Source organism: Rhinoderma darwinii, chromosome 10, assembly GCF_050947455.1.
Source record: "Rhinoderma darwinii isolate aRhiDar2 chromosome 10, aRhiDar2.hap1, whole genome shotgun sequence".
NCBI lineage: Eukaryota > Metazoa > Chordata > Amphibia > Anura > Rhinodermatidae > Rhinoderma > Rhinoderma darwinii.
Window position 1 is genome coordinate 100,441,516 of NC_134696.1, and position 144,179 is coordinate 100,585,694.

A 144,179-nucleotide genomic window follows, 5' to 3' on the forward strand; every position below is an offset into this window, starting at 1 on the left:
CGACGACGCGTAAAATGACTGCCTCGTCAAAGTAGTGCACTTCTTTGGACGCTTTTGGAGCCGTTTTCTCATAGACTCCAATGAAAACAGCTCCAAAAACGGACGTAAAAAACGCCACGAAAAACGCGAGTTGTTCAAAAAACGTCTGAAAATCAGGGGCTGTTTTCCCTTGAAAACAGCTCCGTATTTTCAGACGTTTTGGTCACTACATGTGCACATACCGTAAAAGTGAAAACAGCGAAGAATATCGCAAAATAAAACAATGTGAATGAGTTCACAAAAAAAAATAAAAAGGTACAAAAAAGTCATTAAAGTTATATTCTGAGGGTTACAATAATATATAGCTATAAAAAGCGCTAGTAATAGCAATAATGAATTATATAACAAACGTCATCATTTAGTGTCGAGCTGATAATATATACTAAATATACCACGTGACAATGTATATGAATACAATATTAAATTTACATATAATATATGTGTGCCACATATAAGATGAAATAAAGTGATGGTAAGTACATATGTGCATAAGACGCACACAATAAGGGTGCGTATCATGCCGCCAACGTCGCGGAGTCTGATGTCATCGCTGACTTCCTGGATCTCTGTGCTGTGATTTGTATGGACGCATGATGCGATACACTTCAGCTGCTATTACTGTAGGTTAGTGCTGCTATATTCTACTGGTTCACTGGCCCATAAATATCTCCTTGTGACTTTCTGGCACCACCCCCAGAGGAAGGCTTTCAGCCGAAACGCGTGTCGGGGTGTGTAACGCCAGACAGCCAGTTATCACCTTATGGGTAAGCTGCTATTATGTATATATGACCTATACATTTTTCTGTTTTGGCTAGGCAGACATTGTGCATAGATGACCAGCACATTTACTGTCTGGCCTCCATCTATCGCATTGTGGCAATCATCTATGATTTTAATATGTATTATATGTTGTTGTAACTAATAAAATGTATATGTTCTATAGTATTTGTGTGGTATTGACTCTATTTGTAGGTCATTATATACTAAGAAGGTAGAATTCATATAGATGCAGTGGTGTCATGTTGACTTGTTTTACTACCTTCAACAAATAAAAGTTCACTTTGCTGCCAGATGGTTCTTCATTCTTCATGTCAACCTGTCAAGACTCCAACAGCAATAAAATCTGGACCGAATAAAAGAGGTTCAAGACAAATTTCAATGCATGTGAAGGGTCATCATTTTCTTGGTGACAATCCAAACAGGATAAACTTGTAATTTAAAATTCTCACCACACACTGATATATATGAAAGACAGAGCGTACCAAGGAAAAATCTAAAACTTAGGCAAAAGATTATTCTTTATCAATGTCTTTACCAATACTTGGACTTTAGAAGAACGCAAACACTTCTATGTTAAAATCTTTCCATTCAATTAATCAGAAGCAGTTGCAAGTACCACAGCTAACAGAAAATAATAAAAACAAGACTGAACTTAAAAAATATGTACAATGAAACTGCTATAATATTGTCTCTATGTAAAAGACTATAACTACTATAATACTGCCCCCTATATTCAAGAATATAACTACAATACTGCCCCTATATACAAGAATATAACTACTATAATACTGCTCCTATATACAAGAATATAACTACTATAATACTGCCCCTATATACAAGAATATAACTACTATAATACTGCCTCCTATATACAAGAATATAACTACTATAATACTGCTCCTATATACAAGAATATAACTACTATAATACTGCTCCTATATACAAGAATATAACTACTATAATACTGCCCCTATATACAAGAATATAACTACTATAATACTGCCTCCTATATACAAGAATATAACTACTATAATACTGCCCCTATATACAAGAATATAACTACTATAATACTGCCTCCTATATACAAGAATATAACTACTATAATACTGCCTCCTATATACAAGAATATAACTACTATAATACTGCTCCTATATACAAGAATATAACTACTATAATACTGCTCCTATATACAAGAATATAACTACTATAATACTGCCCCTATATACAAGAATATAACTACTATAATACTGCCTCCTATATACAAGAATATAACTACTATAATACTGCCCCTATATACAAGAATATAACTACTATAATACTGCTCCTATATACAAGAATATAACTACTATAATACTGCCCGCTATATACAAGAATATAACTACTATAACACTGCCCCTATATACAAGAATATAACTACTATAATACTGCCCCCTATATACAAGAATATAACTACTATAATACTGCCCCTATATACAAGAATATAACTACTATAATACTGCCCCCTATATACAAGAATATAACTACTATAATACTGCCCCTATATACAAGAATATAACTACTATAATACTGCCTCTATATACAAGAATATAACTACTATAATACTGCCCCCTATATACAAGAATATAACTACTATAATACTACCCCCTATATACAAGAATATAACGACTATAATACTGCTCCTATATACAAGAATATAACTACTATAATACTGCCTCTATATACAAGAATATAACTACTATAATACTGCCCCTATATACAAGAGTATAACTACTATAATACTGCTCCTATATACAAGAATATAACTACTATAAGACTGCTCCTATATACAAGAATATAACTACTATAATACTGTCCCTATATACAAGAATATAACTACTATAATACTGCCCCTATATACAAGAATATAACTACTATAATACTGCTCCCTATATACAAGAATATAACTACTATAATACTGCCCCTATATACAAGAATATAACTACTATAATACTGCCCCTATATACAAGAATATAACTACTATAATACTGCCCCTATATACAAGAATATAACTACTATAATACTGCCTCTATATACAAGAATATAACTACTATAATACTACCCCCTATATACAAGAATATAACGACTATAATACTGCCCCTATATACAAGAATATAACTACTATAATACTGCCTCTATATACAAGAATATAACTACTATAATACTGCCTCTATATACAAGAATATAACTACTATAATACTGCCCCTATATACAAGAATATAACTACTATAATACTGCCTCTATATACAAGAATATAACTACTATAATACTACCCCCTATATACAAGAATATAACGACTATAATACTGCCCCTATATACAAGAATATAACTACTATAATACTGCCTCTATATACAAGAATATAACTACTATAATACTGCTCCCTATATACAAGAATATAACTACTATAATACTGCTCCTATATACAAGAATATAACTACTATAATACTGCCCCCGATACACAAGAATATAACTACTATAATACTGCTCCTATATAGAAGAATATAACTACTATAATACTGCTCCCTATATACAAGAATATAACTACTATAATACTGCTCCTATATACAAGAATATAACTACTATAATACTGCCCCCGATACACAAGAATATAACTACTATAATACTGCTCCTATATACAAGACTATAACTACTATAATACTGCCCCTATATACAAGAATATAACTACTATAATACTGTCCCCTATAAACAAGAATATAACTACTATAATACTGTCCCTATATACAAGAATATAACTACTATAATACTGCCCCTATATACAAGAATATAACTACTATCTGCCCCCTATATACAAGAATATAACTACTATAATACTGCTCCTATATACAAGAATATAACTACTATAATACTGCTCCCTATATACAAGAATATAACTACTATAATACTGCCCCTATATACAAGAATATAACTACTATAATACTGCCCCTATATACAAGAATATAACTACTATAAGGCTGGGTTCACACGTGGCGGAATTTCACTAAAATTCCGCTGCGGACACTCCGCAGCGTTAATCCGCAGCGGTGCCGTTTGTCCATTGACTTACACTTTAATTTAGCAGTGTTCGTTTAGACGAGGCGTAAAATTCCGCTGCGGAGCATAGGCTGCGGAGCGGAATTTGGTGTCCGCAGCATGCTCTGTCTGTTGCGGAGCAGTGGCGGACTCATGGCGGAATTTCTCCATTGACTTCAATGGAGAGTCAAAATTCTGCAATGAAGTCCGCAGATCTTATGTGTGCTGCGGAGCGTATTGGTTTTACTACCATGACATTTCTTCATTCTGGCTGGACCTATGTATTTCTAGGTCTACAGCCAGACTGAAGAAGTCAATGGGGCTCCCGTAATGACGGGAGCGTTGCTAGGAGACGTCTGTAAATAGTCACTGTCCAGGGTGCTGAAAGAGTTAAGCGATCGGCAGTAACTGTTTCTGCACCCGGGACAGTGACTACCGATCTCAATATACATGTATCTGTAAAAAAACATATAAGTTCATACTTACCGAGAACTCCCTGCGTCTGTCTCCAGTCCGGCCTCCCAGGATGACGTTTCAGTCTAAGTGACGGCTGCAGCCAATCACAGGCCAAGCACAGGCTGCAGCGGTCACATGGACTGGCGCGTCATCCAGGGAGGTCGGGCTGGATGCCGAAAGAGGGACGCGTCACCAAGACAACGGCCGGTAAGTATGAAAATCGTTTACTTTCACTAGGGAAAGTGCTGTCCCTTCTCTCTATCCTGCACTGATAGGGAGAAGGGAAGCACTTTTCCCGCAGTCCGCAGCAGCTAGTCCGCATCAATGTACTGCACATTTTGTGCAGATCCGCAGCAGAATCTGCAACGCAGATTCTGTGCGGCATTGATGCGGACAGTTGCGGAGGAAATCCGCCACGTGTGGTCATGCCCTAATACTGCTCCCTATATACAAGAATATAACTACTATAATACTGCTCCTATATACAAGAATATAACTACTATAATACTACCTCTTATATACAAGAATATAACTACTATAATACTGCCCCCTTTATACAAGAATATAACTACTATAATACTGCCCCCTATATACAAGAATATAACTACTATAATACTACCCCCTATATACAAGAATATAACTACTATAATACTGCCCCTATATACAAGAATATAACTACTATAATACTGCCTCTATATACAAGAATATAACTACTATAATACTGCTCCCTATATACAAGAATATAACTACTATAATACTGCTCCTATATACAAGAATATAACTACTATAATACTGCCCCCGATACACAAGAATATAACTACTATAATACTGCTCCTATATACAAGACTATAAGGGTATGTTCACACGGCGGGGGTCCGTAACGGCTGAAATTACGGGGATGTTTCAGCCTGAAAACATCCCCGTAATTTCAGCCGTACCGGCATGTGCAGGCGCTTGAACGCCGCGTCAATTACGGCCGTAATTAGCGCTGCTATTCATTGGAGTCAATGAATAGCGGCTCCAATTACGGCCAAAGAAGTGACAGGTCACTTCTTTGACGCGGGCGTCTATTTGCGCGCCGTCATTTGACAGCGGCGCGTAAATTTACGCCTCGTGTGAACAGACAAACGTCTGCCCATTGCTTTCAATGGGCAGATGTTTGTCAGCGCTATTGAGGCGCTATTTTCGGGCGTAATTCGGGGCAAAAACGCCCGATTTACGTCCGTAAATAGGCCGTGTGAACATACCCTAACTACTATAATACTGTCCCCTATAAACAAGAATATAACTACTATATCTCTGCTCCTATATAGAAGAATATAACTACTATAATACTGCTCCCTATATACAAGAATATAACTACTATAATACTGCTCCTATATACAAGAATATAACTACTATAATACTGCCCCCGATACACAAGAATATAACTACTATAACACTGCTCCTATATACAAGACTATAACTACTATAATACTGTCCCCTATAAACAAGAATATAACTACTATAATACTGTCCCTATATACAAGAATATAACTACTATAATACTGCCCCTATATACAAGAATATAACTATTATCTGCCCCTATATACAAGAATATAACTACTATAATACTGCTCCCTATATACAAGAATATAACTACTATAATACTGCCCCTATATACAAGAATATAACTACTATAATACTGCCCCTATATACAAGAATATAACTACTATAATACTGATCCCTATATACAAGAATATAACTACTATAATACTGCTCCTATATACAAGAATATAACTACTATAATACTGCTCCCTATATACAAGAATATAACTACTATAATACTGCTCCTATATACAAGAATATAACTACTATAATACTGCTCCCTATATACAAGAATATAACTACTATAATACTGCTCCTATATACAGGAATATAACTACTAGAATACTGCTCCTATATACAAGATTATAACTACTGAAATACTGCCCCCTATATACAAGAATATAACTACTATAATAATGCTCCTATATACAAGAATATAACTACTATAATACTGCCCGTGTATACAAGAATATAACTACTATAATACTGCTCCTATATACAAGAATATAACTGCTATAATACTACTCCTATATACAAGAATATAACTACTATAATACCGTCCTATATACAAGAATATAACTACTATAATACTGCCTCCTATATATAATAATATAACTACTATAATACTGCCCCTATATACAAGAATATAACTACTATAATACTGCCCCCTATATACAAGAATATTACTACTATAATACTGCCCCTATATACAAGAATATAACTACTATAATACTGCCCCTATATACAAGAGTATAACTACTATAATACTGCCCCTATATACAAGAATATAACTACTATAATACTGCCCCTATATACAAGAATATACTTACTATAATACTGCTCCCTATATACAAGAATGCAACTACTATAATATTGCTCCTATATACAAGAATATAACTACTATAATACTGATCCTATATACAAGAATATAACTACTATAATACTGCCCCTATATACAAGAATATACTTACTATAATACTGCTCCCTATATACAAGAATATAACTACTATAATACTGCCCCTATATACAAGAGTATAACTACTATAATACTGCCTCCTATATACAAGAATATAACTACTATAATACTGCTCCCTATATACAAGAATATAACTACTATAATACTGCTCCTATATACAAGAATATAACCACTATAACACTGCCCCTATATACAGGAATATTACTACTATAATACTGCCCCCTATATACAAGAATATAACTACTATAATACTACCTCCTATATACAAGAATATAACTACTATAATACTGCCCCTATATACAAGAATATAACTATTATAATACTGCTCCTATATACAAGAATATAACTACTATAATACTGCCTCCTATATACAAGAATATAACTACTATAATACTGCCCCCTATATACAAGAATATAACTACTATAATACTACCTCCTATATACAAGAATATAACTACTATAATACTGCCCCTATATACAAGAATATAACTACTATAATACTGCCCCTATATACAAGAGTATAACTACTATAATACTGCCCCTATATACAAGAATATAACTACTATAATACTGCCCCTATATACAAGAATATACTTACTATAATACTGCTCCCTATATACAAGAATACAACTACTATAATATTGCTCCTATATACAAGAATATAACTACTATTTGGGCATGACCACACGTGGCGGATTTCCTCCGCAACTGTCCGCATCAATGCCGCACAGAATCTGCGTTGCAGATTCTGCTGCGGATCTGCACAAAATGTGCAGTAAATTGATGCGGACTAGCTGCTGCGGACTGCGGTAAAAGTACTTCCCTTCTCCCTATCAGTGCAGGATAGAGAGAAGGGACAGCACTTTCCCTTGTGAAAGTCAAAGAAATTCATACTTACCGCCCGTTGTCTTGGTGACGCGTCCCTCCTTCGGCATCCAGCCCGACCTCCCTGGATGACGCGGCAGTCCATGTGACCGCTGCAGCCTGTTATTAGCCTGTGATTGGCTGCAGCCGTCACTTAGACTGAAACGTCATCCTGGGAGGCCGGACTGGAGACAGAAGCAGGGAGTTCTCGGTAAGTATGAACTTCTATTTTTTCACAGGTTGCTGTATATTGGGATCGGTAGTCACTGTCCCGGGTGCAGAAACAGTTACTGCCGATCGCTTAACTCTTTCAGCACCCTGGACAGTGACTATTTACAGACGTCTCCTAGCAACGCTCCCGTCATTACGGGAGCCCCATTGACTTCCTCAGTCTGGCTGTAGACCTAGAAATACATAGGTCCAGCCAGAATGAAGAAATGTCAAGTTAAAAAAGCAAGACGGATCCGCAGCACACATAACATGTGCATGACAGCTGCGGACTTCATTGCGGAACTTAGAATCTCCATTGAAGTCAATAGAGAAATTCCGCCATGAGTCCGCCACTGCTCCGCAACAGACAGAGCATGCTGCGGACACCAAATTCCGCTCCGCAGCCTATGCTCCGCAGCGGAATTTTACGCCTCGTCTAAACGAACACTGCTAAATTAAAGTGTAAGTCAATGGACAAACGGCTCCGCTGCGGATTAACGCTGCGGAGTGTCCGCAGCGGAATTTAAGTGAAATTCCGCCACGTGTGAACCCAGCCTAATACTGATCCTATATACAAGAATATAACTACTATAATACTGCCCCTATATACAAGAATATACTTACTATAATACTGCTCCCTATATACAAGAATATAACTACTATAATACTGCCCCTATATACAAGAGTATAACTACTATAATACTGCCTCCTATATACAAGAATATAACTACTATAATACTGCTCCCTATATACAAGAATATAACTACTATAATACTGCTCCTATATACAAGAATATAACCACTATAACACTGCCCCTATATACAGGAATATTACTACTATAATACTGCCCCCTATATACAAGAATATAACTACTAAAATACTACCTCCTATATACAAGAATATAACTACTATAATACTGCCCCTATATACAAGAATATAACTACTATAATACTGCTCCTATATACAAGAATATAACTACTATAATACTGCCTCCTATATACAAGAATATAACTACTATAATACTGCCCCCTATATACAAGAATATAACTACTATAATACTGCTCCTATATACAAGAATATAACTACTATAATACTGCCTCCTATATACAAGAATATAACTACTATAATACTGCCCTATATACAAGAATATAACTACTATAATACTGCTCCTATATACAAGACTATAACTACTATAATACTGTCCCCTATAAACAAGAATATAACTACTATATCTCTGCTCCTATATAGAAGAATATAACTACTATAATACTGCTCCTATATACAAGAATATAACTACTATAATACTGCTCCTATATACAAGAATATAACTACTATAATACTGCCTCCTTTATACAAGAATATAACTACTATAATACTGCCACTATATACAAGAATATAACTACTATAATACTGTCCCCTATATACAAGAATATGACTACTATAATACTGCCCCCTATATACAAGAATATAACTACTATAATACTGCCCCTATATACAAGAATGGGCATTTCTATGAATGAAATGAGCATCACAAAAACACCAGTTTCTATAACTTTATTTGTATGCACCAGGGTCACCAACATGAACAATTGCTTTTATATTATATACATTTTTATTATTCTGTATGAACATTTGACATCTCTATATCAATAATAACCAAGTTATGTCGTTTACAGGAATATGCATCAAGCAGTAGGTTACAGACTTTGTAGGGTGGGAAAATTGCAAGTTACGGACTGAAACTGATTACTGTGCACAGACACAAGTCATATACTTTTCAAAGGAGGTCACTCTTGTATTGCGTCTGATCTGTGATCCTTCTATGTTCGTTCAATGGCGGCACACACGAGATAGATTTTTTTTCACTTGTAACTGCAATATAAGACAAATGCATTGGGTGGAATTTATTAAAGGCTCTACGCCACTTTTATGGCATAGAAAAGTCGCCATATTTGCACTATAATTTTCACATCTCTTGCCACTTGTCAAAGTGGCATGAAAAGTGGGCGGGATTTAACAGGAGGGGCGAGGCCTTCTGCAGAAAGACAGATTTAACCTCACTTAGTTATGTAAATTATGACTCGTAGCTACGTCTGCTATGATCACACATTGTCTCCGTGCGGAAAAAACCCCTAGCGATCATCTGTAATCTTTGAGGAAACCAAGTTGTAAGTGTTTGACTTCCCTGCAGCGCCACCACAGGGGAAATTAAATATTACACAGTGCCATTAATAAAGTGGTCAGATGAAGACGTCTACATTATAAATTAGCAGAACTAAACCTGAGAGGGGGAGGTTTATTATTGGCATTGCACCTCAGGTCTGGCCTTTTGTGCGCCTATTTTTTGGCGCATATATTGTTGGCCAAATTTATTAATGCGTGCGCCAGAAAGAACCTGGATTTGGGACATGTTCTTCATGTCCGGTCCGATACTTAGAATATGGCGGTGGATTTGACAAGGAAATGCACCAGATTTAACACTTGTATGCGCCAGTTTTATGGTGCAGAATACTGGTCTAATGTATAGCACCCAATAGGTGGTGTAAAGAAGGGAAAGGGGTCTAACATCTGCCAAGATGCGCCAAGTCTATCAAAGAGCGTGCACGTCATCCAATCATCAATGTGAGAAATAATAATATAGTCTATGGACAGCGGAACCTCAAAGTGAATGACCCCCCTTTAACACCATTTTGTTTTATTTTTTTAGGTCCAATTTTTTTAATAGGTCCAAAATTCTGTGCTGATTAATTTCTTCATAGTGTTTGGAGCTCGATTTTTCTGATAAAGAGCTCCAAATCCCCTGTATTGTTCTAAATTTACACAATTAAGCCACCACTACGGGGAGCTTGGGAGCTTCTACATTGTTTTATTATGGAATTCAATATAAAAGTTGTATGCAATAAGCTCCTCAGCTCCCTCTAGTGGTGACTGCAGGCTGCTATAATTTTATCATGTAACTCTATGACTATGCAGTGGAGAAAAATGGAGTTTCAGCCGCTATAATGATATATTCAGAACCTATTCTGTACAGAATGTTGCACTTAAAAATAACAAGTGAAGATTCTCTGTACCTCCTGTTACAGATAACATTAACCAGAAGGCAAATGTTCCCTTCTGGGGAATAGTAACTTTAACTTTCTGTGCACTGTTATTTAGATAAAGCTGACAGATCCTCCTGCTCTCCCTGCTGCCGTCTGTGTACATCTTCATAGAGCGTCCTCTCTATTTCTTAGGGTTCCCTACACCCTGGGAGCTCTCCTTGATATACAGCACCTCTGGACTCTTAATAGGTTGTACATAGTAGAGCTTACAGTGAAAATGGAAAGCAAAGTGGTAGAGAGGATGCTCTGTGAAGATTGATACAGACTGCTGCAGGGAGAGCAGGAGGATCTGCCAGCTTCACCTTAATGAGAGGGCACAGAAAGTTAAAGGGAATGTCTTCTCGCTACAACAACTGTCTATATGTTCTTTTTAAGGTATTTGGATTTATTGGGAGGGGGCTCTGTTTAGGACCCCTTTATTAGAATGGAGAGCCACTGCAAAGAGTGGCTTTCTCTCTCATCAGCTCTGTAGTTGGTTACATGAAATGTCATAGATTGCTTCACAGCAGATGAGGTTAGGAATGCCATCTTCTCCTTGCCAATCTCCCATATCTGGGTAATGTATGTCTAGCAGAGGGTCCAAGTGGGTGGGGCATGACACAGGGATTGGTATTTTATAAATCTGTCATGCTCCGCCCCTTAGGTACTACACTAGGCATAACACAATGCATCAGTTTTGCTTGTAATGTTTAGAAAGTATAGACGATTAAGTTCTGCTTATAAACTTCTGTTAGTAAGAAATAAATATCCCATAAAGGTGAGATATAGCTGAGGTGTCTGTAACATGTATATCTCCCTGTAATAACATAATATTAATTGTGTAAGTACAGCACCAGCGTACACAGAAAAGTGGTATTGTGGTATTGTGTCAGGGTGTAAATCATTGCCGAACAATGCCTGGTAGAACATTGTATCATCTGGCATTTAAAGGAGTGTTGGCTTCTAAGTTGTACAAATAAGTATTCTGTGAAGATCTCATTGCTGATTAAGATATGGGTCCTGACAATTTTGTGGGAAGATGCAGTTCAGAGTTACGATATCTCTAAGATCAATATTTTGCATTTATAAGAAAACATAGCTGAGTGGCACTGTACCATTGATTTCTATGGAAAACTGTTGTCTCTGGCATAGTGGTAGAAAAGGGTAGTGCACGTTCAAAAAAAAGTATTGTGAATTACAAAAAGATTTTTGTCATGACAAAACTCAAAATTGTATCTGCAAGAGGAGCCCTAAAACTTATCACATAGTAAAAGTTATAAAACAGGACACTTTCATTGAAGATTTACGGGACCCTGTGTTATATATAGAAATAATTTTATAGAAGTGATGCTTTCAAGGTTGAATGGATGGGGTAATAAAGATCATTTTGACAAATTCCTGTTACTGTATAAGTTTTTAGAAGTAACTCAACCACTTAAAGCACAGAAATGATTAGAGTTTTATTAGATGGATCGATTACAAAAAAAAGTTTTTCATTAAGATTATGCAACTTTGCGCAGGGAACGGCCATTTACAGCATTTTACTATTAATTCGGAGATCCGGGAGCGTCCATCTCTTGATAAATTAGAGAGTAAAGCTTAAAATAAATAGACTAGGCAAGAGAACAGCGCCCCCTATATGGTTAAACTGAATAGTAGGGAAATATGGGTGGAAATTAGGGGAATTTTTGCTGCTCAGGTTATAGAATTTGACTCGAAAACCTCTGGCATAGATTGCACGTTAAACACATAGCGAGTCCGCCTAGGTACTCCGGCTTCTGAGAAGATGTTTGATGGAATGGAGCCATAAATAATAATTCACAAAGTTTTGGACTCAGTATCGTCAGGTTTATCTGATCCAGCAACGTAAATGCGACGTAGACACAAAGGAACTTGTCAGCTTTTGCTTCCATGACTAACAGCACAAAGGATTGTGGGTAAGGAGATGAAACCATAAAACCATAAGATAGCTTGATGCTCACCCACTCCCTCTGACACAACTGGCACCATTGCCTGAAGCCATTCCATCCGAGAGTCTATCCAGCCAAACTATCAACAAATATGGGGGGGGGGGGGTGATATTTTCAGGCTTATTGCTACAGTACAGAGTCGCCATCTTTAATCCAGCCCTTTTAAAGTCACATAAGTTGTATTTGGTGTAACACTCGTATATTAGGAATTCTAACTTGTCCAATTGTTAAATCCAAATATTTAGAAATTATTTTAAAGGGACACTAAAATAATAGGAAATGCTCCCCCCTCCAGCGTTACTGCGTTTGAAGCGGAGGTGAAAAGAGATGGGACTATGGTTTCTCCCCTATTCTATCCGCAATGATCCCCCTCCCTAACTCCACCCTCCAGCACTAATACATGTGGAACAGGAGGTTTTGGAAAAGAAGATCAGACAAGCCCATCCCTTTTGGATAAGCTCCACCCCCAACTGAAGCTGATGAGTGTATTTGATCGATGTAAATGCACATTTTTCTCTCTCCATGCTTCCTGAGTGGGCGGGCTCTTCCTGGTGTGATGTCAGAGCTGTGTTGTGTGCTCTGAGCCAATCCGATTTCTCTCCCTGCTGGCCCTTCCCTTATCTCTTCATGCTGCTTCACTGAAACACTGAGTAAGAAGCAGCAGCTGCATCCCCCTCCTCCCCTGTCAAATATTTACAGTTTTACACTAGATGGATTTTTTTCGGTGACTGAGGAGGTTGTGAAAATTTACACAGAATCAGCAGGCATGGAGAGAGGAATTACAGGCTACTGGGAGGTAAGTTGTCACTTTCCCCTATATAAGATATATAACAAAGTTTCATATGATCACATGTTCTAATTTATGCAATAATTTTATAAGGACGGATATGCTTTAAATAATATGTATCTAGAGAACTGCTATGAATATGCCTTGAATTTTGCCCCAGGGGAAATATATGTAAATATTTTTTTCCTTTTTTTTGAATGATGGTGGCCAGACATTGGGTCAGTTGTGTTTGCGCTGTTAGATAAGTGGGCGTCATTTCACCCGGATTTCTGCGTATTCAGTAAGCTCCTCAGGGGAGGTATAGATATCCGTTACACTCTTCTTTGTAAAGTCAATATTTGCATATTCAGAGTCCACAATTGGTGTTTTCTGCCTCTTATTCAATAGGAGTCTTTCCGAAATACTGAGAAATTGGCTCTAGGAGCAAAATAAAAAGATATTATTGTAAATTAGGCATTGGAAGTAATGTAATGTGTGGTTAAAATGCTATAGGAAAACAAGGCTATCCTTTCAGCACTATGCCACTAGATCATCAGGGACTGTCCCAAAGATGATATGCCACCGGGTTACAGTAAAGGGGAGGCAAATTCTGTTGATGGTCCAGGATTGGACTCTACTTAATTTTTGATCTTTCCATGCCCGTAGACTTAAAGGGACCCGCATCTATAAAGCATTTATGGCATATCCTGAAGATGGGAATAACTTTTTAACACACACATATAAATTACACATAACTTATCGAACATATTTTGACTGATTCAATTTAGCAAAAACACAATTATAAACTATTATAAAATATTATAAATACAGTGGATATAAAAAGTCTACACACCCCTGTTAAAATGACAGGTTTTCGTCATGCTACAAGATCAATACAAGATGAATAATTTCAGAACTTTTTCCACCTTTAATGTCACCCATAATCTGTACAATTCCATTGAAAAACAAACTGAAATCATTTTAGAGGGGAAAAATAAAAATAACAAAACTACAATAATGCGGTTGCATAAGTGTGAACACCCTCTTATAATTGGGGATGTGGTTGTGTTCCGAATTAGCCAATCACACTTAAACTCATGTTAAATAGTAGTCAGTACACATCTGCCCTTATTTATAGTGATTTTGAATAACCCCATATAAAGTTCAGCTGTTCTATTAGGATTTTACTGACATTTTCTTTGCGGCATGTGACAGCAAAAGCCATGGTCCGTAAAGAGTTTACAACACATCAAAGGGATCTGATTGTTGAAAGGCATCAGTCAGGAGAAGGGTATCAAAGAATTTCCAAGGCATTAGATATACCATGGAACAAAGTGAAGACGGTCATCAAGAAGTAGATTACATTTGGCACAATAGGGACATTACCAAGAACTGGACGTCCCTCAAAACTTGATGACAAGACAAAAATTGGTCCGGGAGGCTACCAAGAGGCCTACAGCAACATTAAAGGAGCTGCAGGGCTTTCTGGCAGGTACTAGTTGTGTAGTGCATGTGACAACAATCTCCCATATTCTTCATATGTCTGGGCTGTAGGATAAGATGGCAAGACGGAAGCCTTTTCTAAAAAGAAAAACATCCAAGCCCGACTATGTTTTGCAAAGACCTACATCAAGTCCAAGGTTGAACTTTTTGGCCATAATTCCAAAAGGTATGTCTGGCGCAAAGCCAACACTGCACATCACCAAAAGAACCCCATACCCACAGTGAAGCATGGTGGAGGCAGCAATATGTAGCATGGACGAGGCAGTATTATGGAGCATGGTGGAGGCAGCATTATGGAGCATGGTGGAGGCAGCATTATGGAACATGGTGGAGGCAGCATTATGGAGCATGGCGGAGGCAGCATTATGGAGCATGGCGGAGGCAGCATTATGGAGCATGGTGGAGGCAGCATTATGGAGCACGGTGGAGGCAGCATTATGGTGCATGGTGGAGGCAGCATTATGGAGCATGGCGGAGGCAGCATTATGGAGCATGGCGGAGGCAGCATTATGGAGCATGGCGGAGGCAGCATTATGGAGCATGGTGGAGGCAGCATTATGCTTTGGGGCTGTTTTTCTGCAGCTGGAACTGGGGCTTTAGTCAAGGTGAAGGGAATTATGACGAGTTCCAAATATCAGGCAATTTTGGCACAAAACCCTCAGGCCTCTGCTAAAAAGCGGAAGCTGAAGATGAATTTCACCTTTCAGCACAACGACCCAAAGCAACAAAAGAGGCTTCACCAGAAGAAGATCAAAGTTTTGGAATGGCCCAGCCAGAGCCCAGACCTGAATCCCATTGAGAATCTGTGGGGTGACCTGATGAGGGCTGTACACAGGAGATGCCCCCGCAATCTGACAGATTTGGAGCTTTTGCAAGGAAGAGTGGCCAACATTTGCCAAGTTCTGATGTGCCACGCTGATAGACTTCTACCCAAAAAGACTGAATGCTTCATAAAGTCAAAGGGTAATTCAACAAAGTATTAGTTTAAGGGTGTGCAGATTTATGCAACCACATTATTTTTGTTCTTTATTTTTATTTTTCCACCCTAAAAGATTTCAGTTTGTTTTTCAATACAATTGTACAGATTATGGGTGAGATTAAGGGTATGCCCAGATGTGGCATATTTCTTCCGCCACTGTCCGCATCAATGCCGCACCGAAGAATCTGTGTTGCAGATTTTGTTGCGGCTTTGCCTAAAATGGGCATTAAATTGATGCGGACTTGCCGTTGCGTATTGAGGTGAAAGTACTTCCCTTCTCTCTATCAGTGCAGGATAGAGAGAAGGGACAGCACTTTCCCTAGTGAAAGTAAAAGAATTTCATACTTACCGGCCGTTGTCTTGGTGACGCGTCCCTCTTTCAGCATCCAGCCCGACCTCCCTGGATGACGTGGCAGTCCATGTGAGAGCTGCAGCCTGTGATTGGCTGCAGCCTGTGATTGGCTGCAGCCTGTGATTGGCCTGTGATTGGCTGCAGCCTGTGATTGGCCTGTGATTGGCTGCAGCCTGTGATTGGCCTGTGATTGGCTGCAGCCTGTGATTGGCCTGTGATTGGCTGCAGCCTGTGATTGGCCTGTGATTGGCTGCAGCCTGTGATTGGCCTGTGATTGGCTGCAGCCGTCACTTGGACTGAAACGTCATCCTGGGAAGCCGGACTGGAGGAAGAAGCAGGGAGTTCTGGGTAAGTAGGAACTTCTATTTTTTTTACAGGTTGATGGACGTGATCGGAAGTCACTGTCCAGGGTGCTGAAACAGTTACTGCCGATCTCTTAACTCTTTCAGCACCTTGTACAGTGACTATTTACTGACGTCGCCTAGCAACACTCCCGTAATTACGGGAGCCCCATTGACTTCCTCAGTCTGGCTGTAGACCTAGAAATACATAGGTCCAGACAGAATGAAGAAATGTCATGTTAGTAAAACCAATACGCTCCGCAGCACACATAACATGTGCATGACAGCTGCGGACTTCATTGCGGAATTTTGACTCTCTATTGAAGTCAATGGAGAAATTGCGCAATGAGTCCGCAACCAGTCCGCGACACGTCCGCAACAACCATTGTATGCTGCGGACACCAAATTCCGCACCGCAGCCTATGCTCCGCAGCGGAATTGTCTGCAACGTGTAAACGAACCTAACGAAAAAGCTGTGGAAAGCAAAGGAGAAACGTGTATGCTGCGGATTTCCGCTGCGGACTGTCCAGAGCAATTCCACCACGTCTGGTCATGCCCTAAAGGTGGAAAAAGTTCTGAAATGATTCATCTTGGACTGATTTTGTAACATGATAAAAACCTGGCATAGTAACAGGGGTGTGTAGACTTTTTATATCCACAGTATATTAGAAAACAAAATTATTAAAATACATAAAAGAGACAACAACAAACTATTTACACATAAATTCAATACAAGATTAAAAAATTTTAGAACCCAAAACACACTGGACAATTTTATTTCAGTTGAACAAACTGATGTCAAATATTGATAAGTAGAGAAGCAATCAGAAGCGGAACTTTATTTTTTTTTTAAATATTTTAAATTTTTATTTTTTTTGTCTATAATTCTTACTAAGACCCCATGCACACGAGCGTAGTTTTCATCCGTAATTACGGAATTCGGAAATTCGTAATTACGGATGAAATTGCGGACCCATTAATTTCTCTTGGACACGGACACCTTTGCGTATACTTACGTACGTGTGTCTGGGTCTTATCAATTATTTGCAAAATATAGAACATGTCCTATCCTTGTCCGCAGAAGTCTATGGGCGCTTCTGCAATTGCGGACGACTAGGGATGTACATCCGTATTTGCGGACAGTAAAAACCATTACAGTCGTGGACATGAGGTCTAATCTCTTATTGAGCAAATATAGCTGGGAAAGTGAAGCCACTGAGAGGACCAGGAAAAATAATATATATTTTTTTTAGAATCTGACTATTTAATGGTCTCAAGAATTCCAGAATATCAGAATTTTACTTTAAGGGTTAATTTAGTATCTATTTTATCTAATTGTTTTTTTATTAGTCCCCAAAAAATATGCACTACTGGCAAGTATGGTTTATAAAGGCTTTATGGGATATTATGTAAGGGCATACATACCATAGAGCCCGTCCATGTGCCTCCAATGGGGCCAATAAAGAGGGGTAGCCCATCAGGTTGGCCCCATCTCTCCCCTACAAGGGCAGTGGGAACCTGAGTAGGGCTTCCTATACATGCACCACAACTTTAGGAAACAAAAGGGTCAGAGACTCTCATCTCTTCTACAAGTCACAGCTAGATGAGGGCCAACAAGTCTTGGCCCTCCTGGACAGATGGAGTGGTGACTTCATCAGGGGGTAGGCCACATCTTCCCTATGTAAAACCTTGATATTAAATTGTATGGTCTATTTCCATTTCTGATTATTGCTTCCCTAGCTCATCGATAACACACAAAAATGTATACAACAAAGTACGTACCTTTTGGATCATTTTATCTCCACCGAACAGATCTCTCCTGACTGTTGGAGAAGGTATATTAGTGAATGTTACATGGCGGTTCATGATATTAGTTAATTATACATGGTGGATCAGCATATTAGTCAATGGTATATGATTTTTTTTTTCAGAACTACAAAAGAACATGACCGATCCTGTTTCAAAAAGTTGCGACCACAAACATTTTGAAACTATTCTAGGGTCACCGGCACTGCTACATTAGTCGTTCCATTTGCGTCACACATTATATTAGATTTCAATCAGACACGCCATTGGTGAGGTTTTAGGATGTGTAATCCTAACTAATGCCCTGAATGAAGATACTGTACCCAGTCAGCTCTGTTACGCACATCCCTTGCATATTAGGCTGGATTCACACGAGCACATTACGTCCGTAATGGACGGATGTATTTCGGCCGCAAGTCCCGGACCGAACACAGTGCAGGGAGCCGGGTTCCTAGCAATCATAGTTATGTACGACGCTAGGAGTCCCTGCCTCGCTGCAGGACAACTGTCCCGTAATGTAATCATGTTTTCAGTACGGGACAGTAGTTCCACGGAGAGGCAGGGACTCCTAGCATCGTACATAACTATGATGCTAGGAACCCGGCTCCCTGCACGGTGTTCGGTCTGGGACTTGCGGCCGAAATACGTCCGTCCATTACGGACGTAATGTGCTCGTGTGAATCCAGCCTTACTATTAGATTTTGCTGCATCTAAACAAAATAGGGGGCAAATTAGAGCCTAAATGGGTCCCGCCTTGAAAACAGAGCCCAGACCATTATATCCAGGACATCAGTGAGGGTCCAAAACTTTTGCACATGTGAGAAGATACAGCGTTAAAAAGTGTAGCTAAACGTTCGACAAACTTCTGACATGTCATAGTGACATGTCAGAAGCTTGGATTGGTGGGGGTCCGAGCACTGAGACCAATCGCTAGAACAAAGCGGCTGAAGTTCTCGTGTGAGAGCTCAGCCGCTTCGTGTCTGTTCGGCTTTTCCGGAAATAAATGTATCGGAGTACGGACTCAATACAAAGTCTATGAGCCTGTACTCCGATACATCGGCTTTCCGGAAAAAGCCGAACAGAAACTAAGTGGCTGAGTGCTCACACGAGACCTTCAGCTGCTTCGTTCTAGCGATTGGTGGGGGTCTCAGTGCTCGGACCCCCACCAATCCAAGCTTCTGACATGTCACTATGACATGTCAGAAGTTTGTCGAACGTTTAATACACTTTACCTGTTCTGTAAGAGCTGGGCCGTACCCCTTCACCTCTAATCGGTCCAGCATTTAGGGGTTCCCAGTTCATGGCATTGGTGAAGGTCCCAGCTTTTGGAATTTGTTGACAAGAGTTATGGGTATCACTGCACCCACAATGGTGTACAAAAGGTTAATTATCAAAAATCTGTTTTATTTAATTAAAAAAACAAAAATACTATAGAATTTATAGAATCTTGTCTTACTTCTATCTTTCCTAAATTTTTCTTCGAGGCATCTCCACTGTATGACGGCGAGGTCTCTGTCTGGATGAAGCTGGAACTTTCTGTTACATTCTTCCTGGGACACAAAGTTAAATATGAAAAATGAATCAGAACCCCACCAATAAAAAAAATATCTGTCTGTATTAAAAAAATGATGTCAAAATGAAAAAAAAAAAACTTTCTTCTGGTAGTTCCCTTTTTAAGGGCCTGTTCACACAGGTATATAACAGCGCCATATCAATTTCCTATAGATCCCGTTCAATATTCGTACATTGCAGTGTGGATTGATGTAAGTAACAAAGACCGCTCCCCCAGTTGCAGACATGTACACGCTCCCAGTTTTGCCCAATTTTTAGCTTCCCTCAACGGGTCGCCCTGTGATATATCGTTTTTACCTGGTGGCAGCATCCAAAAAATGTGTAAAATCGCCCATTATCTGTTGGATTAATCCAATGGATAGCGGCCTGTATACTTACTCTCCTTGTTTCCAGCTCTGGGCGCCGCTCAACGTAAGGACCTGACGCCGCCCAGCGTAAGGGCGCAGTGTGCGGCGGTGGGTAACAATGTCCTGATGGTAGATGGCGTCATAACGCAGTGCAACGGTGCCCGGAGCTGAACAAGAGCCAGGAGCGAAGAGGGTAAGTATAAAGTCTGGTCTGGGGTTTGAATATATAAAACATATGGAGTCTGAAATTAATATAGGGGTCTGATCCGGGGTCTAATATTAATTTAGGGGGTCTGAATATACTTAGCCCTTTTATATAAGACACGATCCCTAAAAAAGACCACTCTAATTTTTGCAACGACCCGCTACTCAAGATTGGGCCCCATGGGTACTTGTTACACTTTATTATCATGTTTTTGGGTTTAATGTAGAAAGCAAAATTTATCCAACGGGCTCTGAGCGACTTATATTAATAATATTTGGCTCAGAGACGCAAAATGTTCCTTACTTTTCTCTGGTTTTAATCATGTAGCCACCGAACGCAACAATGATGACGAAAGCCACCACAGCTCCAACGGGTCCGATCTTGGCCCAAATTAAATTGTCTGTGAAGAAAAATGAGAAAGATAGATATTAAATTATTGTGAAAAACTAAAAAAATAATATGGCTGCTCCGCTCAATCCTACGCATGTTATCCGATTGGGAAAAGGGTCACCTGTCCTGAATAGACGTAAAGATTTCCCCCCTTAAAATTTAGGAATCCCTGTTAAATATAGGATCTTGTTCTGTCCATTTCTGGAAAAGCTGGGAAATCAATAATGTGGTTGTTATCACCTAGCCAGATTATTGAATGGCTAATGTTCCTAGCTATTCAGTAATGAAAGAGCAGGTTTATCATTCTGGACTCTGAGAAAGCTGGGTGAGAGTGACAAGGTTTTAAAGAGGTGGTAAGAGATAAGAAAAACATGGATGCTTTCTTTCATAAACAGCGCCACCCTTGTCCATAGGCTGTGTGTGGTATTGCAGGTCAGCAAGAGTGACACAGTTTTTGGAAGAAAACATCCATGTTGTTTTTTTTTTATCTCTTATCATCCCTTCAAAAGTGGCCATAATTATGCTGATTCCATTGGTTGCTGCAATAACTGCTTCTATATTCTATATTTTTGCTGTTTCTATAAAGCTGTTTGTTTTTAAATGATATTGTTATTTTTTCAATAAAGTTAGCTTAAAAAAAAATGACAAGCTGAGAAGATGCAGAGTAGTTGTTCATAGCAACCAATCAAATTCCACCCCTCATTTTATCAAAGGCCCCTTGGAAAATGAAAGCAGCAACCTGATTGGTTGCCATGGGCAACTACTCCACTTTTCCTTTGCAGCAGTTTTTCTATATTTGCCCCTTAGTCTCCTCTGTTATTGTTGTTGATTTTTAACACAAGCTTTATTGATAACCTAACAATGTCACTCAGGAACATGCAGACTCCAAGAGACCTGTGGAGAAAGTCTAAGGCCCTGTTCACACTGAGTTTTTTTGCAGGCAGATTTTGATCTGCCTGCACGCCGTTTGCCGCGTTTTCGCTGCGTTTTTTGCCCACGGCCATTGAGCGCCGTGGGCAAAAACGCAGCAAAAAAACGCTTTCTCTGCCTCCCATTGATGTCATTGGGAGGTCAGAGACGTAAACGCCCGAAGATAGGGCATGTGGCTTCTTTTTCCCACGAGATGGTTTTTCCGCTCGCGGGAAAAAAACGCCTCCGCCTCCCAGTGAAATCAATGGGAGGCATTTTTGTCCGTTTTTTGCGGCGTTTTCAAAAAACATGTAAAAAAAAAAAACAGTGTGAACAGGGCCTAATAGGAACATTTCTTGTCGTGAAATATCCACAGGATATGCCAAAAATGTCTAAAAGACCTGCACCTATCTCCTGAAAAGGGTTCCCCCGTCCCTATTCCGCCTAGTAAGATGGCCGCTGGCCTCCGCATCCACACAGAGAATTAGTTCCGAGGTGGCAAGGATTTCCGGAAACAGCCGAGCTCGCTGTGTTGTGCTGTTTACGTAACTCCCATAGAAGTGACTTGGCGTTAAGAAAACATCCGAGTTCTGCAAGCTACATTTTTTTCCGTAACTACAATTCACTTGTATGGGAGTTATGGAAACAGTGGAGCAAAGTGAACTCAGCTGTTTACGGAACTCTACACTGATTCACCAACTGGAAACGGCGGCGGAGGGCGACCCAATCCGACAGTCGAGGGGACTCCCATTTGGGAGATATATATTGATTCCAGAGGTGGGACATGCAGACATTTATTGCATATCCACCGGATATGAGAATAACCCTTCAAACTGAAGTACATGGGAGTGAAATGCGCCAAATTTATTGAGAGGCTCATCTCAGATAGCCCTTCGCTGCATTGAGCTACAATTGACGCCATTTTCTGTCTTTAAAAATCATTACTCTGTCGCAAAATTTCCGACTGGCCCCCTGGCAGTTACCCCCACCCATATTTTACACATTTCAAAGTAGCAAGTGGAGAGAAAATTCTAATATTTTAACACAAATATGGCGTGCGTCAAAATAAAATAAATGAATCCTCCCCAAAGAGCTTAAAACACTGCCCCCTATAGCCAGAGGAGGGTAACACCTGAGGTAACATTCACTTCTCAGTTCATAGACGGTGCACCTCCTGCACCTGGCACAGTGAAGTGGATTAGTCTGAAAAGCTTCATTGGTCAACCATCTTAGTGATGGAAGCTATCATGGAGAAGAAGGTAGTTAGCACCACCAACAGCTTCATGTTGCGGTCCACTACCGGGTCCCATCCTCTGTGTGGGGCAAAAGTAGGGCACAGCTTCAGGTTGGACGACCCATGACACAGCTGCTCAGTCCACCACTGGTCACGTTGAACGTACAAGTCCATAGGAGAACATGACTTACTGGTGTCCTGGAAGAGAAGCTCATGAACCTTCTTGCCATACAAGTTGCTTGCGGAGCACAGTACCACCTCGGGAAGCTTGGTCTCTTTCTGTAGGGTCAGGATGCTGCTCACCATGTAGCCATTCCTCTGAGAATGAACATACTCCGCGTTAAGCTCACTGACCGTGAAGTTCTTCTCTGGAATCTCAAACATGATGTACGGGTCTGGGTTGGACTTCACCGTGCACATACACTGGACGTTGTCCTTGGTCACCGTGCACTTGGATTCCGGCAAAACTAATGGTGAAACTGGAAAGACGAAAAAATTATGGAAAAGCGTGAGAGGACATAAGCAAGTCTATAAATGCCGTTGGCCTTACCAAAACAAAAAGAGCATTGAATAGTCCTCCAGGGACTGGACCACAGTGACGTCAGACTTATTTATATAAATTGACACCTAAAATTAAAACGTCTGGAACAACGAATGGACAAATTGACATTGAGCAAATTAAATAGAATAATACGCAAATCAGCCGACCCATTGTACCCTATGGACTGGTGGACAGGGCAGCAAATCGGGCCGATTGATACACTAAGTTCTACTCATCACCTGATGGTCCAGTCCCTGGTTTGGACTTGTAGACCACATTCAGGTTCATGCCAGATTATTGGGTGTGTGACTTTTTGCACCACGTCAAGGGTCATGCTAGACTGTTGGGATTTGCAGGAATTTTTCCAATTTTTTACACTGCCGACATGTTTTTCCAACCATTTTATATGGGTTTTGTGGGACTCCAACCGTCTTCTTAAATATCCTACATGTGCCTCTAAAAAAAGGTTTCCATTAAGTGGAACAAAAGCTCCACATATAGGAGTTTTCCCACCACTAACATTTATGGCCTACCGATAGCTTATAAGATGTGGCGGGCTTGTGCTTATGCACAGCAGTCAATCGGAATAAGCAAAGCTGCAGTGTAAAGCATGAGAGGGCTGAGCCTCTGATGAGACAAGAGGTGGATTTCAGACTACCTTAGGCTTCGATAGACAAGGTAGCAAAGCTGGAGTCACCGATTATAGGTGTGTCCTCATGGAACAGAGTAAAAAGGAGAATACAGGAGAAAAGAGAAAGCTTTGATCCAGCGCTGGTCGTTCATAAAAGGAATCGAAGTTCCAATTTTATTGGTATACAACTTTAAAATTATCAAAGTGCAAAAAGAAGGTGGTGAATCGCATTGATTGTTCGCTTACGCGTTTCAGACACCTCCTGTGTCCTTAATCATGGCATGAGTAAAAAGGAGAATAACTAGCCGGTAAGGATCGCCCTTAGATAAACATGTTCCAAAAATACCCATTTCTTTGATTTTTAACTATTCGTCTTGATATCGAAAGTGATACTTACATACAACAGTGAGGTTGAAGGAGCTATTGCTGTGTCCATACTGGTTTTCCGCCAGGCACCAGTACTCCCCATCATGTTCATGAGTCACCGATGGAATTTCCAGCACCAGTTCATTCTGGAAGATGACCGAGTTAAGAACCTGTTTGTCTTTGACGATGGTGATGATGGGATCCGGGTTTCCCTGGGTGTTACACAAAATAGTGACCATCTCTCCTTCTATCGCCACCAGGGATGAATTCACGGTGGGTTTCCATGGAGGATCTGGAAGATATGGCAAATGTCTTGTTATTTTCACTTTCACGTTAGTGAATATTTAGCTGGAAGACTCAGCGGCAAATTCTGCAAACTTTTCGACCCTGCCACAAATCGATCCTATCAAAATGAATAGCGTCATTTCATTTCACTCTCTAGATATAGTTCAGGCAATTTTTGCAGTGCAGCTTCACTTCGAACATCACTTTTTACATATAGCGCTGAATTCTCTAGTCACATCCAGAGCTGTATTCAGAATTTGGTTAATTTCTTCTAGTTCTCAGACAGCAGGACCCTACATCTCCTGCCATGGAAATCAGCTCTACATGCACTGACATTTTGGTGATCTTCTAGAGGGAAGTTCTGAAAGAGCAGTGTTTCAGTGTAAAGCATGGAGAAGGGACAGAGCAGAATCCTGAGAAAAGAAGGGTATTTCAAGCTCCCTCTAACTCTAATATACAATGCAGCAAAGCTGGAGTCACTGATAATAGCCATGCCCTGTGCAGATGTGAATAAAAAAAAATTGTGTAATTTTAAGCACCCGGTAAGGTGAACGTCGGAAATAAAAACAAACAAAAAACAATGGCGGAAGCGATTTTCTTCCATTGCTCTCCAAAAAAGTAATAATTAATGTTAATCAATAAGTCCCATGTAGCCCAAAAAAAGCACCAATAAAAACTATGTCTCGTCCCGCAAAAAACAAGCCCTCACATCACTGCATTGATGGAAAAAGAAAAAAGTTACAGCTCTTGGAAAGCGACGATGCAAAAACAAATCATTTTAGTTTAAAATAATATTTATTGTAGTAAAAGTCGTAAAACATAAAGAACCGCTACATATGTGGTATCGCCGTAATCGTACCGACCCATAGAATAAAGATAACGTGTTATTTACACTGCACGGTGAACGGCGTGAATTTAAAACGCATAGAACAATGGCAGAATTGCTGTTTTTTTCCTTCTATTCCCCCATCATAAAAGGTTAATAAACGTTAATCAAAAAAATATGTACCCCAAAATGGTGCCATTAAAAAATACAACTAATCCCGCAAAAAAACTATGGCCATCATCCCAGAAAACCCCTTTAAGGCTTTTAACAGATCAATAGTAGTGTAAAAGGTCACCACAGACGTCAGGCTTGAGATCACCATGAATCTTATTATTATTGTATATCAGATTTATTTAGACACTGTATATGCTCTTTTTAGATGACTGTATGTACGGAGCTGTTGTTTGGTGACTGTATGGCGGTCTTATTTAAGCACTGTATGGTAGTAATCACTTTGTGCCACTAGTACTTGGCCACTGTACAGTATATTACTTTGCAGTGTATGGTGGTGGTGGCACGGTATAGCATTGTTATATAGGCAACTGTATTTGGCCAACATATGGCACTGTACTGTGTGATAATGAGGCACTGTATGGCACTGATAATGAGGCACTGTATGGCACTGATAATGAGGAACTGTATGGCACTGATAATGAGGCACTGTATGGCACTGATAATGAGGAACTGTATGGCACTGATAATGAGGCACTGTATGGCACTGATAATGAGGCACTGTATGGCACTGATAATGAGGCACTGTATGGCACTGATAATGAGGCACTGTATGGCACTGATAATGAGGAACTGTATGGCACTGATAATGAGGCACTGTATGGCACTGATAATGAGGCACTGTATGGCACTGATAATGAGGCACTGTATGGCACTGATAATGAGGCACTGTAGGCACTGATAATGAGGAACTGTATGGCACTCATAATGAGGCACTGTATGGCACTGATAATGAGGCACTGTATGGCACTGATAATGAGGCACTGTATGGCACTGATAATGAGACACTGTATGGCACTGATAATGATGCACTGTATGGCACTGATAATGAGGCACTGTAGGCACTGATAATGAGGAACTGCATGGCACTGATAATGAGGCACTGTATGGCACTGATAATGAGGCACTGTATGGCACTGATAATGAGGCACTGTATGGCACTGATAATGAGGCACTGTAGGCACTGATAATGAGGAACTGTATGGCACTGATAATGAGGCACTGTATGGCACTGATAATGAGGCACTGTATGGCACTGATAATGAGGCACTGTATGGCACTGATAATGAGACACTCATGGCACTGATAATGAGGCACTGTATGGCACTGATAATGAGGCACTGTATGGCCCTGATAATGAGGCACTGTAGGCACTGATAATGAGGAACTGCATGGCACTGATAATGAGGCACTGTATGGCACTGATAATGAGGCACTGTATGGCACTGATAATGAGGCACTGTAGGCACTGATAATGAGGAACTGTATGGCACTCATAATGAGGCACTGTATGGCACTGATAATGAGGCACTGTATGGCACTGATAATGAGGCACTGTATGGCACTGATAATGAGACACTGTATGGCACTGATAATGATGCACTGTATGGCACTGATAATGAGGCACTGTAGGCACTGATAATGAGGAACTGCATGGCACTGATAATGAGGCACTGTATGGCACTGATAATGAGGCACTGTATGGCACTGATAATGAGGCACTGTATGGCACTGATAATGAGGCACTGTAGGCACTGATAATGAGGAACTGTATGGCACTGATAATGAGGCACTGTATGGCACTGATAATGAGGCACTGTATGGCACTGATAATGAGGCACTGTATGGCACTGATAATGAGGCACTGTATGGCACTGATAATGAGGCACTGTATGGCACTGATAATGAGGCACTGTAGGCACTGATAATGAGGAACTGTATGGCACTGATAATGAGGCACTGTATGGCACTGATAATGAGGCACTGTATGGCACTGATAATGAGGCACTGTATGGCACTGATAATGAGACACTGTATGGCACTGATAATGAGGCACTGTATGGCACTGATAATGAGGCACTGTATGGCACTGATAATGAGGCACTGTATGACACTCATAATGAGGCACTGTATGGCGTGATTATTTGTACTCCATATGGTGGAGTGCCAACAGAAGATACCGCAAAGGGCATTAATGATGTAAAGTCTCCGGCCCTGGTCTTGTGCTATTCGAGGTTAATGTTTCTGGCTTTCTGGGAGAAGAACTTCACTGCCTGTGTCCCCATGACAACACTTTCTGTCTCTGACATATCAATGTGCCTGTGTCCCCATGGCAACACTTTCTGTCTCCGGCATATCAATGTGATTATTGGCACACGGCTAATACATGGATTTTTTTTACAATAAGAAATATGTTTTCATTCTTAATAATTAATTGAAAGGAATACTTACACATGACGGCCAGTCCTATAGATTTATTGATGTGGCCGTACTCATTCTCCGCTGCACACACATATATGCCATTATGGTTGTAGGTGACATACTCAAATTCCAGCGTAAGGTTCCCAGTGTAATCTTCTTTTAAAAGCAAGTCATCCTTGTACCACATGACACGGGACAGGGGATTACTATCAATCACACACAAAAACACCACCTGGGTGCCCTCCGTGGTCTCCGTGGAGGAGTTAATATCTACAATGCGAGGGGCATCTGGAATAGACAAAAATAGTCAGACATCAGATATGTATTAGATATTTGTCTAGGAAACTCATGTAATACATCACATCATAATTAAAACGGTAAAAAATAAATAGTACACCGTCTGAAACATACATTGCTTCTCGCCAACTTCCTAGGTAAAAAAGTTGGGGAGGTAAAAGGTGGCAACAACTCAAAATGCCCAGTTATGGGGAAAGGAGGGCGCATGTAATATTATCAGACTAGTTGTCTCCCCCATTCCTCTTGATCTCTCAGACAAGTTGCATTACTCAGCAGGGGGGCAATTACTTCCAGTGTTAAAAATAAAAGTTGTCAAAAATTTGCTGTATCCTAAGGGCATGATAGGAGAGACATTAAGTATGGAGAAAATCGTTTTGCTAATTTTTTAAATGTCTACACAATTTTAAATTTTTACTGCCTCAAAAATATGTATTTATGAAAAATGCCTGGAATTGCTCTTTAACCCCTTCACGACTGCTATACGGACATATACGTTCCAACTGCCGATGCCCCGTGCAGTTGTCACGTACAGTACAGCACATACAGTCAGCCTGGAACGGGGTCTAATGAGTGTAAGCAGCGCTGCACTCTCATGTCTGCCGGGGCTTTGAGAGCCTTGGAATATACACCCCTGTAGATAGCGCCACCTAAGCTCCCTCTAGGAACGGAATCCCCGATCAGATCGCTATGGCCGGGGATTCCCCTCCTAGAGGGTGCCCCTGACGTCTCTCCATCCCTCATGTATATAGTGCCGCCCCCCTGCAGATAGCTCCTGTAGATGGCAACCTCCCACAGTAGATAGCATCGCACCCAGCTCCCACCCCGAGGAGCGGAAACCCTGATCAGATCAGATCGCCGGGCTTCCTCTCCTAAAGAGAGCTCCTGACGTCACTGTCCAAATGAACATATATCTTATGTTACATATAATATAGATAAATATATATTAAAAAAATTACAAAAAAGTGTTTTTTTCACATTTTTAGTGATTGGTCTGTTCATAATAAAAATTACAAACCTGGAATTAATTAAACTAATCTAGAAAATGAAAGCCTCATAAGCCTTGTAAAAAAAAAAAAAAAAAGTACAAATTGTTCTTATATTCAAAGCAGTTGCAAAGATATTATCATTTAAGGATGTGCATATCAGAAATGGAAAATTTGACCTGGACTCGGGGGCATCAATGACCCTTAGTCATGAAAGGGTTAATGACTGTTCATGGGGAAACTTACATCTTACATCCATTGTGGCAAAACCTTTATACTCCAGTTCCGTGGCTGGAAATGTGACTTTACAACCCAATCGTTGGCCATTGTTTTTGTAAGAAGGAAGGAACCTCAGGGTAGATATCTGCTTCCAGGCACCATTGTTCTCCTCCAGCCGGGCATACACGTTATGATGTTCAAGTCCTTCAATGTCCATCCAGGCCACAGTAGGCTTCAAGTCGGGACAATTATCGTCTACTAAACACGTGATCTCGGCTTCGTTGCCTGATACAATTTCTTGTGGCTGGACTACGAAGGGTTCGTCTATGAACAAAACAGCACCGAAACATGTCATCCATCTAATGTATATTTTAACAATTTTCCCCAAAGGCATCGACACACAAAATAGTTAAAAAAGTTTGATGTTAAAAACGGAATAAGTTGGAACAACAAGAAGAAATAGTATGTCCCACCGAAACATATTTCGCTAGTCTAAGTTCCACCACTGGTCCCATTTGGAAGTTCTCCACAGAATCTTAAGTTGGCTAAAAGATAGGCCAAATTGTCTCCTCATAGAAGATCCCTTCCCACCCCGAAACCAAAAAAATGTACCTAATATATAAAGGTTGGCATGTTCTGAGTAGGTATATTGATTGTAGCCTCCCAGATCGACCCGGAAGTAGTATTTTCCCTGAAGTTCATTGGTGACTTTGTCGATCTGTATTGAACAGTTTGACCTTTGTAGGTCTCCAATCATCTTCGTACGACCCATGTAGATTTCATGTGCTGAGTTGGTTTTTGAATTCAGAACCACGGGAGGAAAGTTCCTAGGATACGGGCTGTTGAAGTACCAGATACCATTTACTGGTGATGGTCGAATGTCTTCAGGATAGTCATAGTTGCATGGGATGGCCACACAAGTCTCCTTAAATGCTGAGATGGACGGGGGCATCCAAGCTGACCAGTGTCTACTCAACACACCTTGAATGGAGTCAATCATAGAGAGGAAAATTAAGTAAAATCATCTAAATATATTTGTCTTTGTGATTTTTTCTTTGGGCACCTAAAATGAAATACCCCAAAACCCCACTGGTGTTCTTTACATTTTGTAGGCCATGATTACCAAATAGATGGGTCTGGATCGCATAGTGGCAGATTTTTTCTTTGTAAAGGCCATACGTACAACTTAGGCCTCATGCACACGACCGTAGCCATGTGCACAGCCGCGAGCCGCCCGCAAATCGCGGGCCATGAACATTGCCACGGCCCCTTAATTTCAGTGAGCCCGACCCGCAGAACACGGCCGTAATAAGACATGTCCGTTCTACGGTCGTGTGCATGGCCCCATAGAAATGAACGGGGCCGCAATTCTCCCGTGGATTTTTGGGGGAATTGCGGCCGCAAAAGCACGTTTGTGTGCATGGGGCCTTATTCTTTGGAGTTGTTTTGTTATATTTATGTAACAATTTAGAAAAAAATTAATTTGGACCCATCTTTAACCGTGCCTGCCAAAATAATAGAATCCAGCCAATTTGAACCACCGCCATTGTTCTTGTTATTCATCTAGACAGATTCTTCTTGTATGTGTGGGCACATTAGCATCTCCATCTACAGTGGGTGTCATATCAATAATTAACTTCTAAGAAAGTGGAGCGGAAAAAGAAAACAACGGAAAAGAAGGCATCGGAACAAAAATGGATGGAGGTACATAGACAACTCCTCTCAAAAAAAAAAAGTTTTTTTAACCAAAAATATTAACATGTATTTGGAGAATTTTTGAGGTTAGAAACATTTTAACACAAAAAAAAAACAAAAACATAATTACAACACAGTGTATAAGATCAAACGAAGGAGCTCTTATCTTTTTCAAAAAGTTTCTGGGATGTTTTTAAATCAATCTCCAAAACTTTTTTTGATATTTTTAATCACCAATTTCTTATGGGTTTGCTGTGTGTAATATATGTTGTCATGAATTTTTTTTAGACTGTCCTTTATATTTGTCTATTATATTGTAATTATTTTTGATTTAGGGTCAAGTCACTCTTTCTTTTTCTTTTTTTTCTTCTTCACATTCCAAGAGCCATATCTATATTAGGGCTTGTGTTTTGCAGGATAAGTAGAATTTTTCAATGGAACCATTTTGGGGTACATATCATTTATTGATTAGCCTGCTCGGCATACACCAATGGCCGGTCTTGGGGCCTTTGTAAGCTCCCTCCCTCTGTCAAACCACTTAAATACAGTTGTCGCTATTGACTGTGGCATTTAAGGTTTAACCCCTTCCCGTCGTAACAACTTTCAGATTTTATTTTTCGTTTTTTCCTCCCCACCTTCCAAAAGCCATAGCTTCTTTTTTTTCCATCGATATAGTACTATGAGGGCTTGATTTTTGCGGGACGAGTTGTAGTTTTCGTAGCACCATTTATTTAGCCATATAATGTACTAGGAAACAGGAAAAAAATTATTTGTGGGGTAAATGAAAAAAAAACAGCGATTCCGACATTGTATTTTGCGCTTTGTTTTTATGGAATTCACTGCGCAATTAAAACAACATGTTAACTTTATTCTGCGGGTCAATACGATTACGGCGATGCCAAATATATATCGTTTTTTCTATATTTTACTACTTTTACAAGTAAAAACCTAAGTGTAAAAAAGAAAATCTATTTTGTGTCGCCAAATTCCGACTTTTAATTTAAAAAAAATTTTGTTACACAAAACAAACTTTATTTTACAAATTTTTACTTTTTTTATTAGTCCTCCTCGGGGACTTCAACCAGCGATCTTTGGATCGCTTGCACGATATACTGCAATACTAATGTATTGCAGTATATCGTCTTTCTGACAAACTTCCAGAGGCAGGGCTTAGTAGGAGCACAAAGATGGCGGACCAGGGGGCCTTCATTAGGCCCCCAGGCAGCCATAGCAACCATCGCCACCCCGCGATTGCATTGCGGGGGGCGCGATGAGCTGCTAGAGGGGGTCGTCCCCTCTTTCTAACGATTTAAATGCCGCGGTCGCTATTGACCGCTGCATTTAACGAGTTAAACGAGTTGGATCGTGCTCGAGCGCGATCCCGCTCGTTACTGTGAAATGTCGGCTGTAACATACAGCCGACACCCGCATCGTATGGAGCGGATTCACTCCGTGAGCCCGTTTCATACTTCCCGTACCCGGCTATGACGTAGCCATACATCGAATGTCGGGAAGGGGTTAAACAGCCTAAATCTGAATTTTCTCTGATCCTGTCCGTTGCATCGGCAGCCCAGCTGTCAGCTCCTGTGCCCACGCGTTCAGAATGACACACATGTACATCATTCTGCTTCAACTAGCCCCCGCAGATGACATACATGTAAGTCATTCTGTGTTAAGGGATTAAAGGGGTTGTGTGCTTTTGGACAATCCCTACTTGTTAGAAGGGTCCCTTGACAATAAGCAGATCACAAAGTGTTTCCCTGCTGGGCCCTCCAGCGATCAGCCGTGATCTGTGGAGGAACCTGGCAGTAAGTGTTCAGTTTCCCAGCAGCGCCACCACTGGGCAAATGAAGCATTACACAGTGATTATTCAAATCAATGTGTTGTCTGTGTAATACAGGACAGGACAGGTCCTCCAAAGTGAGAGACGCTCTATGTAACCGCTCTCCACTCTGGTCAAGAGATGAGGATCCTGAACCGAGGACCCCCCCCCCCCCTCTATCAACTCAGAATTCCCTAATAGGTTGTATGGAAATGTGTTTTCTAAACTGGAAGACATAAGAGCCATAATGTAAACAAGTAAAAATGAAGCAAAATGAGGAAAAGAGCCCAAAAAAATATTATTTATTTACTTGTTTCAATGAGTTGGAGAATCTCTATAAACCTTTTTGAACTTATAAGGTTGTTCAACATTCTTACCTTCCAAAATAAATAACATTAAAGAAAGAGATTTCCACCGCCATTCCATCTTCCTCTAAACCAGTAGGTATATTTTCTGTAAGAAAACAGATTTAATAACACAAGGAATGAGCTGCCCAATGATACATATTCCTCAAGAGATAGTTGGGTACCAAACACTCACAACTTCAGCAGGTCAGTGGTGGGATCAGGTGTAGTTTCCATCATGGCCCATTAGCTTCTAACTACACATTTACCCGCCTCAGACAAGGATGATTAGGTTGGTGAGAAACCCCAGAGGGTGAATACTGTTGACTTTATTGATCTGTGGTTGAATTTATCTACAAAACTCCCAAAAATGTGTTGACTGGAATCTAGAGTTATTTGGCCAACCTTGTCCATGGAGGACCATGCGTATGTATAATAAAACTGAGCAGTCGTGCCAGGGGGCAGTAAACAAAGACCTGGTGGTTGAGGGAGGCCTGAAGGTCATTGTTCTGCTGTAGTTAGACAATGTGACTCAATGTTGAACACATCAGAGTGAATCACATTCTGCTCCACTAAAAGATTGGCTGGTCGCCAGGCTGAGTACTTGACATTAGGTGCCACCACTTGGGCAATGACGTCACTTGACCCAGCACAGGGTCTCTGGAGAATCTCATTCCACTCTTGGAAGCTGGACATTTTTTTTTTAAAAATTGTGGATCTAGGAGGACTCTCTGAATTCATAGTAAGGCAAAGAGTTTCGGAAGGTAGTAAAATAGTCACCAACAATATCCTTAAAATAGCAATTTGTAGTCATTCGAGATTACTCATGTGTGATGACATTTCGGTGCTCTATGATGCGCGTAGGAGTAAAATGAAATCTATTAAATATGAATTAAAATACATAAGCATTCCAATTGTAGTAGATGTCAAGATATTTTTATGAGTAGGAAGACTACAGAGGCATCGCTCACACATAGGACTTGATTTAGGTGACGGCTTTCTGGAATGTACACAGATGATATATTACAAATCTCTATAAACAGATTCAATGAAGGCAAAAGAGGCAAAAAAAAAAAAATGATGTATTTTCACCAGGTAGTAGTTGCTCCCCCTCAAAAAAAAACTGAAATTTACCCCCAGCCGTGCTCCAACTAAGTTCCATGGGGAAGAATAAAAAGCACAAGTTTGGAAATGATGCCTCATTCGTAAAACTAAAAACAAACTAAAAACAAACGAAATGGCAAAGGAGAAAGAAACATTAGCCCCAGTGCTTAGTCTTGAGCTTGAACCTGGGCACATGCCAGGGCTCACTGGGCTTGGAGGACTCATGGCAATCTGGGTAGGCATGCTCCACACTTGTCAAGCAATGGTGGGGCTAACTGGGTCCTCTGTGCCTCTGTTACCCAACCCAAAGGTCTACATACATCTGGATTCAGCCCTATCTACGCCATTCCTAGACCCAACCCAACGACTAATTCTGTCCATCATTGTCATGTTGTACCGGAACTATATACATTATACAATTATTTATTTACATTTTGATCTCCCTTGATCCATGATTGTATCAGTGGGCAATTACATGAGGCCACTGCTGACTTATGTGTCAGAGAGCCAAGCAGGTCCTCCCAACCATATTGGCCCTATTGGCCCAATTGTGACTTCTGTAACCCCCATTGGTCTTCATCTCATTCCAGGCCATTTTTGATGCTGTGTTATACAGAAAGAGTAAAGTAGGGTAGATACACTTTTTAGCCATTAAGTCCCTCCTTCTTTTGCAAAGGTTTATTTGCATATTTAAAGAGATATCTGCCCACTTGTCCTGTCTACCATCATACAGTTTTGCATTGAGATTGTCCATCCTGAACAAGGTTTGAGACACAAGACACTTCTCCCTGTACATTGTACCACCCTAAGCTGGGAACGCAGAAAGGACAAAAGGGGTTTGTCCCGGCCTTCCACCTCCTGGACACCGGCCAGGCTCATCGGCACACAATGATTTCTGTTGTATTGTGGGACCACAAGAAGCCATTGAATTCTCAGTGATGGTACAAGAAGAGCTGTTTTGATCGCACAATTTAACGCAGGGCTGTGGGTCGAGCCAATAATTGACTCACTTCTACATGCAAAGGGATCTGTGAGGGGGTGTACGAGGCTTGTCATCTGCTCACTGTGGAGGTCTGAGACTTGTTTTCTTACATATTAACACTTTCACTGCTAGACTTTCCTATGACAGAAGGACCGGGCTCTAATTTGTCGGAGATAAATGTGCCAGCCTTGTTGAAAATTGAAGAAAAAATTTTGCACACCCTCAGCTGCAGACACATGCCGCTACCCAAAAATTCAGCTGCCCACCATGTGGAACCATAACCCCGAACTCACCCTTTCCGCTTATTCAGAAATGAATAGAAAAAACTAAACACATAGTATTGTAGATCAAGTACAGAAATATGATGATAAACAACAAGGTGACATTTGGTGATACTATGTATATATTTCCAGCAACCCTTCCACTAATAGGAATGAATGAATCTGAATGTACGTTGCCATATGTCTTCCCTCTCCTACATCATTAGAAAATCAATGACGTTGGGTTTAATCACCCCATACACCCAATAGTTAAATGACTAAGAAAAACAATCAAGAAAAACGATAAAATAGATATGGTAATATTTCATCCCAAGTTAGATTGATTTAAAGCTCAAATTGAAGGGTTAAAGCCGTGAACCAAACCGATTGCTACCATGAAGGGAAAACAGCAGCTATTTTTATAAGTGAAGCTCAATCAGGCTGTAAAGCGGTTATCTTGACAGGGGCCAAAAACAACATGTAATAACTTATAATTGGTATAAAAATGTAAGCAGGTTCTCTGTAAATGTTCTGAAAGTTTTTCAATCACAAAAAAACACATTACATAGAAGATGGGGGGAGAGGGGGATGCAGCTGCACTGTCTGTGAGAGGCATGCTGTGAGAGGGGAAGAGGAGCAGCACAGGGAGACATCTGATTGGTTCAGAGTACACAGCTCACAGGAAAGCCTGCCTACTCATGTATGCCACCTATTATTATATACTGTATCTAAGGCTGAAAGTAGCAACATCTGTATACCCTGAACATGAAAAGCAATAAACGTGGTTGTCACTCCCCTCGCAGCAGCAAGCAGGGCAGGATTATCCTAGTCTGGGCTACTTAAATCTCTTCTGGACTTGCACTGCTGATGTAAACAACTATTGGCTCCGGGTTGCGTCCCCCATTCTGTTGATTTCTCCATTGACTATTTCTTTTAATTCCCCCCTTTGATATTATTGCTTGTAGTAATCCTCATATAGCAATAAAGCAGCAAGATCACAGGCTTAGCTTTATTGCCACACACAGAAAGCCCTGATCTCATCTGACCATCATAAAGGTCAAAATGATACCCCTGAGATTCATAGGTGCTGCCCTTTATGAATTAAGACATTGTATAATGAAGCCAAGATCCTATCAATAAACATTGGAGCAGAAAAAAATAATACAGGACAATGAAAAGAAAAAATGTTGTAATTAAAGGGTTTAATATTAAACTAAAAATATATGAAATGACAGTAGAATAATAAGTAGGAGTCCTAAAAAGTATATAAAGTAATCTAAAAGTTACAAAAAAAACGCAGCTACTCTGCATTAAAGGAGAAAAATATGGTTGGTTTCTTTCATAAACAGCACCACCATTGTCCATAGGTTGTATCTGGTATGTGGAGGAGCTGTAATACCACACACAGCCCACAGATGGTGCTATTTCTAAAAGACAGCAGCCAAGTTTTTTAATGGCATACAACCCCTTTAAGAGAAATGTCACAGACATCAATAAAACGCTGCTCCTAGTGGCCAAATTTCTTCCTGCTCCTATTAATAATTCATGCGCGATTTTACAACGTGCAACGTTATTATGAACTTCACGCTGTCATTCCTGTCAGATAGCAAAACATCTTCCAAAATCTGTCACGGCCTCCTGTCCCAGCAGTCTGGTCTGGGGATCATTAAACTCGCATTGCAGTATGGTGTTGTTATATTCCACTGTATTATGTAGATGAAGTCATGGAAAAGCAAAATAAACAGATGAGAAACATATGACAGAAATAATGGAAGTCGAGCGGATCGGGGAATCAGACGAAAAGGAAGATTTGCTGCAAAATGTCATCGCTGAATGATCTGAAGATGATACAGGACACTTCATAGGAAGGCAAAGTATAGTCAACGTATCAGGCAAGTGAGAATTTAGTAGTACACAAATGGACAGGCCACTGCCTCCCGGAAAATCAGCACTTTCCTCTCCTAAAATACTCTGTGCTGCTGGAAAATCCTGCTTCTTCCCCTATGTAAGTCTCAGCCACCGTTCTTCCACTTGTCTCCATTCCTCTCCTCACATCATGACGCTGCCCCTGTGACATGCAGCCCTGTCCTCACTTATATCACCACCAGGGGCGCAACAAATGCTAAATCTTTAACAAACCCCCACACACACACACAACCATGTGTCATTTACATTACCAGTGACTACTTATGTGGCACAGTGGCCTTCAAACCCCCTCAGGCACCAGGGACTGGCTACAACTGCAACTTCCGCAACCCATAATAGGTCACTGCCCTCCCACTGGATCAGCACATTCGTCTCCTGAAATACTCTGTGCTACTGCGGGACCCTACTCCTTCTACTATAAGTCTGTGACCTCCCGCTTGTCTCCATTCCCCTCCTCACACCGTGACACTGCCCCTGCCACATTTAGCCCTGTCGTCAGTACGGCCCTGTTCACACTGAGTTTTTTTTCTTTCAAAAATTTTGAGGCAGATTTTGACCTGCCTGCGCTTCTTTGCTGCGTTTTTCGTGGTTTCAGACTGCAGGCAACAAACTGCAGCGAAAAAATCCACGGAAACGTGCGCTGTGGGTTTTTTCTGACACCCATTGATTTCTTTTGGTGGTCAGAGGCGGAACCACGGCAGGAAAGGACATGCCGCTTTTTTTTACCCGCGAGCAGCTAAAAGCCTCCTGGGGAAAAAACGCCTCTGCCTCCCATTGATGGGGGGCGATTTCTGCTTTTTTGGCACTGATTCGGACCCGGTTTCCGTGTCGAAATCAGTGCCAAAAACTCTGTGTGAACAGGGCCTAACGATAGACTGACGATTTACATGAGCCCCCCCCCCAGTACACTCATATCCTGAAATACTCTGTGCTTCTGTAGGTAATACTTGTTCTTCTTCCACTAAGTTATTCTCAGTTTGTAAAATGGCCATAAGACTGGCAAGCTCCTCTGCTGAAGTACTCTGTACTGCTTGGGCATCAATATACCTTTCACAGCTATTAAAGATATAGCCCCCCCTCCCCCTCTCCAGTAATGGCGCTAATCTTCAGATTTATATATAGTAACAGACAGTGAAAAAAGAAAGTGATTTGGAAGTCGTTGTAAATATTGCTGCAGGGGACTAAAGAAGTGGACTGAAGTCAGGGCCGATAACAGAAAACAATAACTTGCCGTCCACTGCATGGCAATGGCAGATAATATAAACGTTAGGTTTTGTGCCCCTTTAAGTAAGATGCAATGTTCCGTTACACTTTATTCCAATTACTAGACAACAATAATGTCCCAACAGAGCGAAACCCACCACAAAACCGCAGCGACCGCAGGAAGATCTCAGAGAAAGGAACAAACAACGACCTTTGTGCTCATAACAAAAGAAAAGCGAAATAAAACCTCTGTGTCTGTGGCTCACAAGGATGTTACTGTGTCTGTAAAAGAAACATGAAAACATGGAAGGAGTGAGAGGCTGCAACAAAGGGAGGATGCTGCCGGAGCGGAGCTCCCTTGGTCCCTGGTCTAGATGCCAGGTCCCGGTTTACCCGGGCATCAAACCGCTCACAGAGTTCAGCTCATAATAATAACTTTACATATATTTAGTATATGTTCAACTCCTCCACTCTACTTAGGGCATGACCACACATGGCGGAATTCCTCCGCAACTGTCCGCATCAATGCCGCACAGAATCTGCGTTGCAGATTCTGCAGCGGATCTGCACAAAATGTGCAGAAAATTGATGCGGACTGGCCGCTGCGGACTGCAGGAAAAGTGCTTCTCTTCTCCCTATTCAATGCAGGATAGAGAGAAGGGACAGCACTTTCCCTAGTGAAAGTCAAAGAAATTCATACTTACCGCCCGTTGTCTTGGTGACGCGTCCCTCTTTCGGCATCCGGCCCGACCTCCCTGGATGACGCTCCAGTCCATGTGACCGCTGCAGCCTGTGCTTGGCCTGTGATTGGCTGCAGCCGTCACTTACACTGAAACGTCATCCTGGGAGGCCGGACTGGAGACAGACGCAGGGAGTTCTCGGTAAGTATGAACTTATATGTTTTTTTACAGATACATGTATATTGAGATCGGTAGTCACTGTCCCGGGTGCAGAAACAGTTACTGCCGATCGCGTAACTCTTTCAGCACCCTGGACAGTGACTATTTACAGACGTCTCCTAGCAACGCTCCCGTCATTACGGGAGCCCCATTGACTTCCTCAGTCTGGCTGTAGACCTAGAAATACATAGGTCCAGCCAGAATGAAGAAATGTCATGGTAGTAAAAACAATACGCTCCGCAGCACACATAAGATCTGCGGACTTCATTGCGGAATTTTGACTCTCCATTGAAGTCAATGGAGAAATTCCGCCATGAGTCCGCAACCAGTCCGCCACTGCTCCGCAACAGACAGAGCATGCTGCGGACACCAAATTCCGCTCCGCAGCCTATGCTCCGCAGCGGAATTGTACGCATCGTGTAAACGAACACTGCTAAATTAAAGTGAAAGTCAATGGAGAAACGGCTCCGCTGCGGATTAACGCTGCGGAGTGTCCGCAGCGGAATTTAAGTGAAATTCCGCTATGTGTGAACCCGCCCTTACAGTATCTTCTTACTGCTCCAAGGTTACATTATATCTTATATTTCACATATTCTGCTGCTTTCCTGTTAGCTCTCAAGTAGCAGAAGCATAAATTTCCCTACTGCCTTCTGCTATTTTACTGCACTAATACTGCATAGGCTGCAGTTTTTAGCAGTTATATTCTTGTATATAGGGGGCAGTATTATAGTAGTTATATTCTTGTATATAGAGGGCAGTATTATAGTAGTTATATTCTTGTATATAGAGGGCAGTATTATAGTAGTTATATTCTTGTATATAGAGGGCAGTATTATAGTACTTATATTCTTGTATATAGGGGGCAGTATTATAGTAGTTATATTCTTGAATATAGGGGCAGTATTATAGTAGTTATATTCTTGTATATAGGAGCAGTATTATAGTAGTTATATTCTTGTATATAGGGGCAGTATTATAGGAGTTATATTCTTGTATATATGGGTGCAGTATTATAGTAGTTATATTCTTGTATATAGGGGCAGTATTATAGTAGTTATATTCTTGTATATAGGAGGCAGTATTATAGTAGTTATATTCTTGTATATAGAGGGCAGTATTATAGTAGTTATATTCTTGTATATAGGGGGCAGTATTATAGTAGTTATATTCTTGTATATAGGAGGCAGTATTATAGTAGTTATATTCTTGTATATAGAGGGCAGTATTATAGTAGTTATATTCTTGTATATAGGGGGCAGTATTATAGTAGTTATATTCTTGTATATAGGAGCAGTATTATAGTAGTTATATTCTTGTATATAGAAGCAGTATTATAGTAGTTATATTCTTGTATATAGGGAGCAGTATTATAGTAGTTATATTCTTGTATATAGGAGCAGTATTATAGTAAGTATATTCTTGTATATAGGGGCAGTATTATAGTAGTTATAATCTTGTAGGTAGGGGGCAGTATTATAGTAGTTATATTCTTGTATATAGAAGCAGTATTATAGTAGTTATATTCTTGTATATAGGAGCAGTATTATAGTCGTTTTATTCTTGTATATAGGGACCAGTATTATACTAGTTATATTCTTGTATATAGGGGGCAGTATTATAGTAGTTATATTCTTGTATATAGGGGCAGTATTATAGTAGTTATATTCTTGTATATATGGGTGCAGTATTATAGTAGTTATATTCTTGTATATAGGAGCAGTATTATAGTAGTTATATTCTTGTATATAGGGGCAGTATTATAATAGTTATATTCTTGAATATAGGGGGCAGTATTATAGTAGTTATATTCTTGTATATAGGAGCAGTATTACAGTAGTTATATTCTTGTATATAGGGGGCAGTATTATAGTAGTTATAGTCTTGTATATAGGAGCAGTATTATAGTAGTTATATTCTTGTATATAGGAGGCAGTATTATAGTAGTTATATTCTTGTACATAGGGGACAATATTATAGTAGTTATAATCTTGTATATAGGAGCAGTATTATAGTAGTTATATTCTTGTATATAGGGGCAGTATTATAGTAGTTATATTCTTGTATATAGGGGGAAGTATTATAGTAGTTATATTCTTGTATATAGGAGCAGTATTATAGTAGTTATATTCTTGTATATAGGGAGCAGTATTATAGTAGTTATATTCTTGTATATAGGAGGAAGTATTATAGTAGTTATATTCTTGTAAATAGTAGCAGTATTATAGTAGGTATATTCTTGTATATAGGGGCAGTATTATAGTAGTTATATTTTTGTATATAGGAGAGGTATTATAGTAGTTATATTCTTGTATATAGGAGCAGTATTATAGTAGGTATATTCTTGTATATAGGGGCAGTATTATAGTAGTTATAACTTGTAGGTAGGGGGCAGTATTATAGTAGTTATATTCTTGTATATAGAAGCAGTATTATAGTAGTTATATTCTTGTATATAGGAGCAGTATTATAGTCGTTTTATTCTTGTATATAGGGACCAGTATTATACTAGTTATATTCTTGTATATAGGGGGCAGTATTATAGTAGTTATATTCGTGTATATAGGAGCAGTATTATAGTAGTTATATTCTTGTATGTAGGAGCAGTATTATAGTAGTTATATTCTTGTATATAGAGGGCAGTATTATAGTAGTTATATTCTTGTATATAGAGGGCAGTATTATAGTACTTATATACTTGTATATAGGGGGCAGTATAAGGCTGGGTTCACACGTGGCGGAATTTCACTTAAATTCCGCTGCGGACACTCCGCAGCGTTAATCCGCAGCGGAGCCGTTTGTCCATTGACTTACACTTTAATTTAGCAGTGTTCGTTTAGACGAGGCGTAAAATTCCGCTGCGGAGCATAGGCTGCGGAGCGGAATTTGGTGTCCGCAGCATGCTCTGTCTGTTGCGGAGCACTGGCGGACTCATGGCGGAATTTCTCCATTGACTTCAATGGAGATTCTAATTTCCGCAATGAAGTCCGCAGCTGTCATGCACATGTTATGTGTGCTGCGGATCCGTCTTGCTTTTTTAACTTGACATTTCTTCATTCTGGCTGGACCTATGAATTTCTAGGTCTACAGCCAGACTGAGGAAGTCAATGGGGCTCCCGTAATGACGGGAGCGTTGCTAGGAGACGTCAGTAAATAGTCACTGTCCAGGGTGCTGAAAGAGTTAAGCGATCGGCAGTAACTGTTTCTGCACCCGGGACAGTGACTACCGATCCCAATATACATGTATCTGTAAAAAAAAATGAAGTTCATACTTACCGAGAACTCCCTGCTTCTGTCTCCAGTCCGGCCTCCCAGGATGACGTTTCAGTCTAAGTGACGGCTGCAGCCAATCACAGGCTAATAACAGGCTGCAGCGGTCACATGGACTGCCGCGTCATCCAGGGAGATCGGGCTGGATGCCGAAGGAGGGACGCGTCACCAAGACAACGGGCGGTAAGTATGAATTTCTTTGACTTTCACAAGGGAAAGTGCTGTCCCTTCTCTCTATCCTGCACTGATAGGGAGAAGGGAAGTACTTTTACCGCAGTCCGCAGCAGCTAGTCCGCATCAATTTACTGCACATTTTGTGCAGATCCGCAGCAGAATCTGCAACGCAGATTCTGTGCGGCATTGATGCGGACAGTTGCGGAGGAAGGGCATGACCACACGTGGCGGATTTCCTCCGCAACTGTCCGCATCAATGCCGCACAGAATCTGCGTTGCAGATTCTGCTGCGGATCTGCACAAAATGTGCAGTAAATTGATGCGGACTAGCTGCTGCGGACTGCGGTAAAAGTACTTCCCTTCTCCCTATCAGTGCAGGATAGAGAGAAGGGACAGCACTTTCCCTTGTGAAAGTCAAAGAATTTCATACTTACCGCCCGTTGTCTTGGTGACGCGTCCCTCCTTCGGCATCCAGCCCGATCTCCCTGGATGACGCGGCAGTCCATGTGACCGCTGCAGCCTGTTATTAGCCTGTGATTGGCTGCAGCCGTCACTTAGACTGAAACGTCATCCTGGGAAGCCGGACTGGAGACAGAAGCAGGGAGTTCTCGGTAAGTATGAACTTCATTTTTTTTTACAGATAGATGTATATTGGGATCGGTAGTCACTGTCCCGGGTGCAGAAACAGTTACTGCCGATCGCTTAACTCTTTCAGCACCCTGGACAGTGACTATTTACTGACGTCTCCTAGCAACGCTCCCGTCATTACGGGAGCCCCATTGACTTCCTCAGTCTGGCTGTAGACCTAGAAATACATAGGTCCAGCCAGAATGAAGAAATGTCAAGTTAAAAAAGCAAGACGGATCCGCAGCACACATAACATGTGCATGACAGCTGCGGACTTCATTGCGGAAATTAGAATCTCCATTGAAGTCAATGGAGAAATTCCGCCATGAGTCCGCCACTGCTCCGCAACAGACAGAGCATGCTGCGGACACCAAATTCCGCTCCGCAGACTATGCTCCGCAGCGGAATTTTACGCCTCGTCTAAACGAACACTGCTAAATTAAAGTGTAAGTCAATGGACAAACGGCTCCGCTGCGGATTAACGCTGCGGAGTGTCCGCAGCGGAATTTAAGTGAAATTCCGCCACGTGTGAACCCAGCCGAGATCCGCCACGTGTGGTCATGCCCTTATAGTAGTTATATTCTTGAATATAGGGGCAGTATTATAGTAGTTATATTCTTGTATATAGGAGCAGTATTATAGTAGTTATATTCTTGTATATAGGGGCAGTATTATAGGAGTTATATTCTTGTATATATGGGTGCAGTATTATAGTAGTTATATTCTTGTATATAGGAGCAGTATTATAGTAGTTATATTCTTGTATATAGGGGCAGTATTATAGTAGTTATATTCTTGTATATAGGGGGCAGTATTATAGTAGTTATATTCTTGTATATAGGGGCAGTATTATAGTAGTTATATTCTTGAATATAGGGGGCAGTATTATAGTAGTTATATTCTTGTATATAGGAGCAGTATTACAGTAGTTATATTCTTGTATATAGGGGGCAGTATTATAGTAGTTATAGTCTTGTATATAGGAGCAGTATTATAGTAGTTATATTCTTGTATATAGGAGGCAGTATTATAGTAGTTATATTCTTGTACATAGGGGACAATATTATAGTAGTTATAATCTTGTATATAGGAGCAGTATTATAGTAGTTATATTCTTGTATATAGGGGGCAGTATTATAGTAGTTATATTCTTGTATATAGGGGCAGTATTATAGTAGTTATATTCTTGTATATAGGGGGAAGTATTATAGTAGTTATATTCTTGTATATAGGAGCAGTATTATAGTAGTTATATTCTTGTATATAGAGAGCAGTATTATAGTAGTTATATTCTTGTATATAGGAGCAGTATTATAGTAGGTATATTCTTGTATATAGGGGCAGTATTATAGTAGTTATATTTTTGTATATAGGAGAGGTATTATAGTAGTTATATTCTTGTATATAGAGGGCAGTATTATAGTACTTATATTCTTGTATATAGGGGCAGTATTATAGTAGTTATATTCTTGTATATATGGGTGCAGTATTATAGTAGTTATATTCTTGTATATAGGAGCAGTATTATAGTAGTTATATTCTTGTATATAGGGGCAGTATAAGGGCGGGTTCACACATAGCGGAATTTCACTTAAATTCCGCTGCGGACACTCCGCAGCGTTAATCCGCAGCGGAGCCGTTTCTCCATTGACTTTCACTTTAATTTAGCAGTGTTCGTTTACACGATGCGTACAATTCCGCTGCGGAGCATAGGCTGCGGAGCGGAATTTGGTGTCCGCAGCATGCTCTGTCTGTTGCGGAGCAGTGGCGGACTGGTTGCGGACTCATGGCGGAATTTCTCCATTGACTTCAATGGAGAGTCAAAATTCCGCAATGAAGTCCGCAGATCTTATGTGTGCTGCGGAGCGTATTGTTTTTACTACCATGACATTTCTTCATTCTGGCTGGACCTATGTATTTCTAGGTCTACAGCCAGACTGAGGAAGTCAATGGGGCTCCCGTAATGACGGGAGCGTTGCTAGGAGACGTCTGTAAATAGTCACTGTCCAGGGTGCTGAAAGAGTTACGCGATCGGCAGTAACTGTTTCTGCACCCGGGACAGTGACTACCGATCTCAATATACATGTATCTGTAAAAAAACATATAAGTTCATACTTACCGAGAACTCCCTGCGTCTGTCTCCAGTCCGGCCTCCCAGGATGACGTTTCAGTGTAAGTGACGGCTGCAGCCAATCACAGGCCAAGCACAGGCTGCAGCGGTCACATGGACTGGAGCGTCATCCAGGGAGGTCGGGCCGGATGCCGAAAGAGGGACGCGTCACCAAGACAACGGGCGGTAAGTATGAATTTCTTTGACTTTCACTAGGGAAAGTGCTGTCCCTTCTCTCTATCCTGCACTGAATAGGGAGAAGAGAAGCACTTTTCCTGCAGTCCGCAGCGGCCAGTCCGCATCAATTTTCTGCACATTTTGTGCAGATCCGCTGCAGAATCTGCAACGCAGATTCTGTGCGGCATTGATGCGGACAGTTGCGGAGGAATTCCGCCATGTGTGGTCATGCCCTTATAGTAGTTATATTCTTGAATATAGGGGGCAGTATTATAGTAGTTATATTCTTGTATATAGGAGCAGTATTACAGTAGTTATATTCTTGTATATAGGGGGCAGTATTATAGTAGTTATAGTCTTGTATATAGGAGCAGTATTATAGTAGTTATATTCTTGTATATAGGAGGCAGTATTATAGTAGTTATATTCTTGTACATAGGGGACAATATTATAGTAGTTATAATCTTGTATATAGGAGCAGTATTATAGTAGTTATATTCTTGTATATAGGGGGCAGTATTATAGTAGTTATATTCTTGTATATAGGGGCAGTATTATAGTAGTTATATTCTTGTATATAGGGGGAAGTATTATAGTAGTTATATTCTTGTATATAGGAGCAGTATTATAGTAGTTATATTCTTGTATATAGGGAGCAGTATTATAGTAGTTATATTCTTGTATATAGGAGGCAGTATTATAGTAGTTATATTCTTGTATATAGGAGCAGTATTATAGTAGGTATATTCTTGTATATAGGGGCAGTATTATAGTAGTTATATTTTTGTATATAGGAGAGGTATTATAGTTGTTATATTCTTGTATATAGAGGGCAGTATTATAGTACTTATATTCTTGTATATAGGGGGCAGTATTATAGTAGTTATATTCTTGTATATAGGGGCAGTATTATAGTAGTTATATTCTTGTATATAGGGAGCAGTATTATAGTAGTTATATTCTTGTATATAGGGGGCATTATTATAGTAGTTATATTCTTGTATATAGGGGGCAGTATTATAGTAGTTATTTTCTTGTATATAGGGGGCAGTATTATAGTAGTTATATTCTTGTATATAGGGGGCAGTATTATAGTAGTTATATTCTTGTATATAGGGGGCAGTATTATAGTAGTTATATTCTTGTATATAGGAGCAGTATTATAGTAGGTATATTCTTGTATATAGGGGCAGTATTATAGTAGTTATATTCTTGTATATAGGGGGCAGTATTATAGTAGTTATATTCTTGTATATAGGGGCAGTATTATAGTAGTTATATTCTTGTATATAGGGGGTAGTATTATAGTAGTTATATTCTTGAATATAGGGAGCAGTATTATAGTAGTTATATTCTTGTATATAGGAGCAGTATTATAGTAGGTATATTCTTGTATATAGGGGCAGTATTATAGTAGTTATAATCTTGTAGGTAGGGGGCAGTATTATAGTAGTTATATTCTTGTATATAGAAGCAGTATTATAGTAGTTATATTCTTGTATATAGGAGCAGTATTATAGTCGTTTTATTCTTGTATATAGGGACCAGTATTATACTAGTTATATTCTTGTATATAGAGGGCAGTATTATAGTAGTTATATTCGTGTATATAGGAGCAGTATTATAGTAGTTATATTCTTGTATATAGGAGCAGTATTATAGTAGATATATTCTTGTATATAGGAGCAGTATTATAGTAGTTATATTCTTGTATATAGGGACCAGTATTATACTAGTTATATTCTTGTATATAGGGGGCAATATTATAGCAGTTATATTCTTGTATATAGGGGCATTATTATATTAGTTATATTCTTGTATATAGAGGCAGTATTATAGTAGTTATATTCTTGTATATAGGGGCAGTATTATAGTAGTTATATTCTTGTATATAGGCAGCATTATTATAGTAGTTATATTCTTGTATATAGAGTGCAGTATTAGGGCATGCCCCCACGTGGCGGTTTTCCTCCGCAACTGTCCGCATCAATGCCGCACAGAATCTGCGTTGAAGATTCTGTGGCGGATCTGCCCAAAATGTGCAGTAAATTGATGCGGACTAGCTGCTGCGTATTGCGGTGAAAGTACTTCCCTTCTCTCTATCAGTGCAGGATAGAGAGAAGGGACAGCACTTTCCCTAGTGAAAGTAAAAGAATTTCATACTTACCGCCCGTTGTCTTGGTGACGCGTCCCTCTTTCGGCATCCAGCCCGACCTCCCTGGATGACGCGGCAGTCCATGTGACCGCTGCAGCCTGTGATTGGCCTGTGATTGGCTGCAGCCGTCACTTAGACTGAAAAGTCATCCTGGGAAGCCGGACTGGAGAAAGAAGCAGGGAGTTCTCGGTAAGTATGAACTTCTATTTTTTTTACAGGTTGCTGTATATTGGGATCGGTAGTCACTGTCCAGGGTGCTGAAACAGTTACTGCCGATCGCTTAACTCTTTCAGCACCCTGGACAGTGACTATTTACTGACGTCGCTTAGCAACGCTCCCGTAATTACGGGTGCACACACGTAGTCACCCGTAATTATGGGTGCCCCATTGACTTCCTCAGTCTGGCTGTAGACCTAGAAATACATAGGTCCAGCCAGAATGAAGAAATGTCATGTTAGTAAAACCAATACGCTCCGCAGCACACATAACATGTGCATGACATCTGCGGACTTCATTGCGGAATTTAGAATCTCCATTGAAGTCAATGGAGAACTTCCGCAATGAGTCCGCAACCAGTCCGACACACGTCCGCAACATCCATTGTATGCTGCGGACACCAAATTCCGCACCGCAGCCTATGCTCCGCAGCGGAATTTTCAGCCTCGTCTAAACGAAGCCTATTAAATAGAAGTGGAAGGCAATGGAGAAACGGGTCCGCTGCGGATTTCAAGAGCAATTCCGCCACGTGGGGCTTTTCCCTTACAGTAGTTATAGTCTTGTATATAGGGGCAGTATTATAGTAGTTATATTCTTGTATATAGGAGCAGTATTATAGTAGTTATATTCTTGTATATAGGAGCAGTATTATAGTAGTTATATTCTTTTATATAGGGGCAGCATTATAGTAGTTATATTGTTGTATATAGGGGCAGTATTATAGTAGATATATTCTTGTATATAGGAGCAGTATTATAGTAGTTATATTCTTGTATATAGGAGCAGTATTATAGTAGTTATATTCTTTTATATAGGGGCAGCATTATAGTAGTTCTATTCTTGTATATAGGGGCAGTATTATAGTAGATATATTCTTGTATATAGGAGCAGTATTATAGTAGTTATATTCTTGTATATAGGAGCAGTATTATAGTAGTTATATTCTTGTATATAGGAGCAGTATTATAGTAGTTATATTCTTGTATATAGGAGCAGTATTATAGTAGTTATATTCTTGTATATAGGGGCAGTATTATAGTAGATATATTCTTGTATATAGGGGGCAGTATTATAGTAGTTATATTCTTGTATATAAGGGCAGTATTATAGTAGTTATATTCTTGTATATAGGAGCAGTATTATAGTAGTTATATTCTTGTATATAGGAGCAGTATTATAGTAGTTATATTCTTGTATATAGGAGCAGTATTATAGTAGTTATATTCTTGTATATAGGGGCAGTATTATAGTAGATATATTCTTGTATATAGGGGGCAGTATTATAGTAGTTATATTCTTGTATATAAGGGCAGTATTATAGTAGATATATTCTTTTATATAGGGGCAGCATTATAGTAGTTCTATTCTTGTATATAGGGGCAGTATTATAGTAGATATATTCTTGTATATAGGAGCAGTATTATAGTAGTTATATTCTTGTATATAGGAGAAGTATTATAGTAGTTATATTCTTGTATATAGGGGCAGTATTATAGTAGATATATTCTTGTATATAGGGGGCAGTATTATAGTAGTTATATTCTTGTATATAAGGGCAGTATTATAGTAGTTATATTCTTGTATACAGGGGCAGTATTATAGTAGTTATATTCTTGTATATAGGGGTAGTATTATAGTAGTTATATTCTTGAATATAGGGGGCTATATTATAGCAGTTATATTCTTGTACATAGGAGCAGTATTATCGTAGTTATATTCTTGTATATAGGAGCAGTATTATAGTAGTTATATTCTTGTATACCGGAGCAGTATTAGGCTATGTTCACACGGAGTATTTTGGGGGAGGAATATCTGCCTCAAAGCTCCAAACGGAATTTTGAGGCAGATATTCCTCCCCCAAAATACTCCGTGTGAATAGCAATGATCGCGCCGTTTTTCGCCCGCGGCCATTGAGCGCCGCGGGCAGAAAACACGCTTTCTCCTGCCTCCCATTGAAGTCAATGGGAGGTCGGAGGCGGAAGCGCCCGAAGATAGGGCATGTCGCTTCTTTTTCCCGCGAGGCAGTTTTACTGCTCGCGGGAAAAAGACGCCGACGCCTCCCATTGAAATCAATGGGAGGCGTTCTCGGGCCGTTTCTGCCGAGTTTTGCGACGCGGTTTCCGCGTCAAAAAACTCGGCAAAAGACCCCGTGTGAACATAGCCTTATAGTAGATATATTCCTGTATATGTGAGGCAGTATTATAGTAGTTATATTCTTGTATATAAGAGGCAGTATTATAGTAGTTATAGTCTTGTATATAGGGGCAGTATTATAGTAGTTATATTCTTGTATATAGGGGACAGTATTATAGTAGTTATATTCTTGTATATAGGGGCAGTATTATAGTAGTTATATTCTTGTATATAGGAGCAGTATTATAGTAGTTATATTCTTGTATATAGGCGGCAGCATTATAGCAGTTATATTCTTGTATATAGGGGCAGTATTACAGTATTATTGTAGTTATATTCTTTTATATAGCGGCAGTATTACAGTATTACAGTAGTTATATTCTTGTTTATAGCGGCAGTATTATAGTCGTTATATTCTTGTATATAGGGGGCAGCATTATAGTAGTTATATTCTTGTATATAGGGGCAGTATTATAGTAGTTATATTCTTGTAAATAGGGGAAGTATTATAGTAGTTATATTCTTGTATATAGGAGCAGTATTATAGTAGTTATATTCTTGTATATAGGGGGCAGCATTATAGCAGTTATATTCTTGTATATAGCGGCAGTATTACAGTATTATAGTAGTTATATGCTTGTATATAGCGGCAGTATTACAGTATTATAGTAGTTATATTCTTGTATATAGGAGGCTGTATTATAGTAGTTGTATTATTGTATATAGGGGCAGTATTATAGTAGTTATATTCTTGTATATAGGGGGCAGCATTATAGCAGTCATATTCTTGTATATAGGAGGCAGTATTACAGTATTATAGTAGTTATATTCTTGTATATAGGGGGAAGTAATATAGTAGTTATATTCTTGTATATAGTGGCAGTATTACAGTATTATAGTAGTTATATTCTTGTATATAGGAGGCAGTATTATAGTAGTTATATTCTTGTAAATAGGAGCAGTATTATAGTAGTTATATTCTTGTATATAGGGGCAGTATTATAGTAGTTATATTCTTGTATATAGGAGCAGTATTATAGTAGTTATATTCTTGTAAATAGGAGCAGTATTATAGTAGTTATATTCTTGTATATAGGAACAGTATTATAGTAGTTATATTCTTGTATATAGGAGCAGTATTACAGTAGTTATATTCTTGTATATAGGGGGCAGTATTATAGTAGTTATATTCTTGCATATAGGGGGCAGTATTATAGTAGTTATATTCTTGTATATAGGGGGCAGTATTAGAGTAGTTATATTCTTGTATATAGGGGCAGTATTATAGTAGTTATATTCTTGTATATAGGGGCAGTATTATAGTAGTTATATTCTTGTATATAGGAGCAGTATTATAGTAGTTATATTCTTGTATATAGGGGCAGTATTATAGTAGTTATATTCTTGTATATAGGAGCAGTATTATAGTAGTTATATTCTTGTATATAGGAGCAGTATTATAGTAGTTATATTCTTGTATATAGGAGCAGTATTATAGTAGTTATATTCTTGTATATAGGGGGCAGTATTATTGTAGTTATATTCTTGTATATACGGGCAGTATTATAGTAGTTATATTCTTGTATATAGCAGCAGTATTATAGTAGTTATATTCTTGTATATAGGGGCAGTATTATAGTAGTTATATTCTTGTATATAGGAGCAGTATTATAGTAGTTATATTCTTGTATATAGGAGCAGTATTACAGTAGCTATATTCTTGTATATAGGAGCAGTATTATTGCAGTTATATTCTTGTATATAGGAGCACTATTATAGTAGTTATATTCTTGTATATAGGGGCAGTATTATAGTAGTTATATTCTTGTATATAGGGGGCAGTATTATAGTAGTTATATTCTTGTATATAGGGGCAGTATTATTGCAGTTATATTCTTGTATATAGGGAGCAGTTTTATAGTAGTTATATTCTTGTATATAGGGGCAGTATTATAGTAGTTATATTCTTGTATATAGGGGGCAGTATTATAGTAGTTATATTCTGGTATATAGGGGCAGTATTATTGCAGTTATATTCTTGTATATAGGGAGCAGTTTTATAGTAGTTATATTCTTGTATATAGGGGCAGTATTATAGTAATTATATTCTTGTATATAGGGGCAGTATTATAGTAGTTATATTCTTGTATATAGGGGGCAGTATTATTGTGGTTATATTCTTGTTCATAGGGGGCAGCATTATAGTAGTTATATTCTTGTTCATAGGGGGCAGTATTATATTATTTATTTTCTTTTACATAGGGTGCAGTATTAAAGTAGTTTTTTTTTGCTTTTTAATGTCAGGATGTTTTCTGTTTCACCTGTAATTGGAATAACTCTTTTACTTTCCCATTAGTTCATTTATGTGTGGTAGATAATAAGTCAGACATAGCTTTGATGCATACAGGCTTTGGCCCACTGTTGCTAATGATTTATCCTTCCCGGCCCCAAGTCGAAGATTCTGCCCGCGCGAGATCATTATAGATGAAGCGTCATTTTTGATGTTGCTGCTTTTTGAGAGCTTTTGTGGGGATGTTTTGTGTTATCTCTAAACTGTCTGATAACAATAGCTCAACAGGAAGCAGCCGGATCACTTAACAATAGAAATCATTAGAGTCAATTACTACCGTTCTAAAATAAATCTGCTTCGTTCTGAGCTGTACTTTATTTTGGGAAACCATAATAACCATTGTCTGCACACATCACAGATACATTTTTAGATGTAGAACTTAAAGGGCTCACACGCTGTTTTTTCCATCTTTATATGTTCATGATAGCATACGGACTTGAAAAGACATTATACCGTCCACATAGAGATGTTTTTATCTACAGATTTGCATATTTTAGGCCCCATGCACACGACTGTAGAATTCATCCGTAATTACGGTTCGTAATAACGGACCGTAATTATGGACTCTTTCCCTTCTATTGACCACGGATACCTTCCCGTATATATACGGGATGGTGTCCGTGCCGTAGAAGGGCTCGGCAAAAGATAGGACATGTCCTATTTTTTGGCTTTTTACGGACCGTGCTCTCATACGTTATATGGGAGCATGGCCACAAATGCGGGTGGCTGTCCGTGGCCGTCAGTACCCGGAGCAGATGCGTTTGAGTGAGCGCTGAGCTGCTTGGTTTCTGATTGGCATCTCTCGGAAAGCCGAGCAGTTGGTGTACAGGCTCAATGAAAAGTCTAGGGGCCTGTATACCGTTACATCGGCTTTCCGAAAAAATCCAATCAGAAACTAAGCGGCTCATCGCTCACCAAGTGCTTTTGCCGCTTCATTTTAGCGATCGGTGGAGGTCTAAGTGCTCGGACCCCCACCAATCAAAACTTCTGACATGTCACTATGACATCAAATCTTTTTTAAAAGTTTATTTACACTTTAAGGCAGGGGAGGCAGCATGTAGCTGTCTCTCCTGCCTACATCTTGCCCCAGCCCATTACTTTAATCAAGATTGACTCTGGGCCATTGTTTTATTTGGGGGGATACCCAAAACAACAATTTGAGAGGTGCTCTTTATGGCCACTATCAGTGTGTTGGATAAAGTCTTCGGATGGAAAATGACAACTAAAGGAACTGTTACAAGACATATTTTTGGACTTGTACCTTCTGCCCACCGGCAGAAATTAGGGTCTATCCGATCTATACATGCCCCTCTGTCCTTGCCCCCTCTAACAACCTTTACTTAGCTTGAGGTGGGAGAATGTCCACTGCTGAACCCCAAAGACCGAGCTGGGGCTGGACACTTAGTGACAGAGGCGTTCATAGAAGAGAGTGGGCCCCACAGCAAGATCAGACGGGGCCCCTCATTATGGTGCTGGGTTTTGCAACCCAGGACAGTTCCTACAATTATTGCTACTCAGTTGTTTTTTTTAGATTCCTGAACGGCAAATCCACCTTAGATCTCTGGTACTATTTCATAACTAAGAAGGTTTGCTATTCAGGACCCAAGTACATTAGTTGTCACCCAGCTTTCCTACAAATGATATAAATATGGCTGGGTTCACCTCTGTCAGAGGAGCAGAAAATCAGAAATACCGAACCACCGGGGGCTGACGAAACCCATTGGGTTCCGTCGGGTTTCTGTCGGTGTGTCCATGGTTTTACCGGAAACCTTAATGCAGCATGCCGCGCTATTATTTGCAGTATTCTGAGCAGGATCTGTGACGGAGGCCCCTAATGGAGCCTCCAACGTAGATGTGAACGAGGCCTGAGAAACAGCAAGACAGAATTCATAAAAACTTGACAGAAGAGGACAGAGTTTTTGATCAAGATTCTGGTTTTAGGAATCAGCCAGACAGCGGCGAGGTTGTAAGTCATCAAAGGCGAATGTGGCGAAATGTTTTTATTTTCAGGAATCATTGTTAATGCGGAGCTGGGAGCAGAAGGTCCCTTCATGTGTCATTGTAGCACACGCCATGTGACATCGAGTGGTAATGAACGCGGCTCCTCGTCCATGTGGAGACATTCAATCACAACAATACAACAACGGAAAATAGAGCAACCGTGCGCTTACCTGCTCTGTGCAAGTCTCTCCAGATATCTGGCATAAAATTGTGATATGGTTCAATCTAAAAAAAAAGTTACAAATTTTGGGTAAATATTTTTCAATTGCAAAGAATTTTCACAAATTTTTGAGTCCCAACAAACAAACCCAACATTGATCTGACATGTATAACATGCTTAGTGGACACCTCAGACGAGACGGCTCCTTTAAGAACAGACGATTTCGTTCCCATTTATTCTATTAGAACTGAGCAGACACCACTGCTACTTTGTTGCAACAATGTTGCAGACCAGTGCATCTAGTGTTATAGAAATGAATGGCCTCCGTCGATGGATCCTTTTTTTTTTTTTTTTGGTGGATGATACCAATCAGGGGCAAAGACTGAGGGGACCCTGTAGCAAAACACAAAAGGAGCCCCTCCTGATGGTGGTTGATTTTACCACCCACCCCTTCTCCCAGGACTGGAGGGCTCTCTGCATACCCCCCCCCCCCCTCTCTCAATTTCTGGCATGATCTTTGGGCTGGTCTTCCCTTACTTGTTTGCATGACCGGTCAAAAGGGGGCGCACTGAATAGGTTCACCCCCCATTGGGAATGGTAATAGGACCAACCTGACCTGGCACCACTGCCATCTCCATGGACCCTTAGTGTTCGCAGGGGCCGTCTGTACATTACAATCTCGCCCTTTACAAAAATGTCAATTAAAAAATTAGATTATAACAATATAATATTTCCAATAAAAAATTATCAATACTAAAAATAGGTAAGAAGGATTTTTCGAGAACATCAATGAATTAACCCCCAAATAATATTTTCAGTTACGAACAATGGAGACAGTGATACTGATATGGAGGGTTACGTGGCTGAGAATGCTGCCACGTAACCCTCCATATCAGTATCACTGTCTCCATTGTTTGTAACTGGGAACACGATTCATGCAGAGACGTTGTGGCAAAAAGTGGCAAAAATGATATTATTGCATTACAGTCCACGGCCCATAATGACCAACAACCAAGACAAACTGTGACCAATCCAACGCTCCCATTGGTCGTATCCCCTGAATTATATGTATCTGGAATAAAAGATCAGCTGCACTGATACAAAGTCACACACAAACACTGCAAACACAGCAATAAGTCACTCACCTAGGTGAAGTGCCACTCAGATACTCAGTCCCATAAATTACTGCCCTGGCACAATTTATTTGATGCCCCTGATTAGTGTTCTTAAGAATAATGCCACCAAGCTGGGTAAAGTGTTCCCGGAATAATGCCACTGAGCTGGGAACAGTCTTGTCCTGAATAATGCCAATAAACTCAACACAGTCTATGAAGACAATGAGTTGGGCACAGTCTTCTCTGTATTTAATCCACTCAGCAGGGCACAGTCTTATCCAGTGAATTGCCAGTGAGCCAAGCAGTGTCTAGACTAATGCCACTGAACTGGGCACAGTCTTCTCAAAAATATTGTTAATGTGCCGAGTATTATCTTCTCTGGGATAATATGACACTAAAACACTGTCTAATCCCAAATAATTCCAATGAGATGGGCACAGTCCTATCCTGAATAATGCCAAACAACTGGACTTGGTCTTCTTCAGTAAGATGACACTGGGCACAGTCTTCTCTAAGATAGTGACAATGAGCAAGCACAGTTTTTTCTAGGACGATGATAATGAGCCGGGCACAGTCTTTTCTAGGACGATGACAATGAGCCGGGCACAGTCTTTTCTAGGACGATGACAATGAGCCGGGCACAGTCTTCTCTGGGATGATGATGACAATGAGCAGGCACAGTCTTGTCTGGGATGATGTTAATGAGCCGGGCACAGTCTTCTCTTGGATGATGACAATGAGCCGGTCACAGTCTTCTCTTGGATGATGACAATGAGCCGGGCACAGTCTTCTCTAGGATGATGACAATGAGCCGGGCACAGTCTTCCCTGGGATGATGACAATGAGCCAGGCACAGTCTTCCCTGGGATGATGACAATGAGCCAGGCACAGTCTTCTCTGGGATTATGACAATGAGCCGGGCACAGTCTTCTCTGGGATTATGACAATGAGCCGGGCACAGTCTTCCCTGGGATGATGACAATGAGCTGGGCACAGTCTTTTCTGGGATAATGACAATGAGCCGGGCACTGTCTTCTTTGGGATGATGACAATGAGCCTGGCTCAGACTTCTCTGGGATGATGACAATGAGCCGGGCACAGTCCTCTCTGATATGATGACAATGAGCCGGCCGCAGTCTTCTTTGGGATGGTGACAATGACCTGGTCGCAGTCTTCTTTGGGATGGTGACAATAAGCCGGGCACAGTCTTCTCCGGGATGATGACAATGAGCCGGGCACAGTCTTCTCTGGAATGATGACAATGAGCCGGGCACAGTCTTGTCCGGGATGATGACAATGAGCCGGGCACAGTCTTCTCTGGGATGATGACAATGAGCCGGGCACAGTCTTCTCCGGGATGATGACAATGAGCCGGCCACAGTCTTCTCTGAGATGATGACAATGAGCCGGCCACAGTCTTCTCTGAGATGATGACAATGAGCCGGCCACAGTCTTCTCTGAGATGATGACAATGAGCCGGGCACAATTCTCTAGTAGGAGTTTTGAAATGCACTTTCTCTACATTTTCATCAAAGCTTGAACCCACACACAAATTCCAGTGTGCCCGCAGTGTAGACCGTCCTCCTTATGAGCTGGTGAGGAACCAAGCGTATGAAGATGGCACGTTACATGCTACTAAGTGTTCAGCTGGTGTCTGTCTGCCTCTGTGTAGGTGTGTAGGTGGGAGGACAATCTGTGCATGTCCTGGCAGTAGACGAGATCAGCATCACTCAAATTCTATAGGATGGGCACGCAGCTATGATTGGATTAACACATGTTACACATTGATACAAGTGGATACATTGTGACAATAAAATCCCTCCTGCAGTTCAACATGTTACTGGAAAATAGTCAATTCACATTTCTGGTTCAGTGTCACTCGGGAGAACCGAAGCCGTTCCTACATTTTGTAGAATTAAGATGAAAAATCCCCAGTAAAGTCCCTGCATCGTCCCCTCCTATTCAGACTGTAAAGCTTCTATTAACCATTATTTCTAGGAAAACTAAGTGACAACATATTGGCCATTCAGGACTGGGAAAGCTGGGTGACAATCCTTGCAGACAATAGGAGTGTGTTAGTGTAGAGAAGAGATGTAGCAATCAGTAACGCTGGCTCAGCTACTTTGCTCAGTATAGTCTCCTTTCTAATTATGTGAGAGCTTAGGCTGCTGCTTTCTGCTTCCATCATGCTTTACACTGCAGCTCTGCTTGTTCACATTGGCTGCTGTGTATAATCACAAGCTCAACAGAAAGTCATTACATTAAGCTGATTTCTGTAAGGGGAGAAAAAGTGGATCATCAGGTAAGTGCTGCACGTAGACTGAGGGGAGGAGCATCAATTAGGGGGGCTCGGAGTTCTGCTTTAATTTAATGGGGGTCCTTTTGTAGAGAGGTGCAGGGCCTCTTCTTTTTCCTGGATTTCTAAGCCACTGTCCTGTGTCCTGTGTCTAGTGATAAGGAATAGGTTTTCAGTCATTGTCAGTCCCCAGCCCTGGTCCTTACTCTGTGCTGTATATACTGGGGGTAGGGGGCAGCAGCCATTAAAAGGGTGGGGTTACAATGTAAAGAAACACCTCTAATACTAAGCTGGAGGCCGATAACACAGGATCACAACATTGATAATAAGTGACAGGGACTGTTCTACTCCACCTCCCTCTCCCTGCACAGCAACCTCTGCACGTGCCACAAAGCATGCCCACTACACTCTTAAATGAGTAACACAAAGTAAAGACAAAGGGTCAACACCTGAACCACCTGCGGAGAAATGGCACACTTAGAAAGGAAATGCCAGTCCATTGTAAACCCAAAAACTCAAAATTTACTCTGTTGAGGCACAACTCTTGATAATTCATCAATGGGTAGAGTATGTTACGGTCAAGGGTGTACCTATAGGGGATGCAAAGGTCGCGGTCGCACCCAGGCCCTAGAGCCTGAGGGGGCCCAGGAGCCCCTCAGCCGCATAAGAAGGCCCCAGTATTATAAATGATATATGGTAGGTGGGAGGTCATGTTGCGGATTTTGCATTGGGGACCAGGAGCTTCAAGTTACGCCTCTGGTTATGGTTACAGAGAACAGTTCAACATGTGTAATGGTTCTCTATGCAGAGGCACAGTTCTTGATATTTACTGATGGTGGACACCGTGATGGGGCCTTGGCCAGCTTGCGGCGCTGGGGCGGGCTTGGTTAAGCTACGTACCTCTGTTACCACGATTCGTTGCGCAGAAATTTTATTTCCCACTTGTCTGGATGGACCTGATCTCTAGGTCTTTGAAACCGTCCAGTAGTGACCTACTCGCGCTACCACTGTGACAGTTCTGGCAGCCCAGGCTCTTATTGCCAGCTCTCGTCCTGCCCGATTTACAACAGTTTGCGCCCTGTTCCGCCAGCTCACTCCCAGTACAGCCAATAGTCCGACTCCTAATCAGCACCGCATGCCAACCTTGTTCACGGGAAACACTCACTACCCCTCTAGTCTGGTCAACTGGCATCACGTTTTTGCCACCATCCCACCTTATCTGTCCCTTAATCTCCTCCCTTAGAAGCTTTGCGGCACTAATGGCCGCCATCATAGTGTCCATACACATTAAATATGTTTTTTTGCATTTTTACCTAAAATTAAAGAATACATTAATTCAAGTAGCAACATATCATAAAACATGACTTTGACTCTCTATGTTTCTCAGCAAAAATTTACACTGCTCCTTTAAAAAAAATATATATATATTTTATTTTTTTAAAGGAACAGTAACAATAAAAACACTAAAGTCCACTCATTCTTCCACCTCCTATAATAGGAGTATCCAGATCTAGCAGGGGGCAGTGACTTCTCTTTTCATGTCATGCTAAACAGTGGGAGGTGTGAAACAGAGTATTTCAGGAGAGGATCTTGTGAGAGGTCACACACTTAACCCCTTCCCGGCTTTTGACGTATGCCTATGTTATAGCTGGGTAGATGAAGTATAGAGCCGGCTCACGGCTGAGCCGGCTCCGTACTGTGCGGGTGTCAGCAGTATGTTACAGCCGACACTATACAGCAACGAGCGGAATTGCGCTCGAGCGCGATCCCGCTCGTTTAACCCATTAAATGGTGCGGTCAATAGCGACCGTGGCATTTAAATCGTTAGAAGGAGAGGAGCGACCCCCTCTAACAGATCATCGAAACCCCCCACCCACGATGCAATTGCGGGGTGCCGACGGTTGCTTTAGCAGCCTGGGGGCCTAATGAAAACAATCGAAAACTGTTAGAAAGACGATATACTGCAATACATTAGTATTGCAGTATATAGTGCAAGGGATTTAATGATCGCTGGTTCAAGTCCCCTAGGGGGACTAATAAAAAAGTAAAAATCAGTTAAAGTCTAACTAAATGTTCAACAAACTTCTGACATGTCAGAAGTTTTGATTGATGGGGATCCGAGCATTGAAACCCCCACCGATCGCTAAAATGAAGCCGCAGAAGCGATCGTGTGAGCGCAAGGCCGCTATGTTTCTGTTCGGCTTTTTCCAGAAATTGATGTAGCGGAGTACGGGCTCAATAGAAAGTCTATAAGCCCGTACTCCGTTACATTGGCTTTCTCGAAAAAGCCGAAAATAAACGAAGTGGCAGAGCGCTTCTGCCGCTTCGTTTTAGCGATCGGTGGGGGTCTCAGTGCTCGGACCCCCACCAATCAAAACTTCTGACATGTCACTATGACATGTCAGAAGTTTGTTGAACGTTTATTTACCCTTTCGATAAAGGTTTTTTTAATGTACAAAAAAAATATTAAAAATTTAAAAAAAAACACCTTTTCCCATCTCCCCTTTAAGCATTGTAAAAAAATAAATAAATAAACATAATTGGTATCACCACATCCGTAAAAGTCGGAATTATTACAATATATCATTATATAACCTGCATTGTGTGCGCCATAAAAAAAAATACAAATGTGAGATTCGCTATTTTTTTTGGGTCACCTCATCTCCCACAAAATTTTTTATAAAAAGTGATCAAAACCTCGCATGTACCCCAAAATGGTAGCATTAAAAACTACAGCTTATCCCGCAAAAAATAAGCCCTCATAGCGCTTAATCGGCAAAAGAAAAAAAAAATTATGGCTCTCAGAATTTGGCGACACAATAAATTTTGTTTTTCAGTTAATTTTTTCCTTGTAAAAGTAGCAAAATACAGAAAAAACAATATAAATTTGGTATCGCCGTAATCGCATTGACCGCCCGAAATAAAGTTAACATGTCGCTTTTATTCCACGGTGAAATCTGTAAAAACAAAGGGCAAAAAACAATGGAGGAATTGCTGTTTTATTTTCATTTTCTACCCGACAAATAATTTTTTTCCCGTTTCCTAGTACATTGTATGGTACAATAAATGATGCCACGAAAAACTACAACTCGTCCTCCAAAAATCAAGCCCTCCTAGGACTATATCGACAGAAAACTTCAAACGTTATGGCTTTCGGAAAGTGGGGAGGAAAAAAATTAAATTGAAAATCTGAAAAATGGCGGGAAGGGGTTAAAGTTGCATAATGGAAAAAGTGGGTTCTCCAGCAATACAGAGTATTTCAGGAAAAGTCTGGATGCCGGTGACCTGTCCATTCAAATAAATACAGTTGCAGCAGTATGCCAGCCACATTGGCAACTTTAGCCCAGATTAAAGGAGTTGGCAGCTTCTGGCAGTGATGTAAGGTGTCAGCAGTGATGTCAGGTGTCTGCAGTGAAGTCAGGTGTCTGTAGTGATGTCAGGTGTCTGTAGTGATGTCAGGTGTCAGTAGTGATGTCAGGTGTTAGTAGTGATGTCAGGTGTCTGCAGTGATGGCAGGTGTCTGTAGTGATGTAAGGTGTCAGCAGTGATGTCAGGTGTCTGTATTGATGTCAGGTGTCAGCAGTGAAGTCACGTGTAAGTAGTGATGTCAGGTGTCAGCAGTGATGTCAGGTGTCAGCAGTGATGTCAGGTGTCTGTAGTGATGTCAGGTGTCACAGCAGTGATGTCAGGTATCTGTAGTGATGTCAGGTGTCTGTAGCGATGTCAGGTGTCAGCAGTGATGTCAGGTGTCAGCAGTGATTTCAGGTGTCACAGCAGTGATGTCAGGTGTCAACAGTGATGTCAGTTTTCAGCAGTGATGTCAGGTGTCTGTAGTGATGTCAGGTGTCAGCAGTGATGTCAGGTGTTAGTAGTGATGTCAGGTGTCAGCAGTGATGTCAGGTGTTAGTAGTGATGTCAGGTGTCAGCAGTGATGTCAGGTGTCAGCAGTGATGTAAGGTGTCTGTAGTGATGTCAAGTGTCAACAGTGATGTCAGGTGTCAGCAGTGATGTCAGGTGTCAGTAGTGAAGTCAGGTGTCTGTAGTGATGTCAGGTTTCTGCAGTGATGTCAGGTGTCAGTAGTGATGTCAGGTGTCTGTAGTGATGTCAGGTGTCAGCGGTGATGTCAGGTGTCTGTGGTGATGTCAGGTGTCTGTGGTGATGTCAGGTGTCTGCAGTGATGTCAGGTGTCAGTAGTGATGTCAGGTGTCAGTAGTGATGTCAGGTGTCAGTAGTGATGTCAGGTGTTAGCAGTGATGTCAGGTGTCTGTAGTGATGTCAGGTGTCTGCAGTGATGTCAGGTGTCAGCAGTGATGTCAGGTGTCTGCAGTGATGTCAGGTGTCTGTAGTGATGTCAGGTATCTGTAGTGATGTCAGGTGTCTGTAGTGATGTCAGGTGTCTGCAGTGATGTCAGGTGTCAGTAGTGATGTCAGGTGTCAGTAGTGATGTCAGGTGTCTGTAGTGATGTCAGGTGTCTGTAGTGATGTCAGGTGTCTGCAGTGATGTCAGGTGTCAGCAGTGATGTCAGGTGTCTGTAGTGATGTCAGGTGTCTGTAGTGATGTCAGGTGTCTGCAGTGATGTCAGGTGTCAGTAGTCATGTCAGTTGTCAGTAGTGATGTCAGGTGTCAGCAGTGATGTCAGGTGTCAGCAGTGATGTCAGGTGTCTGCAGTGATTTCAGGTGTCAGCAGTGATGTCAGGTGTCTGCAGTGATGTCAGGTGTCTGTAGTGATGTCAGGTATCTGTAGTGATGTCAGGTGTCTGTAGTGATGTCAGGTGTCTGCAGTGATGTCAGGTGTCAGTAGTGATGTCAGGTGTCAGTAGTGATGTCAGGTGTCTGTAGTGATGTCAGGTGTCTGTAGTGATGTCAGGTGTCTGTAGTGATGTCAGGTGTCTGCAGTGATGTCAGGTGTCAGTAGTCATGTCAGTTGTCAGTAGTGATGTCAGGTGTCAGCAGTGATGTCAGGTGTCTGCAGTGATTTCAGGTGTCAGCAGTGATGTCAGGTGTCTGCAGTGATGTCAGGTGTCTGTAGTGATGTCAGGTATCTGTAGTGATGTCAGGTGTCTGCAATGATGTCAGGTGTCTGTAGTGATGTCAGGTGTCTGTAGTGATGTCAGGTGTCTGCAGTGATGTCAGGTGTCAGTAGTCATGTCAGTTGTCAGTAGTAATGTCAGGTGTCAGTAGTGATGTCAGGTGTCAGTAGTGATGTCAGGTGTCAGCAGTGATGTCAGGTGTCTGTAGTGATGTCAGGTGTCTGCAGTGATGTCAGGTGTCAGCAGTGATGTCAGGTGTCTGCAGTGATGTCAGGTGTCTGTAGTGATGTCAGGTATCTGTAGTGATGTCAGGTGTCTGTAGTGATGTCAGGTGTCTGCAGTGATGTCAGGTGTCAGTAGTGATGTCAGGTGTCAGTAGTGATGTCAGGTGTCTGTAGTGATGTCAGGTGTCTGTAGTGATGTCAGGTGTCTGCAGTGATGTCAGGTGTCAGCAGTGATGTCAGGTGTCAGCAGTGATGTCAGGTGTCTGCAGTGATGTCAGGTGTCAGTAGTCATGTCAGTTGTCAGTAGTGATGTCAGGTGTCAGCAGTGATGTCAGGTGTCAGCAGTGATGTCAGGTGTCTGCAGTGATGTCAGGTGTCTGTAGTGATGTCAGGTATCTGTAGTGATGTCAGGTGTCTGCAGTGATGTCAGGTGTCAGCACTGATGTCAGGTGTCTGCAGTGATGTCAGGTGTCTGTAGTGATGTCAGGTATCTGTAGTGATGTCAGGTGTCTGTAGTGATGTCAGGTGTCTGCAGTGATGTCAGGTGTCAGTAGTGATGTCAGGTGTCAGTAGTGATGTCAGGTGTCTGTAGTGATGTCAGGTGTCTGTAGTGATGTCAGGTGTCTGCAGTGATGTCAGGTGTCAGCAGTGATGTCAGGTGTCAGCAGTGATGTCAGGTGTCTGCAGTGATGTCAGGTGTCAGTAGTCATGTCAGTTGTCAGTAGTGATGTCAGGTGTCAGCAGTGATGTCAGGTGTCAGCAGTGATGTCAGGTGTCTGCAGTGATTTCAGGTGTCTGCAGTGATGTCAGGTGTCTGCAGTGATGTCAGGTGTCTGCAATGATGTCAGGTGTCTGTAGTGATGTCAGGTGTCTGCAGTGATGTCAGGTGTCAGCAGTGAAGTCAGGTGTCAGCAGTGATTTCAGGTGTCTGCAGTGAAGTCAGGTGTCAGCAGTGATGTCAGGTGTCTGTAGTGATGTCAGGTGTCTGTAGTGATGTCAGGTGTCTGTAGTGATGTCAGGTGTCAGTAGTGATGTCAGGTGTCAGTAGTGATGTCAGGTGTTAGTAGTGATGTCAGGTGTCTGTAGTGATGTCAGGTGTCTGTAGTTATGTCAGGTGTCAGCAGTGATGTCAGGTGTCTGTATTGATGTCATGTGTTAGTAGTGATGTCAGGTGTTAGTAGTGATGGCAGGTGTCTGTAGTGATGTCAGGTGTTAGTAGTGATGTCAGGTGTTAGTAGTGATGTCAGGTGTCTGTAGTGATGTCAGGTGTTAGTAGTGATGTCAGGTGTCTATAGTGATGTCAGGTGTTAGTAGTGATGTCAGGTGTCTGTAGTGATGTCAGGTGTCTGTAGTGATGTCAGGTGTCTATAGTGATGTCAGGTGTTAGTAGTGATGTCAGGTGTCTGTAGTGATGTCAGGTGTCAGCAGTGATGTCAGGTGTTTGTAGTGATGTCAGGTGTTAGTAGTGATGTCAGGTGTCTGCAGTGATGTCAGGTGTCAGCAGTGATGTCAGGTGTCAGCAGTGATGTCAGGTGTTTGTAGTGATGTCAGGTGTTAGTAGTGATGTCAGGTGTCAGCGGTGATGTCAGGTGTCTATAGTGATGTCAGGTGTTAGTAGTGATGTCAGGTGTCTGTAGTGATGTCAGGTGTCTGTAGTGATGTCAGGTGTTAGTAGTGATGTCAGGTGTCTGTAGTGATGTCAGGTGTCAGCAGTGATGTCAGGTGTCTGTAGTGATGTCAGGTGTCAGCAGTGATGTCAGGTGTCAGCAGTGATGTCAGGTTTCTGCAGTGATGTCAGGTGTCAGTAGTGATGTCAGGTGTCTGCAGTGATGTCAGGTGTCAGCAGTGAAGTCAGGTGTCAGCAGTGATGTCAGGTGTCTGCAGTGAAGTCAGGTGTCAGCAGTGATGTCAGGTGTCTGCAGTGATGTCAGGTGTCTGTAGTGATGTCAGGTGTCAGTAGTGATGTCAGGTGTTAGTAGTGATGTCAGTTGTCTGTAGTGATGTCAGGTGTCTGTAGTGATGTCAGGTGTCAGCAGTGATGTCAGGTGTCTGTATTGATGTCATGTGTTAGTAGTGATGTCAGGTGTTAGTAGTGATGGCAGGTGTCTGTAGTGATGTCAGGTGTTAGTAGTGATGTCAGGTGTTAGTAGTGATGTCAGGTGTCTGTAGTGATGTCAGGTGTTAGTAGTGATGTCAGGTGTCTATAGTGATGTCAGGTGTTAGTAGTGATGTCAGGTGTCTGTAGTGATGTCAGGTGTCTGTAGTGATGTCAGGTGTCAGCAGTGAAGTCAGGTGTCAGCAGTGATTTCAGGTGTCTGCAGTGAAGTCAGGTGTCAGCAGTGATGTCAGGTGTCTGTAGTGATGTCAGGTGTCTGTAGTGATGTCAGGTGTCTGTAGTGATGTCAGGTGTCAGTAGTGATGTCAGGTGTCTATAGTGATGTCAGGTGTTAGTAGTGATGTCAGGTGTCTGTAGTGATGTCAGGTGTCTGTAGTGATGTCAGGTGTCTATAGTGATGTCAGGTGTTAGTAGTGATGTCAGGTGTCTGTAGTGATGTCAGGTGTCAGCAGTGATGTCAGGTGTTTGTAGTGATGTCAGGTGTTAGTAGTGATGTCAGGTGTCTGCAGTGATGTCAGGTGTCAGCAGTGATGTCAGGTGTCAGCAGTGATGTCAGGTGTTTGTAGTGATGTCAGGTGTTAGTAGTGATGTCAGGTGTCAGCGGTGATGTCAGGTGTCTATAGTGATGTCAGGTGTTAGTAGTGATGTCAGGTGTCTGTAGTGATGTCAGGTGTTTGTAGTGATGTCAGGTGTTAGTAGTGATGTCAGGTGTCTGTAGTGATGTCAGGTGTCAGCAGTGATGTCAGGTGTCTGTAGTGATGTCAGGTGTCAGCAGTGATGTCAGGTGTCAGCAGTGATGTAAGTTGTCAGCAGTGATATATGTATCTAATATTTTTCACTATTGCGTTATTTGCTCATGGAAGGTTCAGTATTGTTTCCATTTTTGACGCATTTTATTTCTTTTTTAGTGTTACCGGCAAATTATTATTTCCCCTTCTGTTTTCTATGCCGGCCGTGTTGATATAATTGGAAAAAATTGGAAAGAAGTGGGATGGACAATATGCCGGCCTGTTTATCATGGAAAAAGACCTGATAAATACATCAAACTGTCGCCATGGTGATATGACCGCACGCGACCAGGTCCAACGGCGCAGTACGCCGAGGCGGTGACAGGCCGGAGTGTGAAGAGCTTCTTAATTATCTGTTAATTAGCCGAGATCTCCTCCAGGAAACCTCAAGAAGCAGCAGCAGTTCCACACCTACATTTGTTTTTCTGCGGGTTTTGCATGTTGTTTTTTCGTCTCGTGGGTGAAAATAAGATACAATTATATCAAAATAACGTAGCAAAATTAAAGTAACGCTTTTCCTTTAATTAGCGTGGCTCTAGAGTTAGCACTAGTGTCACATATTGTTATTTGTATTTTTTTTATTTATTTTTTTTACTTATTGGAAACCATCAGCAAGCAGGCCAGTTTATTAATGGCTGTTTATTTGTATTTTAATCGCGGCTCGTATATCTTTATCAGCTTCATGTCGACATTCCCTGGTTTATGTAACTAAAACATAAAGATTATCCCCTTCAAACGATACGTCCAAACAGGGCGGTCCTGACACGGTCGCGACACGGCCAACAACCATGCCGGCACCATATTCAGCGCAGCTGTCAACTAGCGCTTTATTTCAGGTAAAAGGCCCATGTTAATGGCTGCACGATTTTGCAGGTAAATGGCCGTTTTACCCACAATAACGCGTGGCCATCAACAAGCTATGTGACAGCCGCGCTGAACGTGGTGCCAGTGTGGTTGTTGGCCGTGTCGTGAACGTGTCAGGGCCGCTCCGTTTGGACTCCGGAAATAATGGCGCAGCATGCTGCGCTAAAGTTTCCGGTAAATCGACTAACACTATGACGGAAACCAAACTGAACCCATTAAAGTTAATGGGATCCGTCAGGTGCCGATAGGTCCGTCATACAACAGAACTGGCACCACTGATATTTTCGTTGTTCTGCTCCTCCGATGGAGAAGAACAATGGAATCACCGATGCAGGTGTGAACGCAGCTTTACATTTCTGGGTGGGTAAATCGATTAACATGGTTATTCTGAGTCCTTCAGTGCCCGCAGTGGCTAATAAGGGGCAGGGGACCCTCCTCTATGACATGTGTACGCCCTGAGGGTATGTTCACACGGCCTATTTTCAGCCGTTTTTCGAGCCGTAAACGCCCGAAAATTCGGGAGCAGACCGGCCACGAAAAAGAAGTACAGGTCACTTCTTGGGACGTTTTTGGAGCCGTTAAAAACGGTGCGAAAAATGCGACTTTGATTAAAAAACGTCTGAAAATCAGGAGCAGTTTTCCCTTGAAAACAGCTACGTATTTTGAGACGTTGTTTATTTTGTGTGTGCACATACCCTAAGGGCATGGCCCCACGTGGCATATTTCTTCCGCAACTGTCCGCATCAATTTCATACTTACCGGCCGTTGTCTTGGTGACGCGTCCCTCTTTCTACATCCAGTCCGACCTCCCTGGATGACGCGGCAGTCCATGTGACCACTGCAGCCTGTGATTGGCTGCAGCCTGTGATTGGCTGCAGCCTGTGATTGGCCTGTGATTGGCTGCAGCCTGTGATTGGCTGCAGCCTGTGATTGGCCTGTGATTGGCTGCAGCCGTCACTTAGACTGAAACGTCATCCTGGGAAGCCGGACTGGAGACAGAAGCAGGGAGTTCTCGGTAAGTATGAACTTCTATTTTTTTGACAGGTTGCTGTATATTGGGATCGGTAGTCACTGTCCAGGGTGCAGAAACAGTTACTGCCGATCGCTTAACTCTTTCAGCACCCTGGACAGTGACTATTTACAGACGTCTCCTAGCAACGCTCCCGTCATTACGGGAGCCCCATTGACTTCCTCAGTCTGGCTGTAGACCTAGAAATACATAGGTCCAGCCAGAATGAAGAAATGTCATGTTAAGAAACCAAAACGCATCCGCAGCACACATAACATGTGCATGACAGCTGCGGACTTCATTGCGGAAATTAGAATCTCCATTGAAGTCAATGGAGAACTTCCGCAATGAGTCCGCAACCAGTCCGCTACTGGTCCGCAACATCCATTGCATGCTGTGGACACCAAATTCCGCACCGCAGCCTATGCTCCGCAGCGGAATTTTCCGCATCGTCTAAACGAAGCCTACTAAAAAGAAGTGGAAGTCAATGGAGAAACGGGACCGCTGCGGATTAACGCTGCGGAGTGTCCGCAGCGGAATTCCAGAGCAATTCCGCCACGTGGGGCTTTTCCCTAATACTTCTCACAGCTGAGGGTTTGCTACAGTTAAATTCAGTCTAGATAATTCACTTTAAGCCATACCTCCCAACTTTCAAGTATCACAAAGGGGGACAACTGATGCGGCGCCCATATTTTAAGCCATATATGGACAGTGACGTTTAGGGCTTCCTCGGCGAGTGGAGGATCTCCCTCTACTCTGAACTAATTCTGAAGCAGGGAGCTGATGGTTCCCTGCTTCAGCATTGTGTTCAACTGTATCTGCATCAGCGGGACATACCCCTGGCCGCCCGGGACAGCGCACGGAATCCGGGACTGTCTTGCTGAATCCGGGACGGTTAGGAGGTATGTTTAAGCTAGATCACAGCATCATCACAAATCTCTCACCATCCCTATAATTTGCTACAATGTATCAGTGCAGGTAAAATGTATCAGTCTAGTGTCCTGACTGTTTAGCTCACAAAGGATTGTCTAGACTGAATACAAATAATAACAATAATAATAATCTTTATTTATATAGCGCCAACATATTCCGCAGCTTTACAACTCCGAGGGAACGTGTACAGACAATATCAGACATTACATAGTGACCAAACTAATATACAATTCAAACAGGAGGAGTGAGGACCCTGATCACAAGAGCTTACAATCTATGAAACAAACCCTCAGCTGCTAGAAGTATCCGGTTAGGACAGCTTTTTTTTTTAGGCTCTATATGTAAATAATAATGTTGCTGTTCACTGGCAGCAAGCAGAGATCTTAAAAATGGCAAGGAGTCATGATACAATGATTAATCTTTATTTACAGACCTCTATTGATGATCACAAAGGTGGAATCACAGGCCAGAGTCGCGCTCGTCTGTCGGTGTATTAAAAGTTATGTTTAGCCGCTTCTTAGTTATATCTGTTTCTAGGAAAGCTGGGTCTCCGCTATCATGGCTCTACCCCTACTGTGGTTGTTATTCAGCTTTTCTGGACTCCTGAAAAGTAAATTTGATATGAGAGCACAGGATGCATTGCTGCATGATAGATTTGCCGATCAGGACTCTAGGAAAGCTGAGTGACAACCTCTATGGAAGCCGGAATGGTGGTCATCAAATACGTTACTGGTGGAAGACATCATTATAAGTGGGAAAACCAGATACAACAACTCCTTGTGTCCGTTTTCCACGGCTTCCAACACACATTCATGTCATTGTGCCCCGCAGGTTAAGGTCATTGACAAAATTCCACCCCCGGGGCAACACCACAAATAAAGTATCCCAGGACAATGGCGGACAAAGCTAAGGGACAATTCTGTGTGTTTTTATGAAACCGCGTCCGGCCGCTGCGGCAGAATAGGGCTTTACACTCGCCTACATTTTCTGCATTCCAGATAAGCATTCCCAGCACACGTCACACCTACACTCACGGAAAACAAGCGCGACACAGGCCAGACGCACAAAAGATCAGTGTGCCGCCCTGTGCCATTATTCTGCTTTGTTAGCCGAGATCCTGGCGGCCCAGACCCGAGCAATGAGGACACAAAGGGCAAATGAACACTTAAAGGGGAACTCCACAGCCAAAACTTACAACATCCCAGAGTTAAAATCGACATAAAATATTGAGAAACTTTGTAACCGTCTTGATCTACTTCTCTTGCATTCATTTTAAGTGTTATTATATTTACTTCTCCATTCACATCTAAAGCTGCATCCATAACTTTGATGGTTTCCGTTACCAGAGAGCAGTGCACTCTGGATTCCCTGTTGCAGCTCTGAAGCAGTTCCATATGACAGTGGCAAGGTTAAAGGGGTTGTCCGCTACCGGACAACTGATGACCCATCCACTGGATAGGTCATCAGTATATGATCTGTGGGGGTCCGACATCCGGACCCTGCACCGATCAGCTGCTCCGGTGGCCTCCGCAGTTGGCTCCGGTCACGGAACAGCGGCCGAGCTGCAGTACTGGAACAGCTGATCAGTGTGGGGTCCGGGTGCAGGACCCTCACAGATCATATATACTGATGACCTATCCGGTGGACAAGAGTGGACAACCCCTTTAAGAGTTAAGTCGTTAGGTCATATTTCGGGGGAAGCCAGACCATTGTCTGTTTCCAAATGCAACCTACAGAATTTTGAAAGCAGCTCTGGCTGTGACTAGTGATGACCATGTGAAGTAATTCAAAACCAGCTTAAGAACAGTGAAACATTTTATATGCAAAATTTTGTTTTGTTCTCTATTCACAGCAAAAGCTGCATCCAAAATTCTTCTGGTTTACTATTACCAGAAAGCGGTATATTTCAGGATATTTTTTTCTTAGCTGGACCATAGTGGGAGAAGATGGGCGGGTGATAGAATAAATAGTGAAGATGTTTCTGTGTCCCCCATAGACTTGTATGGAAGCCGCCTCTAAGGCTCCATCCCCCTCCATAGACTACTATGGAGACCGCAACCCATATGCGTCACCCACTATCGACAAGAATAAAACATGGCGTGATTAGCAATAAAATACAGCCACAGGGAATGAGCAATCCCTACTTCCGGCTGCATCATTTTCACCACCAGGTGGCAGCAGTGGAGCCAAAACGAAAAGCAATCGCCCATAACATACCGCGACTCTTTTACATTCAATCCGGAAATCATTTGCACTTGTATTTTTTATTGCTACTATTTTTACCCACTAGATTTATGAGATTTGAGTCTATTTTTATTTCTGTCCAATAAAAATGAAACGTCAAATATATATATACACGGAGGCGTAACTTTCTGGGAGCCAATGCAAAATCTGTAACAAGGACCCCAACCTGCCATGTACCATTTATAATACTGATGTCTTCTTATGTGACAGTGTGGACTAGGGGCCCCCTCAGGCTTTAGAGCCCCGGTGTGACCGTTTCCCCTGTACTCCCTATAGCTACGCCCCTGATAGCTTCTGTATTCACTGGTTAATGATTTCTAAATCTGTATGCCTATTCTGAGATAACACATAAAGCTTCCCTTCTGGTCACAGCAAAACAAATACCTAGTTAGAAATTCAGAATAGCACCACCTTCAGGCCTAGATGGGTTTTCCAATGCTAGGATCCCTCCCCTCCCCCTATACGTATGGGTGAGGGAAGGTAAGTGACATCATTTTATATATATATGTGTGTATATAGCCACCTCAAACACTACAGCTAAGAAACCGAGGAGCCCAAATATTCTGGTGTGATATAAAAAAAGGTGGTGTTGCCCTTTAAATGTGCCCAGGCTTTAATCTGGATATGATAAAAAGCTATTCTAGTGTCGCCATGGAATACAATATATTTATGCAGTAAGATTCTATTTTCCTGTAACCCTTTCCTCTTTCATCAGCACATCAGAATGACCAAGAGGTGGAGTCTATCCATCTGCTAAATCACCCATGAACTGCTAAGTGCCTGCAGACGTGTGTATTTGGGCAGTGTGTGTGGGTTCTGTTTCTGCTTGTGTTCTCATTCTGGTTGCCTGTAACTAGCTCAAGAAGTGACACAAACACAGCAGGCAGGAGCAGTCACAGGAGAACGCATAGGAGGCGGGGCTTCAGGATGATTGACAGTTGTATTGTGTAATCAGTGGATTTCCCTCAGACCCTTACTGGGACGCTATCAGAGAAGTGCTCCACAAACTACAAGCAAACTATGGTTTTTGTGTTTCTCTTTTTCTAGATTCATGGACTCATTCACAATTCTGCAGGCTACAGAGCGGAAATCTCCCAGCATCTCCTGCTGGTTCAGTGTCTGCACATAGCTTGCTTTGGTGATATGCATTTTTCGAAGTCTTTATACCAGGCTCGGTACTGTCATGTGATGTAGAAAACTAAATCGAACTGTTCCCCTTTATAGGAGATCAGCAAAGCTGTTAGGGGGGGAGGGGTGTCTGACAACAAACATACTATACTGACTGTTTCCAAAAACAAACAGCAGAATAGTGAGTGCAGCTCTGGAGTATAATACAGGATGTAACTCAGGATCAGTACGGGATAAGTAATGTAATGTATGCACACAGTGACTCCACCAGCAGAATAGTGAGTGCAGCTCTGGGGTATAATACAGGATGTAACTCAGGATCAGTACAGGATAAGTAATGTAATGTATGTACACAGTGCCTCCACCAGCAGAATAGTGAGTGCAGCTCTGGAGTATAATACAGGATGTAACTCAGGATTAGTACAGAATAAGTAATGTAATGTATGTACACAGTGACCCCACCAGCAGAATAGTGAGTGCAGCTCTGGAGTATAATACAGGATGTAACTCAGGATCAGTACAGGATAAGTAATGTAATGTATGTACACAGTGACTCCACCAGCAGAATAGTGAGTGCAGCTCTGGAGTATAATACAGGATGTAACTCAGGATCAGTACAGGATAAGTAATGTAATGTATGTACACAGTGACTCCACCAGCAGAATAGTGAGTGCAGCTCTGGAGTGCAATACAGGATGTAACTCAGGATCATAGAAACAAACTGTTTATGTGGATTAATTCCATATATAACCTGTAACATTATATATATAACATCAGGAACCACAAAAGTAACCTTTAGGGCACCAGTGTAGCATGTGTCCCTGCCCTCGTCCATACCCCAGGGGTGCAATAATAACAAAGGGCACATATGATACATCATGTAAGTAATTAATGAGAAATGACAAACACGGAGAGACGAGATAGATAGATAGATAGATAGATAGATAGATAGATAGATAGATAGATAGATAGATAGATAGATAGATAGATAGATAGATAGATAGATAGATAGATAGATAGATAGATAGATAGATAGATAAATAGATATGAGATGATGGATCTCCACGTGAAGCTCTGAGCCAATGACAACTTTTCGTGTTTATTCAGAATGTTTGAGATTAAATGGCCCATGAGGATCCAAGACACCCCCAGTCCACTCCAGATAGTTAGCTATGCCATTATAGCAGTATTGTTAAGAAACAAAACATTAACATATGACTACGGGGCATTAGTCTACTGTTCTCTGTTATCAGCCCAAACCTCCAAAAATGTTGCCCATATGTTGACTACAGACTATAGGCTTAATGGCCCTTTAAATGATAGTTGCTGGCACAGCAGAGTGATTCATAGTGATAATATGCAGGTAGACTCTGCTTGGCTGTGAACTCCACATTATACTTATCTGGAGAGTCTGTTTACCATCATGACTGGAGAGCACAGGATCTGCTGTCATGTCCCATCAGGAGATAACATGCCCAAGTATGTGGAGTATGTGACCACTGTACTGCTGACTCCTAGCAGATGCTACAGACTGGAGACTGTGCAGTGCTTTAAACCAATATAGTAAAGTTCTACTCATTGCCAGTACTATGGTGGGTCGGCCACATTGCCAGTACTATGGTGGGTCAGCCACATTGCCAGTACTATGGTGGGTCGGCCACATTGCCAGTACTATGGTGGGTCGGCCACATTGCCAGTACTATGGTGGGTATGCCACATTGCCAGTACTATGGTGGGTCGGCCACATTTCCAGTACTATAGTGGGTAAGCCACATTGCCAGTACTATGGTGGGTCGGCCACATTGCCAGTACTATGGTGGGTATGCCACATTGCCAGTACTATGGTGGGTATGCCACATTGCCAGTACTATGGTGGGTCAGCCACATTGCCAGTAGTATGGGGGGTAAGCCATATTGCCAGTACTATGGTGGGTCGGCCACATTGCCAGTACTATGGTGGGTATGCCACATTGCCAGTACTATGGTGGGTCGGCCACATTTCCAGTACTATAGTGGGTAAGCCATATTGCCAGTACTATGGTGGGTCGGCCACATTGCCAGTACTATGGTGGTTCTGCCACATTTCCAGTACTATGGTGGGTCAGCCACATTGCCAGTACTATGGTGGGTATGTCACATTGCCAGTACTATGGTGGGTCTGCCACATTTCCAGTTCTACGGTGGGTATGCCATATTGCCAGTACTATGGTGGGTCAGCCACATTGCCTTTATTATGGTGGGTATGCCACATTGCCAGTACTATGATGTGTCAGCCACATTGCCAGTACTATAGTGGGTCGGCCACATTGCCAGTACTATGGTGGGTCGGCCACATTGCCAGTAATATGGTGGGTCAGCCACATTGCCAGTAATATGGTGGGTCAGCCACATTGCCAGTACTATAGTGGGTCAGCCACATTGCCAGTACTATGGTGGATCAGCCACTTTTCCAGTACTATGGTGGGTCTGCCATTTTGCCTATGCTATGGTGGATCAGCCACTTTGCCAGTACTATGGTGGGTCTGCCACTTTGCCTGTGCTATGGTGGATCAGCCCCATTGCCAGTACTATAGTGGGTCAGTGGCTCATATTTAGCCCCTGGGCAAAGTCTAGCGGTCAGACTTGTAATGATGTCACTATGTGACAGCTATCAGAGGAGAGAAAGGTAATCTTCCCCACTGACAGCTCCAAGAAGGGGTCTCTTGACATCCTCAGCTGCTGAAACAGCCACATTAAAGTCTATGGAAGCCCCTGAACAAAACACATGGACACCCTCTCCCAATGTTTGTAAAACTTGCATTTTACTTCCTGAATAATAGTGCCATCCGATGCCTAAATATACCAATACCACAACCAAGCAGTGGCAAATCATAGTTATCAAACAGTGCCCAGATAATATTACCATACTGCAATCATATAACAAAGCCATGAGGTGCTTCATAATAATACTATGCAGCGAAGACATAAAAATGACAGACAGGTTAATTATTGAGTTCATGGAAACAAGTAGTATACAGTAAGCTCCTAGGCTCCCCCTAGTGGTGGCTAAAGGCAGCAATAATTGTATCACTTAACTCTTGTCGGTACAGGGGATTTTGAGCTCTGTATCAGATTAACTATAAAGATAAATTATGATATTAATAAGCACAGAATGTTGGACCTATTTAGATTAACCCCTTGACGACTTGGCACGTACATGCATGTGGCAGCCGTTAATGGAAAGTGTGGAGCGGGCTCATGGGCTGAGGGCGCTCCATACTTAGCGGGTGACGGCTATGTAATACTGCCAACACCTCACTCTAACGGGCGGAATCAAAGATCACTCTGAATCCGTCCGTTTAACACCTTAGATCCTGCAGTCAATCGCGACCGCGGCATTTATATTTTTAGAATCAGGGGGGCGCCCCGCTCGAACACGCTATCGCGACCCCCCCCCCCGCAACGGGATTGGCCAGTGACGATAGTTGTCATGGCAACCTGTCGGCCTAATGAAGGCCCCCAGGGCTACCATCTTTCTATTCCTTTGAAGCCCCGCCCTACTGACAGGGATAGTGTCAGTATCACAATATACTGCAATACATTAGAATTGCAGTATGTCCTGCAAGTGATCCAATGATCGCTGGTTCAAGTCCCCTAGGGGGACTAATAGAAAAATTTAAAAAAAAAACTGTTAAATAAAGTTTTATATAATGTTCCAAAAAAAAATATTTAAAAATGTAAAAAAATAAAACTTTTTTCCCTAAATCAATGTTAAAAAAAAAAAAGTTAACATAACTTGTATCGCCGCATCCGTAAAAGTCCGAACTATCACAATATAGCGTTGTTCATACCGCTCGGTGTACACCGTAAAAAAATATATATGATCAAAAAGTCGCATATACCCCAAAATGTTATCAGTAAAAACTACAGCTCGCCCCGCAAAATTTAAGCCCTCACATCGCTAAATTGATGGAAATATAAAAAAAAGTTATGGCTCTCAGAATACGGCGACACAAAATATTTTTTTTTTTAAGCAAATAGTTTTATTTTTTTAAAAGTGGTAAAACATAAAGCAAAACCTATAAATTTGGTATCGCCGTAACCGTATCAACCTTTAGAATAAGGTGAATATGTCGTTTTTACCGCCTAATAGATGCCGTAAAAAACAAAATCCCCCCAAAAATGGCGTATTTGCTGTTTTTTGCCCATTTCACCCCACAAATAATTTTCTTTCAGCTTCCCAGTATATTAAGCAGTACAATAAATGTTGCCAAGAAAAACTACGACTTGTCCCACAAAAAACAAGACCTCCTACGGCTATATAGACGGAAAAATAAAAAAAGTAATGGCTTTTGAAAGGCGGGGGAGGAAAAAACGAAAATGAAAAAAAACAACAAATTGGCCTGGTCTTTACGGGGTTAAAAATGGCTGTTTAAGGACGTCTGAGGGGCCTAAGAGGCACTCGGCGTGGAAATAATAACATTTTTGGACAGGTCAAAAGTAATTGCGTATAACCAGACTGATCCGGTTATAGGGTCGTATTTGGTTGCCATATACGCGTTAATAGCTGCGATGCTGGAACGTCCCTGTGATGACCTCGCCGCTATGTGACCCGGCCCGTGGAGACTTCCGCCCATGCATAGATATTATTGTTTATCTGATGACGATTTGCTCGGCAGGTGCGGTTAGTTTCACTTTCAGCCACGAAAAAGTTTCGCCGAGAGCAGATCTGCATGTGTCACTGCCGGGGTGACGTAAAGCCTCTCCCCAGTGTAATACAGAACATTATAATTACTGGACTACGGACTGATACATTGCACCAAACCCTCAGGACAGGAGAGAAATGTGTGCTGTCGCTGTGTTTAGCTCAAGGAAAATTGTTTCGACTGGATAAAACTGTAACAGATATTCAGCTGTGAGAAGTATTAAATCTGTACAGGTTTCAGCCTCTGAATGTAAATAGGAATGTTCCTATTCACTGACAGCAAGCAGAGATTTTTTTCTTTTTTTTAAATGGTGAGGAATTGAAACACATTGGTGTGTTTGGTGCAACTTTCTAATTACTTTTTATTAAAAATGATTTTTACTTTTTGAGATACAGCTGCTTTGTGTCCTGTATACAGAGCAGCTGTATCGTGCGCTGAAACCTGTATCCGTCAGATCAGTGGCACTGACGTGTTCGGTGACAACATGTCCTGCGTGATCGAGCCGCTATCGATCACATCTACGTTTATAACTTAGATGTGATCGATTACAGGTGGATCCTGCGTGTCAGACACGCAGGATCCGCTGACACTGAACCCGTCAGTCCCGCGGACCTGACAGATTCAGTTCTTAGCGCACGATACAGCTGCTCTGTACACAGGATACAAAGCAGCTGTATCTTAAAAAGTTTAAATAATTTTTAATAAAAAGTATTTTAAAAGTTGCACCAATCACACTGATAGAACTTTTTATTAAAAAAAAAACAAAAACATTTCCGGGATATTAATTGGTGTCATGGTTCGGCTTCAACTGCAAAGGGGAGACATTTCCTCAACCTGTTGCAGGAAAATTTTATGGGCCAGTTTGTGGAAGACCCGACTAGAGGTGAAGCTCTGTTGGATCTGGTCATTTCTAATAATGCAGATCTTGTTGGGAACGTCAATGTTCGTGAAAACCTCGGTAACAGTGATCACAATATAGTTACATTTTACCTATACTGTAAAAAACAAACGCAGGCTGGGAGGGCAAAAACATTTAATTTTAAGAAGGCCAATTTCCCCAGGATGAGGGCGGCAATTCAGGATATAGACTGGGAAGAACTAATGTCAAATAATGGAACAAATGATAAATGGGAGATTTTCAAATCTACTTTGGGTAATTATAGTGCAAAATTTATTCCTACAGGTAACAAGTATAAACGACTCAAATTAATCCCCACATGGCTTACACCTTCTGTGAAAGGGGCAATACATGACAAAAAAAGGGCATTTAAAAAATACAAATCTGAGGGTACAGCTGTAGCCTTTGTAAAATATAAAGAGCTTAATAAAATCTGTAAAAATGTAATAAAATCAGCAAAAATACAAAATGAAAGGCAGGTGGCCAAGGATAGTAAAACAAATCCCAAAAAATTCTTCAAGCATATAAATGCAAAAAAGCCAAGGTCTGAACATGTAGGACCCCTAAATAGTGGTAATGGGGAGTTGGTCACAGGGGATCAAGAGAAGGCAGAGTTACTAAATGGGTTCTTCCGCTCCGTATATACAACTGAAGAAGGAGCAGCTGATGTAGCCGGTGCCAGTGCTGTTAATATATCAGTTGATATACTGAATTGGATGAATGTAGAGATGGTCCAAGCTAAATTAAATAAAATAAATGTGCACAAGGCCCTGGGACCAGATGAGTTACACCCTAGAGTTCTTAAAGAGCTTAGTTCAGTTATTTCTGTCCCCCTCTTCATAATATTCAGAGAATCTCTAGTGACAGGTATAGTGCCAAGGGACTGGCGCAGCGCAAATGTGGTGCCTATTTTCAAAAAGGGCTCTAGGTCTTCCCCGGGTAATTATAGACCAGTAAGCTTAACATCCATCGTGGGGAAAATGTTTGAGGGGCTATTGAGGGACTATATACAGGATTATGTGACAATAAATAGCATTATAAGTGACAGCCAGCACGGTTTTACTAAGGACAGAAGTTGTCAAACTAACCTAATCTGTTTTTATGAAGAGGTGAGCAGAAGTCTAGACAGAGGGGCTGCTGTGGATTTAGTGTTTTTGGACTTTGCAAAGGCATTTGACACTGTCCCCCATAGACGCCTAATGGGTAAATTAAGGACTATAGGTTTAGAAAATATAGTTTGTAATTGGATTGAGAATTGGCTCAAGGACCGTATCCAGAGAGTTGTGGTCAATGATTCCTACTCTGAATGGTCCCCGGTAATAAGTGGTGTACCCCAGGGTTCAGTGCTGGGACCACTATTATTCAACTTATTTATTAATGATATAGAGGATGGTATTAATAGCACTATTTCTATTTTTGCAGATGACACCAAGCTATGTAATATAGTTCAGACTATGGAAGATGTTCATGAATTACAGGCAGATTTAAACAAACTAAGTGTTTGGGCGTCCACTTGGCAGATGAAGTTTAATGTAGATAAATGTAAAGTTATGCATCTGGGTACCAACAACCTGCATGCATCATATGTCCTAGGGGGCGCTACACTGGCGGATTCACTTGTTGAGAAGGATCTGGGTGTAATAATCTGCAGCATCATATGTCCTAGGGGGAGCTACACTGGCGGATTCACTTGTTGAGAAGGATCTGGGTGTTCTTGTAAATCATAAACTCAATAACAGCATGCGGTGTCAATCAGCTGCTTCAAAGGCCAGCAGGATATTTTCGTGTATCAAAAGAGGCATGGACTCGCGGGACAGGGATGTAATATTACCACTTTACAAAGCATTAGTGAGGCCTCATCTAGAATATGCAGTTCAGTTCTGGGCTCCAGTTCATAGAAAGGATGCCCTGGAGTTGTAAAAAATACAAAGAAGAGCAACGAAGCTAATTAGGGGCATGGAGAATTTAAGTTATGAGGAAAGATTGAAAGAATTAAACCTATTTAGCCTTGAAAAAAGACGACTAAGGGGGGACATGATTAACTTATATAAATATATGAATGGCACATACAAAAAATATGGTGAAATCCTGTTCCATGTAAAACCCCCTCAAAAAACAAGAGGGCACTCCCTCCGTCTGGAGAAAAAAAGGTTCAAGCTGCAGAGGTGACAAGCCTTCTTTACTGTGAGAACTGTGGATCTATGGAATAGTCACCGCAGGAGCCGTCACAGCAGGGACAGGAGATGCTTCAAAAAAGGGTTAGATAATTTCCTAGAACAAAAAAATATCAGCTCCGATGTGTAGAAATTTTTCCTTCCCTTTTCCCTTCCCTTGGTTGAACTTGATGGACATGTGTCTTTTTTCAGCCGTACAAACTATGTAACTATGTAACTATGTACATAGCCTTTAATTTACATTAGAATGGACTGCTCCTTTAAGAAGAGAGCAGCCTATACACCGGCAGGAGCATGCTCACTTCTACACCTGCCCTTGAGAATTCTTCTACACAAATGATCCGGGGAAGCAGCACGTTCATAATTGACAGTAACAAACTTGGTACCCCTCAAAGTGAGAACTGTATAAGCCCTATTAAAAAAAGTTCAATAAATAAATATATATATACAGTGAAGGAAATAAGTATTTGATCCCTTGCTGATTCTGTAAGTTTGCCCACTGTCAAAGACATGAACAGTCTAGAATTTTTAGGCTAGGTTAATTTTACCAGTGAGAGATAAATTATATTAAAAAAAATACAGAAAATCACATAGTCAAAATGATATATATTTATTTGCATTGTGCACAGAAAAATAAGTATTTGATCCCTTTGGCAAACAAGACTTAATACTTGGTGGCAAAACCCTTGTTGGCAAGCACAGCAGTCAGACGTTTTTTGTAGTTGATGATGAGGTTTGCACACATGTTAGATGGAATTTTGGCCCACTCCTCTTTGCAGATCATCTGTAAATCATTACGATTTCGAGGCTGTCGCTTGGCAGCTTGGATCTTCAGCTCCCTCCATAAGTTTTCGATGGGATTAAGGTCTGGAGACTGGCTAGGCCACTCCATGACCTTAATGTGCTTCTTTTTGAGCCACTCCTTTGTTGCCTTGGCTGTATGTTTCGGGTCATTGTCGTGCTGGAAGACCCAGCCACGAGCCATTTTTAATGTCCTGGTGGAGGGAAGGAGGTTGTCACTCAGGATTTGACGGTACATGGCTCCATCCATTCTCCCATTGATGCGGTGAAGTAGTCCTGTGCCCTTAGCAGAGAAACACCCCCAAAACATAATGTTTCCACCTCCATGCTTGACAGTGGGGACGGTGTTCTTTGGGTCATAGGCAGCATTTCTCTTCCTCCATATACGACAAGTTGAGTTAATGCCAAAGAGCTCAATTTTAGTCTCATCTGACCACGGCACCTTCTCCCAATCACTCTCAGAATCATCCAGATGTTCATTTGCAAACTTCAGACGGGCCTGTACATGTGCCTTCTTGAGCAGGGGGACCTTGCGGGCACTGCAGGATTTTAATCCATTACGGCGTAATGTGTTACCAATGGTTTTCTTGGTGACTGTGGTCCCAGCTGCCTTGAGATCATTAACAAGTTCCCCCCGTGTAGTTTTCGGCTGAGCTCTCACCTTCCTCAGGATCAAGGATACCCCACGAGGTGAGATTTTGCATGGAGCCCCAGATCGATGTCGATTGACAGTCATTTTGTATGTCTTCCATTTTCTTACTATTGCACCAACAGTTGTCTCCTTCTCACCCAGCGTCTTACTTATGGTTCTGTAGCCCATTCCAGCCTTGTGCAGGTCTATGATCTTGTCCCTGACATCCTTAGAAAGCTCTTTGGTCTTGCCCATGTTGTAGAGGTTAGAGTCAGACTGATTCATTGAGTCTGTGGACAGGAGTCTTTTATACAGGTGACCATGTAAGAGCTGTCTATAATGCAGGCACCAAGTTGATTTGGAGCAGTAACTGGTCTGGAGGAGGCTGAACTCTTAATGGTTGGTAGGGGATCAAATACTTATTTCTCTGTGCACAATGCAAATAAATATATATCATTTTGACTATGTGATTTTCTGTTTTTTTTTAAATATAATCTATCTCTCACTGGTAAAATTAACCTAGCCTAAAAATTCTAGACTGATCATGTCTTTGACAGTGGGCAACCTTACAAAATCAGCAGGGGATCAAATACTTATTTCCTTCACTGTATATATATATATATATATATACTGAATGGCCGCTTTATTAGAGACCCCCATTTAGTAGCGCGCTGGTCCTCCTTTGGTCTTCAGAACACAGATTCCACTAGGAGATGGTACCGTCTGCAGGAATATTGGCCATGCGAACAGGAAAGCTTCTCGCCGTAGTCTCTTTCTACCGCAGCCGCCATGAAGGGATGAACTTGGGCGGCCACATTGCTTAGGTAAGTCCTACTGTTTAACCGTCCACCCACCGGTCTCAGAGGAGCCGGGGTATGCCAGGAAAACATACCCCGACCATTACTCCACCTCCACTGGCCTGAACTGTTCACACCTGACAGGAAAGGTTCACCTTTTCATGCCGCTTGCGCCAAATTCTGACCCTCCAATCAGCAAGTGCCACAGAAATCTGGATTCATCTGACCAGGAGATGTTTTTCCACTTCTCAGTGATCCAATTTTTGAACTCTTTTCCGTACTGGAGTCTCGCCCTTCTGTCTCTCTGTCATCAGTGCTGAGGAACGACAAATTGTGAGGTCGGACACGTTAGTTGCAGCACCCGCAGTCCACTGCGCTATTGATTCCGTCCAACAACGGAACGCTGTCACAACGGTGACAGACGGAAACCATTAGCTAGGTTTCCGTCACCATTGAGTTCAGTGGTGAGGGAAACGGAAGCTGAGGTTTCCGTTTGCCTTTCCGCTGAGGGGTTAACCCGACGGAAACCTCAGATGGAACCCCTCAGCGGAAAGGAACGCTGATTTGAACACAGCCTTAGGCCCTATTTACACGACAGGGATTCTCGGCCGTGTGACGGCCGCTCTTTGAACGGCTGTCACACGGCCGCAGTAGGAGCAGTGGACCCCAAATGGGGCTATTCACACGGCCGCAGTAGGAACAGTAGACCCCAAATGGGGCTATTCACACGGCCGATCTTTTGACTGTCAGTCGCTCGCTCGCTCTTTTTTCCTCCTCACAGTCCAAAGTGCATGTGAGGAGGAAGAGAAGGGTATTTTATTGCTCCCGAAGCTGTGGCCGGAAATTCTGCTCCAGGAGAAGTCCCTGACTTCACTGTCCATATATGGACAGTGAAGTCAGGGACTTCTCCTGGAGCGGTCCCCTACAGGAAGGTAGGGGAGGTGCCATCTCTGGGGGGTGGCTATGTACAAGGGAGCTGTGTAGCCCTACCCACAGGGGGGCTGTGTGGCATTACCTACAGGGGGGCTGTGTGGTATTACCAACAGGGGGGCTGTGTGGCATTACTAACAGTTGGGCTGTGTGGCATTACCAACAGGGGGGCTGTGTGGCATTACCTACAGGGGGGCTGTGGCATTATCTACAGGGGGCTGTGTGGCATTACCTATAGGGGGCTGTGTGGCATTACCTACAGGGGGGCTGTGGCATTATCTACAGGCGGGCTGTGTGGCATTACCTACAGGGGGCTGTGTGGCATTACCAACAGGGGGGCTGTGTGGCATTACCTACAGGGGGGCTGTGGCATTATCTACAGGGGGCTGTGTGGCATTACCTATAGGGGGCTGTGTGGCATTACCTACAGGGGGGCTGTGTGGCATTACCTACAGGGGGGCTGTGGCATTATCTACAGGGGGGCTGTGTGGCATTACCTATAGGGGGGCTGTGTGGCATTACCTACAGGGGGGCTGTGTGGCATTACCTACAGGGGGCTGTGTGGCATTACCTATAGGGGGGCTGTGTTGCATTACCTACAGGGGGGCTGTGTGGCATTACCTACAGGGGGGCTGTGTGGCATTACCTACAGGGGGGCTGTGTGGCATTACCTACAGGGGGGCTGTGTGGCATTACCTACAGGGGGCTGTGTGGCATTACCTACAGGGGGGCTGTGTGGCATTACCTACAGGGGGCTGTGTGGCATTACCTACAGGGGGGCTGTGTGGCATTACCTATAGGGGGGCTGTGTGGCATTACCTACAGGGGGGCTGTGTGGCATTACCTACAGGGGGGCTGTGGCATTACCTATAGGGGGGATGTGTGGCATTACCTACAGGGGGGCTGTGTGGCATTACCTACAGGGGGGCTGTGTGGCATTACCTACAGGGGGCTGTGTGGCATTACCTATAGGGGGGCTGTGTTGCATTACCTACAGGGGGGCTGTGTGGCATTACCTACAGGGGGGCTGTGTGGCATTACCTACAGGGGGGCTGTGTGGCATTACCTACAGGGGGGCTGTGTGGCATTACCTACAGGGGGGCTGTGTGGCATTACCTACAGAGAGCAGTGTGTGGCATTATCTGGAGAGGGCAGGGTGTGGCAGAAAATTTACGAATGAAATTCATCCGTTTTTAAAACGGACAGGGAAAAAAACGCATGCAAAACGGGTTAAAATCGGCCATTAAAAACGCAAACACGGCCCGGAACGCATGCAAAACGGCCGAGAAAAACGGACCAAAACGGCAGTTTTTATCGGCCGACACTGACCCTGTCGTGTGTATAGAGCCTTAGAACCCGACAGTCCCATCCGCTAACTAGACTTGAATGGCTGATAACAGAGAACAATAGATTATCTTTACCTGCCCTACTTTCAGCCTCTTCCCAGTCTGAAATGGTTGATAACAGGGAACAATGACGCCATTGTATTCAGCTACATAAGATAGAGATGAGAATGGGTGGTATTAAAGGGACAGTGATCCTATTGTCTGGGCTGTGATGAAGTTCTACCGGACAGGAATACTAAAACATTTCACACAAGAAGACGACTCAACGACTGATGTTTCCAGGTCATGTTTTTATTTTTAGAGGGAAAATGCTCTGGAAAGAAATATAAAGTGTCGCTTAGAATAATATTGTGATGTCCGGGATTAGAATTAAAATCCCTCTACAAACAGACGACGTGGCCAAGAATAATCCTTTGTCTCCCGGAATTCAGGAGAAAACATTAGATCTGCCATGTGACATTTTGCAGCGCGATAATTAAAGCTGAGCCTTAGCGTCAGTTCACACCTAGCGTAAATACTGCGGATTTTCTGCTTTTTCGTTGCGGGTTTTCTCCATTGAATTCAATGCGGAGATAAAAACCTGTACAAGCAGCAGATGTTGCAATTTTTGTGGCGGAAAAGATGCAATTCTGCCGCAAAAATCGCAACTCAGAAAAAAAAAATCTTATACTTACCCAGAATTCTGTGCTTCTTCATCCAGGCCGGCCTCCTGGGATGACATTTCATCCCATTTGACCGCCGCAGCCTGTGATTGGGACAAAACGTTATCCCAGAAGGCCGGGCTGCTGGACGGCAGGGGGACGCGTCGCCGTGGCTGTGGGTAAGTATGAAACTATTTTTTTTTACCTGCCGTTTTCCGCAGCGGACATTCCGGCCGAAAAACTGCACCACAATTTGGTGCGGTTTTTCTTACGGAATTAGTTGCGGCGACCGGGGTAGATACGTTGTGTGTTTTCTACGCAGCATATCCGCCCTGTGTGAACATACCATCATAGCGCGTCCTGCTCGCCAGGATCGGGCTCGTGTTAATCGTACGCAGATCGTCACATAGATCGAAATACTTGAAGATGATTATGTTGCAGTTTATACGTTGTATCAAAGGGACATTACTAGAGGCGTAATAAGGGCCCCATAGCAAAAATTTGGAATAGGCTCCGCCCCTCACGGGAGGAAAGCACGAGCACACACCCCCTATGTACGGTAGTAACCAATGAGGGATATTATTAAAGCGGTTTTCCAATATTTATGTAAATAAAGCTTGAACGCTAAATGATTAAATATTCAGCATTTTCTAATCTATTCATGTTTACCATATTTCATCATTACCACTCTCAAGATCTCTGCTAGCTGTCAGTGAATGGGAACACTCTTGTTTACATTCAGAGGCTGACAGACATAAATACTTCTCACAGCAGAAGGTTTGTAACAAGTGTGCCCAGTCTGGGCAATCCACTGTGAGCTAAAGAGTCTGTAGACTGATACATTGTACCTGCGCTGATACATTGTAGCATGTCTGCTGCTAATGTATTTAGTATTGTTTCCCACGTAGCGTGAACACTGCAGAATTTACGCAACGGAAATCTGTGCGGCAATAAAAAAACGCAGCGTTTTTCCGTTGCGTGTTTTCCCCATTGAATGCAAATTCCGCAACAGAAAGCCAAGTTTAGCGACTTTTGCGGCGTATTCGCAGCGATTACGCCGCAAAAATCGCAACTACGAAAAAAGAAAAAAAAAACATACTTACCCAGAAGTCTGTGTTTCTTCATCCAGTCCGGCCTCCTGGGATGATGGTGCATCCCATGCGACCGCTGCAGCCAATCACAGGTTGCAGCGGTCAAATGGGCTACATGCGTCATCGAGGGAGGCCGGACCACACTGCACAGGAGGGACGCGACGCCATAACAACGACCTAGGTAAGTAGGTGCGTTTTTCCCCGCAGCGGAAAATCCATCTGACAAAACGCACCACAATCTGGTGCGATTTTTCGGGCAGAATGTATTGCGGGTTCCAGGTCGGATATGCTGTGCAGTTTTTACGCAGCGTATCCGACTCATGGGAACTTGGCCTTAGACTGGATACAATTGTAACAAACCCTCAGCTGTGTGAAGTACTAGGTGTGTTCAGCCTCTGGATATAAACAACAATGTCCCTATTCATTGACTGTTGAGGAACGGAAATACAAGATATATTAGAAAGTTATACAATGATGAAGCTTTATATGTAGAACGCTGGAAAATCCCTTTACGTCAGTGCTTCCTGAAAGGACGGCGTTTCCTGTTTGTATAAAAGCTGTTAAACAGGTACAGTAAGTATCAATTCTGTAAGATACATTGTAACAGTGTGACAAATGTATCATAGAAAGTGAACCAGGTATAAGAAACGTGGCTGCAGGGGGGTACAAAAAATGTTACTCCGGGGTCCGCATGGGAGGCAATACTCTCCCCTTTTTGAAGTAGGATCATGTCATGATGCCCCCCAATATAAATGACCGTGTTCCTGTAGATCAAAATAAAGGAAACAGCTGACAAATAACAGCTGCCTCTCCTGTGATCAGCCAAAAAAAGCAGCTACCAGATGACAGCCGCTCCTTCCCTACAAAAACTTGTTTGTAGAAGAGGTGAGGATAGTATAAGAGCATTAAAGGGGACCGGTCCCATCTCCTGACATGTCTATGTTAGTAAATACATATATTCCCCATTACATAACAATTCTGGAACATCTTTTCTTAGAACTTTATGTTGTGTGGTTCCTCTGTAGTTCCTCCTAGAAATTTATAAATAAATTGACAACTGGGTGTTAACTGTTGGAGATGTGTCCCTACACAGAGTGACACTGTCCAATCAGTGTTGACAAAGTAAAACTGTGTAGGGACAAGAGGAATAGCAATACCCAGTTGTCGGTTTATTCACAAATTACTAGGAGGAATAACAGAGGAATGATGCAGAGCAGAGTTCTAAGAAAATATGTTCCAGAATTGTTATTTCATAGGGAATACAAGTATTGACTATAATAGACATTTCAGGAAAGGCCCCCAGAGCTCTGAACATTAGGGACCATGACACCAATTGATCCCTACCTCTTTGGTAAACCAACTTTATGTTTAAACATTTTTAAGAAAAAAACTGTAAAATGTTCCTGGTCTAAAACATGAATTATTCTAAGGGGGGGGGGGGGGGTTGGACAAATATAAACAACAACTCTAAAATAAAATAAAAAAATCTTAAAGGAAACCTCCAGTCTCCTCGTAAAACCATGACATAGAATAGTGCTGTATCTCCAGTCATTGAATATACTGAGCAAACGTGATAACATTACAACAGCTTCATTTTAGAGGAGGATCTTTGTCTCCCATGGTTCCCTGTGCCGCATGGGTGACTACCGCAGTCCTTCAGGTAGAGATGACACATGCAAATTCTCAGACTACCACCAGAGGGCGACAGTGAATCCACTTCCTCCTTCTGCTAACAAATATATACAGTGCCACTACCTCCATTCTGTACCATTATATGGGCACTAATAGGGTTGGTACTGTTTTATGTGCATTACTATGAGTACAAATATTTTATAAGCACTGTGTGGCGCTATTATTTGTTTTGGATGTGACCTGGCAGTGGCAGTGCCCAAGTCTAGCTAGCCCCCCATTCTCCTAGACAGTCATTTTGTCACGATTATGAAGTCAGTATACTGGGAAAAAAAGTAAAGGGGGTCACTGCTGGGACTCCTAGTGATCACCTGTTATTTCTGAGGGATACGGTCTTCAACTGATTGTCCCCTGGATTGTCGCAGTTAAGTTTTGCGCTGCGCCCGTTGAATTCATGGCACTTTTTGTAATACATATGGAAGCACAAATTTTACGGCTTCATTTTCTAGTTGGTAAATCCATTATAATACGACACAAAACCGCTGCAGATCTCAGAGCATCGAATTGCTCAAATAAATATAATAAGAGCACAAACAATGATGTAATAAAAAGATATTATTAATAGAAAAAAACATATGTTATTTATAAATTATAATAGTAATAAACATAATAAAACTACTGGAGTCCAAACGGTATATAAGAGCTGCACGGTAATAGGAAACCCAAATATTAGCGGGTGCTAAGCCTCAAAACGTCTCGACCAAGTCGCCTTCAGTTAATCAATAGAAAAATCCAAGGAAAAAGGCAGCAATTCAAGTAATTATCAAATATAAAGAGATTTTATTCACCCAGTGCGTAGGCAACGCTTCACCTTCCCATTGAAAATGCCTTCAATTTCCCAGTGCCTACACAATGGCTGAATAAAACCTCTTTATATTTTATAATAAAACTACTACTAGTCATAAGAATAATAATAACTATAAAAATAAAACAATAAAACATAATAATAATAATAATAACATAATAAAAATATTACTACTGATAAGAATAATAATAACTATAAAAATAAAACAATAAAGCATAATAATAATAATAATAATAATAATAATAATAATAACATAATACAAATATTACTACTGATAAGAATATTAATAACTATAAAAATAAAACAATAAAACATAACAATAATAACAACATAATAAAAATACTACTACTGATAAGAATAATAATAATAACTATAAAAATAAAACAATAAAACAACAATTATAATAATATAATAAAACTACTACTAATAATAATAATTATTATTTAAAAAAATCTAATAATAATAACTATAACAAATAAAACATAATAATAATAAACATAATAATAAATATAATAAATCTACTACTAATAAATAATAATTATTATGATAAAAATACTAATAAATAATAAAAATAATAATAAACATAATAAATCTATTACTACTAATAAATATTAAAAAAATCTAATAATAATAAAACTACTACTAGTAATGATAAATAATAATAAAATAAACTAATAAAAATAATAATAAAGATAATAAAACTACTAATAATAATAATAATAATCATCATAATAATATAATAATTTATAATTGCAATTACCAGGGGGAAAAAAATCACATCATCATAAAATAATAATTATTATTATTACTTTATTATTATATTTGTGGATGAAGTGCTTACCCCGGTCAGTCAGACAGGAAGGCTTGTCATATCCTCTCCCAGTAAAGATGTGTTGCTGTGTGTGTCATGCCTGGTTAACGCACCAACAGTACCAAGTGATACCACCCTCTGCACGAAACAAAGGACAAATAACCACAGAGCTACAAGGATTGTCCCACTGGACCAGGCCTCCGGGCCCCGCACAAGCAGGGCTTTGTTGAGCAGGCACTCGGATCCTTTAACCCTTGGCCTGTCCAGCAGATTACGGGTTATGTCTTATGTATTTTTGTGGGGACAAATTGTAAAAAATGTGCAACATGCAAAATATATAAAATAACCTTCATTAGGAGTCTCTTCCAGAACGACAGTACAGTCGCGGCTACGTGCGGTTACCTTCAGAGCGTCCACGTTGAATGACTATGTATACAATTCTCCTTCCTACTCCATGTGAACCAACACAAGATGGCCGGAATCATAGGACACAATACCATGTGTGAATTCACATCAGTAAACGTTGCTACCTTTGGAGGAACCATTTAACTTTTGGACCTGGCATAAAAACTGCGAGCCTCTGCCCCCCCCCCCCCCCACCCATCCCAAGTGACCCATTTAGATTGAGTGATTTTTTTACTGGTGTATTGTGCTCTGGCCAATCAGGTGTCGTACTAGTTCTGCCTCCCCTCTCACAGCATGCAATCTCATAGATACAAAGAGAAACTGTGGCCGCATCCCCCTCCTCTCCTCTCACAGCACACTTTCTCATGGATACAAAGAGAAACTGCAGCCGCACCCCACTCCTCCCCTCTCACAGCACACAGTGTCATAGATACAAAGAGAGACTGTAGCCGTATCCCCCTCCTCCCCTCTCACAGTACGCAGTCTCATAGATACAAAAAGAGACTATAGCCGCATCCCCCTCCTCCCCTCTCACAGCACGCAGTCTCTTAAATACAAAGAGAAACTGCAGCCACATCCCCCTCCTCCCCTCTCACAGCACGCAGTCTCATAGATACAAAGAGAGACTGTTGCCGCATCCCCCTCCTCCCTTCTCACAGCACGCAATCTCACAGATACAAAGAGAAACTGCAGCCGCCTCCCCCTCCTCCGCTCTCACAGCACGCAGTCTCACAGATAAAAAGAGAAACTGCAGCCGCATCCCCCTCCTCCCCTCTCACAGCACGCAGTCTCATAGATACAAAGAAAGACTGTTGCCGCATCCCCCTCCTCCCCTCTCACAGCACGCAATCTCACAGATACAAAGAGAAACTGCAGCCGCATCCCCCTCCTCCCCTCTCACAGCACGTAGTCTCACAGATACAAAGAGAAACTGCAGCCGCATCCCCCTCCTCTCCTCTCACAGCATGCAGTCTCACAGATACAAAGAGAAATGGCAGCCGCCTCCCCCTCATCCCCTCTCACAGCATGCAGTCACAGATACAAAGAGAAACTGTAGCCACATCCCCATCCTCCCCTCTCACAGCACGCAGTCTCACAGATACAAAGAGAAACTGCAGCCACCTCCCCCTACTCCCCTCCCACAGCACGCAGTCTCATAGGTACAAAAAGAAACTGCAGCCACATCCCCTCTCACAGCACGCAGTCTCATAGATACAAAGAGAAATGGCAGCCGCCTCCCCCTCCTCCCCTTACAGCACGCAGTCTCATAGATACTTAGAGAAACTGCGGCCGCACCCCCCTCCTCCCCTCTCACAGCACACAGTGTCATAGATACAAAGAGAGACTGTAGCCGTATCCCCCTCCTCCCCTCTCACAGCAGGCAGTCTCTTAGATACAAAGAGACACTGCAGCCGCATCCCCCTCCTCCCCTCTCACAGAACGCAGTCTCATAGATACAAAGAGAGACTATAGCCGCATCCCCTTCCTCCCCTCTCACAGGACGCAGTCTCTTAAATACAAAGAGAAACTGCAGCCGCATCCTCCTCCTCCCCTCTCACAGCACGCAGTCTCATAGATACAAAGAGAGTCTGTTGCCGCATCCCCCTCCTCCCCTCTCACAGCACGCAATCTCACAGATACAAAGAGAAACTGCAGCCCCCTCCTCCCCTCTCACAGCACGCAGTCTCACAGATAAAAATAGAAACTGCAACCGCATACCCCTCCTCCCCTCTCACAGCACGCAATCTCACAGATACAAAGAGAAACTGCAGCCCCCTCCTCCCCTCTCACAGCACGCAGTCTCACAGATAAAAATAGAAACTGCAACCGCATACCCCTCCTCCCCTCTCACAGCACGTAGTCTCACAGATACAAAGAGAAACTGCAGCCCATCTCACAGCACGCAGTCTCACAGATACAAAGAGAAATGGCAGCCGCCTCCTCCTCCTCACCTCTCACAGCATGCAGTCACAGATACAAAGAGAAACTGCAGCCGCATCCCCATCCTCCCCTCTCACAGCACGCAGTCTCACAGATACAAAGAGAAACTGCAGCCGCCTCCCCCTCCTCCCCTGCCAAAGCACGCAGTCTCATAGGTACAAAGAGAAACTGCAGCCACATCCCCTCTCACAGCACGCAGTCTCATATATACAAAGAGAAATGGCAGCCGCCTCCCCCTCCTCCCCTCACAGCACGCAGTCTCATAGATACAAAGAGAGACTGCAGCTGAATCCCCCTCCTCCCCTCTCACAGCACGCAGTCACATAGATACAAAGAGAAACTGCAGCCGCATCCCCCCCTCCCCTCTTCAGACAGATTGTTTTGGAGACTGAGGGAGTTTCTAAATATTTACAGAGAAAGAGAACTACAGGTTGCTGGAAGTCGAGGACGATACCATGGAAATCAGCTCTCTATGTACTGACATCCTGCTGAGCTTGTGCTTATACACAGCAGTCAATCTGAATAAGTGGAGCTGCAGTGTAAAGCATGGGGGAGGGATAGGGCAGCAGTCTAAGACTATGATTTGACTGGAGGGGGATTTCAGACTCCAATAGACAATGTAGCTAAGATGTAATCACTGATATTAGCTGTGCCCTGATGAAGCAGAGATAAAAGGGAGTCAATACTGAAGGAAAGAACTTGCATTACGGACCAATGGTGGTGGTTGAGAGGGATGAACTGATCCAGACATGATACTGCCCTGGTCTTCTACAAGGACTATGAAGGATGGGTATGAACAAGCACTTGGTGTGGTATGAGAGCATAGTCTACACCTATACAAAGAGGGGGTCCTGTTTTGGTTTGTGCTATAAAACCCCCAATCCGGTATATAGACCATTTGCCTTTACGAGGGACTTCGGAATCTACAATATGATCTCCGCTGATGGCTCATAAATACTAGAAAGTAATTATTATAGGGAGAAGTGTTCAGAAGACAAATCCCCTAAGACCTTCACAGCGTTTCTTTTCCTACATTTCCGTTCCCCTATAATTTACAAGATCATTTTGTACAAACCACTTGCTATGACGGTTCACTATAAAAGCTCTGCTCTTTCTTATCTCCGTCCACACCACCAATAAGAATTTCCTGCTAAACACTATAATCAACTAGATATGTAATAAAAGTGTCATCCTGGAGGTTTTTATATATATATCAGTGCGTTTAGTGCAACTTTCTAAATCCTTTTTATTAAAAATTATTTTAACTTTTTGAGATACAGCTGCTTTGTAGCCTGTATACAGAGCAGCTGTATCTTGCCGCGAAACCTGTATCCGTTAGATCAGCAGGACTGACAGGTTGAGTGTCAGCAGGTTCACGCAGGATCCACCTGCTATGATATGAACTTAGATGTGATCGGTAACAGCTCGATCCTGCGTGTCAGAGAATGACAGATACAGGTTTCAGCGCTAGATTCAGCTGTTCTGTATACAGGATACAAAGCAGCTGTATCTCAAAAAGTTTAAAAAAATTGAATAAAATTAAAATACACATTTTTATTTAAGAAAAACAAAACAAAACCACTGCTGAAATCACGTGTCTGGTCACTCTGCATAGAAATGAATGGGAGATGCAGAAACAGCCGGGCGAGCATGGTTGGATGTTTCTATATTTCCTATAAAAGGTTACGGGAGAATTTATTAAGACTGGAAAAGTTGGAGTAAACTCTGACACATTTATTAAAGGGTAACTAAACGTTCAACAAAGTTCTGACATGGCATAGTGACATGTCAGAAGTTTTGATTGGTGGGGGTCCGAGCACTGAGACCCCACCGATCACTAAAACGAAGCGGTAGTCGTGCTCGTGTGAGCGCTCAGCCGCTTCGTTTCTGTTCGGCTTCTTCCGGAAAGCCGATGTATCGGAGTACAGGCTCATAGACTTTATAATGAGCCCGTACTCTGATACATTCATTTCCGGAAAAAGCCGAACAGAAACGAAGCGGTTCAGTGCTTACACGAGCACGACTACCGCTTCGTTTTAGCGATTGGTGGGGGTCTCAGTGCTCGGACCTCCACCAATCAAGTTAGAAGTTTAGTTTCCCTTTAAGAGGCAAAATCCTTTTAATAAATGTGTTGCATCTTGCAACCGTGCCGTGCGTCATACATCCCCCCCGTCGGCCAAAAAAAATCAAACCACATACTCACCTTAGCGCTCCTTCTCTCCCCTCTCCCGCTCCTTCATCCTTCTAGCGCCGCTCATACAAGAGCCTGAGGCCGAGCAGCGTCCGGACCTTATATGCTTCACTGCACTTCAACGTCATCAGTGCTGCGTCACATACGACGTCCTCAGGCTGCCCGGCATCAGGTCCTTGTATGAGCGGCGCTGGAGTGATGAGGGAGCCGGAGGGGAGCGGATAGTATAATTATTTTCTTTTTCATTTTATTTCTTTAAATGTCTAATGGAAAGGGTGAGGGGATAATCTGGTGGGGGGTGGCCCCATAGAGTGAAATGCTGGCATCGTTCTCCACTGTAATTTACGCCAATTCTCTGGCCTAAATTATAATAAATGTGGGCATGCCCCCTTTCCCTGAGGCCACGCCCCTTCCCGCAAATGAGACGAGGGTGCCGTAAAAAGGCCAACAGTTGGACCCTTTTGCGACTTTTCTACGCCAATTTTTTTAACCAAAGCCAAAAAGTGGATCCAAAAAGAAATAAAAGTATAAAGCAAAAACTTCTACATCTCTTCTCTTTTGTCAGGTGACTATCTAATATCAACATGTCCGATCCTTTTGTTCTCAGGGGAGATTAGCCGCCACCAGAGATGCCTTGCAGCCGCTTTCTCCCCTCTCCCCATTCAGAATACCTGAACGTATGGCCGAGCCCAAATTGCATGTGTATGGGGGAATGTGTAGGAATATCGGCCCGCCAAATAAACATTCGACCGACAGCTTTCTCACCTGACAGGAGAGAGAATTCTGCTGCTGATGTATCTACCTCACGAGAGATTGTCTAGACTCGATACAATTGTTACAAACCCTCAGCTGTGAGAAGTATTAGATTTGTACAGCTTCACTGACAGCATGCAGAGATCTTGAAAATGTTGAGGAATTGAAACACAAAGGAGCAGATTTAGTAATAGTGTGTAATATTTAGCCAGAGACCAGGCGGTCAGAAGATGCTAGACATTTTTCCTGACACCACCTCTTCATTGGCTTAATTTACAACCGTTTTTTTGTGCCAAAATCTTGGTGCACTGTGGTGGATTTTAAGCCACACCCCCATTTTTTTCTCTCTCTCTCTCTTTTTTTTTTTTTTGCTAAGCCACACCCCATTTTTAAGACACTTTTTATGTGTCTCGTGAGGCGCAATATCTGTTCTTTTTTGCGGATTTGCTTCATAAATAGGTCTAAAACGTCACGCGACATTATGCGCCACATTTTGGTGCATTTTACGACAAGTTCTAGGCACCATCACACTAGTAAATCTGCCCCAAAGTATATTAGAAAGTTGTAGAAAACTTTTTCATCACACAATGATTGATCTTTACTTACATAAAGGTGGAGCGCCCCTTTAACCCGTTAGTGACCGCCCATTGGTGCTTTTACGGCGCTGCATCGGAATAAGCAATCGCTGCCAGGAGAAATTAAATCTTCCTGCTCCCAGTTACCGGAGGTAGGGAGCAGCCCTGCTCGAACAGGCGAGATCGATATAAGTATGGATCACGCTCATTTAACCCCTCAGATGCAGCGCTCAATAGCGAGCGCCACAACGGAGTGGTTTTGGAGGGAGGCGGCTGCCCCCCTCACCCCGCCGGCACTGGAAGTATTGCAGTGTTTTATAAAAGCGAGCAGATGATCACATAGTAAAGTCCCCTAGTGGGACTAATAAAAAAGTTAAAAAAAAGTTTAATAAAAGTTTATGATAAATAAATAAAAATCCAAAGTAAAAAAAATGAAAAACCCACTTTTTCCCCTTACAAAATGCTTCATTATGAAAAAACATTTAGTATCGCCGCGTCCGTAACGACCGCCAACGCCAACTATAAACTTATTACATTATTTAACCCGCTCGACGAACGCCGTACAAAATAAAATAAAAAACAATGTCAGAATTGCTGTTTTCTGTGCATTCCGCCTTAAAAAAAAAATTGCCAAAAAGTGATCAAAAAGTCGCTTCTACGATGGTAGAATAAAATGGTACCAATAAAAACTCGTCCCGCAAAAAAAAAAAAGCCCTCCTACAACTGCATCCGCGGAAAAATAAAAAAAGTTACCGCTCTTCAAATATTGAAACACAAACACAAATAATTTTAAAAAAAAAGTATCAAAGTAAAACATAAGAAAACGAGATGAATTTGGTATCGTCGCAAACGTAACGACCCGCTGAATAAAGTCATTGTGTTTTTTACACCACACGGTAAACTGCGTAAATTTAGGACGCAAAAAAGTGGTAAAATTGCTGGGTTTTTTTCTATTCCCCTACCCAAAAAAAGTTCATCAATAAATTATAAATACCCCAAAACGGCGCTATTCAAAAATACAACAAAAAAACAAAGACCTTATACGGCTACGTCGACGGAAAAATAAAAAAAACGATAGCTCTTTGAATGAGATGATGGAAAAACGTTAAAAAAAATAGACCTAAAATAGGCCGGTCACTAAGGGGTTAAAACATTTCCTAAAAAAAAAAAAAATGAGAAAAAAATTCTTTCCAATTGTTCCAAATTCCATTGAAGAATTTTTGGTTATTCTGGGAACGCTGAGCGTGCTCTATGACAACTCCTCACCCAGCTTTCCCAGACATCTGAAGAGCGGATCTGATTACCTAGTAGCGATATGTTGCCCTGATACATTTGCCGCTCAGTCTACGAGGAAAGCTGGATGACTACTTCTGTAAGCTCTACTGACGTCAATATAGATATAAAGAAGAGAAGGCTGAAACTAATTTGTAATAACCTGAAAGAAGAGGACGACGCGGGAATATTTTTTGGGGGATTATTTTTCATATTTTTTTTGGGGGGATTATTTTTCATATTTTTTTTTTTGGGGATTATTTTTCATATTTTTTTTTATTTAAGGCTGAAATGAATTTGTAATAACCTGAAAGAAGGGGACGACGCGGGAATATTTTTTGGGGATTATTTTTCATATTTTTTTTGGGGGGGATTATTTTTCATATTTTTTTTAATTTAAGGTGGAAATGTCTTCTCCCCGGGATGGAGAGAAGTTTTTGTTAGCAGTTGTGCTGTACGTATTTGTGACATGGCGGCAGGTTACTCTGTCCTGGTTGTGTCTGTCACAGCCGGGGGGCCACGGCGCCAGTGCGTAAATCACCTAAACAAAGGGTCGGATTATTAATACAGGACCATGAGTCACAAACATTACTCCATGCGAGGGACATCATCAATGCACTGTATGATCCACGCAGCCGGACGCCACAACGACTCATTGTTCACCGAGCGATCAAGTCATTTACTCATCTGGACCAAACCTGCTGTGAAGCCGATGACATCTCCAGCGGCGGCACTCGATTATTTCTCAGTCCAATCTGCATAGACGCATTTTTGGCAAATTCTGGACCATTTATATCAGTTTCTGGGAAAGCTGGGTGATACGATTACCAATACGATTGCCGCTGCTTTTGTGACTCAGCTTTTTCAGGGTCCTGAATGGCAAATTGATCGAGCTATATAGTGATATACCGTATAGACATAGCTAAACCAATGGCTATACACAGCCACACAGTGACAATTCCTATGTCCTGCGGCCATATTGGTTTTCGGAGGAGGTGATCCGCCAATTGGGGACACTTTAGATACAGGAGGTCCTGAATTCTGTGCAGAAGGGTTAAAACAAACGGGTGAAGAATCAGGTCCCGGTTACTGCGTTAATTAGAATTGATTAACCCATGAATAATGCAAAGGCACGGGATACTGCGAGAGCGGAGCGCCAATGTTAGCTGCTGTCAATTACATCTTATTTATGGCGCTCAAGACCCCAGACTAATGCTAGGTACATCTCCCTTGCTTGCTGCATACTGGTAATACATTGAACTCAATAATAACACAGTATGCAGTAAGCTCCTGAGCTCCCTCTAGTGGTGGCTGCAGGCAGACAGAATTTGATCATGTAATTCTTTTAGTGTGCAGGAGATTTGGTACTCTGGATCAGAAAAACAGAACTATGAACAAGACTAACATTTAGATCAGTTTACACAATACCGATATTTTATCCTCTGGCATAAATAATCTCCTCATATAAAGTTAGGTGGTAGAATTTTTGTAAAAAGTTGAGCTTTTAGCAACCAATCAGATACCAGAGATTTTTCCTCTGTCTGCAACTGGCCCTATTAGTGCAATGCAACTTTATCACAGCACCAGTCTCAGCCCATAGAATTGAATAGTAATTTCATAGGCCACTAAACCTCCGACATTTTGGATTTTCTTTCAATGTGAAAAAATGGAGTCACGTTGTTACGGCTGCGGCCGCGGACTGACGACGCCAACCACCGTCGGATTGCCGTGACCGCAGACTCCTGGCCACTTGCCAGCATATCCCTCCTCGGAGACGCCAGCTCGCGCGGCCATCCTGCCCTGGACTGTGTGCTAAGGTGCGCACGCTCGTCCCTGGGATTAAAGGGCCAGCGCGCGCATACTAAAAGTTCCCTAATTAATCCCTAGATCACCCTGGACTATAGAAAGGGCTCTGCCCTTCCACTCCTTGCCTGAGTGTTGCTGTTGTCTACTCATGTTCGTATTGCAAACGGTCCCTACGTTTTATCCTGCTCCCAGTGTTCCCGTATCCTGCTTCCTGTATCCTGTTGCTGAGTTGTTTCCTGTACCTGAGCCTTAAGTCGGAGTCGTGTGTATCATCTGCCACGTTTGGTGTCATCTGCCACGTCTGCTGTCATCCACCACGTCTGATGTCATCCACCACGTCTGATGTCATTCTCCAAGTCTGATGTCATCCGCCACGTCTGATGTCATCCGCCACGTCTGATGTCATCCGCCACGCCTTGCGCCGTCTGCCACATCAAGCTCCATCCGTGCCAAAGCCTCTGCTACTGTCTGGACTCTTACAGGTATTCTTGTACTAAGGACTTTGCATGGACTTTATATAGACGGTTATTTGGCCAGCTGACACTCGGCTACGGCGGAGCGGCCGATTGGGTCCACATACCCCTAGATCGTGACACACATCATTCCTCTTTAGCGTCACATACCGTACATAAATTGAATAATGAAAAAAATAAGAACATTTTCAAAATGTATTCAAATATACTTGTTTACGTCCAATCCTAATGAATGACGCGGTCGGTGGTTTCCTTGCAGTACTGGAGGATGATTACAAATAAAAGAACCGCCAGGAACACGGACAGACCGGTAATGATGGACATAAACATGGAGGAATGTTGGGGGACTGAGGTATATTGCACATTAAGGAATATCACATGGAACCGCCCCGTCAGCCTACGGTCCACGTAACACCTGTAGACGCCCTCCTCCGATTTATTAAGGACTGGAATAAACAAGGTCCCCCCTCCAGTCGCCTTGTCCAGGACGTAGGACGCGTTGTTCATCATTTGCTGTAGGCGGGTAAAAGACGCGTTTCCGTGTTCCCAGTATACGGGTCTGTAGATGAAAACATAGGAGGTCACATGTCAGGACATAGAGCGGCAATCATGAAGTTGAATTAACCCCTTCCCGCCGCAGCCATTTTTCAGATTTTCAATTTAGTTTTTTCCTCCCCCGCGTTCCAAAAGCCATAACTTTTTGATTTTTCCATCGATATAGTCCTAAGAGGACTTGATTTTTGCGGGACAAGTTGTAGTTTTTCGTAGCACCATTTATCGTGCCATATAATGTACTAGGAAACGGGAAAAAAAAATTTGTGGGGTAGAAAATTAAATAACTGCGATTCATCCATTGTTTTTTTGCGTGCCGTTTTTACGGAATTCCCCGGGAAATTAAAACGACATGTTAACTTTTTTCTGAGGGTCAATACGATCACGGCGATACCAAATATATATTGTTTTTTCTATATTTTACTACTTTTATAAAGAAAAAACGAACTGTGAAAAATAAAATGTATTTTGTGTCGCCAAATTCCAAGAGCCCGTAATTTTTTTATTTTTATGGCGTTCACCGTGCGGGATAAATAATGATATATTGTAATAGTTCAGACTTTTACGGCTGCGGCGATACCAATTATGTTTATTTATTTACTTTTATTTTTTTACAATGCTTTAGGGGGAAATTGGAAAAGGTTTTTTTTTAAAATTTTAATATTTTATTTTTTGTACATAAAAAAAAACTTTATTCAACAGATTTTTCCTCTTTTTTTTTATTAGTCCTCCTCGGGGACTTGAACCAGCGATCATTGGATCGCTTGCACTATATACTGCAATACTAATGTATTGCAGTAAATCGCCTTTCTGACAGGCTTCTATTAAGCCCCTTCCAGAGGAAGGGCTTAATAGGAGCACAGGGAGGGCAGATCTGGGGGTCTTCATTAGGCCCCCAGGCTGCTATGGCAACCATCGCCACCCCGCGATTGCATTCTAACTATTTAAATGCCGAAGTCGCTATTGACCGCGGCATTTAATGGGTTACTGTGAAGTGTCGGCTGTAACATACAGCCGACACCCGCATTGTATGGAGCGGGCTCAGCCCGTGAGCCCGCTCCATGCTTCCCCTACTCGGCTATGACGTAGCCATAGGTCAAATTTCGGGAAGGGGTTAATGAATTCAACTTTCATGTCTCTTAAAAAAAAAATATACTCACCTGCCCTGGCGCTCAATGCTTCCCTGGTCCCCACCGGTCCCTGTATACCCGGCCTCCACCGCTGCAGCCTGTGATTGAGTGCAGCGGTCGCATGTCGGCACGATACGTCATCGTTAGAGGCCGGGTGTACAGATACCAGCTGTGTACCTAGGAGGCGTTGACATGGGGGCACCAGGGAAGGGGAGTATAGTTGATTTTTATTTTAAAGGGTAACAAAACTTTTAAAAAACTTGCCATAATGACACTGCAGAAGTTTTGACCAGTGTGGGTCCGAGTACTGAGACCCCTAACGATCGCTAAAACGAAGCGGCAGAAGCGCTCAGGTGAGCGTTATGCCGCTTTGTTTCTGATTGGTCTTCCTCGGAGCGGTGTACAGACTTTTTATTGAGCCGGTACACCGCTCCAAGAAAAGGCGAGAGAAGTCGATTAGAAACAGAGCGGCACAGCGCTCACTCAAGCGATTCTGCTGTTTCGTTTTAGCAATGGGTGGGAGTCAAGTTTTTAGAAGTTTAGTGACACCTTAAACTATTTGGACTTACGCAGGTAATCCGCAGCGCAATCCGTAACACTTGGGTCCGCTCGCTGATTTTTTCTTCTTCATTGGAATTCATAGATAATATCGGTGGGAGCCCGTGAGCCGAACGAGGACGGACACAGACAGAAGGGGGCACTTGTTAAATATCTCATCCTCCTTATGTCCTTCTAATTCATAAGCTCAACCCATAGACAGTAGGAAGCGGCTTTTAATGCGGGAGTGGGCCCCCATACCTACTGGGCCATGGGCATATAGTATGTCCACCCTTGGTTCAGAAGAAGGAGGTGATGGCATTTGGTAACATGGCCGAATTCCTTTGAGAAGTCCAAGACGTTGATCTCCAGATGTTGACCAACCAGTAGCAATGAATTTCAAGGAGTCAATGACTTCTCAGAAGTAACGGTGGAATCCCCCAACCCTACTTACATCTTCTCCCCACTTCTACCCTCTACCTCTTACTTACTTGTAGATCGAAGACATTGGACACCTAAACAAGGCATCCGCATGGAGATAAGTGTGATAATCGTCCACCACCATGGTGAGATCCTCGTTCTCCGTAGATGCGATCTCATGACAAGTCCCGTCGCACGTCTCAATCCTCAATTCCGGCGTGTGATTAAATTGAAGTGGACTAAAATGGGATTGCAAAAGTCCACACGGCCCGGGCTCCTCTATAACTGTGGAGTTCTTCGTGATCTTAATGTAGCAGAACCCAACCTTCTTTCTTTCACCCAACATCCCGCAGCGATCACAAGGCTGCCAGCCGCTCCATACGGTGAACACCTCCGCAGTTCCCACCTCGCCAAGGTCTATGGTAGTGTTAGGGTGGACTCTGTGGCCCAAACGGGCATGCGAGATGTAAATGTTTTGGGCGTCCTGGATATCAATTTCGTAATAGGCCAAATGTTTCTTCTCATCCCTACAGGTGTAGATTCCTGTGTCCTGCACTCTTGGGGACAGGAGTTTGAGGTTTCCCGAAAGTAAGACTGATCTTGACCTCAAATCCAAGACCTTCAAGTGTTCTTGATGGTCGAGATCTTCATCTTGAGGGAAGGAACCACTACTTTGTGTGAAGGTCACTGCCCGTGCATGAGGATGGAAGATGTCAAGGTATTGCCAATACACAGGGGCATTTTCAGGCCGGTCACATTTTAGGGTTATGGGATTGTAAGAGGCAAAAGCCGTTCTACAAGGTCGATGAGCCGGACAAGACAAGGTTATGGTGTCTTCATCCTTGGCATGTGATGTCTCGTGAACTAGGATCCCCAAAAATAACGTGAAGGACAGCAGATTCATTGATCTGCTTCGTCACTGTGTGCCGGACCGTCTGCCCTTCTACTGGACATGATGCGGAACCAACGAGGTCATAACACACAAGGGTTCCAGCAGAATGTAGGACAATTGTCGACGTTCACTATAGCTCAGCTCTTAAAGGGGAATTTCGGTCACAATTGATATTAGTATTAAAGGTGCAGTACGCTTTCCTCAACTAAATGGTCAAGAATTATTTTAGGCTTGGCTATAAATACCTTTCCTGTTCTGAATGTCCCTCCCATCATGCCTTGTGACACAGCACAGATTGCCTGATAGGATGGGTGTGGATCTATAGGGACAGATTGCCTAGCAACTATCATAGTGGTTGCTAGGCAAAAAAACGACCCGGTCAAAAATGACAACCATTTCACATCTCGTATGCATAGATATAGACCTGAGAAAGGCAAACATTACTTAAAGGACTTTTCCTTGGGATAGGTCATCAATATCAGATCAGTGGGGTTACGATTCAAGGCACCCCCCACGATCAGCTGATTGCAGAGTGGTGTAGCGCTCCAGTGATCGCTGCAGCCTTTTCATTGCTTATCAGGCACAGCGCCGTACATTTGGTAGTGGTTGTGCCTGGTACTGCAACTTAGTTCCATTCACTTGAGCTGCAGTACCAGGCACAACCACTACCAAAAGTACGGCGCTGTCCAATAAAAAGGTTGTAACACTCACCGAAGCACTGCAGCCTGATGATTGGTGGGAGTGCTAGGAGCCAGACCCCCACAGATCTGATATTAAAGACCTACCCTAATCATAGGTCATCAATATCAAAGACCCGGAAAACCCTACGGACTGGTGAGGAGAGACATAGGTCACTTATTTTAACTACCCTTTAATGGTTCATAGAAATATCACTTGAAATATTCCCGTGTGAAGGAGTCCTCAAAGAATTGCTCTCCAGCCAGCGTCTTTGGGGCCACATGTAGTTCTGGGGCCCCGGCCTGTGGCTCCACAACTGTTGTAAACTAAAAAAAAAACTGTTGTGTCTTCTCATACTGAATCTTGGCATCTGGGTAAAAGCTTGGCATCTGGGTTAGGTGCCTGGCATCTGGGTTAGGTGCTTGGCACCACATACAGCAGACTGGACTTTGCACTTTCTGTTTTCATTGTTTTACTTTACATTGAAATTTGCACCGGACTTCACGCTGCCCAAGTCTAAAGAGTAAATCATTTTTATAATAAAAAAGTTTTGCAACTTTCTCATATACTTCGTGTTTTCATTTCTAGCTTTTTTCAAGATCACGGTTTTCTGGCAATGAAAGGAAAACAGTACAGACATAAAACTTCTAACAGCTGAGGGTTTGCAACAATTGTATCCAGTCGAGACAGTCCTCTGTGCAGCAGCAGCAATCTCTCTCCTGTCTGGATAGTTTGCTACAATGTATGAGTGCCAGAAAAACGTATCAGATTTGAGACCAGGATGTTTAGCTCACAGAGAATTGGATACAACTGAAACAAACCATCAGCTGTGAGAATTATCAGACCTGTAGGAGTTTTCAGCTTCTAGATGTAAACAGGAGTTTTTCCATTCACTGACAGCATGCAGACATTTTTCAAATGGTGAGGAATGGACTTGTATTTGTAAAATGCAAATTATTCAAATAAGGGAGGAGTCTAATAATTATGATATCTAACTTATTACATGTTGGGAGGGGCCGGATTATCATATACAGTGAGGTGCAGAATTATTTGGACAGTGACACAATCTTCATGATTTGGGCTCCGCTGCCACCACATTAGATGTGAAATGAAACAACTGAGATACAATTGAAGTTTAGACTTTCAGGTTTAATTCAAGGGGTTGAACAAAAATATCCTGTGAATCGTTTAGGAATTGCTGCCATTTTCTACACCGCCGCCTCATTTCAGGGGCTCAAAAGTAATTGGACAAATGAACATTCCCAGAAATAAAATGTGTTTTTTTAATACTTTGTAGAGAATCCTGTGCAGCAATGACGGCCTGAAGTCCGGACCCCATGGGCATCACCACACGCTGCTTTTCCTCCTCTGTGAGGCTTTGCCGGCCGTTACTGCAGCGTCTTCACTTGTTGATTGTTTGTGGCTCTTTCTGCCTTAGGTTTTGTCTTCAGCAGGTGAAATGCTGGATCGGGGTGAGATCTGGTGTCTCGGCCATTGCAGAATATTTCACTTCTTTGCGTTATAAACTCCTGGGCGGCTTTCGCAGTATGTTTTGGGTCATTGTCCATCTGTCCTGTGAAGTGACGTCCAATCACCTGCTGCATTTGGTTGAATCTGAGCAGAAAGTAAATCCCTGAACACTTCAGAATTCATCTGGCTGCTTCTGTCTCCAGTCACATCATCAATAAACACTAGTGACCCAGTGCCAGGCAGCCATGCATGCCCATGCCATCACACTGCCCCCACCATGCCATCACACTGCCCCTACCATGCCATCACACTGCCCCTACCATGCCATTACACTGCCTCCACCATGCCATCACACTGCCCCCACCATGCCATCACACTGCCCCCACCATGCCATCACACTGCCCCCACCATGCCATCACACTGCCCCTACCATGCCATTACACTGCCTCCACCATGCCATCACACTGCCTCCACCATGCCATCACACTGCCCCCACCATGCCATCACACTGCCCCCACCATGCCATCACATTGCCTCCACCATGCCACCACACTGCCCCCACCATGCCACCACACTGCCCCCACACTGCCTCCACCATGCCATCACACTGCCCCCACCATGCCATCACACTGCCCCCACCATGCCATCACACTGCCTCCACCATGCCATCACACTGCCTCCACCATGCCATCACACTGCCCCCACCATGCCATCACACTGCCTCCACCATGCCATCACACTGCCTCCACCATGCCATCACACTGCCTCCACCATGCCATCACACTGCCTCCACCATGCCATCACACTGCCTCCACCATGCCATCACACTGCCCCCACCATGCCATCACATTGCCTCCACCATGCCACCACACTGCCCCCACAATGCCATCACACTGCTCCCACCATGCCATCACATTGCCACCACACTGCCCCCACCATGCCACCACACTGCCTCCACCATGCCACCACACTGCCCCCACCATGCCATCACACTGCCTCCACCTTGCCATCACACTGCCCCCACCATGCAATCACACTGCCTCCACCATGCCATCACACTGCCCCCACCATGCCATCACATTGCCACCACACTGCCCCCACCATGCCACCACACTACCTCCACCATGCCACGACACTGCCCCCACCATGCCATCACACTGCCTCCACCATGCCATTACACTGCCCCCACCATGCCACCACACTGCCTCCACCATGCCATCGCACTGCCTCCACCATGCCATCGCACTGCCTCCACCATGCCATCGCACTGCCCCACCATGCCATCACACTGCCCCCACCATGCCATCACATTGCCACCACACTGCCCCCACCATGCCATTACACTGCCCCCACCATGCCACCACACTGCCTCCACCATGCCATCACACTGCCTCCACCATGCCATCACACTGCCTCCACCATGCCATCGCACTGCCTCCACCATGCCATCGCACTGCCCCACCATGCCATCACACTGCCCCCACCATGCCATCACACTGCCCCCACCATGCCATCACACTGCCTCCACCATGCCATCACACTGCCTCCACCATGCCATCACACTGCCTTCACCATGCCATCACACTGCCCCCTTCATGCCATCACACTGCCTCCACCATGCCATCACACTGCCTCCACCATGCCATCACACTGCCCTCACCATGCCATCACACTGCCCCCTTCATGCCATCACACTGCCTCCACCATGCCATCACACTGCCTCCACCTTGCCATCACACTGCCCTCACCATGCCATCTCACTGCCTCCACCATGCCATCACACTGCCCCCTTCATGCCATCACACTGCCTCCACCATGCCATCACACTGCCTCCACCATGCCATCACACTGCCCTCACCATGCCATCACACTGCCCCCTTCATGCCATCACACTGCCTCCACCATGCCATCACACTGCCTCCACCATGCCATCACACTGCCCTCACCATGCCATCACACTGCCCCCTTCATGCCATCACACTGCCTCCACCATGCCATCACACTGCCTCCACCATGCCATCACACTGCCCTCACCATGCCATCACACTGCCCCCTTCATGCCATCACACTGCCTCCACCATGCCATCACACTGCCTCCACCTTGCCATCACACTGCCCTCACCATGCCATCTCACTGCCTCCACCATGCCATCACACTGCCCCCTTCATGCCATCACACTGCCTCCACCATGCCATCACACTGCCTCCACCATGCCATCACACTGCCCTCACCATGCCATCACACTGCCCCCTTCATGCCATCACACTGCCTCCACCATGCCATCACACTGCCTCCACCATGCCATCACACTGCCCTCACCATGCCATCACACTGCCCCCTTCATGCCATCACACTGCCTCCACCATGCCATCACACTGCCTCCACCATGCCATCACACTGCCCTCACCATGCTTCCACAGGCAAAGTCTAATTTTCTATTTTTGAGGCTGATTAATGGTTTGCACCTTATGGTGAAACGCCTGTACTTGCTCTCATGACGTCTTCTCTTTATGGTAGACTCTTTATGGTAGATACTGATCCACCTACTTCCAGGAGAGTCTTCACTTGGGTAGATGTTGTGACAGGGTTTTTCTTCACCATGGAAAGGACTCTGCGATCATCCACCACTGTTGTCTTCCGTGGACGTCCAGGCCTTTTGGAGTTCCTGAGATCACCAGTGCGCTCTTTTTTTTTTCAAGAATGTACCCAACTATTGATTTGGCCGCTCCTAACATTTGTGCTTCTCTCTGATGATTTCTTCATTTTTTCAGCCTAACGATGGTTTGTTTCACTTGCATTGAGAGCTCCTTTGACCTCATGTTGTGGGTTCACAGCAACAGCTTCCAAATGCAAATGTCACACCTGGAATCAACTCCAGACCTTTTACCTGCTTAATTGATGATGGATTAACGAGGGAATAGCCCATACAGCTCATTAAATATATTTTGAGATAATTGTCCAATTAAATTTGGTCTCTTGAAAAAGATGCAGCTACTTATTAAAGAGCTGTAATTCCTAACCCCTTCCTCAAATTAGGATGTGAATGCCCTCAAATTAAAGCTGAGGGTCTGCACTTTAAGCCCATAGTGATAATATAACTGGATATTCAATATGTTTTGTAAAAAGCTAAAATGCCAAAACTTGTGTCACTGTCCAAATAATTCTGGCCCTAACTGTACAACTTATTACATGCTGGGAGGGGCCTGATTATAATATATAACTTATTACATGCTGGGAGGGGCCTGATTATAATATATAACTTATTACATGCTGGGAGGGGCCTGATTATAATATATAACTTATTACATGCTGGGAGGGGCCTGATTATAATGTATAACTTATTAAATGCTGGGAGGGGCCTGATTATAATGTATAACTTATTACATGCTGGGAGGGGCCTGATTATAATATATAACTTATTACATGCTGGGAGGGGCCTGATCATAATATATAACTTATTAAATGCTGGGAGGGGCCTGATTATAATGTATAACTTATTACATGCTGGGAGGGGCCTGATTATAATATATAACTTATTACATGCTGGGAGGGGCCTGATAATAATATATAACTTATTACATGCTGAGAGGGGCCTGATTATAATATATAGCTTATTACATGCTGGGAGGGGCCTGATTATAATATATAACTTATTACATGCTGGGAGGGGCCTGATTATAATATATAACTTATTACATGCTGGGAGGGGCCTGATTATAATATATAACTTATTACATGCTGGGAGGGGCCTGATTATAATATATAGCTTATTACATGCTGGGAGGGGCCTGATTATAATGTATAACTTATTAAATTCTGGGAGGGGCCTGATTATAATATATAACTTATTACATGCTGGGAGGGGCCTGATTATAATATATAACTTATTACATGCTGGGAGGGGCCTGATTATAATGTATAACTTATTACATGCTGGGAGGGGCCTGATTATAATGTATAACTTATTACATGCTGGGAGGGGCCTGATTATAATATATAACTTATTACATGCTGGGAGGGGCCTGATTATAATATATAGCTTATTACATGCTGGGAGGGGCCTGATTATAATATATAACTTATTACATGCTGGGAGGGGCCTGATTATAATATATAACTTATTACATGCTGGGAGGGGCCTGATTATAATATATAGCTTATTACATGCTGGGAGGGGCCTGATTATAATATATAGCTTATTACATGCTGGGAGGGGCCTGATTATAATATAGAACTTATTACATGCTGGGAGGGGCCTGATTATAATATATAGCTTATTACATGCTGGGAGGGGCCTGATTATAATATATAGCTTATTACATGCTGGGAGGGGCCTGATTATAATATATAACTTATTACATGCTGGGAGGGGCCTGATTATAATATATAGCTTATTACATGCTGGGAGGGGCCTGATTATAATATATAACTTATTACATGCTGGGAGGGGCCTGATTATAATATATAACTTATTACATGTTGGGAGGGGCCTGATTATAATATAGAACTTATTACATGCTGGGAGGGGCCTGATTATAATATAGAACTTATTACATGCTGGGAGGGGCCTGATTATAATATATAACTTATTACATACTGGGAGGGGCCTGATTATAATATATAACTTATTACATGCTGGGGCTGGGAGGGGCTTGATTATAATGTATAACTTATTACATGCTGGGAGGGGCCTGATTATAATGTACTAATACTAATTATATGACAGAATGGACATTATTAAACCAATTATAAGAGGCAAAGCACATGATATAAATAAGTTTTATTATATATAATAATGCATTTGATATTACATGGGCAGCCTCTCTCACTATGGCAATGCACACTGTATTACATCAGTAGATCATTTCATTTACGACTGCATCTTCTGGCTCCTGTGCTTCTCTGCACCCGATCATCATAGGGAGCTCCATATTGCTGTAATAATTCCAGTAGGACACCGGACAAGTTATCCGCTCATCACTACAACAGGAGCTGCGGATGATGCTGCAACAATGTCACAGGGAGGGAAGAAGGGGCAATGTCACCTGTGAAGAACAATGCAAAGAACAATGCAAGACACCGAGACAACAAACACAACCCGATCCAAGAACAGGTGAGAACAAACACCCAGGAGGTGAATGGTAAAGGTCAGAGACAGGTGATACAGAACAGGGGAGGGGCAGGGAGGACAGCAACATAGGATACAAAGAAGTCACTGACAGGTCTGGAATATGAGGACAGCACCATGAGGATCAGGACAGGTGTATGAGGTCAGGACCATATAGATCAGGACAGGTGTATGAGGTCAGGACCATATAGATCAGGACAGGTGTATGAGGTCAGCACCATGAGGATCAGGACAGGTGTATGAGGTCAGGACCATATAGATCAGGACAGGTGTATGAGGTCAGGACCATATAGATCAGGACAGGTGTATGAGGTCAGCACCATGAGGATCAGGACAGGTGTATGAGGTCAGGACCATATAGATCAGGACAGGTGTATGAGGACAGGACCATATAGATCAGGACAGGTGTATGAGGTCAGGACCATATAGATCAGGACAGGTGTATGAGGTCAGGACAGGTGTATTTGGACAGGACAGGTGTATGAGGTCAGGACCATATAGATCAGGACAGGTGTATTAGGTCAGGGCCATATAGATCCGGACATGTGTATGAGGTCAGGGCCATATAGATCCGGACATGTGTATGAGGTCAGGGCCATATAGATCAGGACAGGTGTATTTGGACAGGACAGGTGTATGAGGCCGCTCCATGATTATACAGCAGTAGACCAGGCAGGGTGCAGGACATAGTCACTGTGCTTTATTCAGCAGCTGCCAGGCATTGAGCCTCCACTCTCCCTCCTATTCACACAATGCTGGAGGAGGGGGCGTGGCTTTACCTGGGCTGAACCATTCCCACTCACGGGAGAGGCCGGATCCCTCCTCTTTCTTGTTTCCTTACTTTTCCCTGGGCCGGGCAGGTGGCTCCTTCAGCGGACTCTACAGCCAGTGCTCGTCCCGTGTGATAGTCCGGGAGTCCCGCAGGATCTATCAGCGCCGACCCCCCGGTAGACGGACAGGTGGTTTCTCCGCTGCACTTGGGTCGGAGGTCACTTTTCTCAGCGGAGGTTTCGGCGGGAGGCGGCGGCGGTCATGGCGGCGGGGGGCTCCTGGCTTCCTGCGCTCCTCTCCCTGTGCGCCCTGTCAGGTAAGCGAACGGCTGAGCCCGGGCAGGAGGGGCCGGGTAACCGGACGGGAAAATGGCGGCGGCTGCACCCAGTAGAGTTGTGTCACCTCCGATACAGGCGAGGGGTCTAATATACTGAACTTATTATATGGGGAGGGGCACTAATAATTCTATATAACTTATTGTATGAGGAGGGGAGGGGCCTAGTTATAATATACAACTTATTGTATGAGGGGAGGGGCCTAGTTATAATATACAACTTATTGTATGAGGGGAGGGGCCTAGTTATAATATACAACTTATTGTATGAGGGGAGGGGCCTAGTTATAATATACAACTTATTGTATGAGGGGAGGGGCCTAGTTATAATATACAACTTATTGTATGAGGGGAGGGGCCTCGTTATAATATACAACTTATTGTATGAGGGGAGGGGCCTAGTTATAATATACAACTTATTGTATGAGGGGAGGGGCCTCGTTATAATATACTTGTATGAGGGGAGGGGCCTCGTTATAATATACTTGTATGAGGGGAGGGGCCTCGTTATAATATACTACTTATTGTATGAGGGGAGGGGCCTCGTTATAATATACAACTTATTGTACGAGGGGAGGGGCCTAGTTATAATATACAACTTATTGTGTGAGGGGAGGAGCCTCGTTATAATATACAGCTTATTGTGTGAGGGGAGGGGCCTCGTTCTAATAAACCTGTGTGAGGGGAGGAGCCTCGTTATAATATACAACTTACCGTATTAGTGTTTGTGGTCTCCTAATATAGATGTTATGAGAGGTTATATTATATATGATATCTTGGATGGTGTTATTATAAACAACTTATTACATGGGGGGGGATGGGGAATTTTATAATGATATACAACTTATATGACAAAAGGGGAATTATCACATACAAAATGTATTACACGGGACATCATTATTATTATATAAAGCTTATTACATGACGGGCCGGGCGTTCTTCTATAATTAGGGGTTTATTCAACTTTTAACAAAATGATGAGGATTTTACCCCCACCTGATACTTGTAAGCACGGTTAGGGGGTATAAATGTAATATACAGTTATAATATCCCCCTCCCCCCCCCTCCCCGGCTGCTGCTTATAACGCATGGAGATCCTTTATATATAATATTATAATGACTGGAGTTTATATCGGTCTAACGTCACTTCTTATTACGCTCTTCCCATTAGTTTCGGTGTTGGGGGAAGGGCAGTGGTGCTTAGGCCCGGGGGAGGGGTGAGAGCTGGCAGTTACTGGCGGCACAGCACGGGGGCAGGAATGGGAGCAGCGAAGTACAATAACAAGAGGGCCGGGAGCACCTGGAGACACCCCCTCCTGTGTACTCTGCTGCCCCCACCTGGCTGATATCATGTACTGCAGCTGCAGAGTTGTAGTTCCCCATGTTGAAGACCATCGACCTCGGAAGATCTTTAGTGGGTAATAAATGGTCCCACAAGTGGCAGGACGTTGTCCGGCATTAGGGACCGTAACGCGCTTGCAAATTTTCCCGCGGCGACGTTTTCGTCCAGCAGTCATCTGACGTGAAACGCTGGATTAACCCCTCTGAAACCTATGACTGACGGACGGGACCATGTATAGGACTGAGTCTGCTCCTCCCCCGCAACATTCTGCTTTAAATTGAGAACCATAGCTAGTCTAGTAAGTGCCGCGCACGTACCCACAAGTGTACCCCGCATACATGGGGGCCCCCGTCATGCACAATTAGGGACCAGTGTCCTACTATAACTCCCGTGTTGTCCTCTTCTGCATTGTTTTATCTGATCCAGGGAAATAAGGGACTACAGCCCCCCTCCCCCCCTGGGATTAGTCACCCAGCTCTCCTAGAATCCTGAATGACAAACCTGCGTATCTAAGCAGCGCTGCACTTGACGGGTTACGACGTCGTTTCTGGGGGACCAATCCTAACACGTGATGTTTGTGTTTGCAGGTGGCGGCAGCGGGATGCAGGTTACGGTGAAGAATCCCTTCAACGTGGTCATCTTATTCCAGCAAATCACGTTGCGGTGTGAGTACGACACCAGCTCGCTGCAGCCGCCCATCGTCACCTGGAAGTACCGATCCTTCTGCAGGGATCGGATCGCGGACGCCTTCAGCTCGTCCAGCGCGGACTCCACCACCAACAGCCTGATGCAGCAAGCCGGATATAACCCCTATGTGGAGTGTCAGGACAGCACCAGGACTGTGCGGATCGTGGCCACCAAGCAGGGCAACTCCGTCACTCTGGGACCGTATTACCAGGCCCGAAAAGTCACCATAAACAACAGTAGGTGTCTGAGCGTTCCCCCGGCTGTCGTCCTACCCTACACGATCACATAGATCACCAGCGATTGCATCAGTGACTTTATATTACGGAGTTGCTATATAAGCAATTGTCTAAGCTACGAGACCCTGAAAGGTTTATTAGGCAGCAATATCGCAGACGGGGACTCGCACTGGGTGACGGGGCTGCCAGGTGGGAAAAAAAATGGCAGCCGTCTATTTAGTGACGGCCCTGAGTCCCTCGTTGGCAGATTGCAGGGCAGTGTAAGGCGCTGTTCACACGGAGGGGTTTTTTTTTCAGGCGGAAAAATCTGCCTCAAAATTCCTTCAGGAATTTTGAGGCTGATTTTGACCTGCTGGCAAAACATTTGACGCGTTTTGGGCGTCATTCTTCACCCGCGGCCATTGAGCGCCGTGGGCAAAGAATTCAGCGAAAAACGCTTTCTCTGCCTCTTTTATTGACGATAATTAGAGGGAAACGCCCGAAGAAAGGGCATGTCGCTGCTTTTTCCCGCGAGCAGGAAAAAAAACGCCTCCGTGATTTCCGAGTCAAAAACCGTGCCAAAATACTAAGTGTGAACTGGCCCTAAAGGCCCTTTTACACAGGCCAACAATAGGGCAAATGAGCATTCATCGCCCTGCGCTGCCGACATGATGGAAATGTACGAGGACGAGCCATGAAAATAACGATCGCTCATCCCCGTATATAACCGATCATTGAAAGGAGCAAACGAGCGCCGATTAACAAGCTATCTCGTTGATCGGCGCTCGTTTTCCCAGTCCATATTGGCCAGTGTAAAAGGACCTTAAGGGGGCACTGCCGGCCACAAGGGGGGGGGCACTGCCGGCCACAAGGGGGGGGGCACTGCCGGCCACAAGGGGGGGGCACTGCTGGCCACAATTGCCGGGTTCTCTTCTCCTAGAAGCTCCCGGCCTGAGTTTGGTTGATTTCGTTGACGTTGGCCGCACCGGTCTCCGTGTTTGGGTTAGGGTAACCCTTTCCATTCTTTGTATTTGCAGATGCGGATCTCACCTTCGATCAGACGGCTTGGGGTGACAGCGGCGTCTACTACTGCACTGTCCTCTCGTCGCAGGACCTGACTGGAAACAATGAGGCTTACGCTGAACTATTGGTGTTGGGTAAGAAGATCATCGCCCTCATCATTGCCACGTCGTTTTCTTCTTTTATCACATTTATTTCAGGGGGGAAAAACCAGACGTTTAAACAACCCGTGCCTAGAAAGTCCCGCAGACCCAGAACTGGCCCCACCACCCCTCACGTCACCAACATAACCACTTTCTATGTACCCCGTGCCACCTCCTAACTTGTTTTTTTAGTAGAGAATAATCCAGCTTCTCCGCCATCTTGTTGTAGAAAGTGCTGTCCGCAGGCGGTGGCTCTGGTAACTACATGTCCCATGATGCCTTGCCCAGGTATCACATACGGGTGTGAACGGATGACCTCTATCTGGAGCTATAGTTATAAAGGTCATTCCACGTTGTGAGCAAAGTGCTGAAGAGACGCGGGTGTAAGGCACAGGAGAGGCTGCAGCTGCGCTCTGTGCAGCAGCACCCGCATGTCGCAGGCAGTGTGCAAACTTCAGCCCGCAGTGGGGAAGGAGCATTACCTGCCTATTTAGGGTCTGTACTTGGCTTGTTCTGGGGATTTGCCTGCTGGGAAGTGCTGACCAGTACCGGCCGGTCATCCGAGGGAGGAAAACTGTCCGGTGTCTAACAACAAGTTTGCTGACTGTTTCCAGTAACCACGAGAATACAGTATTCAACTGAACAAAAACCCATAAATAATACAGCTTGACGGGCCTCGAAAACCATCACTGCGGAGCGAATCTAAAAGGAATAAACCTTCAATATATGGCAATGTGATACTCGCATCCCACAGTGCGGCCTGTACATGACTTGTTTAGCTGGATTTGGTTTTTCTCCTGGATTATAAGACGCGCCGGTGCGTCCGTCAGCGATATCGGATCCTTTATCATTATCAACGTCGGACGGTTTGTGGTTTTCTGTCACTGGAGACGTTTTATAAGGGGAAAATTATCGGATTTAAAAAAAAAAAAAAAAAAGCATATAACCCGGGGCTGTGTATATAGTCGGCGTGCAGCTGCTGTGGTGGCCATGAGGGGGCGAGCTCAAACCCCTTTACTATGGATAGTCCTCCCCTCCCCCTCTATAGTCCAAGCGAGATTAGAAAACGGGGGAAGTGACTAAGTCCAAGCACCGAGGGGGTCGGAGGGAACAAGGTTTAAGTGTTTTTCATTTTTTACTGTGGCCTCCGCTCTGCAATGTGTTCGGCTTTTTACCATGAATAATAATTAAAGGGTAAGATTTTTGTTTCTGTGAATCCCAGGAGTCTAGTGATGACCCCTCGATGATAGAGATATATATATACGATAACGTCCCTGCCTCACGTCCAGCCATACGTAGGGAATGGGGGAGCAGGGACCTCATGGTCTCCTGCTCCACCATTGCATTCAGCTGTATCTGCGTCTTGAAGATGCAGATACAGTTTAAACCGGGAGAAAATAATTGATAAAACCGAAATTCGCAGGAGGAAGTTGATGAATTGCGCTGGATTTTAATTTCTGGTGGTAAAATGCTGCCATCTAGTGTTGTACTTTGGTAATGCTCTATATACATACGTGATCTTTCCCGGATGGATTTCTGTTTGTCTGGGATACTCGGTACAGTGCATTTTGGGTAAACCTAAAGGCGGGAGAAGCCGGGGTGTAGGTTTTTCTATTAAGGGTATGTTCACACAGGCTATTCTCAGTAAAGTGGTGAATTCGGTCGTGTCTCTTTTTATAACACGCAATGATTCCGGTTACCATTGAATTTGTTTTTCCCCATGTCCGGCCACCGTTGCTTTCTCTCCAGCAGTCCACATTGGAGTATCTCCCGCTCTCTCCATCCCGAGCCTCCTGGTTCATGACTAGAATGCCAGTAATGACGGTAAAGACTGACACGCTTGTATTTCAGCAGTGAGATGGGAAGGGCAGTCCTCCTGTTTTTGGTTACGTGCCGTATTAATTTACTTTTAACGTTTTGTTTTGGAGACTTTAGTCGTGTTCTCACTAGCGCCCCCTGCCTCTTGGGGAAATCTGAAAAACAGAACAGTAACTTGTTTTTCTTTCGTCCTCTAGGTAAAACATCAGAGGACTCTGAACTATTGCCAGGCTTTCAGATAGATGACATGGAAGGTAAATCCTCCATCCATGATCAGTAATAATCTAGTGCAGTAATATCAGGGATGTTATTGGAAGTTATTGCCCCCCCCCCCCCCACCTACTCACGGGTACTGGATGGCATTGGGGCTCCCCCCGCTACAAACAGCTGATTTGAGGGTCTTCTCTTCCCCTTTCCTCCCCATTCACATTTCTTTCAGCACCTGCAGTATGAGGTCGGGTCTATAGAGTGACGTCGGGCGACTTACGTAATTCGGGTTGCGCAATTTTCCCCCTGATTGCATCGTTTTCAGTATAAATAAATGGGAGAAGGTGCGCACTGGTCGCCTGCCGGTCTCGCTCCCCGTTCTGTAGGAGCGCGGCCGTGATAAGTTGATGCATTGAATCGCACAATGAGAAGCACTTTTGTTGCTTTGACTTCTCCCGGCTGCACGCTAATAGAAGTGAATGGCGCCTCCTGTACAGTAGAGCGGCGCTATGAATGCCGCAAAGTTCCGCCTCCCGTTCATTTCAATAGGAGCCGGCGGACTCTTCTGTTTCCCGCTCGCTGATTTTATTGATTTTTCTCAGCTAGCGGGAAAAAGAAGCGTCTATTTCATGGCTGACTTTGCGGTGGGACCTGCCAAGCGAAATCCGCCGTGTGAACTGACCCTTCGTCACAGAGACTGTGCGGCCCCAGATATTTGAGGACCCGCAGAGAGGGAACCGGACAATAGTTTTTTTAAATAGTCAAGTGGCTTCATTCATTCATTTATTTGCACAATTCTTCCCCCCAAAAAGTTTTATCCCAGACGACCCCTTTTATAGTGATGATATTGCAGCTGTGAGAGGGGGGAGGGGGGCGATGTGTTTCTGAGCTCCGCCTGGATGTGACTGCTCCTCCTCCTCTTTGCGGCTTCGCTCTTGGTTTTCGCTCTGACATTTGGTGCTTATTGCGGTGGCGAGGCTGCGGATTAGAGACGTTACTCCCAGAGATGGATGAGCGCCTGTCTCTAGGGTGGTGGGTGCCGAGCGCAGCGATGTTATAGGGCGGTTGGCTCGCGGTGCGTGGTATTAGGGCTGGAGCGTAGTATTTGTTGTATCATAACTGGGGCTACAAAGATTTATTTTATTTTGCAAACGGGGGGGGGGGGGGCAGTTCTCATTAACCAATTAAAATTCAAGCAGTTGACTGCCCCCCCCCCCCCTTCTGATCCCACCGCCGTGTGTATGGCTTGTTTCCGGCTTGGCAGGACCCGCTGCGTATCCTCTGCTTCTCTCTTGTGCATGTTGTGGAGTCTTTGGGCCTCGTTCACACCGTACAGGACTGTATTCAACAATTCTATCACCCCCTAGAATCGCTGAATAAACCCAATACCGATGCAGGTTGGGAAACTGCGCACGCCGTGTGAAGAAATACGGATCTGAGCGCCGCCATCTTGGGCGCAACCACCTCGTCTAAGGCCCCGTGCACACGACCGTATTTTTCAGCCGTAATTACGGACCCACACAGTTCTATTGGCTACGCACGCCTTTCCTTTTATTTACGGAGAGGTGTTCTGCTCAAAAAATTATAGAACGTGTCTGTTTTTTGGCCGTAATTACGGCACGGACATGCCCTTAGAAGTCTATGAGAGCTTCTGTAAATACGGACGGCTACGGATGTGCATCCGCAAACCGTCCGTATTTTCTGAGGCTTTGCTATGCAACATGCGACCTTTGCAGCCTCCCTGATGTGTGCGACTCATCCGAAAAGGGGGCGTGGTTTATTGCACAATGGGCGTGGCTTAACGTGCAACAAAATTTGGGTACAGAAACAGCGGACGTTTTTAAACTTGCCCCAAATTTGTCATCCAGCAGGAGGCACTGTGACACATTTGGCGCATCTGGTCTAATTCTAAGCGTCCGAATTTAGGACGATATTAGTAAATCTGCCTCAAGATCCGTTTCATGACATTTGCACAATAGTTTTTCCATTTAAAGGGTAGAAGACGATGACATTTACCACGTGCCACGTAGGACTCTGCCTGCTCCTCTCTTTTGTGGCTTGTTTTCCTTGATGGGTGGGGTCACAGCGGAGGGGACCCCCACCTATCAGACCTCTATGGCACCTATCAGACCTCTATGGCACCTATCAGACCTCTATGGCACCTGTCAGGAGACCTCTTTTAAGCATAAGCCGGTTTATTCTGCATTGAAATATCCTTTTTAAAGCCAGATCTGTGCCCGCAGGCAGGTGGTAGTCGTTTTGTGGACTGAAAGTTTTACCTAGTTAGTCCTGCTCCTACAGCTGAGGGTTTGTAACTATGTATAAATGTAGGTAATCCAGGATAGGAGAGATGTGCGTGTTTAAGATTGCTTACACTAACACATTGTAACAGTCCCTCAGCTTTGTAAGCAGGACTGAATGTAAACGAGAATAATTCTATTCATTGACAACAAGCAGAGATCTTGAAAACGGTGAGTAATTGAGACCTAGAGTTAGAAAGTTACGGTACTTATTATTATACAATGATTTAATATAACACTGGAAAAACCCCTGTATACCCTTCCATGCCTACGATGTATATGATATATACTGATATAGTATAAGCCGTCACATATCCTTCATGTCGGGTCATGTGATGGCGGAGCGCTGCCCGTCCTGTTTACGGTCATCCCTTATTACTGCAATCTGTGGGCAGCGTCACTTGCTGATGTCCTGACTTCACCTCTGTGCGGAGGATTATTGAGCCGCTTCTCTCCAGGCAGTGACGCTTCTCTCTCGTGTTTTTCAGACTGGCTTTTTGTGGTACTGATCGTCCTCGGTGGATTCTTTGTCGTCCTCATGATTGGAATCTGCTGGTGCCAATGCTGCCCGCACACCTGCTGCTGTTACGTGCAGTGCCCGTGCTGCCCCGAGAAGTGCTGCTGCCCCAGAGCTCGTAGGTTTACAAATACAACACAACATTTGACATAAAATTACTTGTAGATGGCGCCGGTCAGCTTGTTCCAAGTCTGTCCCAATATACATGAGGTTGTGCGAGATCCTGAAACTTGTCAGCGGATACTGTCAATTTTAGGCCTGTGCCTACGTACATGGTGTGGAAATGCCCGGGGGGCTCTATTGGCTTATCTGACGTGTTGAGCTGGATATACGTTTCAGCCCCTCTGACCACATGGCCGCTATACCGGGCCTTAAATAACAAAGAGCTCTGATAAAGACTCAAAAATCTGCGCTGATTAATTTCATAATCTATCGTTGTACTATTGGAACTTCTAAAACAAAGCGCCAAATTCTTCATGCCTGCAGTCACCACTAGAGGGAGCTCACTAGACGTAGATTTATAATTGAATCCAATGTGAGCTCCCTCTAGTGGTGGTTACAATAAAATGTATAACTGATCTCTCGTTTCCACATAGTGTATGAAGCAGGGAAGGCGGCCACCTCCGGCGCGCCCAGCATGTATGCCCCCAGCGGCTACGCTCCCTCCATGTACTCCCACCCCAGCCAGGTGAAGGTGCCACCGCCAGGGTCCGTCATAAAGATGTACAATGGTTATGATTACGACGCAGCGAGCTCAGGTGAGTAGCGGGTTCCACCGCTAGAACCAAATGGATGGGGCTCTCCAGCAAGAGCTTTGGCCTTTTCAATCGGCAGGGGTGCTGGAAGTGACACTGATCAGATATTGACGGCCTGTCCTGAGGATGCAGCATCGGTATTCGAAACCCCTTAGAGGCGATGTAAACTTTTTGATTGTTTTGTGTTTTTTTTTTTGTTTTCTTTAATAAATAGGTCAGTCCGTGTGATTGGAGCAATAGTTTTTATTAAAAATTTTTTTTTGCTTGAGATACAACGGTTCTGTATCCTCTACACAGAGCAGCTGTATCTTTCGCTATGACCCAAATCTGTCAGTCCTGCAGACCAGACAGGTTCAGCGCCAGCAGGATCAGCCTGTCATCTATCACGTGTAACTTATGAACTTCGATGTGACGGACAACAGGTGGATCCCGCCTGTCAGACGCACAGGCCCCGCTGGCACTGATGGGGGCAGGAGTTAGCCAACGATACAGCTGCTCTGTGTAGAGAATATGGAGCAGCTGTATCTCAAAGTAAATAATTTTTAATTTTTTTTTTTCTTAATCAAAACTAATTATAAAGTCGCACCAATCACAATGACCCGTTTATAAAGAAGCTAAATAAAAAAGCCCTTTGGAAGGTGCACATCGCCTTTACGGGAACGGCTCTAAAAGGGGCAAAACTGATGCTCCGTGTTATATCCCGTGCACTGACGGAGTGTGGCGCAGGGATTCTCTGGTGGTCTTTGTCTGCCCCCTCGAGCACTGTACAAGGCCTAGCACGGTGTATCGGTTTTGCCAGGAGTATCCCTTTAAATATTCTACTAGTACTAAGGTGTCTGGGGTGCGGGGGATCGCTGGCAGAGGGGGCTCCGTACACGATGGGGAGAGCAGGAATAGTAGGTGGAGTGTCGTGACTTCTCCAGTATATATTTTGCACCCCCCCTCTCGCAGCTCGGCCGTGTGTATGCGGTGGAGGAAACATAAACGACACTGAGCGCTGACGAGTCTTGTATATTTTGCATTGATTTTGCCCTTCTTTATATTTTCAGTGGGCGGTCACAGCTCTCAGGCTCCTCTTATTCGGGACAACGATGCCCCCGTTTCTGGTACGGGTTCTTCTTTAAGTTCTTACGAGCGGCCTGTCCGCGTTATTGTGCACGCGCTGACATTGTTCTATTTTTTGTCGTTCTACCAGTTCGGAGTGGTTACCGCATACAAGCCAACCAGCAGGACGACTCCATGAGGGTCCTCTACTACATGGAGAAAGAACTGGCCAACTTCGATCCAACCAGACCGGGGCCTCAAAACAACGGCCGAATGGAAAATAGTAAGAACTTGTACCTTATCACTGTACGTTCCCGATAATCCGGCGTCCCCGGAACCACCGAGGTGGTGGATTATTAGACATGCCAAACTTTTTGGAATTAACCCCTTGGTGACAGACGCCAAACCTGTATGGTGGATGCTGCCAGCGTGTCTACGGAGCGGGTTCCGTTGCGGGTGCCGTTGGGTTGTCATGGCAGCCGTGAGCATGATGTGTGCCCCCAGGTCTGCCATCTGGTTCCACATATTAAGCCCTGCTATAGGCCGGACTTTATAGGAGAGCGCAATTTGTAATACGTAAGTATTGCAATGTATTGTGGAAGCGATCCAACGATCGATCGCGTGTTCAAGTCCCCTAGTGGGACTAAAAAAAAAAAAAATACCCCAATATATAATATTTTAGATATTTTTTGAGTTACAGCCAGCAATACGTTTCACACACACACACACACACACACACACACACACACACACACACACACACACATGTATATATTATTAATTTATTTTTCGTTTTTGCTGCTATTAATTTACGTTTTTTGTTTGATCTAAAGCTTCTGCGATGAGCGAGGTCAGCTCACTACATGAGGAAGATCACAGAAACAACCTGCGGAACGATCTCGGTCGATTAAGAAATCAAGCCATGACTCCGATCCGGGACTTGGAGGAGGAAACGGTCTTCGGCAGCGACTACAGACGTTCCCCGCCGCGGCCACGCGTTTACAGCGATGACGGATTCCGGGATGAGAGACGAGCGCGTACTCGCTCCATGGACAACCTGGATGATCTCGACAGAAGAGACCGATACCGCGATCCCCCTGACAACCGAAGCCGAGGGAGACGCGGCTCAGATGATGACAGCAGCAGAGGATACAGCCGAGGCAGAGACGGACGCTCCCCCGACTCTCGAGACGACTACTATGGAGGTAAAAGGAGCCGAAGTCGAGACGACCTCCGGGAATACGACCGATCCCACAAGGAACCGGAGTACGATGATCGATTCATTGAAGATGCCTTGAGACGGAAGCAGCAGCAGCAGAGAGCGGGCAGCCGGGATGGTTTAGATAGTGTCGCCAACTCTTCGCGCTCAGAGGGCAGAAGAAACCGCCGCGACGACGAGGATTTTCCACCGCCGCCTCCTCCATATACAGAAACCGAATCTGTGTCCTCAAGAGGGAAGAAGCTGAAACGGGTCAGTGACGTCACATCCTCCCGGGTTCTACAGGATTAGAAAAAGGTGGCCAAGGAGCACGCCACACCTACCCGCAGGCGGTGTGTGGTACTGCAGCTCAGCCCCATTCACTTCACTGGAGCTCAGCTGCAATACCAGACGCAACCCATGGACAGGTGTGGCGCTGTTTCTGGAAGAAAGCCGCCATGTTTATCTAATCCTTTAGAGACCCTTTCCCGTCGCTAATATGCCTATTTACCATGGCACCATAGCCGCCTAGACTCTGCTGTGCTGCACAGCAGGGACCCGGCAGCAATGCTTGCGATCGTCTAATCTTAGACTATTCCTTTAAGGGGGTTGTCCATGATTAGGAAAACAGGGCTGCTTACTTCCAAAAACGACCACAGCTGTCTGGTATTGTGACCGCTCCATTCACTTCACTGCAATACCAGACACAACCTAAAGATGGGTGTGGTGCTGTTTTTGGAACCAAGGAGCCATTTTTCTCTAATCCTGCGCTACCCCTTTAGGGCATGGCCACACGTGGCGGATTTCCTCCGCAACTGTCCGCATCAATGCCGCACCTAATCCGGGTTGCGGATTACGGCTGCGGATCTGCCCAAAATGTGCAGTAAATTGATGCGGACTAGCTGCTGCGGACTGCGGTAAAAGTGCTTCCCTTCTCTGTATCAGTGCAGGATAGAGAGAAGGGACAGCACTTTCCCTAGTGAAAGTAAACGATTTTCATACTTACCGGCCGTTGTCTTGGTGACGCGTCCCTCCTTCGGCATCCAGCCCGACCTCCCTGGATGAAGCTCCAGTCCATGTGACCGCTGCAGCCTGTGCTTGGCCTGTGATTGGCTGCAGCCGTCACTTACACTGAAACGTCATCCTGGGAGGCCGGACTGGAGACAGAAGCAGGGAGTTCTCGGTAAGTATGAACTTCTATTTTTTTTACAGGTTGCTGTATATTGGGATCGGTAGTCACTGTCCAGGGGGCAGAAACAGTTACTGCCGATCGCTTAACTCTTTCAGCACCCTGGACAGTGACTATTTACAGACGTCTCCTAGCAACGCTCCCGTCATTCCGGGAGCCCCATTGACTTCCTCAGTCTGGCTGTAGACCTAGAAATACATAGGTCCAGCCAGAATGAAGAAATGTCATGTCAAAAAAGCAAGACGGATCCGCAGCACACATAACATGTGCATGACAGCTGCGGACTTCATTGCGGAATTTAGAATCTCCATTGAAGTCAATGGAGAAATTCCGCCATGAGTCCGCCACTGCTCCGCAACAGACAGAGCATGCTGCGGACACCAAATTCCGCTCCGCAGCCTATGCTCCGCAGCGGAATTTTACGCATCGTCTAAACGAACACTTCTAAATAGAAGTGGAAGTCAATGGAGAAACGGCTCCGCTGCGGATTAACGCTGCGGAGTGTCCGGATTAACGCTGCGGAGTGCCACGTGTGAACCCAGCCTTAAGGTATCATGTGCTAAAAAAATCTACTGACTGAGGATCATGTTCTCTGCTCGGATCTTTCGAACTTCTCTAATTGTATTAATTCCTTTTCAGGGTGAAGCTTTGAGTCGGGAGAGTCTCATCGTTTAATCCTCAGATTTTTTTTTTTTAAATGGATATTTTATTTCGTCCTGGATTGGCGAAATCTAAAAACCATAAACACCTAAAGTCGTCTCTGCCTGAGGCCGGAGCTTCAATGATGTGGATTGTAGTTGTAGGATTTTTATGCTTTTAGAACTTTTTTTTTTTTTTTTTAAATCTTTTTTGGAAAACTTTTTTTTTTGTTTTTTTTTTTTAATTTAAGTTGTTGAAACAAGAAGAATAATTTGTAATATAGAAAATGAATTTTATAATTGCGCCGTTTCTTTACATAGGGGATGAATTACGCCTCTCGTACGTCGTCTTCATAAATTGATGGGTGCTCAGACTTTTTGTACGTTTTCAATTCATTATAAATTTGTACATTTGAATGATTGTCCATCGTTTTTCAAGTCGGCAGAAATAGTTTAGCGTGTGGTGAAGGCAAGACTGAAATAAGATACGAGGGAGCATGGTCCCCAGCAGCACAGAGTATGTCAGGAGAGGAGTGTGCTGATCTTGTGAGAGGTCACAAACAAAAAGTTACATTGTGCTGTTGGGGATTCTGCTAATTCCTCTCTATGTGAACTTCCCAAAAAAATCAGCACACCCTCCTAAAATACTCTGTGCTGCTGTGGAACCTTCTTTCACAGAGTATTTCAGGAGAATAGTGTGCTGGACGTATCAGAGGTCACAGAGTGAAGGTCACAGCATTATATGTACTTTATATTAATCCTATGTGTTTGTTCTACTGCTTTTTACTATTTTACCGGTTTAACGCTTTCGCTGCCAGGACGATAGTCACAAACCAATATAAGCTGAATTATAAAAATCGTATTCTAGCCCGTACCCATTGCTTTCTGACCGTAGTTACCCCTGAAGTTAGCCCCCCCGCCCCACTCAATTTATCAATTGGACATCACATATCCTCTCATTGACAATAGGGGTGATAACATGGTAAAAGGTTCCTGTATACACCCCCCCCCCCCCAAATCTGGGGGTCACTGGAGGCTGCACAGGGGGGCAGGGGGGAGACCGTCTGTGATTGTTGCTCTCGTTTGCAGCTCCTCCTCCCTACCCAGACACAGTGTATTCTTTTCATCCTGCTCCGTACATGTGTCACAGAGATATTGAGCTGGGTATTAATGGAAAGTGAAGATTTTGGGCTTTAATATGATTACCGAGTCACAGCGAGCATTTAAATTCATGGTTTATTCCATATGTCCTTGGTGTTGAAATGGTTAATTTGTTACATTTTTAGATACCTTGCTTTGCTTGTTCCGATCGCAAGTTACACCATGTTTTTTTCGATGCTGCTCTGGATGAGATCCTCTTGTATAAAGATGGAACATCCTCCATCTCTAAGGTCTCACGTGTGGAACCTGAACCGTGGGATCTGGAGTCCCTGTGTCTCCATATTATAGAGATATTCTCAGAGCGAAACTTCTAGTCACACATCACCCTGCGCCGGCCGTGTATAGCGCCGCGGTCTCCGGTCACACATCACCCTGCGCCGGCCGTGTATAGCGCCGCGGTCTCCGGTCACACATCACCCTGCGCCGGCCGTGTATAGCGCCGCTGTCTCCGGTCACACATCACCCTGCGCCGGCCGTGTATAGCGCCGCTGTCTCTGCTTTGTACTGCAGCTCTGCTTTTTCTGATTGGCTGCTGTGTATAAGCACAAGCTCTGTGGGTGGTCAGTTCATATGGAGCTGATTTCTATTACATCAAGGACAGAACAATTTTATACTAAAAGTAAGACCTCATGCCTGGCCTGTGTTTGCGGCACGGACAGCAGCGGAGCGCCATCTGTGGTCAGCCTGCAAATCACGGACTGTGCACACATTGATTTCAATGCAAATGTGGCCCGTATAATGACATGTTCTATCTTTGCGGTTCGGGCTCCCAGCCGACGCACGGACCTTGGAAACCACAATCGTGTGCATGGCCCATAGAAATGACTGGGTCCGCAATTCACCTGCAGATTTGAATTGCGGGTGAACTGCTAAAACGTGCTTGTGTGCATGAGGCCTAAGTGACCTGCCGGTGAGAAAAGGATCATCAGGAAACTGCTAACAGGTGGAAGAGGTGAAGCTGTGAGAAAAGAAGTGTCTGATCGCAGCAAGAAAAACGACATTTATTTCAGAAATTGTTAGTCTGGTATTAAATTAAAGGCTTATCCTACATCAAAGGATGGGTTGCTGCATACATACATTACTGATCCTGAGTTACAGCCTCTATTATACTCCGGAGCTGCACTCACTATTCTGCTGGTGGAGTCACTGTGTACATACATTACTTATCCTGTACTGATCCTGAGTTATATCCTGTATTATACTCCAGAGCTGCACTCACCATTCTGCTGGTGGAGTCACTGTGTACATACATTACATTACTTATCCTGTACTGATCCTGAGTTACATCCTGCATTACACTCCAGAGCTGCAATCACTATTTTTCTGGTTATTAGAAACAGTCTTCAAGCTTATTGATCCTTGATATGGGGTCCATGGCTTTTATGCACGGCATTGGGCACTTTGCTGGCGGTTTTGTTGAGGGGTAATCTGCGATTTTAGTGGGTACAGTTGAACCCATTTCTTAAGCAGGGAACCATCAGCTCCCTGCTTCAGAATTAGTTCGGAGCGGAGGGAGCTCCTTCACTCGCTGAGGACTCCCCGGGCACAGCGCTACTTTAAACGCTGTGCTCGCTGAAGTCCTTGACGCCACTGTCCATATATGGACGTCGACGTCAGAGGCTCCTCCTGGAGCGGGATCCCTGGCTAGAGTCGGCAACGGGTATTCCGCTCAAGGAGTAGCTACTGATGGCACTGTCCATATATGGACAGTGACGTCAGGGCTTCCCTCTAGGGGTGAGTTCACACAGAGTTTTCTGCAGGAGGAAAATCTGCTTTGAGGCGGATCTTCCTCTCTCTGCACGCCGATTTTCGCTGAGTTTTTCGCAAACGGCCATTGAGCACCGCCGGCTTAAAACGCAGCGAAATACGCTTTCTCTGCCTCCCATTGATGTCAATGGAAGGTCAGAGGCGTAAACGTCCGAAGATATGGCATGTCCCTTCTTTGTCCCGTGAGCTGGTTTTTCAGCTCGCGGGAAAAAAACGCCTGCGCCTCCCATTGAAATCAATGGGAGGGTTTTTTGGCGCGGCTTCCGCATCAAAAAACTCTGTGAACTGGCCCTTGGAGTGGAATCCCCGGCCTATGCTCAGGCCGGGGATTCCACTCCTAGAGGGAGTCCCAATGGCACTATCTACATGGGCACTGGCACTAGAGGCAGCTAAGGGGGCATTATGCTGCATGGGGGGGATTTGGGCTTTATACTGTGTGGGGGGCACTATGGGAGCATGATACTGTGTGGGCTGAACCACGTGTGTATGGGCGGGGAATGGGTGGGAGTAGAGGCGTGGCTTAAAAGACATCGGTTATCCCTCTTTGTGATATGTGAATGGTGGGAGTTATGCACACAGTGCAGATTTTCCATGCGTTTTGTAAACCAAAGCCAGAATTGGATCCAGTAGGCCGGACCTCTACTCCTTCCTTGATATATTTCCTCTGTTTAGGTTTCCCCCGGGAACGCGCCGCGCGGCTGTGTGACATCACGTGACCAGGAACGCCGCTTTCCCTTCACTGCATAGTAGAAAATAGCCACATTTTTTGGCAAGCGTCAGGCCTATACAACTCCCTCTAGTGGTAGATACCAGGCACTACGATGATTGACAGTTGGGATAAGTCACGTGCCTATCTTCTGCTGGCGGAGTACGGGAGGGTCCGGTATCACGGCGCGCCTGCGCAGTCAGCCCTTTCTCTTTACGACATAGAACTGAATTCAGTTTTAGTATGTGCACACACACTAATTACGTCCGTAATTGACGGACGTATTTCGGCCGCAAGTCCCGGACCGAACACAGTGCAAGGAGCCGGGCTCCTAGCATCATACTTATGTACGATGCTAGGAGTCCCTGCATCGCTGCAGGACAACTGTCCCGTACTGTAAACATGATTATACTACGGTACAGTTGTCCTGCAGCAAGGCAAGGACTCCTAGCGTCGTACATAAGTATGATGCTAGGAGCCCGGCTCCTTGCACTGTGTTCGGTCCGGGACTTGCGGCCGAAATACGTCCGTCAATTACGGACGTAAATAGTGTGTGTGCACATACCCTTAGTTTCTGCTATATGGAACAATGTCGCGTTATTCGTGTGCCGGAACGTTCAGGCGTTCTCTGGGGCAGCCCCGCCCATATATGCCGGAACGTTCAGGCGTTCTCTAGGGCAGCCCTGGACAAGGCCCTCCTAATGACGTAAGAGGGGTCCTCAGCGTGTTCTTGTGACATTGTATCGCAGTGAAGGAATCCGTGTGCACTGAGGAGACAACCGCGGCCGCCATCATGTTCCGTACTATGCTCAGCCATGCCCGGAAACACCCCAGCGTGAGTATCCCGGGAGGCCCGCCATCTGTTCAGCGTCCTCCGGCTGCCGACCTCCCACACAGGCCCCTCCTGACCCCCGAATATGTCACCTGACCCCCAAATCCCTGGCAGCCGGCGCCTATGAACACATCCGTCCTCTTCACAGCGTGTAGGTCTGGGGTAGTCACCGGCGGCCCGCCCACTCTGTTGCTAAGCACCGGAGCTGCGTTATTCTGGCGGTTCTAAGCAACGGCGCAGCTCAATAGTTGTCAATGAGCGGCTGCGAAATATTCCCTGTGCAGAGATTATGATGGGGGAACTCTCGTTTAATTTATGGAGTTTCCCTTTAAGCAGCGCTGACTGTGTTTACTTACAGGGAACCTCCGCATTGGCCTCTGTTGGGGGATATCAATATAACACCAGGAGCGGTTTACAGGGGAACTCCAGCCTAAAAACTCAGTTGTGACTACTCGAAACCCTAATATCCCCCCCCCCCCCATGTCACGCTCACCGGGGTCCTGGCATTGTAGAGCTGGGATATTGGTGTTGACTGCAGCCACTAATGGGTTAATAGCTTGTGGTTTGTTTGTCTGGAGTTGCCCTTTAATTAGTGTTTGTGTTGCTAATCTGTGATTGGTTGCTTTGTGTGGCAGGGCGGGTCGTGTTTGCTGCTGGTGACCTATCACCCGGGACGTGTCTCTCTGCACGTAGCTCGTGGGGGGGGGGAATGTACCGCCTTGGGTGAAACTACAACCCCCGGCATGCCCAGCCGGCTGGCATCTTTCAGTGTATGCTAGGGCCATGGTGGCTGCTTCCTGCCCATGTGACGACCTAAGGATCGGCGTCCGTTCACACGTCGCGGTCATATTACGGGTTTTGCCAAGATTTTTACAAAAACTGCGACATGTGAATAGACTCTTATTCTTCTAGTCTCATATATGTCAAGGTCAGGACCCCGACGTGTGCAGTGAACTCGTCTCCTATAGGTGACTGGACATAATTGCTGCTCCTCTTAAAGGGCCAGTAACCCTAAAGTTGTGCACTATTATAAGGCCCCGTCACATATGATGTAAATGTCGCTGGAGGGTTCTCAGCACTGGAGATGTGATCATGGGGGGCTGATAACAGGGAGCAATAGATTATATCCCGTTACACCGCAGATGGAGTAGACTGGGGGTTGTTAAAGGGACCGTGAACCAGTTGCCTTTGCTCTGATGTGATTTTTGTCTCTTTTTTTTTTTTTTTTTCCAGTTGATCCCCCTGTTCTTGTTTGTGGGGTGCGGGGGCGTCGGATCGATCCTTTATGCTTTAAGAGTGACCATGACCAGTCCTGAAGTCGCGTGAGTTGAATCTCCGCTTTTATTGTTACCTTTTTGTTTTGTTTTAATCTTGTTGACATCCTTTAATCCGGCGTCCGTAACACCTGAGGGGGGCAGAGTTATTAGACGGACATGGAGGCGTCTATTGAAGTTCATTGCTGGATTATCAGATGCCGGATTAAAGGACTTTCACTTTCCTATGTGACAATAGTTCATTGAATTAATTTTTTTATTAAAGATGGGACAAGAAGAACAACCCCGATCCCTGGAACAAGAAGAGCCCCAATTACCAGTACAAGGTATCTGCCTTTCGGGGGGGGTCATCACTCGCATGTACATGATAATCTTATGGCAGCTGCATGCTGGGAGTTGTAGTCACAGGCTGAGTCTGCTGCTATATCTGGTGGCTGTGGGGGGGGGGGGGGGTCTGCTGCGTCACCTGGTGGGGTCTATTTTTTATTTATTCGGATTATTAATACATTTGTCTTCCTGCAGTTTTACAACGAGACGATCGACTACAAGAATCTGAAGAAGGAAGGTCCTGATTTCTAAGCGGCCCCCCCCTCCCCCGCCCTCATGCATTTCCAGAAGCCGCCATCATTCTGTCCAGGAATGTCCATTCCTTCTATTTAATCAGATCCGGCCGGTTAATTGAGTTCCCGGCTCGCTCTGTCTTGGTTATTAATGTATTTAGTTGAGCTTAATACAATTACTCCCGTCTGATCCGGCGTCTGCTCGTAATGACGTGAAGCGCTCGACCATCCAGTGACTGCCAGACTTGTAAAATACATTGGTTTATACGTGTGACCGCGGCTGCTGTGGATTTATTGTCTGTCGGGGGAGGGTTGTCTTCTATAGGTCAGCGGATCTGACGTTAACCTACACATTTCTGTGGTATCCGTGACCGATCTGTTGGCTAAAGGCCCTTGTCTTGTACTGTAATGGCCATCCCAGCTCTCCGAACCCAAAAATGTGACTTTATTACTAAAACAGCGCCACACCTGTCTATGGGTTGTATCTGGTATTGCAGCTCTGCTGTAGTGATGTGAATGAGTCTGAGCTGCAATACCACACACAACCTGTGGACAGGTGTGGCGCTGTTTCGGGAAGAAAGTCATGTTTCTCTTGTAATGGACAACCCCTTCTAATACCGTCTTCGTAACATAAACGTGTATCCCACAGGAATTTACTTGCTGAAGGCAAAACACCCGAATTACGTCCATAAACAGTGTGTGCGCACCCAGCCTCAGGGTATGTTCACACGGCCTATTTTCAGACGTAATTCAAGCATTTTACACCTGAAAAAACGGCTCCATTACGCCTGCAAACATCTGCCCATTGCTTTTACGATGTTCTGTTCCCACGAGGTGTCATTTTACGCGTCGCTGTCAAAATACGGCACGTAAAGATGCCCGCCTCAGACATGCATGTCACTTCTTTGGACGGTTTTGGAGCCGGTTTTCATTGACTCCATTGAAAAACAGGTCCAATAACGTCCGTGAAAAACGCGAGGATGTGCAAAAACGTCTGAAATTCAGGAGCTGTTTTCGTCTGAAATTCAGGAGCTGTTTTCGACTGAAAACAGCTCCGTAATTTCAGACGTGTGAACATACCCTAATGCAGCCAACGCAACGCAGAGGCCTTGTGATTTGTGCCACAGCTAAGGTCGCTGAGCAGTCCTATCCTTATCCCTAGTGTTGGCCTTGGGACCTGCCCTAGACTTAAAGGGGTTTTTGCATAATCAATATTTATCACCTATCCACAGGATGGGCCGTTCATCTGGGGGCACAGAGACGGTCGGGTATGTCTGTTCTCGGGATCGGTGGGCGTTCCAGCGCTCGGATCCCCACCGATTAGTTATGTCGCCATCCTTTTAGCAGGTAATAAATATTGATTATGAGGGAAACCCCTTTAGGCCGGGTTCCTGCGGAAACGTGGAATTTCTGCACTGGAATTCTGGGGAAATTCCACAGCATTTACAATAGAAGCAACGAGGGTGAGATTTAGTGAGTCGGGCCCGCGCTGCGGGGAAAACAGCAGCGCAAATGTTAATAAATTTAAGCTGCGTTTTTTTAATTCAATGTGGATACAAAACGCAACAGAAAGGCAAGTCTTCCGGCATAATTGCAGCGATTACGCCGAAAAAAAAATAAATCATGCTTACCCAGAATGCCCTCTTTCCTGCAGTCCTCTTGGGCTGCGGTCACATGGCCTGCAACGTCATTGTAGGAGGCCGGAGCGGACGTCAAAAGGGGGTAAATACGAGCGCTTTTTTTACATGGTGGAAATTCTGTCTGAAAAACACCACAATGAGGTGCGATTTTTCAAACGGAAGGTGTTGCGGGGTCCAGGTTGGATATGTTGCGTGATTTTAACGCAGCGTATCCGACTCGTGGGATCCCGGCCTTACTGCAGAATTCAGATGGACATAATGCTCTCACTTTTTAGCGCCCGTATTACAGTTACAAGTCCCGGACTCCTCGCTGCTCCAATGAGCCAAACGGGGATCACCATAAAACTTTCCATCTAGTTTATGGCGATGTTGTACTTCGTTGGCAGTGACTGGCACTTACATCATACATAGGCTGCCAGTCACCTGCCATAGGGTGAGGGTATGTTCACACGACCACGTTTCAGACATAATTTGGGCGTTTTACGCCCCGTATTACGTCTGAAAAAACGGCTCCATTACGCCGACAAACATCTGCCCGTTACTTTCAATGGGTTTTACGATGTACTGTGCCGACGACCTGTCATTTTGCGCGGCGCGTAAAATTACAGCCTCGTCAAAAGAAGTGCAGGACGCTTCTTGGGACGTAATTGGAGCCGTTTTTTATTGACTCCATCGAAAAACAGCTCCAATTACGTCCGTAATGGATGCTGCGAAAAATGCGAGTACTTGCAATTACGTCTGAAATTCAGGAACTGTTTTCGCCTGAAAACAGCTCTGTAATTTCAGACGTATTTTGCGCTATTGTGTGAACATACCCTAAGAATGTCTCCTCTTGCCCTTCATCAGGGATATTGTTTGTTTTTTTGCTGTATGAATGGCGCAGCAGACTGTACTATTCCATACAAAGGAATCAAGTAAAAAAAAAAACATCCTGTGTGGTATACGGTGGCGTACATCGTACGGATACCGCAAAATGTGAAACGAGCCGGAGGTTCGCTTTAGTTGTGACTACAATACTTATGCTAACATGTGAGAACATCCAGAGGCTGTGGAGGATGGGAGTTGTTGTATTTTTCTCTTAAAACCCGTCAGGACTCATCCGTCACCGTGAAATTCCAGGATCGGACAGGAACAAAATGTCATTTTACCAATAACTAAAACTTGGCGGCTCGTAGTGCTCCGATTCTGACACTATGATCATAACGCTGCGGTCTGATTGGCTGGAGTTATGTCTGTGTTAATGGCTGGGGACCCGGTTAGGACTCAAGTGGACGTGTGAGAAGCTGCGGCTCTGCTGATGCCACGAAATAAATCCACGACGTCTCGTCTCCCTGCTGTCGAGCTGGATCACGTATGTTAGAAGGGTTCACATAGTTTTTGGCACGATTGGCGAGCACTCCTGCGTGGAGACATAACACGACATTCGGTCCAGTTTATAGCTACACATTTCCATGGTGCGTTCCGCCATCAGTCCAGTGTTAGGTTTGGATGGGCAGCGGGTATAATACAAGGGTCTGACTAGCCTGGGCATGGTGGGTGAGCAGTCGCTGACTAAAGACCCTGATGGCGCATCACTAGGATATCACGTCGATGTCTCTGACCGTTGATAAGCGGCAGCGGTTCTCAGAAAGTGTCGTCTCCGGTCGGCCATTGACTTTAAGAAGCCGTCAGGATTGGAGGGGCGCGATGCGTTGCTGGAGGGGGTTACATCAGTTCCACCGATATCCTGGTGATACGCCAATAACGTCTTTTGTGAGTGCGCCCATCGAGTTTCACTTTGAATCTTCATTAATTATTGACTGGAGCTCTAGGCGGCCATATTGGGTCTTCGAATATCGTGAAAACAGGATCCGATCTTCAGCAGAAATTATAGAGATTTATCAAAAGTAATAGAAAGGAAAAGTGGAGCAGTTCCCACTAGCAACCAATCAGAATTCAGCTTTCATTTTCTACAAACCCTTTGTAAGTTAAGAGCTGGGATTTTATTGGTTGCTATGGGCAACTGCTCCACTTTCACTTTGCACAACCTTTCATTGGTTAAGATTTTCCGGCGATTCCAGTGCAAATATTTTACCATTTTATTGGCCATTTTGGATTGTTTTTTAGACGACGCTGCAGAATTCTTTAAACTACAGTTCACGCTTTTCTTTTTTTTATGGAAACTGCTGCTGCAATAACTGGTGAGAACAAACTATAACCCCACAGTCCTAGCGTAGATCAATACATGTGACATCCTGCTGGGTGTGACCCTGCCCTCGGGAAGTGCCCACAACAGACATGGCGGCTGCTCACTTCCGGTAACGGCTTTATTTGTATGGCGCATGCGTAAACCCTCCTCTTCCTATTAGCGCGGAGACTGTCGGGAGATTTGCTTCTCAGTGCGGCGGACACGTGTTGCGCACACATCGAGCTGCGGGCGGAGCGAACATGAGGCCAGGTGAGCGGCAGGGGACGGAGAGGGGGTTGTGGGATCAATGTACCGGGGTGAAGCGCTCCATGTGTGGGGTACGAGGCGGCTCTGGAGCCGGACACGGCGCATGGAGGAGGCTGGGACCCGCTATCCGTGACCCTGTAGACCGGAGCAGTCCTGTATACGATCCCCGGAAACAGCCGCACGGAACGTGTCTGTCCGGACGATGCCTGTGAATGATGGGAGTTCTTACCCCTGCATTGTAGCGTTGCGTCCGTTTCTCCCATCATAGTAAATATTCTCCATCAGAACCGCTCCTATTTACTAGTATAACTCTCATCATCCAAGGAAGTCTATGCATGGTCTGATAACTCCCATCATGCACCAGCCATGTGTAGTCAGTAATGTGTGGGGGTCCTCTCTGAAAACTCCCATGGGGGGGGGGGGGTAGGGTAGTCCATACTTTTGTATATGATCAGTGTAATTAGTCACATGATCCGGTTTTATGATGTACAAATTTGCGTCAAATTTCAGAGCCCATCCCCCATTCTATCGGATGCTGTAGGGGGAGGGGAGACTTACACCCCCATAATCTACAATGTAGAGATTCCCCAGGATTCGGCACTGTTGCAGTTATTGGGGCGTTGCTGATTGTGTCGTCTATGGACGGACGACTCTACGTTGACCTGCAGCGGCCGCGCTCTGACCCGACGCCATTGCTGCAACTTCCATTAAAAACTTCTCCTTCTCTTGCAGGATTCACTCCCAGGGGATTTGGTGGCAGGGGATTTGGTGACCGTGGAGGATTTGGTGACCGCGGAGGATTTGGTGACCGTGGTCGAGGGGTTAGTAGAGGATTTGGAGGCCGGGGAAGAGGTGGATTCGGTGACCGTGGAGGTGGCAGAGGTGGATTCGGTGGCAGAGGTGGATTCGGTGGTGGCAGAGGTGGATTTGGTGACCGTGGAGGAAGAGGTGAGTGGCTCGTATGAGGGGGGGGGGGGGGTCACTGAGATAATCTACAAAGGGAATATTGATAATGGCTGCTCTGGCTCTGTGTAGTGATTGTGCCAATTTTGCGTTTGGTGAAACGTATGGGTTTTTTTTTCTGCAGGTGGGTTTAGGTCTCCTTTTGGAAGGGGTGGACCCCGCGGTGGAGGCAGAGGAGGGAGAGGTGGATTTGGCGCAGGAAGGAAAGTTGTGGTGGAGCCGCACAGACATGAAGGTAAGGACCGGTGCCGCCCCCGGGCTCCGCTGACGGGACTGTTGTGGATGGTTCTTGCTGAAGCTCCGCCTCTTTCCTCTTCCAGGCGTCTTCATCTGCAGAGGGAAGGAGGACGCACTGGTGACCAAGAACCTGGTCCCTGGAGAATCTGTCTATGGAGAGAAGAGGATGTCTGTGGAGGTCGGTAGAATTCTGCGCTGGGCGGGAAACCTGCAGTTTAGGGCAGATTCCCCTTTATATTGGACTATTCTCAGGGGTCCGCACTTGAGTCACATGATGTAGAATCCTCATGCTGGCGGGGGGGGGGGGTCATGTTTGTAGGTTTTCATGGCACCATTTATCGTTCTATATAATGTAGTGGAAAACTGGGAAAAAATTTGTGGGGTGGAATGGGAAAAAACTGATTCCTCAAACTAATTGTTAAAATAAATTTTTTTGCCATATTCTGAGACCATAACGTTTTATTTTTCCGTTGATTGAGCGGGACGAGGGCTTATTTTTTGTGGGGTGAGCTGTAATTTCTACTGGTACCATTTTGGGATACGTGAGCCTTTTTGCATGTTAAAAAATGCTTTATTGTAACCGTTTGGACTTTTATAGTCGCAGCGATACCAATTTTGTATATATTTTTTTACATAGGAAAAATTAGATAGTGGTTTTTTTTTTTTGTTTTTTTTATTTATCTTTTTGAATTTATTTACACTACAAAAATCTTTTTAACTTTTTTTTTTTTTTTTTTTAACACAATTCATTAGTCCCAACTAGGGGACTTGAACCAGCGGTTGTGGTGCGTGAACAGGTTAAAGGGGTGAGCCGGCTGTTTTTATGGGCCGTGCTTCCATTATAAAGTATAGGAGCACGGTCCGTAAAATAAAAAAATAGGACATGTCCTATTTTTTTCGGCCGGTTTCTACGGCACGGACACCCTCCCATTGACATACGGGAAGGTGTCCGTCGGCCATAGAAATGAATGGGCCCGTGATTACGGGAAATTTTACGGTTGTGTGCATGGGGCCTTAGCCGTCCAGGGCTCAGCTCCTCCACCATTGTAAGGTCTGGAGGGTGTATAAGAAATTTGGATTTCTGCCTATAAAGTTTTGTTCAGCTGTAGGGGGCACTGTTCAGCTGTAGGGGGCACTGTTCAGCTGTAGGGGGCACTGTTCAGCTGTAGGGGGCACTGTTCAACTCACAAGCTGCTGTTCACGAGACGATGACTCCAACTAAACGTCCACTCGTTTCTTTTGTTCAGGATGGAGAATTAAAAATTGAATACAGAGCCTGGAATCCCTTCAGATCGAAACTCGCTGCAGCCATTTTGGGAGGAGTGGATCAGATACACATAAGACCCGGATCCAAAGTCCTGTATCTTGGAGCCGCCTCTGGGACGACCGTATCCCATGTGTCCGACTTGGTTGGCCCAGTAAGTGAATGCGTATAATGTGCCGGGGTAAAATATAAAGGTGGGGGAGGGGGTGACGGTGGAAGAGCTGTCCTGGATTGGCTGTCCTGGATTGGCCCGGTAGGTGAGACGTTTTATGACCCTTTACGTTTCCGTCTGGCAGGAAGGATTGGTCTACGCTGTTGAATTCTCACACCGGTCCGGCCGTGATCTCATTAACGTGGCCAAGAAACGCACCAACATCATCCCCGTGATTGAGGACGCACGGCACCCGCACAAGTACCGCATGTTGATGGGTAATGAAGCCTTAAGATGCAGACTGTTTGGGGGAGGGGCAGGCGATGAAGATGATGCGTTCATTTTCTACCGCACCGCGCTGTGTCGGCCTCTTCATTGGCTTTGCTGCGTATTCTGCGTAACTAACAAACATTTTGTTTTTCCCAGGAATGGTCGATGTCATTTTCGCGGATGTAGCTCAGCCCGACCAGACCAGAATAGTCGCCCTCAATGCTCACAATTTCCTGAAGAACGGAGGTCACTTTGTCATCTCTATAAAGGTTAGTACAAGAATAAATGCTGCCCCCTAGGGGCAAGAACGCAGCTGCAATATTACTGCCCCCTAGGGACATGAATGACAAAGTCCTAGAGATAAATGTACCAGAGTTCTATGGTCTTTCCCTTTCCGTAGGCAAATTGCATTGACTCCACGGCGGCTCCGGAGGCCGTGTTTGCTTCAGAAGTGAAGAAGATGCAGCAAGAAAACATGAAACCCCAAGAACAGTTAACGCTTGAGCCGTACGAGCGGGACCACGCCGTGGTGGTTGGAGTATACAGGTGGGTGTATTACTGGTTTGGGTGGGGACTAGGAACGTGATGCCTGGACTCCTGACCTCATACACATATCGTCTTCTCTTCCAGACCTCCCCCAAAACAGAAGAAATGATTTTCCTACTTACGTTTTCTTTAAGACTTTATTTTTATATATATAAAGAATCCCATTGAAGAACGCAGATGCTGATCCTAGCTCCGCCTCTTCCTGAAGCCGCCTGCAGTCGGACCTGCCTGGAGTGAGCGGGTTGCACCGATCCCCTTTTAATAGTGTTGACCGGATTGCTGCGCTGCCCTCAGTACTTACACCTTGGTTTATGGCGCTGTGAAGATCTGCAGAGCACCCCTTTTTCCTGTACTGCCCATAGGGGGGGCTCATTAATCAGCTTTTGTCAATTCCTTATTAAAGTCATTGGTTGAAATCAACCTGTAATAATGAGAACATATTATTGTATCGGAGGGTTTGTCTTTTTGTTAATGATTCCGGGCTCCTTCCTGCCGTGGTTCTGTATGTTGTGTGGATACTGATGAACAGTTGTATTGGGGGAGAAGTGATATAAACATTTTATCTTTACCTGTGTGCCTGCTGTGGTGTTTATGGGGGGGGGGGGGGGGGGGTGTAGTGTAAATAGCACAGCCCGTTATGGATAGATCTCTGCTTTGTCTACCGATGGCCTCTGCTTTGTCTACCGATGGCCTCTGCTTTGTCTACCGATGGCCTCTGCTTTGTCTACCGATGGCCTCTGCTTTGTCTACCGATGGCCTCTGCTTTGTCTACCGATGGCCTCTGCTTTGTCTACCGATGGCCTCTGCTTTGTCTACCGATGGCCTCTGCTTTGTCTACCGATGGCCTCTGCTTTGTCTACCGATGGCCTCTGCTTTGTCTACCGATGGCCTCTGCTTTGTCTACCGATGGCCTCTGCTTTGTCTACCGATGGCCTCTGCTTTGTCTACCGATGGCCTCTGCTTTGTCTACCGATGGCCTCTGCTTTGTCTACCGATGGCCTCTGCTTTGTCTACCGATGGCCTCTGCTTTGTCTACCGATGGCCTCTGCTTTGTCTACCGATGGCCTCTGCTTTGTCTACCGATGGCCTCTGCTTTGTCTACCGATGGCCTCTGCTTTGTCTACCGATGGCCTCTGCTTTGTCTACCGATGGCCTCTGCTTTGTCTACCGATGGCCTCTGCTTTGTCTACCGATGGCCTCTGCTTTGTCTACCGATGGCCTCTGCTTTGTCTACCGATGGCCTCTGCTTTGTCTACCGATGGCCTCTGCTTTGTCTACCGATGGCCTCTGCTTTGTCTACCGATGGCCTCTGCTTTGTCTACCGATGGCCTCTGCTTTGTCTACCGATGGCCTCTGCTTTGTCTACCGATGGCCTCTGCTTTGTCTACCGATGGCCTCTGCTTTGTCTACCGATGGCCTCTGCTTTGTCTACCGATGGCCTCTGCTTTGTCTACCGATGGCCTCTGCTTTGTCTACCGATGGCCTCTGCTTTGTCTACCGATGGCCTCTGCTTTGTCTACCGATGGCCTCTGCTTTGTCTACCGATGGCCTCTGCTTTGTCTACCGATGGCCTCTGCTTTGTCTACCGATGGCCCATCCTGACTTATACCTCTGATGGAAGCTGGTGGCGTATCCCACTGGGGACATACTGTGTAATATGTTGCCTGAACTGCCTTGGGCCCGACTCTGCTGACATGTCAGACAACTTGAACGGTGGGGGTCCGAGCACTGAGACCCACCCCCACGATCGCTAAAACAAAGCTGCAGAGGTGCTTGGGTGAGTGCTGAGCTGCTTGGTTTCTGATGTTTTTTTTTTTTTGGAAAGCTGATGTAATGGGGTACGAGCTCAATAGAAAGTCTATGGGTCTGTACACCGTTACCTCAGCTTTCTCATAGAAGGCAAACGGGAACTGATCGGGATCATTGCTCACCCAAGTGCTTCTCCCACTTTGTTCTGTGGGCGTCTCAGTGCTTAGACCACCACCGATCATAACTTCTGGCATATTAGAAGTTTGATGGTTTAAGTTAGACTTGAAGTGCTGTGCCTGGGGGAGGCTCCTGACAGCACTGTCCATATATAGACAGTGACATCACAGGCTTACCCAGAGTCAGAATCCCCCAGGCTGAGCACTGCAGGGTACGTTATTCTATCCTTCAAAAAAAAAAAATATATATATACTCATACCACAAGGACACTTGTCAGGCCAATGAAGCCCATTTGACACATTTAGTGTGTATATATAAGGAGCTTTTCCGACATACACTCTAAACGAGGGATAAAAACATGTGAACAGGCACTGAGGTTCCGTTCACATTGTTAGAGCCCTATTATGTGGAGGCTTAACATGCATCTCACTGTACAGGCAAAGTGTCATATTTTCATAATTGGCTCTCATTGTACAAAACACCTTATAACATTCTGTATAGGATAGTCTATTCTATACCACAAGAATCTGCTGCATGGCATATACTGAGGACATTTTGTAAACTCCATGTGAACGGGGGCCAATGGATGAGTTTGGCTTTCCCAGCGCGTATGCTGCATATTGGTCTTTAATGTGAACTGAATCTAATTCTGCAGCAATGGCACCTGGAGAACAGCTCAGGATCGTGCTGCCAGGGTCCCATATTCCTTTGTACGGACTGCTGCCCAGTTTTGCTCTATGGGTCCTTAGTCTGCTCAGAGAAGGGATGAAGTATATACTAGAAATGATTACATGGGGATACCCTATTTCTGCATTTAAAAATAATAATCTGGCTCTCGCTCAGACCGTCTTGAGGTGCTGCCTTGTGAGAATTGAACTCTGGTTGTGTGGCGGGATCTTTCCATGTGTCGGTCACATTAAAACTAGTCATACACCAGGTCAGACTTTGCATCAGTCCTGCAACAGTGTATAGGGTTGTGCTGCTGTTCCTCTTACTTTCCACCAGAGGGAGCGCTGACTTTCTGCAGATGAGATTGTGGAACCTTCAGCTTATTATACACCAACATTATACAAAAGCCGAGATCAAAATATATTGTCTTCAATCAGCCTCTAAATTGAGCTTCACAACTATGGAGAAACTGATGATGCTGTTAGTTCAGGTCATTAGACCCAGGGTTGGGCCTTGTGACATAATAGAACCACCTTCTGGACTCATGCGTGTAAAGAACCACGGAGTGCAGCCGAAGCGTCCGCACTGAACCGTCAGCGGAAAGTACTGCGGTTTAGGCTCCTAATTTTAACTTTTGTCCACAAACCTGCACTCTAATTTTCAGCCGTTTATGGCCCCGAAAATAAGCAGAGTGAACACACCCTAACAAGTGGGATTGTGCTCAATCCCGCTTGTTTAATAAATGCCATGGTCAATAGCGCCCACATTTAAATTGCAGGAAAGATGGGGACTACCTCTAACAGCTCATCAGCCCCCTGCGATATGGTAGCAAGGTGCTGATAGTTGCTCTGGAGGCCTAATGAAGCCCCCCCTCCCAGGTCATTTGTGCTCTTATTAAGCCCTGCCTCTAGCAGAACCGGAGAGAAGCCGGTCAGAATCCCCTAAAAAAAAAAAAATCGGTGTCGCCGCGTGCGCAAAAGTCTTAACTATCGCAATATATTAGTATTTAACCCACACTGTGATATATTTTTTTTTAAAATAAAACCACCAGAATCTCTGTTTTCCCACAAAAAAATTGGAAATCTAAACTAAATGGTAGCATTAAGCTTATCCTGCAAAAACGATGCCCTCATGCCGCTTAATTGACAGACCAAAAGAAAACAAAAAAAAGTTATGACTCAATTTGGCAACACTAAATAAAGTTTTATTTTCCTGGCACCCCGACCACAGCACTTATAGGACGATTCCCCACCTCGGGGGACAGGAAACAACATGGACGCAGGAATAAAAGGCCCCTCCTCCATACCTTATCCAGTTGTTTCCAGTCCCACTGGGAGGCATGAACGTCCTGTCGTTGTGGAAGAGCAGGAAGGAAAGTTATCGGCCCAGTCTGGTCTCTGCCCGGCCCTCAAGAATGTGAAGTTTCCCTCCAGCTCAATGGCAGAAGTCCACCACTAGAGGCAGCCCCAGGTATTGCTCCCTTGGGAGCCAGGATTGGTACGAGGTATCTGGCGTACAGGGAATCCCGCTTCTCCTCCTGGGTCTCAGCGTCTCCGGTCACATATTTCATGGGTCATGACGCCGTTACCCGGAGTGCAGGGATTGGCTGAGACAGCAGGAGGCGGAGCCTGGAGGAAACTGGCACCAGATTCAAAATAAAATCTAGAAAGAACGATGGCCGGCACTCCTAGACAGGAATATTCGGGTGCTATAAGGGTTCAGGACGGATCTCCCACAATACAGTATAGGAGAAAACCCAAGCACTCCATAGACATGATGGACATAGAAATAGATTTTCTCAAATCCTTTTTTTTTTTTTTTTTTTTTAATTCAAAGTAATTCAACTTTTTGTTACTTTTTTTTGTCAGATGGAGGGTTCTGTCGGGTGAACCCCGCAACGGAAAGTGAAACCACAGCTTCCGTTTCCATTGATATCAATGGTGATGGAAACATCGCTAATGGTTTCCGTTAGTCACACAATCCTTGGAGGATCGATGTTCTGTCTCAGAGTTGGCCGCGAGCTCTCCTCTATGCCTTTCCTCCATTCTCCCCAATACCACAGGTGTTGGCAAAGATCTAGGAAGAGAATGCCAGAGGAATTCGGATTGCTCCTCATTAGGCCAGAAGATCTTGGTTCCTTCTTCTCCTCCAGCCGGCAAGTACTGCTCTCTCCCTCCCTTACCTGCTATCTCAGGGGCCTGTCTTTCATCCAAACACTCTTCAACTTCGGCTGACGGCTTTGATGCTGCACGAATGATCTTTAGGCAGATGGAGTTCTCTGACGCAGTAATTTCAACTATTTTAAATAGCCGTAAAAAAAAAAAGTCACTTCAAAGATCTACCTCAGAGTTTGGCAGAAGTTCATTCTCTTTTCCCAGCACAAATGGGACGGTCCGTCCAGACCTAGTATTGCTCAAATATTGGACTTTCTACAGAAAGGTCTAGAAAAGGGCCTAAAAACCAGCACTCTAAAAAAGCATTCAGAGCTGATACCTGCACCCTTGGACTGTAGACTAAGAATCTTTTAATGAAAGAATTTTCTGCTAAAGGGTTGTGATCGTATAGATCCAGTAGTCCATTCCACAGTCCCTCCTTGGGACTTAAACCTAGTCCTATCCCTACGGTCTACTGCACCCTCTGAACCAACATCAAACATCTCCCTCAGGCTTTTAACATTTAGGCTGGGTTCACACGTGGCGGAATTTCACTT

General features: G+C 43.7%; 5 protein-coding genes across 8 annotated transcripts; 3 read left to right on the plus strand and 2 right to left on the minus strand.

Annotated features, from left to right (window-relative positions):
* Positions 1-9,518: 9,518 nt before the first annotated feature.
* Positions 9,519-90,795, minus strand: MAG (myelin associated glycoprotein). 3 transcript variants are annotated; one of them, XM_075840401.1, is made up of 12 exons: positions 90,698-90,795; positions 55,630-55,684; positions 33,909-33,984; positions 30,627-30,995; positions 30,042-30,338; positions 28,546-28,803; positions 25,003-25,263; positions 23,625-23,912; positions 21,204-21,300; positions 20,233-20,326; positions 18,753-18,793; positions 14,146-14,233 (listed from the first exon to the last, which is right to left on the minus strand). In XM_075840401.1, the coding sequence occupies exons 3-11, from the start codon at positions 33,955-33,957 to the stop codon at positions 18,761-18,763; spliced, it is 1,746 nt and encodes a 581-aa protein (XP_075696516.1). In that variant the 5' UTR covers positions 33,958-33,984; positions 55,630-55,684; positions 90,698-90,795; the 3' UTR covers positions 14,146-14,233; positions 18,753-18,760. The 3 variants fall into 3 exon arrangements, with proteins under 3 accessions (XP_075696514.1, XP_075696515.1, XP_075696516.1); XM_075840399.1 differs by lacking the exon at positions 18,753-18,793 and having other exon boundaries at positions 9,519-14,233; XM_075840400.1 differs by lacking the exons at positions 18,753-18,793; positions 90,698-90,795 and adding an exon at positions 56,765-58,395 and having other exon boundaries at positions 9,519-14,233.
* A 9,501-nt stretch (positions 90,796-100,296) lies between these two features.
* FAM187B (family with sequence similarity 187 member B) lies at positions 100,297-103,686 on the minus strand. Its single transcript, XM_075839055.1, has 2 exons — positions 102,794-103,686; positions 100,297-100,642 (listed from the first exon to the last, which is right to left on the minus strand). Exons 1-2 carry the CDS (start codon positions 103,624-103,626, stop codon positions 100,309-100,311), a joined length of 1,167 nt encoding a protein of 388 aa, XP_075695170.1. The 5' UTR covers positions 103,627-103,686; the 3' UTR covers positions 100,297-100,308.
* Positions 103,687-111,679: 7,993 nt separating this feature from the next.
* LSR (lipolysis stimulated lipoprotein receptor) lies at positions 111,680-125,486 on the plus strand. Of its 2 annotated transcripts, XM_075840402.1 has the most exons (10): positions 111,680-111,978; positions 113,926-114,261; positions 115,278-115,397; positions 117,419-117,475; positions 120,217-120,363; positions 120,842-121,003; positions 122,050-122,106; positions 122,196-122,327; positions 122,878-123,515; positions 125,071-125,486. In XM_075840402.1, the coding sequence occupies exons 1-10, from the start codon at positions 111,924-111,926 to the stop codon at positions 125,104-125,106; spliced, it is 1,740 nt and encodes a 579-aa protein (XP_075696517.1). In that variant the 5' UTR covers positions 111,680-111,923; the 3' UTR covers positions 125,107-125,486. The 2 variants fall into 2 exon arrangements, with proteins under 2 accessions (XP_075696517.1, XP_075696518.1); XM_075840403.1 differs by lacking the exon at positions 117,419-117,475 and having other exon boundaries at positions 111,682-111,978.
* Positions 125,487-129,290: 3,804 nt separating this feature from the next.
* On the plus strand, positions 129,291-131,643 carry COXFA4 (cytochrome c oxidase associated subunit FA4). Its single transcript, XM_075840405.1, has 4 exons — positions 129,291-129,538; positions 130,769-130,857; positions 131,075-131,135; positions 131,332-131,643. The coding sequence occupies exons 1-4, from the start codon at positions 129,497-129,499 to the stop codon at positions 131,386-131,388; spliced, it is 249 nt and encodes an 82-aa protein (XP_075696520.1). The 5' UTR covers positions 129,291-129,496; the 3' UTR covers positions 131,389-131,643.
* A 3,778-nt stretch (positions 131,644-135,421) lies between these two features.
* On the plus strand, positions 135,422-139,442 carry FBL (fibrillarin). Its single transcript, XM_075840404.1, has 9 exons — positions 135,422-135,446; positions 136,176-136,391; positions 136,531-136,641; positions 136,727-136,821; positions 137,891-138,061; positions 138,204-138,336; positions 138,485-138,597; positions 138,729-138,874; positions 138,959-139,442. The coding sequence occupies exons 1-9, from the start codon at positions 135,437-135,439 to the stop codon at positions 138,981-138,983; spliced, it is 1,020 nt and encodes a 339-aa protein (XP_075696519.1). The 5' UTR covers positions 135,422-135,436; the 3' UTR covers positions 138,984-139,442.
* The last annotated feature ends 4,737 nt before the right edge of the window (positions 139,443-144,179 follow it).

Bases quoted from the DNA above. Each gene is read 5' to 3' on its own strand.
- MAG (XM_075840399.1), bottom strand. From the start codon at position 33,957: ATGGAATGGCGGTGGAAATCTCTTTCTTTAATGTTATTTATTTTGGAA. The intron at 30,996-33,908 runs GTAAGAATGTTG...ACTCCATTCAAG, and splicing joins AATGTTATTTATTTTGGAAG to GTGTGTTGAGTAGACACTGG. The intron at 21,301-23,624 runs GTAAGTCATGTT...TTTTCTTCACAG, and splicing joins GCTTCTCTTCCAGGACACCA to ACAATTTAATTTGGGCCAAG.
- FAM187B (XM_075839055.1), bottom strand. From the start codon at position 103,626: ATGAATCTGCTGTCCTTCACGTTATTTTTGGGGATCCTAGTTCACGAG. The intron at 100,643-102,793 runs GTAAGTAAGAGG...TTTCATCTACAG, and splicing joins CCAATGTCTTCGATCTACAA to ACCCGTATACTGGGAACACG.
- LSR (XM_075840402.1), top strand. From the start codon at position 111,924: ATGGCGGCGGGGGGCTCCTGGCTTCCTGCGCTCCTCTCCCTGTGCGCC. The intron at 121,004-122,049 runs GTGAGTAGCGGG...TTATATTTTCAG, and splicing joins TTACGACGCAGCGAGCTCAG to TGGGCGGTCACAGCTCTCAG. The intron at 122,328-122,877 runs GTAAGAACTTGT...TTTGATCTAAAG, and splicing joins CAACGGCCGAATGGAAAATA to CTTCTGCGATGAGCGAGGTC.
- COXFA4 (XM_075840405.1), top strand. From the start codon at position 129,497: ATGTTCCGTACTATGCTCAGCCATGCCCGGAAACACCCCAGC. The intron at 130,858-131,074 runs GTGAGTTGAATC...TTTTTATTAAAG, and splicing joins ATGACCAGTCCTGAAGTCGC to ATGGGACAAGAAGAACAACC. The intron at 131,136-131,331 runs GTATCTGCCTTT...GTCTTCCTGCAG, and splicing joins GCCCCAATTACCAGTACAAG to TTTTACAACGAGACGATCGA.
- FBL (XM_075840404.1), top strand. The intron at 136,642-136,726 runs GTAAGGACCGGT...TTCCTCTTCCAG, and splicing joins GGAGCCGCACAGACATGAAG to GCGTCTTCATCTGCAGAGGG. The intron at 136,822-137,890 runs GTCGGTAGAATT...TCTTTTGTTCAG, and splicing joins AGAAGAGGATGTCTGTGGAG to GATGGAGAATTAAAAATTGA.